Source organism: Felis catus, chromosome D3, assembly GCF_018350175.1.
Source record: "Felis catus isolate Fca126 chromosome D3, F.catus_Fca126_mat1.0, whole genome shotgun sequence".
Classification (NCBI taxonomy): domain Eukaryota; kingdom Metazoa; phylum Chordata; class Mammalia; order Carnivora; family Felidae; genus Felis; species Felis catus.
The window spans coordinates 43,015,309-43,137,204 of record NC_058379.1 but is presented as its reverse complement, the minus strand read 5'-3'; the positions used below and the strand labels follow the sequence as shown (position 1 = coordinate 43,137,204).

General features: G+C 40.7%; 1 protein-coding gene and 1 long non-coding RNA gene across 6 annotated transcripts; one reads left to right on the top strand and one right to left on the bottom strand.

Annotated features, from left to right (window-relative positions):
* Nucleotides 1-556: 556 nt before the first annotated feature.
* ADCYAP1 (adenylate cyclase activating polypeptide 1) lies at nt 557-74,076 on the top strand. Of its 5 annotated transcripts, XM_045041725.1 has the most exons (10): nt 557-770; nt 32,777-32,837; nt 37,278-37,354; nt 61,211-61,427; nt 66,729-66,933; nt 67,250-67,360; nt 69,558-69,689; nt 70,163-70,261; nt 71,370-71,510; nt 71,982-74,076. In XM_045041725.1, the coding sequence occupies exons 6-10, from the start codon at nt 67,251-67,253 to the stop codon at nt 72,052-72,054; spliced, it is 555 nt and encodes a 184-aa protein (XP_044897660.1). In that variant the 5' UTR covers nt 557-770; nt 32,777-32,837; nt 37,278-37,354; nt 61,211-61,427; nt 66,729-66,933; nt 67,250; the 3' UTR covers nt 72,055-74,076. The 5 variants fall into 5 exon arrangements, with proteins under 5 accessions (XP_044897660.1, XP_044897661.1, XP_044897662.1 ...); XM_045041726.1 differs by lacking the exons at nt 32,777-32,837; nt 37,278-37,354; XM_045041727.1 differs by lacking the exons at nt 557-770; nt 32,777-32,837 and having other exon boundaries at nt 36,492-37,354.
* On the bottom strand, nt 64,499-69,561 carry LOC123381218. Its single transcript, XR_006587967.1, has 3 exons — nt 67,327-69,561; nt 66,003-66,230; nt 64,499-64,611 (listed from the first exon to the last, which is right to left on the bottom strand). It is a non-coding gene; the product is annotated as an uncharacterized LOC123381218 (long non-coding RNA).
* Nucleotides 74,077-121,896: the final 47,820 nt, after the last annotated feature.

The window sequence follows — 121,896 nt, the reverse complement described above, 5'->3', positions numbered from 1 at the left end:
ATGGAGAGTGAATTCCAGTTGGATTCACAAAGCCCCAACTTGAACAGCTTCCTGATAGTTTTGAGTTTAATGTTTTATACCCCCTCTTACAGTGACAGTGCCCAGAACAATGGCCGGCAGGCAGAAGGTGCTTGATGTATTCTTGAGCAATGCGGATATAAATGAAATTGGTTTGGAAGAGACCTGGGGAAGTCTGGGATAGAGGAATGGGAAAGCTTTCTTTGTTAGAGGTAAAGATGAATAGATACCCCTCAACAGTGGGACATCAAAAATGACCATCCGATGTAGCAATTGATGAAGAGAAGCAGGAAATAGCAGGGAAATGAAGTAAAGGCAGGTACAACAGAGGCAGTCCAAAGGAATGAAGGCAAGCTTTGACTATAAGACTAAAGACAAGGGGGTGTTTGGGAAGGGGATGATGTCATCAGAACAACAATAGAGGAAGACAGGTTTGGCAGCAGCTTTTGAATAGACTTTGAAGAAAAAAAATTAGAGAGAGGGGAAAAAGGAAACGGGAAAGGGAAGTCTGCTCAGAACTCAGCATGACATTCAGAGTGGGTGGGGAGCTTCCTGTCACAGCTTGATGTTTAGAACATCTGGTCACCTCTTATGAAAACTGGGCCTTAGAAAACTTTAGCTTTCTTAAGCCGACCAGGTTAGAAAACGTACGAATTCCATGGCCTAAGGGTCATCGCCAGTAGACAGGCGTATCTGAAGATGGGAAATAAATTCTTCTCTTACCCTGAGAACACTCCCACTAGTTTTCCAAGGTAAGTGTTCTTATTTGTAAATGTATATGCTTTACGTGTTTTGGGAATTTATTGGTTTTGTATTAATATTAAAGGATTGCAAATTCACTTTTAATTCAATGATCTCAAATGGTGAAAGGTAGTTAAAAGACTTACAAAGAAAACAATTGTTTCCAAAGCTAATGATTTTCACCACCCATTTTTCTGTTGCGTTGTTTAATTTTCCTAAGATTCCATACCTCGCTTCCTTTACAATCATGGCCCAAAATTTCCACAACTCAATTGTGCCCTCTAGTGTTTCTTAGTATTTAATGCAGGGTACTTTGGATTTTTTTTTTTTTTTTTTTTGAGACAGACTGAGTGGGAAAGGGGAGAGGTCGGGGGGTGGGGTGGGTGGGAGAAAGAGAGAACCCCAACCCAAGCAGTCTCCGCACTATCAGCACAAAGCCGCATACGGGGCTTGAACACAACAGAAATGTGAGATCATGACCTGAGCTGAAACCAAGAATCAGCCGCTTAACCAACGGAGCCACCCAGATGCCCCTACTTTGGAGAGTTTTAAAGTGGCCACAGGTAAAACTAATCTTGCAATGAGTAGGGAAGCTGATAATGATTCCCACTTTATCAGCTGTAGGCTACCCCCTGTATTAGCCAGTATAAGGTAACTATGTTATGTAACAAACTCCCAAATCTCAGTGACTCAAAAAACAAAAGTTTATTTCTCACAGAAGGTCCAGTGCAAGCTGGCCAGGACTGTCTGCATGCCTCACCTTGGAGATGCAAAATTCCTTCATCTTGTAATTCTGTTATCTTACCTGCTAAAGTCACCAGAGCAGGAAAATAGAGATATGCAGATGGCACACTGGCTTTTAACTGGTCCAGCCTCGAAGTGACACATGTTACCCGGCTACTTTCTACTGGCCAGAAGTAGCAACCTGCCCCAGCCCACAGGCAAGGGGGTCTGGAGGACACGGATGTTCTGGGACCTCTGTCTCTACTAAAGTTTCTATAAGAGCAGCTGGGGATGAACACGTTAGACATTCTAGCTTCATTATTTTGGGACATATTTTTGATTTGCAGTTTTCCAGTAGGAGAGAATTCAATCAAAAAGAGAAAACAGTATTTTAATATTTATAATTCTTCATTTTCAATATGACACTCAAAATTAAATATTTCATTTGTATAATGGCCAAAGTGTAGGGGACTGATTTTTATATTATAATTTCTGTTCTAACTGACTATTGTATAAAATAAAATGTCCCTATTTCCTTATTCTTTGAAAGAACTATCATCTTCCTCCTGCATCTATTCCTTCAACATAAGTTACAATTTTGTTTTTAATTATTTCTTTCCAACTTTAATTGGGTATATTTGAAAGCTGTTCTCTAACCTGTTCTTTTTACTGATATTCCATCTTAAATTACATTTATTAATGGCATTTTGGAAGTTTTGCCTATTATTGGGGAAAATGTATTTAAGGAAACTATAATTATCTATTAAACATTGAGCTTAATGGCTCTTTTAAAATTTTCTTTATTGGGGCGCCTGGGTGGCACAGTCGGTTAAGCATCCGACTTCAGCCAGGTCACGATCTCGCGGTCCAGGAGTTCGAGCCCCGCGTCAGGGCTCTGGGCTGATGGCTCGGAGCCTGGAGCCTGTTTCCGATTCTGTGTCTCCCTCTCTCTCTGCCCCTCCCCCGTTCATGCTCTGTCTCTCTCTGTCCCAAAAATAAATAAACGTTGAAAAAAAAATTTTTTTTAATTTTCTTTATTGTGGTAAAATATACATAATATAAAATTTACCATTTTAACTATTTAAAAATGTACAGTTTGGAGGCATAAAGTACAGTCACAATGTTGTGCAGCTATCATCACCATCCATCTCTGGAATGTTTTCATCTTCCTGAACTAAAACTCTGTACCTTTTATTTATTTTTAAAAATTTTTTTAAAGTCTATTTTTTTTTGAGACAGAAAGTGAGGAGGGGAGGGCAGAGAGAGATGGGGAGAGAGAGAATCCCAAGTAGGCTCCATGCTGTTAGAGCAGAGCCCGATGCAGGGCTCAAACTCAGGAAGCCTGAGATCATGAACTGAGCCAAAACCAAAGGTCAGAGGCTTAACTGACTGAGCCACCCAGGTGCCCCAGATTCTGCACCCTTTATTTTTTTTAATTTTTTTTAACGTTTATTTATTTTTGAGACAGAGACAGAGCATGAACGGGGGAGGGGCAGAGAGAGAGGGAGACACAGAATCAGAAGCAGGCTCTAGACTCTGAGCCATCAGCCCAGAGCCTGACGCAGGGCTCCAACCCACGGACTGCGAGATGGTGACCTGAGCTGAAGTCGGACGCTTAACCAACTGAGCCACCCAGCCCCTGATTCTGCACCCTTTAAACACTGACCCTCATTTCCTGCTCTCTCCTATCTCTGGAAACCACCATTCTACTTCTTGTCTCTATGAATTTCACTACTTTAGTACTTCATGTAAGTGTCATTAGGCAATATGTGTCCTTCTGTGTCTGACTTATTTAGCATAGTGTTTTCAAGCTTCATCCATGTTGTATCATGTGTCAGAATTTCATTTTTTTTTAAGGCTGAATAATATTCTATTGCATGTTTGTACCACATTTTGTTTATCCATTCATAAGGGCTCATCTATGACAGTGTCACATTAATTTTGTTTAGTTAGTAAATCCTCAATACATATTTTAATAGTCTTTGATAATCTATAGCACATCTTGCTTAGAGAGACATAAAACTGCTCAATCTTTGGTTGCCCTATTACTCTATACATCTTATATATCTTGCCATTTCCACCTTTCATTAGGTCTTCTGGCAAATTTCCACTTTTCGAAGGAGGTTTTCTACACTGTAACTAACGGTGCTCTGGGGATAATCAACCGTAGTACTTGGCCTCCAGTACAAGCATGTTACATCGTTAAACTTTTCCTTTTCTGCCTTGATATTTCAGAGACTGATTTTTTAAAGTTGTCTTATATAGAGAGATTTTATAGAGTGGTAGGCACTTCACCATCAGCTTCACCATGTTTTTAAAGTCTTTGTCATAATTCTATTGCTAATGATAGTGTTAACTCTCATTTTTTAAAATTTTCTTTTTTATTTTGAGAGACAGAGACAGAGACAGAGGGAGAGGGAGAGAGAGGCAGAGAGAAGGGGAGAGAAACCTAAGCAGGTTCCGAGCTGTCAGCACAGAGCCCAATGTGGGGCTCGAACTCACAAACCATGAGATCATGCCCTGAGGCGGAATCAAGAGTTGGATGCTTAACCAACTGAGCCACCCAGGTGCCCCAGCCCAATCCTCACATAATAATAATAGCCACTGAGCTCAGTTCCAAGTATTTGATAGCACAGTACATACTGCTGCTAGTTTTTGAAAAAGAAAACACAGGAGAAAAAGCAGGGTAGAAAGGAGGAAAATGATAACTTGAGTTTTGGACAGGTAGGGTTTGAGGTGCCTGAGGGAAGCAGACAAGCTAGTGGGAACTGTGAATGTGCATCAGAACTCAGGAGCACTGCCAGGGCTGGAGGTAGATTTGGGAATGAATAATATGTAGGTAAGAGCTACAGCTGCAGAACAAAAGACATTTCCAAGGGAGGGAGAGAATGCAGTTTCCACTTAGCCCAGCACCAGCCCTGAGCTGAGCCTGAGGCATGAGTAGGAATTAGCCAGGCAGGAAGCCAGGAAGGGATGTGAGACTGCATGGTCCCTGGTAACTCCTGTTCTACTTTTCATTTCCATGGATTTGATTATCTGGGTACCTTTTACAAGTGGAATCATTGCATATTTACCTGTTGTGTCTGGCCATTGGGAGCAGTGGTGTTTACCCCAGCTGTTTAGCCAAACTATCTGAAGAGCTTTGAAAAACCACAAATGCCTGAACCCCAGAGCCAGGGATTCGTAGTCATGTGGTCTGAGGTAGGAGTCCGACATCTGCATTGAAAAAAAAAAAAAAAAAAGTGAGAACATCTGCTGTAGAAGTAGAAGACCAAGGGAGGATATTCTCATGTAAACTAAAGGAGGCAAGGCTGCAGGTGAGGGCAAGTGGTGACAGTGAAAAAGTACCTCCTGGAGGTTGAGAAGGGAGAGGACTCTGGAGCAGCCAGGGTGTTTGGCAAACAAGGTTTTACCTGCAGCTTGCATGGAGCAGTTTCAGTAGTGGGATAAGGGGAAAAACAATTGTCAGAGCAAGTCTTCTGGGACACTGAGAGAAATTCGAATCAAAATTATGGGTAGAAAGGGAAAGATTCAAGGACAGGTGGAGATGCAGGTAAGTGATGAGACAGGGGTGCATACATGGAGGGACTCATGTGTGATAGCTTCTGTTTTCTAAGCAGAGGCCACACCATAAGTGATAAGAACACAGACTCAAATTCTGGCTCTGCCATTTCCCTCGTCTGTGATCTCTGTGCCTCAGATTTCTCATCTTTAAAATGGGGAGATATATATATATATATATATATATATATATATATATATATAATCTGTAAAATGGGGAGATATATATATATATATTTGACAGACAGAATGGGGGGGGCGCAGAGGGGGGTAGGGAGAGAGAGAGAGAGAGAGAGAGAGAGAGAGAGAGAGAGAACTTAAGCAGACTCCATGCTCAGTCACCCAGACGCCCCCAAAATGGGGAAAATATTATTTCCTGCCCAATAGAACTCCTGGCATACAGTGAGGACACAGGTTCATTAACAGACATGGAGGTGAAGGTTGGGCTCGATGGCCGCTGCCTCTGAAGGGACTCGAAAAGGAACCAACTTGAGTTGCAAAGGGGGTTGTGGGATAGTGTTGGTGGTTCAGCCGAAGCTGCAAACTATTGCTTGTAGCGGAATAGATCAGCTTTTTGTTTGATTTCCTTGGTGGAATTCAGCAGCAGGAAGCAGCGAAGGCGGGGCATTAACAGGGGAGGGGGCAGTAGGCGGGGCCAACAGTCGTCGGCGCCACCACAGAGGGTCTGAGTGTCGCGGGGGTTCTCCCCCAGCCCAGGCAGGACTGAGGCTTGGGTCACGAGGACTTCCGGTGCCTGCACGCGGCAGAGGTCCCAGAGGAAGCTTCTGGCTTGGGAAGTAAGTGGAGATGCAGAAGTGGGGAGAGTTAGGGTTTGAGAGAGAAATGCCCCACGGGAAACATGTTTTAGGACTCCTGATTCAGTTTATCCCACACCATCAGTACTTCTCAAACTCCTCTGGAGATAGGGAAACTGAAGGGATCCTGTAAAGGATTGCTTTTTTTTTTTTTTTTTTTCTTTTTTCTTTTTTGATCCTTTTCCTGGTTCTATTCTTGCTAGGACCTGTACCCCTGCTTTACACAGGCCGCATACACAAATAATGTATGTCCTCCTTGTAAGAGAAAAGGAGTTAAGGATTTCTTTGGAGTCTTCCAGCACGATAGATAACATCTAAGCCCACCAGGTGGGGTTGTTATGTATGTTTTCCAAGACCACTGACTCCAGACACCTTGACGCCGAAACCCCTGGATCCCTGGCATGAGTGCATTATGAAGGACACCTGAGCACTTGTCCTTGTTCCGACCAGTTTCTAGATGCCTGAGAGGACCCGCACACCAGACCACAATCGCCCATAAAAACCCCAGACACCAGCAAAGATGAGACTCTCTTTTATCTGAGTTTCCTAGATTCTGTTTGTATTTGTGCTCTCTCTCCATCTTCAGTAAATTCTGCTCTCACTTCCTCTCTGCTTGCATTTGATTGGCTGGTCCTGAGGGCCCCCTCTGGGTCCTCCCACCTGGCCAGCCTACATCACTCTTAGGTTGGTAGTTCTTCAGATGCCTAAGGGAACAACTCTTTCAGTCCGAGTGACTCCATTTTCTTTTGTCTAGATAAGTAAGGGGGAAGGGTGTGGAGGGCTAGAAGCAATAATATTCTTTATAAAATTTCGTTAGAAAAAAAGGTGTTTTTGTTGTTTGCTTGTTTGTTTTGGTTTGAAAACCATGGTCCTTTGGTGGAATGAATTTGGGATCGACAGTGTAGAGACATAGGCCTTGATCGTGAAACCACACGCAAAAGCAGGCGTGTGGTTTGGATTGGGTCAATGACCTTGCTTGGATCTCAGTTTTGTTATTTATACAATGAATGGGCTGCGCTAGGTGACCCTTTCTGCTCTCACACACCCTCATTCTGGCTGATGAAAGCTGGGAGTCAGCCCCTCACCACACCGCGCCTGTGGAGGTTGCGGGCGCCACCTGGTGGTAGAAATGGATAGTGCTGTCCACAGGCTGGGACCAGACTCAAGATCCAGGGCCCCATGCCACTTTCTCCACGGGAGAAGTATCTCTCCAGGGACAGGATGCCCTATCCAGGGTAAGAGTGATCTTTTGTTAGAATAAATTGAGGATTAGCGGGACATGGCACAGTGGCCAGAAACTCATCACGGCGACCAGAATAACTCATCAACACACGTGAATAATTTATGGCATGCTCATCACATTGGAAAGAGAAGGCCAATAACATTAGCCAAAACTTACTTGGAATTTGCTTACTTTGATTAAATGTTTCTTTATTGGAACAGTGACCTTGAAAATAACTCCATCATCATATTCAGGTCCATCTCACGGGTTTCCTGGTTGAATTGTGAAACTGCTGTGTGTATTTGCTGTTTATGTCACTGCATTTGTTGAGCTCAGATGAAGTCAGGGTCACTCTGCCATGAGCCATAACAGCCTCTTTTGTCTCTAAAGGATTTTTAAAATGACTGAGGGGTAATATTGGAGAGCCAGGTATTGATTCAGAAGGATTGTTGGGACAAAAGCTTCTGGGAGTAGACTTGGATTATGAATTTCCTACTCACGGGCAGAAAGGGTGCCTGTCATGAAGGTTGTCAGGAAACAAACACAATAAAAATGATAATAGAGCAGAAGTCAGAAGGAATTTTTCTGTCATTGTGCTCATCCTTGAACCCTCAAGAAATGAGATCCACGCCTCTGGTTTTGGATTGCACATAGTCTGGGTTTAACCTCACTTTTTTTTTTTAATAGCAAAGCTAAAGTTTTACTCTCCAAAGAACTGGTTTCAAAAATGTGTTGGAAAAGCTCCAATTCCTTTATATTTAGGGTAATTTTATTTCCTCTATGAAGAGTTTTGTGGATTAAAAATCATAGTATCCAAAATTTATTATAGGCTAAGATCAAAGCAATCACCCACTTTCATAATTCTGCAGGTCAATCCTGTAATCCTACCCTTCAACTCCTTCCCCCTCAGTCTCAGATCTAACTTCTAGTACACTGTGAAAAATTGAAACTCTTGACTCCCATCCCCAAAAGTCTACGACATTTATACTTCCTTCCCATTTCACAACAAAAGGTGAGCACCCTCCACTTGTGTTCTGGATCCTAGGACCTCTCACCTCCTACCTATACGTCAACTGTCATTGTCTTCTGTATGTCCATCTTCTCCTCCTGAACATATCATTGTGCATAAATGATTCACATCTTTAGACAAAGAATCAAACTTGATCTTGTTTTCCACTTTGGTTACTATCTTGGGTCTCCTCTTCTGGTCTAAACCAACCCTCTTGACAGAGCAGGGTATGTTCTCTATCTCCAGTCCCTCCCCTAGTTCATAACCCTTCCTCAAATGATAGTAATAAGGCTTCCAACTCAACCATGCTATTGAAACTACTCTGCCAGAGTTACCACAGCCAGATTCAGTGCGTGCTCTTCTGGCCCCTCTTGATCTCTCGGGGGGCATTTAACACCTCTGACCACCTTCATTTTTTAACAGTCTCCTCAATTGGCTTTGGTGAACCCCTCTCCCTCTCCCAGACTCTCCTTCCTCTTCAGAAATTCCTTCTCAGTTTCCTTTTTTAGGCTTATGCTGTGTGTGTGTGTGTGTGTATGTGTGTGTGTGTGTGTGTGTGGAGAGAGAGAGAGAGAGAGAGAGAGAGAGAGAGAGAGAGAGAGAGAGATGCTTATCATTTACTGAGCCCCTCCTAAGTGCCAGGTCCTGTAATAGCTCACATAGATTATTTCATTGAACTCTCAGAATAACCTTATGAGGTGGTATTGTTGTTGTTGTTTTTAATTTTATAGGGAGGGAGGTAAAGGGAGAGAGTAGGAGAGAGAGAGAGAGAGAGAGGGAGGGAGGGGGAGAACGAGAGTGAGAGCGAGAGCGAGAGCGAGAGAGAGAGAGAGAGAGAGAGAGAATCTCAAGCAGGCTCCATGCTCAACGTGAAGCCTGAGGCAGGGCTTGATCTCACAACACTGTGATCTTGACTGGAGCCGAAATTAAGAGTTGGTCGCTCAAGCAACTGAGCCACCCAGGCGCCCCTGAGTTAGGTTTTTTTTTTAAAATTTTTTTTTAATGTTTATTTATTTTTGAGGGAGAGACAGACAGAGCATGAGTAGGGGAGGGGCAGAGAGAGAGAGGGAGACACAGAATCCGAAGCAGGCTCCAGGCTCCGAGCTGTCAGCACAAAGCCCGATGTGGGGCTCCAACTCACAAGTTGTGAGATCATGACCTGAGCTGAAGTCAGATGCTTAACTGACTGAGCCACCCAGGTGCCCCGAGTTAGGTGTTTTAAATCCCCATTTTATATGGGGACCTCAAGACTCAGAAAAAGTTTAATAATTCCTCGAGTAACAGACTGAAGCCCAGTGTCATCTGCCTTCTGAGGCTAAGCTCTTACCCTCTGATGTTATAGTGCCTCTTCTTCATTGGGCCTCTTAAAGTCTGACTTGCCTGAAGGCTATGCCCACAGTTCCCTTGCCTCCCTCAGGGAGTATCATTCCCACCCTGAGGTTTGATGACCATTTCCCTGCTGATACATGAGAAGTCACTGCATGCACTGTCACTCCCTGTAAATAAAACTGTATGTCCCACAAGCCTCTCAATCTTTTCAAAGTCTTTGTTTTTTAATTGTGGAAAGAACACTTAATATGAGATTTAGCCTCTTAACATTTTCAATGTACAATATGTTATCATTGACTGTTGTCAAATCTAATCAAAGCTCCGAGTCCTATAGATGGGGACCTTACCACTTGCAACCTCATTTCTTCCTGTTCTGCTCCTCCCTCTCATGGTGCTTCAGCCACACCCACCTACTTGCTGAAGTCCTACTCAGTTCCGCCTCGAGGCCATTGTCCATGTTGTTCTCTTTTACTGTTGTGTTCTTACTGCAGCTTATTTTTAATAGTTAGGTCTTTCTTATACTTGATGGCTCGGCTTAATTACTATATTGTCAGAGAAACTCTCCTGACCATCCTATCTATAGAAATCTTTCTTCAGTTTTTCTTGGTCACATCATCCTCTATGGTTATCTTGTGTTTACTTAGTCATCGTCTGTCTGCTCCCACTATCACAGAAGTCCTTTGACTTGTCGGGGGCCACCATGAACATTTGCACATGTTGTACACTGTATGAAGGTGCCTAGCTGAGGTAGGTGAATGTGCTAACATCTAGTCTGCCTCTACTTATGTGCCGGAAGAGCTCTCTTTAAAAAAAAAAAAAATTGTTCAAAGATACCATCCAGGCTGGTGGTAGACATGGTTTTGTCTGTCTTGTTCAGTTTCTCGAGCCTAGAAGAGTGACAGATACATATTGGACTTTCATAAAATACTTATTGAGTGAATGGAAGGGAGTAATGTAGTTGCAGGACAGGTTTATACCAGAAAAGAACCATTCCTTAACATTTAAAATCTTCTGATAGGTTCCATTACCCATAGAGTAAGATAAGAATCCTTTACGTGGCCCATGGGGTTGGGCTTGCCCTGCCTCCAGCCTGTGTTTGCAGCCTCATTTCATACGCCCTCCCCATGAGTTGTTTGATAAATGGCTATCATTCTGACCTGCTTCACAAAAGACACCCCCCCCCCCCCGCCATATCTTTTGCTAATCAAACTCTGATTACAAGTCCAGAGCCCACCAAACACAGGAAATGCTGTTTCTTGCTAAGTTTCAACTTGCATGAAGGGATGGTTTGTATTCCAGAGCGTAGCTGACGATGTCTTGAATGCTTGTATTTTCTCCCTATCATAGGAACATTTTTGATGAGAATCTTCACCAAAAAACTGCCTGGTAACTTCAGTTCCCTCAGGTCTTGAGAGCCCACACAAATTTACCCGTGAATGTTTCCTTATTAAGTTTTACTTAAAATCCCAAGTAAGTGGGAATTCTGTATCAATTCTGGAAGTTCTTTGACACTGTCTTTAATAGCTATCTCTAATCACTTGGTTCCTTAAAGTAATTCCTCCTTTGATTACTGCTGTTTGACTAGATTCTCATCTTCACCTAATCCCATTACACCCACCATATAACCATCTGCTTCAGGCTGGCTTTTTATTGTGTCCTTTCTCCTCTCCCTTTTGCAAGCTTTGCCCAACCAATTAGGGGAGACCTCCTATCCTGGCGGTGATAGTAATGGAGCAATTGTGGAATCACTCCCTTCAGGTTACCCCAGCAAATGATGAGTTGTTGTGGTGTTTTTGTTTTGTTTTGTTTTGTTTTGTTGCTAGTCCTGAAGGGACTGGAAATTCATTTCCTAATGACTAATTTCCTTTTTTCGTAATGTGACAGGAAAGGAAGAAAGGCAAAGACCCCAACCTCTAAACTCCCTCTTAGGCTTTTGTAAGATGTGTTTACAAAGGAACAATTAAAAAAATTTTTTTAACATTTATTTATTTTTGAGAGACAGAGATAGACAGAGCATGAGTGGGGAGCAACAGAGAAAAAGGGAGTCACAGAATCCAAAGCAGGCTCCGGGCTCTGAGCTCTCAGCACAGCCCGAACTCATGGACTGTGAGATCATGACCTGAGATGAAGTGGGCTGCTCAACCAACTGAGCCACCCGGGTGACCCACAAAGGAACAATTTTAGGACACCAAGCCAGACAAAGTCCCAGGGCCAAAGTTTTAGATTTTTCCTTATTTACTCATGGGGCAAAGTGGTGGTGGTGGTGGTGGGGATGGCCAGGATAACCTTAATCACATTAGGCACATGTGATTTCTCTTAGTACCTATTTCTGCTGAGTCCTACTTTAACATATACATGCCTCTTATTGCTATGCATTTAGAACTCTCAGATCTTTGGAACAAATGTGACAGCCTCTAAGCCCTTATTTGCTGCTTAATAGATTTAGGAAATTTAGGCACTGGAATGCTCCAAGATCCAACCACAGGAAGCCTGGTGTGGAGAGATTGCTTTCCAGGGGCCATTTCTCTGGGAATACTTGCCTGAACCAAATGGAAACCATCTGGCTGAGTGAATTTATTTTCATGAGCTAATAACACTGTATTTTCATATCTTTTTAAAGGGCTAGGTTTTTGGAAAAAGAATTGGCACTTTAGTAGTCAGCCATTCTTATTTCAGTTTGAGGTAGAATTTTTTAAACTTTTTTTTTTTTTTTTTTGAGTTTATGTGTTTATTTGGAAAGAGAGAGAGTAGAGGAGGGGCAGAGAGAGACAGAGAGAGAGAATCCCAAGCAGCCTCCACACCACCAATGCAAAGCCTGATGTGGGGTTCGAACCTAAGAACCATGAGATCATGACCTGAACTGAAGTTGGATGCTTAACCGACTGAGCCACTCAGGCACCCCTAGGGTATATATTTTAAAATTAAAATTAAAATTTAATTAGTGATCAGGGACACCTGGCTGGCTCCATCGGTGGACCATGAGACTCTTGATCTGGAAGTTGTGAGTTCAAGCACTACGTCAGGTATAGAGATTACTTAAAATCTTACAAAAAATAAATTTAATGATCAAATTGAAAGCGATTATTTTCATTTTAAAATATATTCTCCCCATCCATGTTGTTGCTTTTCCAAAGTACAACCCTTAAATGATAAGATAATGATACAAATGTGAAGAAAAAGTAGGCATTTTTCCAACCCCATGAGAAACTTTCCACCAAGAGTGTTTTTGACAGAGGATTCCATTGTATATAATAGCACAATTTAGATAATCTGGAAGCAGCCTAGATTACTTGATGTGATAATAATAATAGCTATCAGCATAGAATACATGCCCTGCTAAATATACGTGCTAAGTATTTTACATGAACTATATCTCATTTTTTAATGTTTATTTATTTATTTTGAGGGAGAGAGATAGTGAGCAGGGGAGGGAGAGGGAGACAGGGAGACAGGGAATCCCAAGCAGGCTCCATGCTGTCAGCACAGAGCCCGATGACTCAGGGGCTCGAACTCACGAACTCTTGAGATCATGAACTGAGCCAAAATCAATGGACTGAGCCACCAAGTTTCCCCGAGCTATATCTCGTTTAATCTCTACATCATAAATACAGTGTACTTACCAATCTGTATGTACAGATAAAGAAACTACAGCTCAGAGGAACTAAGTAACTTTGCCCCAGGCATGACAGGTGGTAGGCAGCCAAGTGGGATATGAACTAGGGTCTGTCTGATGCCAAACACATATTCTGCATGCTATGTATAGACGGTGGAGAGACTGGGCTCATTTTTTCTTGACTTAAAACTGTCACAGTGTTAAATCCTAAACTTGTGAACTCATTCCTCAAATGGAATTTAAGGTTAAAAACGTTTATTAGGGGCACCTGAGTGGCTCAGTCGGTTGAGCATCTGATTTCGGCTCAAGTCGTGATCTCATGTTTCATGGGTTTGAGCCCTGCGTTGGGCTCTGTGCTGACAGTTCGGAGCCTGGAGCTTACTTCAGATTCTGTGTCTCCCTCTCTCTCTGTCCCTCCCCTGCTCTCACTCCCTCTCTTTCAAAAATGAATAAACATTAAAAAAAAAAAAGAACAAATTTGTTAAGTTCTAGTCCTTTTAAAAACAACTTATAATTCTGGAAAAGTTGGCTCATAGTGAGATGATTAGGGCTTATTTGTCAGGGCTAATACTATTTATATATTTAGATGACTGTTACTCATGCCAGGCCTACCCAGGAGGAATTATAGAAATAGAAGTCTTTCTGTTCACGTTGTAGTCCTTCTATTTCTTTGGCTATCTCTCTGTCTTTGGTGGATTTTAGGATTCCTTTCAGCTAGAATTCAGAACCCACCAACTTAAAAATACCACTAATTAAAATAAAATACAAACTCTACCAACAGAGTTCTCTTATAGCCAGAATTGTTTCAGTTAGTTTATATTCATCTGGCTTATCATGACAGATACCCAACTCAAATCAGCTTAAGGAAAAACAGTAATTTCAAGTCTCATGCAGCTGAGAGGGATTCTGGGCTGGCTCCCAGAGAGAAAGGTAGAGCTATAGGAACCAGGGCTTAGAGCCCTGACATGACGTCTCTCTTAATGGCTGTCTGTCTTCCATCTCTGCTGTCCCTTCTAGACTTCCCCCTGCAGACACGCTGTCTCCACAGGATGAGAAAGGGGCTAGCCTCAGCCACACTCTCATCTTAGTGACCCCAGGGAAAGAGGCTGACCTGCTTTGTGGGATGCTTGCCCATCACTGTGTGCAGGTAGTAATGATGGGGCTTTGGAGTGAAGGTCTGGAGCCGGGCAAAGCAAGGCCAGGCAAGATTTCTAGAGGCATCTTTGGTGCAAAAAAGGTGATTTTATTAAAGCACAGGGACAGGACCCATGGGCAGAAAGAGCTGAACTGGGGTTGTGAAAAGTGACTGCTTATATACTGCAGAGTTGGGGGTAGGGATAAAGTCAAGAGGAAGTTTCTTTTTTTTTTTTTTTTTTAATTTATTTATTTTTGACAGAGAGTGCAAGCATGAGCTGGGGAGGGAGAGAGAGAGAGAGAGAGAGGGAGACATAGAATCCGAAGCAGGCTCCAGGCTCCAAGCTGTCAGCACAGAGCCTGGTGTGGGGCTTGAACTCATGAACTGTGAGATCATGAGCTGGGCCAAAGTGGGACGCTTAACCAACTGAGCCACCCAGAGGCTCCAAGAGGAAGTTTCTTAAAGGAATTTCCATATGCTAAAGAAGACTCACAGATTACTGGAGGCCTTGCTATTGACAAGCTAAGGTGGTTTTTCCCTCTCAAAAAGCATTATCATTAAGACAATAGGGAGTTTCTGCAGATTAGGTTATTGATAAGATTGTCTTTTTCTTTTAATTTACTAAGATATTTGTAAACTGATGGAGACTCAGGTCCTGTGATCTATCAGTTAACCATGTGTCTTCCCCTTTCCTTTGTTCATGGGCAGCCAGGAGTGCCTGAGGAATATCACACATATCCCACCTGTAGGGCGGGGGTGCTGGTTTGCAGCCTCATTTTGCCTTATGCTCCCTCATCAGTAAGATTGGCCAGGCTTGTGGAACACGCCCACCACTGGATCTAGGGATGGGGCCACAGTTACCTGACAAGGGGGAATGGGGTAAAATGTGCTGGGCAGTCAACAGCGAGAGCCACCACAGCGCATTGTATGCCCTGTGCAGTATACCACATTCCTCACCACACTAACCAGTTTAGTTAATGAGACATAATTCCTTCAGAATGGAATCTAAGTACTGTCTACTTTGTACCAGTCAGATTAGATTATACCGAGTTCCAAAATAAACAACTCCAAGATCTCAGTTGGCTCACCAAATTGGAGGTTTGTTTCTCCCTCATGGTGTATGTTGGTGAAGTTCAGCTGGGTGTCTCCTATTCTGGTTTGCTCCCAACTGGGTGCCCTGCCATACATTTCTGATATGTACCACTTGGAGATAGGGTCACGCCTCACAAGTTAAGGGCCAGTTATCCACAAGACTGTCCTTATTTCAGATACTGGACACACTTCAGGGGTTCCCAGGCCACCCATAATTCTGGCTATAAAAATCAGGGGTTTCTACGACTCTCTTGGGTTTGATAATTTGCTAGAGTGATCCACAGAACTCAAGAAAGTGCGATACTTATGACTGCAGTTGTATTATAAAGGATCCTCATAGGGCAAAGTCTGGGAGGGAATACAGAGCTGCTGTGCCCTCTCCTGGGCAGGGGTGGCGGGGGTGGTGTCAGCATGCATCATACTCTCAGCTATTTACCATGTTCACCAACCAGGAAGCCCCACTGGGCTTCAGTGTCCAGAGTTTCACATGATTCAACTCAATCTTCAGATCCACTCTGCTTCCCAGAGTCAGGATGACCCAAAATTCCAACCCTGTAGTCAACATGGTTGATCTTTCTGGTATCCTGAAAGCTATCTAGGTGCCCACCATAGTTACATCATTAGATAACAAAGACACTCCTGTCATTCAGGAAATTCCAAGTGTTTTAAGAAGCTCTGTGCCAGGAACCCTGGGGAAAAAAACCACACAAATTCTTTACTATTGCCACATCTTTACTCTAGGATTGAGGCTGAAGGAGCAGCTCCTTTCTTAAAGACAAAAAAAAATTTTTTTTAATATTTATTTATTTATTTATTTATTTTCAACGTTTATTTATTTTTGGGACAGAGAGAGACAGAGCATGAACGGGGGAGGGGCAGAGAGAGAGGGAGACACAGAATCAGAAACAGGCTCCAGGCTCCGAGCCATCAGCCCAGAGCCTGACGCGGGGCTCGAACTCACGGACCGCGAGATCGTGACTTGGCTGAAGTCGGACGCTTAACCCGACTGCGCCACCCAGGCGCCCCATAATACTTATTTATTTTTGAGACAGAGCATGAGCAGGGGAAGGGCAGAGGGAGAGACACAGAATCTGAAGCAGGCTCCAGGCTCTGACCTGTCCTCACAGAGCCCAATGTGGAACTCAAACTCACAAACTGTGAAATCATGACCTGAGATGAAGTCAGACGCTTAACTGACTGAGCCACCCAGGCACCCCAGAGCAGCTCCTTTCTGGGACAGTGACAGTGACAGTGACAGTGGAACCTTGTGTTAGCTCTTGAAACTTCAGCTTGCAGATGGAGTAATTTACTTCTATTTCTGTCACTTTGGCTTATAGAAGTCATGTGGCTCTGAGTCTGACATCACTGAAATTAGGGTATACAATCCTCCCCCAGCGAGGGCAGCAAATATTTTGAACAGACCTCACAGTGTACCCAAATCCCCTTTACAGAAAGGTAAAGCTGTATCACTGAAATTTGTTAGTTAGAAAACCCTTTTCAAAACTCTCTACAAGTTTTCTTCTGGGTAGGAAAGTAGAATTTATACTAAGTGCCTATAATGTGGCAATTGCTTTATATATGCTATATTATATAAATAGCATGCTGATTATATAAGGTGTATATTATTATTATATGATTATATTACATTATATTATTATTATACAGTATGTGTATCCATTTTACAGATATGGAAACTGAGTCTCAAAGATAACTTATCACAGAATTATGGATTGAGTCAGATGCAAATCAGATCTGTCTGGCTCTAAAGCTTCTCCTTGGAAGTTTGTTGGATGCAGAATCTCAGAGTGCCCCTCTTCCTACCCTCACCTGCTAAATCAGAATCTGCATTTTCACAAGATTCCCAGGTGATTAGAATGCACTTTGATGTTGGGAACTGGATAACACAGAGATTTCAGGAGCTGAGGTTTCTTTTACTGCCTCTTGCCTGTTTTCTGCCCCCAACCTGTTAATATAACATGGGGGGCGGGGAGAAAGCTGCCTAGTGCTATCATTTACCAATACTTCACAGACACAGTCTCATTTAAGCCTCATAAAAACCTCACACTGTCAATACCATCACCCCCACTTTAGAGGTAAGGAAATTGAGTTTTGGAGAGATCAGAGTGCTAGTGTTGGGATTGGAAAACAAAAATAATTCCTCTCAGGTGAAATTTAAGTTTAAAATGGTATAAAGTATTATTGCTTTTGACTTTCCTTTTAACAAATATTTAATAATCCAATAAAGATGATAATGGTACTAATAAAATTGTAGCTATTTGTTGAGTACTATACTAAGTGCATTATTTTAAATATGTAAAATTTTGGGGGGGCCTGGGTGGCTCAGTCAGTTAAGCATCTGACTCTTGATTTCGACTCAAGTCATGATCTTATGGTTTGTGGTTTGAGCCTAGTATCGGCTCTGCACTGACAGTGCAGAGCCTGCTTGGGATTCTCTGTCTCCCTTTCTCTCTCTGCCCCTCCCCTGGTCGTGCTTTCTCTCTCTCTCTCTCTCTCTCTCTCTCTCTCTCTCTCTCAAAATAAGCAAATGACCTTTATTTTTTAAATAAACGTTAATAAATAAATATGTAAAATTATTATGTAAATGGAATTTATTCTCTCTGACCATAATAAGTAGAAAGACAAATATGAAAGCATTTGGCTTGTTTATCAAGAATTAATGGCTTAAAAGAAGGGATGAAAACCGTTTATTAACTATTGTCAGCAAGACCATCTGATATTCAGTCAGTGATTCTCAGTCAGGTGTGGGGCACCTTCCAAGGGACATTTGGAGCCACATAGGGACCCTTTTGGTTGTCACAGTGAGTGGGAGGTACAATTGGTATTTAATGTCTTGGGACCAGGGATGCTAAATGTTCTGCAAAGCATGGGAACCCAGCCCAACCAAACATTGTCTCCACATGCTACTGGCACTCTCCTTGAGGAATGGAGAAATTTGTCACAATGTTTGTATTTATAAAACAAATTTCACCTTTGAGGAGAACCATACTAATTATTCCCACCTCAAAGAGTTAACACATTCAGCTACTAACTCATTGTGATAAACCCACTAGCATATAGCTGTACTGAAAACCCAGGGGCTTTGAAGCAATGAGAGATCCTTAAAGGTCAAAGGGACAAAGCCCTTCTCCCCATACCTAGAATTCCCCTGCAGCTCACAAATGGGGAAACTTCTGTCTCCTGACCTCCCTGGCCAGTGTTTCTTGGGAAGAGGAGTGGCTAATTAGATTGTGAGGCAGGTTTTACTAGTGTGTGGGGTTACTGTGGTTAAATTCACCCTTCCTTAGTCACTTCCTGCTGAAGGGGTTCCTAGCAAAGCCACAGACTAAAGGTCAAGGAGTGGGCCTATGCCAGCTGAAAGTCATGGGCTCTTACTCTCTATTTTGCCCTTTGCTGTAGTACTGGGAATGCTCTTCGGTCTGGCCATTCTCCACCTGCCGTTGGATTTGCAGGTGAAACAAGTGGATAAGGAAGGGAAGTAGTCTGAAGCTCCTCTTCACCCTCAGGCCTGACCCTTTCTCCAGTTCCTTAGCAGAATTCCTGTGGAGGGCTTGCTCAGCTATTAACAAAGAGTCACTGTCTTTTCTTCTGTGTTCCTTCCCACTGCGCAGGCTCAGTCAGTAAGCCTGAAGGAAGGAGCTGGAGGGGGCATGAGGGAAGGGGGCCTAGGGAGGTCTGGGGACAGAGGGGCTGGAGGGAGGAGATGGGGGGTGTCTGGAGGGAAGAGAGCTGGAGAGAGGGGAATTGGAGGGAGGGGGTGAGCCGGAGGGGGCCTGGAGGGAGGGGGGCTGGGGAGGGGGGTGGCTGGAGTGGGGGAGTTGAACCTTGAACATATTCAGCAGCAGTAGTCGCTGCCATCTAGGAAGCACTTACACAGTGCTGAGCATTTGATTTACAGTATTTTCTTCACTCAAAACAACTCTGAGAAATAGGTATTATCCCTGACATGGAAGCAGAAACTTTGAGACATTAGTAACTTGCCCAGGGCTACTTAATTAGCAGGTAGTAGAGTTGTAATTAAAATATTTTCTGGACTTTAAAGACTAGGAGTATTTAAAAAGACAAAGCAATTTCTCCCATGTTTTATTATACAGATTTATCAACAAAGCACTTTTTTTTTTTGAGTTTGTAAGTAGATCTGAAGCTGTTTTTTGAGAAAAAATATTGTGGTCCTGGTAGCTTTTCTGAGGAAGCAGGTTGCTCTGTCTCTGGCAAGAATATAAATCAGGTTTCTAAATTTCCCCAACACTTTTAGCCATGCCATCTGCATGTCTAGGATCAAAAACATATGTATTTTCCTCCACTTTGCAACACAGAAGACTGGCATTCTAGTCATTTGTCACAATTTTATTGCAGTTTAGCACTTGCCAGCAGTTTGCTTGTGACATCTGATGAGACAGAGAGAATGAGAGACAGAGAAAGGAAGACCGTGAAAAAAGATTTGTTGAAATTGTGTTTATCTGTTTTTCCAGGGTCTTTAAGTTATTTTATTGTATTATAGGAGACAATCAGAAAATAATGTTCTTGGGGCACCTGGGTGGCTCAGTTGGTTAAGCATCCGACTTTGGCTCCGGTCATGATCTCATGGTTCATGAGTTTGAGCCCCGCATTGGGCTTTGTGCTGACAGCTCAGAGCCTGGAGCCTGCTTCAGATTCTGTTTCTCTCTGCCACTCTGCCTCCCCACCTCCAAATATAAACAAACATTAAAAAAAAAAAAAGAAAACATTCTTGACTGTGTGTGTGTGTGTGTGTGTGTGTGTGTATAACCATAGATCCCTTAGAAATATCTTTGTAAGAATAACTAAATAGTGTTAGGCTAATCGGTGTTTTACTGATTTCTAGGGCTGCTTTAATTGATCTGGCAGGTGTCCCTTTTCTCACCGTTCAGTGTCTGTCTATAAAATTGATGTTTGATGGAGGAAAACTTTCTTTTCAGATGCGGAAGGCTGATACTTCAGTCAAAGTATACAAATGTCCAGGCTCTCATACTTATTAAAATAATTATCCACTACATTATTCAATGTGTCTGTATAAGCATCACTGTGAGATGCTAGAGTCCAATTCACTTTATGGGAGAATTTATGTGCCTTATTCTATTTGGAAGTGAGACTTCATACTATATGTCTTTGCTTTATTGTTTTGGTTACCAGAAAACTCAAGGCCAAATGCAGACTCAACTATACTACTTAATTCTTTCCAGATGATAAGTATACATATTGTCCTTAAGATATTACATTTTTAATTTTAATCATCACCTTGTGTTTTAATATTTTGTAAACTCCCTAAAACACCCCCTCCCACTTAATTTTTTTGGCAATGGGCATAAAATTTCTCCACAGATTACTTGGTAACTGTCCAGGGTCAGAAACACCTTAAAGTTGGTGGTATCTGGCTTTTACCACCCCAATATAGTGATCGATTTTACAATTACTAATAGTAGGACAATCAGACATTATGTGCTTCCTGATATATGCAATATGATGTACATATCACCACTTATCAGAAACGTTAGCTTGAATGTAATCAAGTCTTTACGTCTTCCAGTTCCTGAAAATAGAAGGAATAGAGAAATAGGTTAAGAAACAAAGTCAGATGTAGGATGTGGGAGATTGTACAATACAATTGGCCAGGTCTCTTAAAAAACTAAGTTTCATGAAAATAGGAGGTAGAGTGTGTTCTAGATTAAAAGAGATGGGAACAGGCACAGAAACTAGATCAACAGTCATTATGGATGGGCTTGTAAAATAGTACAGCCACTTTGGGAAACAGTTTACAAGCTAAATGTACATTTACTATGTGATCCCCCGCAGTTCTTCACCTAGGTATTCACCCAAGAGAAAATATATATTCACACAAGGACTTGTATATGAATGTTTGTTGCAGCATTATTTGTGAGTGTCCCAAACTGGAAACAATCCAGATGTCCATCAACTGGCAAAAGGATAAACAAGATGTGATGTATGCATACAATGGAATATTCCTCAGCCATAAAAAAGGAAGAAACTATTGCTATATGTTATAACACAGATGAACATCAAAAACATTATGCTAAATAAAAGAAGCCAGATGCAAAAGACTGCACATTGTACAATTCCATCGATATGAAATGTTTAGAAAAAGCAAATACATAAAGATAGTAAGTAGGTTAGTGGTTGTCAGGAGCCGAGGGTAGAAACAGACATTATAATGGTCATCAGGGATCTTTTTGGCGTAAAAAAAAAGTGTTCTAAGACTGGATTGTGGTGATGGGTGCCCAACTCCACACATTTACCAAAAATCATTGTATTGTACACTTAAAATGAAAATTTAAGTATAGAAATTAAACCTCAATAAAACATTTTAAAAAGGATATGGCTGAAGTGATGTTGTGTGGTCCTAGACCCCCAGAGACCTTGCAGATTTCACCTTCCCCTACTGAAACCTTCCCTGAGACTGTCACAGAAGAGAACTGAGGTGCCCAGCCAACAGCCAGCACCAGCCAGTGTACCTGGGAATGAGGCCACCTTGAATTTTTCAGCCCAGCCGACTTCTAGGTGACTGCAGCCATAGGAGCCAGTGTAAGGGGGACCAGCAGAGGAAAAACCCAGCTGATCCGTGAATCATAAGACATAATAGTTTTATGGCAATAACATATAGAGATACAATTAAATAAAAATATATGGGTCAAGCAATATGGCAAAGTGTTAACAATTGTATTTACATGGTAGCTATATGATGATTTATTGTGCTATTTCTACTATGTGTTTGAAAAATTTTAAACAAAAAGTTAAAATTGGCACATAGGAGAAAGCACACCCAAATAAGAAAATAGGCATTTTGGGTGGTTATAGGTGTCTCCCTCAGTTGATGTCTGCACTTCCACCCATGCAATTCTTGGAATTTGAGATACGTCCCGAGTGAGTAGCCACTGAGTGGGGAGCACAAGGGATTCTAATCAGAGGAAAAAAAAGATGCAGAGAGATTGAAACAGGACAGGGCATGGTTCAGTTGGGGCTTACTCATTTATTCAATAAAAATTACTAGCAGTGTACTTGGCACTGATAAGGGTACTGGGGATTCATTGAGTAGTGAACAAACTGGCTAAAATTCCTGCCTAATCAGAGCTTACATTCTAGCGAAGGAAAACAAATAATAATTAACAAACAATTGGATGGTATATATGGAATATTCAGTTAATCAGGAGTGGATCCAGGTTTTGTGAGGTTATACACACTTGGAACATGCATCACCAAAATAAAAAAAAGAAAGGATCTTTTGTGGGAAATTTTACAAAGATATGACCGTGTGACTACACTTCTGGAAGCCTTCCAGTGAGGGGTTATGGTCCTGATGCTTCATCAGCTTGTAATGTAAATCTGCCCCAGAGTTCTTTGGATTTCCCCAGAAGAACCGGGATGAAGATTTGAATGTTAATGGTGGATATGGGAATATCCAGGCAATACCAGTAATGGATGGGAATGTGAGAGAGAGAAGAAAAGTCAATGAATGTGCTCATTCCTACCCAGGAAACTAGGAAAAAGGTCACTTGCTCCGACTCTCCTTGCTCACTTGAAGGGCAAGGAGACTGGAGTGTAGTTGTGTACACTATCTCCTGTCGGGCACTGGTTGACACATGTTCCTGGGGGCATTATTTCTGGGGCACTTCTGGCCTGTAGGGAGCAGAATGGGTGCCAGCAGTTAGAAATGGGACTGGCGAGCGAGCACCGGAGTACGAGTATTAAGAGGGAGATGTGGGTTTTGCCTTGAGGGCAATACCATTGTTCACACTTAACACCACTCTGATCCATTTATGCCCTGCATTAGGTTCATGGCAACCTGTCACCACTTCTGCGTTGGCCAGTCACATTTTCTAAAAAATACTCTTGTAACAAGATTGTTGGAAATTCATGCTTTCTCGGCTCTAGTTGGTCCCCAAACTGCAACTAATATTCACTATCTCCCTCATCTGCCATCAGTCTAGACTCCCCCTATCCTTGGCTCATCTTTCTACTGGTCTAGGTTGCTTGCCCAGTGGGAAACCCAAATCCTTCCTTGGGAGGTCTGAGCCTTTAATTCTTGTGTCCTTGCCAAGTGCAGTTGCTGTGTATGGAAATGACAAGTGGTGGCCTGGTGGATCCCTAAGTTCCAGACATATTCTTCCCTGCCTCAATTATGCAGCAGCAATCTTATTTCCTCACAATATCTGGGTCACTAACCTCCGCCAGTGTAGTAGCTCTGCCCTGCTTTCCAATCTACAGCATGAGAAACCAAAAATGGCAGTCAGAGCTTTCGCTTCAGTAGAACCGTTGCTTAACCTCTTGGTGAAGTGGACTTTGGTCAAAGAGAGCCTAAAATTGCAAGGACAGGAACTGCTTCCACTTTTTGTTTTCAAGACCTGTGTGCTTTACCTAACAGAGACCTAATACCACATCTTGGCCAGTTCAAAGTGATTTTATCCTTTCAATGTGGATAGAGAGGAAATACTGCAAAGGCCCAGGCAGAGAAAAACAGATGTTTTAAAAGGAACAAAGCATGGGCTTAGACTTTTTTGAATCCCAGAAGAAAATAGATAGATATCAACAATACTTGAGAAAAGTGTACAGTTGGGGAATTTAGGCTGGCCAGATTTTTGGTTTTTTGGGAAAATTAAAGGAAGGTGTTATGTGTGCTAAAGCCCTGACAAAATACTTGTATGGAAACGAAAATTGTTTGGACATATAACCAAGGTCATCAACAGTTAACCAATATTTAAAATTTAAGAATTTGAGAGATCATGGGGGGGGCCTGGGTGGCTCAGTCAGTTAAGCATCCAACCCTTGATTTTGGCTCATGTCATGATCTCACCGTTTGTGGGATCAAGCCTCATGTCAGGGTCAGTGCCGAGTGTGGAGCCTGCTTAGGATTCTCTCCCTCTCTCTGTCCCTCCCCCACATGCATGCTCTCTCTCTCTCTTTCTATCTCTCTCAAAAATAAACTTAAAAAAAAAAAGAATTGAGAGATCATGCCGTAAAGGACTGGTAATAAACATTAAAACCACTTAAACTTAGACTACAAAACCAAATGCAAACTTTATTGGAAACATTGAGGAAGACCTAAATTAATGGAGAAATAGATAACATTGAGAGAGGAAAGCCTGTGTATTTATCCCACTTACTTATTGACTCTTCTGATGATGGCCACTGAATTCATTTTCCTATCACAAATAAGATCAAAATGAATATTCTTGTACTCTTCTTCCTAGGCACAAAGGCTAGAGTTTCTCTTTAATATGTACTCTAAAGTGGAACTCCTGATTAGAAAGATGGTCTTTATATTAAAAAATTTTTTAAACATTTATTCACTTTTTGAGAGACAGAGAGAGACAGTGCAAGTGGGGGAAAGACAGAGAAAGAGGGAGACACAGAATCCGAAGCAGGCTCTAGGCTCCGAGTTGTCAGCGCAGAGCCTGACGTGGGGCTTGAACTCACAAGTTGTGAGATCATGACCTGAACAGAAGTCAGACACTTAACCAACTGAGCCACCCAGCCACCCCTTGAAAGATGTTCTTGTTTTCAATTTAATGAGATGTTTCTAAATCATTTTTCAAAGGGGTTGTACAAATTATCCTTCCACCAGCAGGACATGAAAGTCCTTATTGCTTCACATTCTTGCCAATACTTAAGACTTTATTGTTGTTGAAATTTGTAAGAGTACTAGTGAGACTGAGCACTCTTTCATATGTTTACTGGCTATTTGACTTTCCCTGTCTGCTAACTGCCTGTTCACATCTTCTGTTCATTTTTCTGTTGGGTTATTTGTCTTTGCTTTTGTTTTTGATAACAGGGTTTCTGAATACATTCTAGATACTAACCATTGGTAATTTATATGGATTGCAGACTTCTGCCTGTCTATGGTGTGTCATTTGATTTTATTTATGCTATCCTTTCGGGCATTTGTTTCGTAGTGTTTGAGCCTTGGGGCATCCACTGGAGGTGTCTGGGTAGTAAAGATCTGGGGATTTTTAGCAGGATGCTGAATGATGTACATGAATGTGGTTCGACTCTTATGCATTTAAATCCTTTGGGCAAGTCATTACTCTTTCTGTGTCTCATTTTTCTTATTTGTAAAGTGGGCATATTAATAGCACATGTCTCATAGGGTTGTTGTAAAGATTGAATGAGTGTATTTTTTCTATTTCTGCATAAATTATCATAAATTTAGCAGCTCAAAACAACACAAACTTATTATCTTACAGTTTCTGTGGGTGAAGAACTGAGTCTGTTTTACTCTCACACGACCACCACACTCAAAGCACCTCTGACACCAGATATATGGGGCTTTTCCCCCACCAAGCAATTTTCTGTGACACTAGGTCTGTGTCCTACAATTTAACTCAAATCTGACACCATGTACCTGGAGACAACATCAGATCCCACAGGTTAAGGGCTCAGTCCTACAAGACAGCCCCCAACCTCACTTCAGATGCCAATTGCAAAAGTCTATGTTGCCACCTGTGCTTCTGACCCATAAGCTACAAATTTAAGGTTCCCATGACCCCCCCTCTTTGAATCTGATTAATTTAATAGAGTGGTGCACAGAACTCAGGAAAATAGTTTACTTAATGTTGACCAGCTTATTATAAAAGGATATGATAAAGGATACAGATGAAAATCCAGATGGAAAAGATGCATAGAGCAGGGTATGTAGGAAGGGCACAGAATTTCCGTACTTTCTGAGGACACCACTCTGAGGGCACCACCCCCATTCTTTATACATTCACCAACCTAAAAGCTCGCAGAACCCTGTATTTTGGGATTTTTATGGAGGTTCCATCATGTAGGCATAAATCATTACCTTCGTTTCTAGCCCCACTCCCCTCTCTAGAGTGGGTGTGGGGCTGAAAATTCTATGCTTCTAATCATGGTTTGGTCCTTCTCGTGACCAGCCCTCAGCCAGGATCCCCCAAACAGTCAACTCATTAGAACAGAAGACACTTCTATTACCTGGAAGACACTTCTATTACCTAGACACTTCTATTACAAGGGATTTAGGAACTCTGTTCCTGAGGTCAAAGACCAAATATTAGAACAAAAGATGTTCCTAGGGCTGTCATCACTTAGAAAGTCACAAAGGATTTAGGAGCTCTGTGTGAGGAACCAGAGATAGACATCAATATATACATTTTCTATTATCTCAGGGTTCCAAGCATGTTTTTGCTGGGTCCTATGCTCTCATAAAGCTGAAATCAGGATTTTTGCCAGCGTTTTGATCTCCCCTGGATTTGGGGTCTTCTAAGCTCATTGGTTGTTGGCAGAATTCAGTTTCTTAAGGTTGTAGGACACTTTCTTGCTGTTGACCACTGGGCAGCCTTCTCATATCCTAGAAGCTGCCTGCCTTCCCTGCCATAGTCCTCTCCCCAGCATGGCAGTTTGTGCCTCTGTAAGGCTCTCATCTTCCAAATTTCTTCCTTCAGGAAGGGCCCAGTGACTTAAAAATTTTTTTTAAAATGTTTATTCTTGAGAGAGGGAGGGAGGGAGGGAGGGAGAGAGAGAGAGAGAGAGAGAGAGAGCAGGGAAGGGGCAGAGAAAGAATCCAAAGCAGGCTCCTCACTGTCAGCCTGAAATGGGGTCGAACCCACAAATCATGAGATCATGACCTGAGCTGAAGTCAGACACTCACTCAACCAACTGAGCCACCAAGGCACCCCAGGAACCAGTGACTTTTAAGACCTCATAGGATTAGGCTAGACCCACCCAGGATGATTTCCCTTTTGATTAACTCAAAGTACACTGATGAGGGGCTTTTATTACATCTGCAAAATCCCTTCTGTCATGTGATGTAATATAATCACCAGTTACAAGTCACACTCATACTCAGTGGGGAAGAGATTGTAGAGTGTGTACAATAAGGGGCAGGAACCTTGGGGTCATCTTAGAATTCCACCTAGCATAACATTCCTACTCACTGTTCAACCTGCAACAGATTTTGGTCAATTCCATAAATATTTGTATTATAGAACTTGAGGAATTTCATATTGGAGTTTTTTAAAAGTAAGCTCTACATCCAACATGGCACTTGAACTCATGACCCCCAGATCAAGGGTTGCATGCCAGCCGGTTGTCCCTTGTATTAGACTCTCTTATCTGTTACCCCCTGAGCCCTTTGGGAAAAGGCAGTTTTGAACAGAATGGAAGGCAGGAGTAAAAGTATTTGGAAAGGCCCCCTGCCTGAAGTCACAGAGGATCAGGACAAAGCCAAGAAGCTCTGTGTTTTCTTTTCAGGTTAGAACCAATAGCTAGAGCCAATGACATGCTTGTGTCTGACATTTGGTTGCCCTATTAATTGCACAGTTGAATAACTTTTCATTAGGTTTCCTCAAAGATGAATATGCCTTCATTCTCTTTAGGGTCTTTAGCAAATTAGATTTCTGCGTTATTTTATAAAAATTTAACTCTGTTATTTTTAATGATGACTGGAAGAAGGAAGAGAAATCGTCATTCATAGAATTTTTAGTGGGAAAAATAATAACTTTAGTATTCTTTAGGGGGAGCATTTTTGGGTGAAAGTTACCCATACGGTCCCCATGATTATTATTACTTCAAATATGAACCTGAGTGAAAAGAAAAATTTGCTGATTTTTGTGTTTGAGATTCATGTACCCAAGGCACAGGGAGTGTTCAATTTATTTGTAATACAATAAATTATGCATTAGATTAACATTTTTGGTGATTCATTTTCTCACTTATTAATTTAATGAATACAATTTTTCAAAGTGAGGTTTAATATTGTGAGTAATACAGGCCTATCCTCCTGGGTTAAGTGAGAATACCTTCATATTCATAACTTACAGCATTATCCCTTATATAGAGAGGTTGAACCAAATGCCATGCTTGCTGCATTTGCCTGTATGAGGATGGTTTGTTTAAGAGGAAACATTTTGTGTTTGGCTGAAACTAACCATTTGGAAAAAAATCTCAGGAAACTTTACGGACTGAATTGTTTTCATGGTTCTAAGAATTTATAAATGAACTAACTGTGACAATGAAAAGAAATGGTTATAAAGATTATTACTTAATATAAAAGAATATGAACTAGTGTCATCCAGAACTTAGAAACCAGTTTTGATGATACATATGGTGTATATTAGGTAATAAAACTATGTTCTATCTTTCATTTCAGTATCTATGAGGATAAAGCTAACTGAGCAGCAATGAGTATGGAGCACACCTAGCTCACAGTGAATCTGTGATCATTGGCATTTATGCAAAATAAAATTCATCAATAAGCTTTAAAAGAAAGAAAACATAATCAACATTGGATGCTATCATATAATAAGATACTCTATGTACATGTTGGAAATGCAGTTATTTAGTAGAGTTCCATTGTAAAAATCATACAGAATTCATTTCTGGGGGGGGGTGGGTTAAACATAATTTAAGTAGGTTTCCCTTCAGTGTATCAATCATATGTGGATATTTCCAGGTGGAATGAATTTTTTGGAAATTTTGGAAAACAAAGTTGGTTTGTTCTAGTTCTGGGTAGTCCTACCTCTATCAGATTGCTCTTCACTGCTACCAGATCTTGGCACCTGGCTGGCTCATTTGGTAGAGCATGCGACTCTTACTCTTGGCGCTGTGAGTTTGAGCCCCATGTTGGGCACAGAGATTAAAAAATAAGGGCAACTGCTGCCAGAGCTTCTCATTTTTAAAGATGTTTTGATATGTGTATATGCTGAGAAATGATAACTTTGGTTAATACCAATCACTTCACATAGTAAAAAATTTTTTTTCCGGTGATGAAACTTTTAATATTTACTCTCTTAACAACTTTCAAATATGCAATACAGGATTGTTAACTATACTCACCATGCTGTATGTTACTTCCCCAGAACTTATTTATCTTATAACTTAAAGGTTGTACCTTTTGACTACCTTCACCCATTTCATTCGTCCCTCACACCCTGCCTTTGGCAACCATCAATCTGTTCTTTGAATCTTTCTGGTTTTTTTTTTTAATTCCATATATAAGTGAGATCATATGGTATTTGTCTTTTTCTGATCTATTTCATTTAGCACAGTGCCCTCAATATTGTTGCAAGTAGCAGGAATTCCTTCTTTTTATGCCTAAATAATATTCCATTTTCTTTGTCCATTCATCTGTTGATGGACACTTAGGTTTCTTCCATGTCTTGTCTATTAAAAATAATACTACAATGAACATGGGGGTGCAGATATCTTTTCAAGCTAGTGATTTTGTTCCTTTGGATATATACCCAGATGTGTAATTGCTGGATCATATGGTAGTTCTATTTTTAATTTTTTGGGGAACCTCCATATTTTTTTTCACAGTGGCTGCACTAACTTACATTCCCACCAATAGTGCACACATGTTCCCTTTTCTCCACATCTTTGCCAATATTTGTTTCTTGTGTTTTTGATAATAGCCACTCAACAGACGTGAGGTGTTTTCTCATTGTGGTTTTGATTTGCATTTCTCAGATAATTAGAGAAAATTACATTTTCATGTACCTGTGGGCCACTTGGATGTCTTCTCAGATCTCTCTCTCTCTTAAAAATGAATAGCCTTTTAAAAAGAGAGAAAAAAAGAGAAAGGAAGACACAGAATCCAAAGCAGGTTCCAGGCTCTGAGCTGTCAGCACAGAGCCTGATGCGGGGCTCAAACTCATGAATTTGAAGATCATGATTTGAGCTGAAGTTGGACACTTAACTGACTGAGCCACTCAGGCACCCTCAGATCTCATTTTTAAAAGAAGCAGGAATTGAGCTCTGTTTTGTATGAGATCTTCTAATTTTTAAATGTTGGCTCAATTTTTGTGAAGGTGCCTTTTGGCCCAAAGGAGGAAACCTGTGTGTGGCCCATAGGAGAGAGAGATCTGTGTGGGGCATTGATATTGATGTGAAACAGAAAGAGGACAGGTTCAGGACCATTGTGCTCGTCACTTGCCTGGCCTTTTAGGGAAACCTCTCCATCTTCTGGACCTTAGCTTCCATTTATGCAAGGGAGGATTGGCACATTCCTGGTTCTGGGACAGGCATGTGGTGGGGGTGGGGGAGGGTCAAGGTGGTCAAAAGGTACAGACTTCCAGGTGTAAGCTAGATAAGTATTAGAGGGGCACCTGGGTGGCTCAGTTGGCTAAGCATCTGACTCTTGGTTTCCACTCAGGTCATGATCTCCTGGTTCGTGAGTTTGAGCCCCACATCAGGCTCTGTTCTGACAGTGTGGAGCCTGCTTGGGATTCTCTCTCTCCCTCTCTCTCTGCCCCTCCCCTACTCACTCTCTTGCTCTCCCTCAAAATAAATAAATTAAAAAAATTTTTTTTAAAGATAAATAAGTACTAGGGATGTAATGTACAACATGATGCGTGTAGTTAACACTACTGTATGGTATATTTGAAAGTTGTTAAGAGAGTAGATCTAAAGACTTCATCCCAAGATCAAAACTATTTCTCTTCTTCTTTTTTTGTATCTGTATGACATGGTGAATGTTAACTGAATTTCTTATGGTAATCATTTCACAGTTTATACAAGTCATTATGCTATAAGCCTTAAACTTATATAGTGCTATATGCCAATTATATCTCAATAAAACTGGGGGGAAAGGAGGTGATCAGATGATATGTTCTCTAAAGATCCCTCCTCTGAAACTCTTAACATACTTTTTCTATTTTGTACCAGCAACATACTATGTTTCTTTGAAGAATCGTCCATTACAACATGAAATTCATACTACATTACTTGATTTCTCATTTATTTTTCATATACTCATTAGGTTCCCATAGATATTCTCAGAGAAGTAGCATGCTCCAGGTCAGCAGTAACTTGTTACTCTTTTGTTTTGACATTATAGGCTTTTTAGGGATTAACTTCTTAATTTATAGCCCAAGAAATAAAGTCCGTCTACTATATACAAAGGGAATTGGCATCGTAATTATTTTCTCTCTTCTTTTCATTCTGTGTGGCATTACTTTTGGGGCCATGATAGGAAGCAGAAAATGAAATAAAAGGTAGACGTATTTAGTGAATCTTAGCTTTTCAGGCAGTCAGTCTAGTTTATCCAGTTCCAGTTTCTACTTCACTTTTAACAGTGTAGAAATTCTAAAAATTCTAGCACTAGATGTAGTAATTCCAGTTTTGTAGGCTAGGCTGCAGAATTGGGTTTTTATTAAGATTGGTTTCCTAGATTCCTGGAATTATTTTTTAACAATCTGGGCTTGTTATGCCATCTCAAAGTGTTGTACCATTTTTAAAAACAACACTCATGTATAAGAAAAACAATAAGAAACAGGCAACCTCATTGTAAAATCCTATTAACCATCCCTAACCATTTGTCAAGGTCTCTCTACATATTTGTTGTGAAAAGGTATCCTTAGCAACCAAGATGGTTGGCTTTTCATATAAAAGAGACCCCAGACCATTCTTCTAACATCTAAAGATTCAACTTCCCCACAATAACAAGCACACAGATGGCGAGACGTGACAGCAAAGCACGTGGGCCAGAGCACTTGAATAAAAAGTGGATGTGCTCTAGGCCACACACACGGTGATTTCCCTTCTCAGCACTCTTTTTATCTTTCATCAAGTCTCTCTGAGCAAGGCTGCCCTACAAAAAGAAATCCGGCATTTCATTAGGACACTTGGGAAAACTAAGAGAATATAAAAATCCTCCTCCTCCTGGAGCATTTTTAAAATGAAGAATGAAAGAGAGTCATCTGAAGTTCCACTTGGAAGTGAAATGTATATTCTTACAAATTGTCCTTATTGAAAAAAGAATGATAACAAGAAAAGAATGATTAGTCCCTAAGATGGTCATATTAGGGCATACAGTAAAACCTTGGTTTGCAAGCATAATATGTTGCTGAAACCTGCTTGTGATCCAAAGTACTCATATATCAAAGCCAATTTCAAGAACCATGGGCTCTGGGCACCTGGATGGCTCAGCTGATTGAGCATCCAACTTCGGCTCAGGTCATGATCTTATGGTTCACAGTTCATGAGTTTGAGTCCTATATTGGGCTCTGTTGCTGACAGCTTAGAGCCTGGAGCCTGCTTGGGATTCTGTATCTCTGTCTCTCACTGCCCATCCCTTGCTCATTCTCTCTCAAAAAAACAAAAATAAAAACAAACAAACAAACAAACAAAAAAAACACCCCAAAACAAAACAAAAAAACACCCATTGGCTCAGTTGTGGTCATGTGACATTTGGTGTCACATACTACTCATATGGTGAGACATTGCTCGTTTATCAACTTAAAATTTATTAGAAATGTTTGCTTGTCTTGGGAAGTACTTGCAGAATAAGTTACTTGCAATCCAAGGTTTTACTGTACTTGAGAAATAATAACATGGAGGTTGTTTTCTCATTTTTACCCTGAAATTGGTGAATTCTTCAATTAAAGAGAGTTCCTCTGCTTCTAAAATGGTCCTTCTTTTCATAAACTAGGTTGGGGAGATTTTCAGAAAGAAGCTTTCATTTTCAATTTTTTTTGGAGATACTAAATGCCCTTTTCCTTTTCTTCTGCAGGAAATTGCAGTGCATGTCTCAATTCAAAACCATGAAAGAAGAATGGGCTTCCTGAGTACAGGTGGTCAGAGCTATCTGCTAATGTGAATAAGAAAAATGGGAGGGGGACATCAACGATAAAAATCAAGCCCTTCCTTTTTTGGCTCTCATGTTTTGGGTAGTCATTTCCTGCTTCTAACTTGATTCTCTTCACTTCTGTTTAACTGCAGAAATGTTTCCTAGAATTGGTTGTTCACACTTAGAAATCTCTGTACTGACAACTTATAGATTTTTTTTTCACCTTCTTGTGTGTGGCTGACGGACTATTAAGTGACATTTACAATTCAGGCAATCCTTTGTGTTTCTGACCTGCCAGTTTCTACGCGAAATAAGGACGAGCAGCTTGGAGAGTCTCAGTCTGAACAAGGCTATTTGAGCTCAGAGGGAACAATGTTCCCTCATGAGATGTAGGAATAAAGAATTAGCTCAGGGTGTGCAAGGGAACATTTCAGACTTTCTCCTCTTGTAGAATTCAGATCTGGTTTTATAGTTGTCCAGTTTCTAAAAACCCAAGGTCACTTTTGACATGAGTCATCTGGACATAATCAAATAATTGTGGGCAGTTGTGTGAAGGGGTCACACACACAGGGAAAGGGGGAGAGCCTCCTATTGCTGTAGGGTTGCTTGCACCCATGGTTTCTGTTTTTTAAACTCAGACAGGACTTGGTGGGTTTTTTTCTTATTAATGAGTCCCCCTTAAGATACTCACTCAAGAAGTTCTATTATTTTATGGTCTGAAATGATCACATTCACTCTTCCATAAATTAAGTAAAAGCTTGTTACAAGTTACCTTATGGTCTTCCTTGGGGGGAAATCACCCCTTAAGGGAATGGCAGATAAAGCATTAAAGCACAGAAGTTTGGCTATCGACATGGGATCTACCATTTTGTCTTCCATCAAAAGAACATGAGCCCAAGTAAACACGCAGCCCAAGAACACATGCTCTCAAGTTCAAAGTCAGCATGCCATTAATAGTCAAATAAACCTAGAAAAAAAAATCGAATTTTTTTTCTCCTTCCTGACTGTATCCAAAGATAATCACATGCCTCCTTGGCTCAAGATGCCAATTTTGGTAAATACATAAATGTAATATGTTTCTATTTCATTTTTGTGCTCTTTTTTTTCTGTCATATTGAGGGTTTCTGTGAAATGGTGCACTTCGAATTGCTTCTGTCAGTTCCAGTTTGCCTCCGTCCAGCTAAGGAGAGGCTGGGGGAGAAACAGTGCAATTTAAATAATAGAGTTATTTAAAGTGAAAGATAGCAAGGCTGTAGTTCTTGCTCACCAGTATAAATTGTTTCTGGTCTCAACTGGCTTTATAATCCATGGTTCCTATTTTCTGGATAGATTTTACTCTGTGAATCAGAGGATTTCCTGTAATAAGGCAGAAGTAGTTTCATTCAGGACCATATCTTGGTCCAGATGTTCTTTTGAAAAGATTGCCAATCTACAAAGGCAGAGGGCTGCAGTTTTGGCAGGGAGAAAGTCCTTCAAATGGGCCACTAGATGGTGGTGCTGCACTGTCAGTGCTAAATGCTGCCCACCCTCTACATTTCAGGGCTGGGAGTATTCCTGAGGAGAGAACTCTGATCACTGAAGTCTGTGCCCAGGAGCAATAAGGTGGGCCCAAGCAAAGGTGTCTTTATATGTCATATATCTGGGAACTGGATATTCTGTTAAGCTTTTATTGAGGCTGTGATTTGTTGACTCAACAAACTATTGTTTGTCTGTCTAAAGGTCATGATGTTTTTTGTTTTTTGTTTTTTTAATTGGAAAGGACCTGAAAGGGCAAAGTGCAAAATTTGTTGAGATTATATGTAACATTTTTTTACAGTAATTCATGCTTTTCATTGGATGATTAAAATTTCCCAGAGACTGAGGACTTTGATACCTGAATGGAAAAGTAAAGAACTGTTGGCCAGGGTAGCATCAGGTGGCAGGAGCTCTGCCCTACATCCTGAATAAGGAGCTGGAAGGTTGCTGGGCCTTTTCTCAGCTACATTATGAGAGATTTGGACTGGACCCTGGTAAGGTTCCTTCTAACAGTCTATGGTTGTCTGATCTTAAGCAGTTGCCAGGTACAGAAGCCCCTGAAAGCCATTTAATTTTACTCCAATTTACTGTGAAGGCATATGGGTGTTTATAGTGTAGTATATATGTGAATAATGCTCTTGTTTAATGTCAGAAATGGTGTTCATTCCTGGAATTCCAAGGTATGGAATGAAACTTTGGAGTTTTAGTTAAAGAGATAATGAAAGTGTTTATTACAATATCATCCTAGGCTTCATCTTTGCTGTAAGTGTTTTAGAAACCACTGGCCATCTCTTTGCTACATTTAAAATCACGTCAGAAAGTCAGAGAGACAAATACTGCACATACGTTCTCACTTATATGTGGGATCTAAAAACGTTAAACTAAAAGAAATAGAGTAGAATGGTGGTTGTCAGGGTTGGGGGGTGGAGAAAATGGGGAGATGGTCAAAGGGTACAAATTTCCCTTATAAGATGAGTAAGTTCTGGGGATCTAATGTACAGCACGCTGATTATAATTTAAAATATTATATGCTGGAAAGGTGTTAAGGGAGTAGATCTTAAAAGTTATCACCACACACACACACACACACACACACACACACACACACACACAGAGGTAATTATAGGAGGGAATGGAGGTGTTAACTAACCTCATTGTGGTAATCATTTTGGAATGTATACATGTCTCAAATCATCACATTGTTCACCTTAAACTTACATGTATTATATATCGATAAAATCTCAATAAAGCTGAAAGAATTAAATTCATATTAGAACTTTTGGATCATAAGTCTGACAATAAAGAATTATGTACTCTTGTAAGGACATGATATATTTTACACAGTTGTGTATATATTCCCTTTGAATTAAGTTATTCATTAATTTTCTTTTAAGTGATGTATTCATATATTGAGGGAACCGGTAATGTGCTCTGCCTTCAAGGAGATTACATTTTTCTAGTGAGACAATTAACTGGACAAGCAATTACAAGAATGTGTGGGTATGTGATCTAAGTGGAGAAATACAAGATTTTCTGAGAGAACACAGTAATAGAGATGAAAATTTCTCTCTGCAACAACTTCACATGGAAAAACTACAAGTTAGATTTGATTTTACAGGGATGTTTACACAAAAAAACAATCCTTTAACAGAGGAAAAAAAACCCCATAGTGTGTCTGTGTTAAATGCCTCTTTCCTTTATGAAACCTGGAAACATATGCAAAATTCTATCAACCTTTTGATTATAGATGTTATAGAAAAGCTACAGAAATAAATACTAAGGGAATATTTTTCTTTTAGTTTTCAAGTCACATCAACAGTTGTATCTGGAAAAAAACTTAAAAATTTTTTTCAAATTTATTTTTAATGTTTTTATTTATTTGTGAGAGAGAGAGACAGAGCGTGAACATGGGAGGGGCAGAGAGAGAGAGGGAGACACAGAATCTGAAGCAGGCTCGCTTATCAGACTGAGCCACCCAGGTGCCCCTAAAAAATTTTTTTTTAATGTTTATTTTTGAGAGAGAGAGAGAGAGAGAGAGACACACACACACACACACACACACACACACACACACACACACGCGGAGTGTAAGCAGGGGAGGGGCAGAGAGAGAGGGGGAGACACGAATCCAAAGCAGGCTCCAGGCTTTGACTGAGCCACTCAGGCACTCCATGGACAAAAACTGTATCAGTAGGCTTTCCATTCAATGTGAAACTCTCTGTGCCCCCTCCCCCACCATTACTTATATCCTTCCTTTAGGAAAATTATGAACTCCTAATTAGGACTTAATAGTTACCCAAAATTTGAAAATAAGAAGCAACAGTTTGCGTTTGCAATAAAGACCATTTCAGGTTAATGGCAACTTTTGCTTGTATGCAAGAAATAAATATACTGAAATCTGTCATTCATACTGTGAACAAAACAAGGGAGAAAATATTCCTAGAACCAGTGATTCATAGTTATTTTTGTTGGGGTGAAAAACCATCTCTTGAAAAGTACAATGGTTCAATGAACAAATGTCACAGTGCATGGGATGACATAAGCCATTCTTGTAGCTGAATGGAGGAAGAAAAAGAGTTTTTTTTTTTTACAAGGCCAGTTTTGATGCAATTGAAATATTACATTTAAGAAACCCTACTCATTGTTGATGAGTAATCTGATTTTGATGATGGTCCTTTGTTTGAGATACATATATTCTGACAACTTTCCACCCCCAAATAGAATGTTTGAAGCTTTCTATTATCCTTTATTAATGTTTTCTGTATTATTCCCACACCTTGGGCTACTGCTAAGTGCCACATCCAATTTTAGCAACCAGAATGTCTTGTGAGCCCTTCTCCCAGGGGCAGTTTTTGGGGTGTGTATATTGAATCAGAGAATGTTAGGGGTGGACATGGCTTTAAAGACCACCTAATCCCTTATTTTACAGATGGAAGATTCAATCTTGAGAAATTTGGTCACATCTGATAGGTCATGGAGCTCCAACTAAAACTCAGAGAAGAGAAGGTATGAGAGAATTTGTTTTTATGAAGAATTTACTGGGATGGCCATGGAACACACCTTATTTGATTTTAGTCCCCAAGTAACCGTTTGTCATGGGCAAATCTTTATTTTTAGATGAAGAGATTAAGGCTAGAGAAGCAAAGAATAGCAGTCCAGATCTGAGTTTGCTGGCTTTTCAGTCACTCACTTACTCACTCATATCTGTTGAGAGGCCATCTGTGTCACATACTGTGCTAGGGATATGGAGGTGTGCAAACATAGGTGGATTCCAGGCTCAATTTGTTTATGGTTTAGCTGCAGAGATAGATATCATCTAAATAATCATACAAAAAGATGTAAAATTACCCATGAAGGCTCTGAAGGATAGGACAAATCTTTTGCTCCATATTGTGGTACAAAAGCAGGGGTGCCTGGGTGGCTCAGTTGCTTAAGAGTCCAGCTTCAGCTTAGGTCATGATCTCACGGTTTGTGAGTTTGAGCCCTGCATCGGGCTCTGTGCACACAGCTCAGAGCCTGGAGCCTGCTTCAGATTCTTTGTATCCCTCCTTCTCTGCCCTTTCCCCACTTGTGGTCTCTCTCTCAAAAATAAATAAACATTGGAAAAAAAATGTGATACAAAAGCAGAGCAGAGCCTTTTCCCATGAATGTGGTCCTGGCAGCGGCTTGGCTAACCAAGTGCCAACCTCTTAGACAGCCAGGTTGGGGAAGAAGCTGGATCATTTGGTAGGATGACAATCAGTTGGTAGGATGGCCTAGGTGCTACCCTTTGATTAACTTCTCTGGGGCCTCATGGTCTTGCTTTCACATGGCTTCCTCTAGTGTTTTTTCTGTCATAGTTTTGTGTCAATAGCTGTGTCAATTTTTTTTTCAACTGTAAAAAAGATTTGCTTTGTGAAGTTGTGCTCAGAAGGTACAGCTTGCATTGCTTTCTCCCAACCACACTTTCTGAATCTTGGTAAAACTGCATGGAAATTGACTGTGACATTGGTGGTACTTTTCCTTACTATGAACTGTGATCTTAAAGAAATAAGTCACCTTGCCTATTTATGAGTGAATAATCCATCCGTTCATCTATCCATCCATCCATCCATCCATCCATCCATCCATCCATCCATCCCCTCTTCTATCTATTTCTCTTTAGTGGTTTTTCCTCGTTTCTGATGCAGAATTCTAAGGAAGGTTTTGTCAGTGGTTATGATGACTTTGTAAAATTTTGCTTTCTTATAAGACAGAAACGAAAAGGAAATATGGAAAAGGAAATGATTTTGTTTTGACAGAATAGAACCTTAAATGAATGTTGTCTTTTTGATATCCACTGTTGTCATTATAAAGTTTGTATAACACACTTTTGTTTTTTCTCTTTTGATCTTTCCAGATATATTTTCTTGCAAATATGTGCATACATATACTTACTCATTTTTATGAAAATGAAATCATACTCTGTAAACATTTTTGTGGCCCTTTTGCTTTTAGAAATATAAAATAAGCATTTTAAGTTAACAAAGCTCTTCATAATAGTTTTAATGACTGCACAGTATCCCATTGTAAGAATGTGCCATAATTTACTCCATTTAATTAATTCAATTAATCTCCTTTTTTTGGGTATACTTTAGAATTTCTCCATTCTTAGAAACTTTGATGCAATGAACATTCTTGCATGGTTACTTTGTGCACCTGGTCATTAATTTCCTTACAATAGATTTCTAGAAGTGGAATTTGCTATACGAAAGGCTTTTGATATAGTTGGCCAAACAGTTCTTTTTCAAAAGTTGAACCAATTTATCCTCCCATCAGTAGAGCGTGAGGATATCTGTCTCTCCACTGATTTTCTGTCATAAGTCACTAAGCAATGCCAGTGAACATTTTTTACCATTGAAAACTTTTCCATTATTGACTGGATGCTTTTCTTGTTTTGTCAATTGCCTGTCTGTATACTTTGGCTGATATTCAACTGAAGTGTCTGTCTTATTTTTTTTTTTAATTTTTTAAAATTAAAAAAAATTTTTTTAATGTTTATTTATTATTGAGAGAGAGACAGAGCATGAGTGGGGGAAGAGCAGAGAGAGAAAGGGAGACACAGAATCTGAAGCAGGCTCCAGGCTCTGAGCTGTCAGCACAGAGCCCGATGCGGGGCTCGAACCCATGAACCGTGAGATCATGACCTGAGCTGAAGTCAGACGCTCAACTGACTGAGCCACCCAGGGGCCCCTCTGTCTTATTTTTTTTTTTTAAGTCCCTTTGCATAGAAAGGACATTTTCCCAGTTTATCATTTATATTTTAACTATGATAATGATGTCTTTTGATTACAAAATTATAACACTTTGGTATAATCAACTTTATTTACTTCTTCCTTTGTAGTTGTTGTTATGCCCCAAGTTCATATAATTATTCCACATTTTTGTTCTAGTGTTTTATTTTAAAAGATTTATATCTGCTTGGAAACTATTTTGGAATATGGTGTGTATTAGAAATATGATCTTTGTTCTAAAGTAATTAAAATAAATACTTAGATCTATTTCTTGGGCTTTTTTTTTTTAATTTTTTTTTCAACGCTTTTTATTTATTTTTGGGACAGAGAGAGACAGAGCATGAACGGGGGAGGGGCAGAGAGAGAGGGAGACACAGCATCGGAAACAGGCTCCAGGCTCTGAGCCATCAGCCCAGAGCCTGACGCGGGGCTCGAACTCACAGACCGCAAGATCGTGACCTGGCTGAAGTCGGACGCTTAACCGACTGCGCCACCCAGGCGCCCCTTTCTTGGGCTTTTAATATTGGTCATTGATCTGTCTGCAGGGGAAGGCACCAATATTACATTGTTTAGATTAGTATGTTTTTACTATTTTTTAATTGTTACACTATGCAAAATGTACATAACATAAAATTTATCATTTTAACCATTTTAAATGTGCAACTAAATGGTGTCAGCTACATTAACAATGTTGTGCAACTGTATCATTATCCATTTCCACAACTTCTCCACCATCTCAAATAGGAGGTCTGTACTCATTAAACAATAATTTCTTGTTCCCCTCCCTTTAGCCCCTGGTAACCTCTATTCTACTTTCTGTCTGTATGAATTTGCCTATTCTAGGTGCCTAAAACTGGAATCGTACAACGTTAGTCCTTCTGTGTCTGGCTTATTTCACTTAGCAGAATGTTTTCAAGGTTCATCTATATGTAGCATGTATCAAAATCTCATTCCTGGGGTGCCTGGGTGGCTCAGTCGGTTGAGTGTCCCACTTGGGATCATGATCCCCCTGTTTAGGGGGTTTGAGCTCTGTGTCAGGCTCTGCTGACAGCTCAGAACCTGGAGCTTTGGATTCTGTCTTTCTCTCTCTCTGCCCCTCCCCTGCTCATACTCTGTCTCTCTCTCAAAAATAAATAAAACATTTTAAAAAATTAAAAAAAATTTCATTCCTTTTACAATTGAATAATATTCTGTTATATGTATATACTACATGTTTTTAATCCATTCATCTGCTGATATTTGGGTTGTTTCTCCCTTAGGCTATTGTGAATAATGCTGTGGTGAACACTGTTATAAAAGTATCTATAATGTAGTTTTATAATTCCCTTTAATATATTATAGTGTGCATTTCCACTCATTATTCTTCTCCTTAAAATTTTTCCTTAGATATCCTGCATGTTTACTTTTGCTGCTAAATGTGAAGATAATTTGATTTGCTTTTAAACCTCTAATCTCAAGTGCTTTTGGAATTTTATTTTGGATCATATTGAATTTATACATTAATTTTGACAAAGTTGATATTGTGATATTTAGAGTTCTCAATCAAATATTATGGCTTGCCTCTCTTAAATAATGATGCCCCCGGTAGAGTTTTGAACATACTAGGATAGCTCTTCTGCGTTTTTTGTTAAGACTATTCTTAGGTATTTTACAGTTTCTGTAGTTATTTTTATGGAATAGTTTGCATTTTATTTTCTACTCCTTATTGCTGGTACACAGAAATTCTTCTACATTAACTTTTGTTACCAGGTGCGTACTTGAATAACATGTATATTATAAACGTTAAACTGTTAGTTAATGTTTTAAATTGATAGTGTGCTTGGCTTCCTCTCTGCATGGATTGTTTTTATGTTTACCAGATGCATATTTAACAGGAAAAAAATTTGTTTTCAAAGATTGAATTGTTGCTGTGTATCCATATTATAGGGAACAGTGGCCTTTATCTTAAAGGCAGACAGCTCTTTTCTTTGGGAAAACTCTTAGTAGATCTTTTGGTTATGGAAATCCTAGATAAGTGAAGGATTAAAAACTGTTCTGCCCAATAAAATAACAGGAACATTCATGAATTCTTCTGCCATTTGAATAGAAGGGAGTGGGGAACTGAAGGATGAAAAGAGAAGAAACCACAGGGAGTAATAATAGCCTCAGTGGGGAGAGGCGTCCCATGACAATATCGCTGCTAAGAAATTCTCCATAGAGATGGCTGAGGAACAGTGATATCTAGTAATTAATTGTAGGTTGACTCCTGTTCTGTGCCTTATTGTGATTTGTTCAAGAATTTAGTGTAGTAATAAAAAATTTATGGGAAAGCCAAAGGATCACAAAATGATTGCCATTGAAAGATACTTTACTCACAATTCCCAAGAGGAGTGGGCATGCCATACCATGGGGTGTGCCACACGAGGAAGCACAAGGGTTGTCATGAGGCAGAGGGAGGGGGAAGAAATGTGGGCCAAAGTTTATTGTGGTTTCTTCAGAAAGGAACTATCAAGGCAGAATAAGCAGGTTTTGGATTGGCTAGTTGGAGTAATTTCACCAGGCTCCAGGGCATAAGGGCTGTTCATGTTGTCTGGGGTGATTAGGGCAGGTGGATAGTGGCCAGAGTAAGGAGGTGATTGGGGGTGTGGACTCTGGATTGTTTGGTTAGTATTTGAAAAGGAGCCCCCAAGAGAAGGACTCCTCTCAAGGAGACAGGGGTGGTGAAGCAGTGGAGGCTAAGTCAAGGTGACTCAAACATATTAGTAGGTTGTTCAGAACAAGGCATGTCCAACATATGCATGGAGGGCAGATATTAAAGGCATCAAGTTTATGGGGCGCCTGGGTGGCTCAGTCCATTAAGTGTCCAACTTAGGCTCAGGTCATGATCTCACGGTTTGTGAGTTCAAGCCCTGCGTTGGGCTCTGTGCTGACAGCTCAGAGCCTGGAGCCTGCTTGGGATTCTGTCTCTCCCTCTCTCTCTGCCCCTCCCCTGCTCACACTGTCTCTCTCTGTCTCTGAATAATAAATAAATGTTTAAAAAAATTAAGCATCAAGTTTATAGAACCTAGAAACATGGTTAATACATGGTCCTTCTCAGTTTTTCAAAGCCTTCAGTAAAGTTCTATCTTATGATAATGGTACTTTGAGGAATCAAGGAAACAAGAGCTATTTTCTATGTTGAAGATGTTGCTATAGGAGGTGAATAGAGCAGAAAATCAGAATGAGAGGTGACCAGGAGAAACATGAGCAATCCCACCAAGAATTCTCAGAAACACTGAGGAGGGCTGTAGACATCATGTTGGATGGAGGCTCAAGTCAACTTTTAGAAGATAAATACTTTAAAGAGGCTGGAGGAGTTGAAAACACTAACGGCAAGCCCTTGGGTTATGTAGTAGACATTTTAAGTTTTAGAGGTTAGGGAATGGCTTGAGGGCTGGTTTGTTTCCAGAAAAGTGCTCCCTTATATAGGGGAGCAAAATATGCTACCGCAAAATATGTTTCATTGGCATATAGATTATTTTAGGCTGGTTATTTTTAAGAAACAAAAGACCCATGAAGAACCTTTGACTTTTCACTTAGCTGCATGAAAGTATCTAGATAGAAGTCCTGGAAGTCCTGCTCCAGGAAAGGAGCTGTCACAATAGATGAGTACCTTATAATATGAACTAGGTATGGCAGACAGGGAACACTGAGTGAAGTATCTCCCAAAATTAAAGACAGAAGTCATAGTAAAAGAAATGAATACTACGTGTTCTCCTTAAATTGGCCACAGCACATCTGGTCCAATTATGCATCTTTAATACTACCACATGTTCATTGAGAGAACTACTTTTTCTTTAACCAACTCTACTGGTTGCGTTCTTATCTATCATGTAGTGTAAAGTCAGGTCAACTTAGAATGATAGAAGTAGTGCTTTTATAATAAATGTCAGGGCAGTTTTCTAGTATTTATTGTTAAAACTTATGTTTTTCATATATATATTTCATGTATATTTTATATTTTCATACTTTCACACATATATTTATATATCTATTCATATATTTCATATATCATATTTTTCACATATATATATATTTTAAATCCAGTTAGTTAGCATATAGTGTAATAATGATGTCAGGAAAAGAATTTAGTGATTTATCACTTACATACAACATCCAGTGCTCATCCCAACAAGTGTCCTCCTTAATGCCCATCATCCATTTAGCCCATTCCCCCCACCCAACACCCCTCCAGCAGCCCTCACTTTGTTCTCTGTATTCAAGAGGCTCTTATGGTTTGTCTCCCTCTCTGTTTTTATCTTATTTTTGCTTCCCTTACCCTATGTTCATCTGTTTTGTTTCTTAAATTCCACATATGAGTGATATCATATGATATTTGTCTTTCTCTGATTTATTCCACTTAGTATAATACACTCTAGTTCCATAAACTTACAATTTTTCTTTACATCCAAATGAAGTTAAGGACTCATTAAACAAATTTTTTTTAACGTTTATTTATTATTGAGAGACAGAGAAACACAGAGTGTGAGCAGGGTAGGGGTAGAGAGAGGGGGAGACACAGAATCTGAAGTAGGCTCCAGGCTCTGACCTGTCAGCACAGAGCCCGACGAGGGGCTCGAATTCACAAACTGCGAGATCATAACCTGAGCGGAAGTTGGTCGCCTAAACAACTGAACCACCCAGGTGCCCCACCTTTAAAAAAAATTTTTTTTTAACGTTAAGGACTCATTTTTTACTCTTGTTTCTATCTAAGAGTGTGGATGACATCAGAAAATCTTATTCTTTTCTGTTCTGAGTGGAAGTGAGGAAATATGATTACCAAAAAAGATTTTTATCTTCAAGTTATTGAGAAGTTTTCTGAATAGTTCAAAGGAGAAATAAAAATCACATAATGATAAAATGAAAGCTTGCTTGACATTTTTCTTAAAATTTTAACAAGAGGTAATTTGATAACTTATTGCTGGCTAACGTCTGCCCAGGGACCATGAATTACAAGTAATTTCACTGGAAAAATGATATCTACAGGGAATAAAACAAAGCTGTCTATAAGGGTTTCATAAGACACATTTCAGGAGCCTTCATTTATCTGCTTATTTATCTTAAGTTGTAGGAAAAGGTGCTGTATAATAATTTGTCTGGTCTCTGCCCAGCTTCCTGGATGGAGATCTTAAATCCTTGGAATTTTCCCAGGGACAGAAGTGTCTGTTATTCATGGTGGCCCCCTCAGACTCTCAGACCATGCCTGAGTTTATACCAATGAGATGACTCATGGTAGGCCCATAGATGGTTTCTGGGTGGGGGCTGGTCATAATGGAAAGACTAACCATGTGACTAGAGGATTAGAGGGTTGCAGGTTTTTTGTTTGTTTGTTTGTTTTTTTGTTAAGAGGGTTGGAGCTTTGAATCAGGTGATATTAGCTCAACCACTGGGGAGGGAAGAAGGGCTGGAGATTGAATTCAATTACATGTCCATTGACTCTATAAATCATGTCTAAATAATGAAACCCCAATAAAAACACTAGATGCCAAGGTTAAATAAACTTCTCAGTTGGTGAGCACATCAGTGTGAAAATAGAAGGTGATGTGTCCTCATTCTGCAGGGAGAATCATGGAAGTTCTATGTTTGGAACCTTACCAGGCCTCACCCTACAGGTATCTTCCTTCATCTGGTCTTGATTTTCATCCTTTGTAATAAAACAATAATCATAAATACAGTGCTTTCTTGAGTCCTGTGAGTCTTTCTATCAAATTATTAAATGTGAGGGAGTAGTGGGAACCTCTGAATTTTTAGTCAGATGGACAGGAGTTTGAATGGCCTGGGAACTCCAGAGTTTGTAGCTGGTGTCTGAAGTGAAGAGACTCTTTTTTTTTCTTTTTTTTTTTTTAACATGTATCTATTATTGGAGAGTCAGAGCTTGAGCAGGGGAAGAGCAGAGGGAGACACAGAATCTGAAGCAGGCTCCAGGCTCTGAGCTGTTAGCACAGAGCCCGACGCAGGGCTCAAATCACTAACTGCGAGATCATGACCTGAGCTGAAGTCGGACGCTTAACCCACTGAACCACCCAGGCACCCCTCTGAGGTGAAGAGCCTCTTGAGAAGGACTGTGATCTCTACCTGTGAAGTCTGTGTTAACTCTAGGCTGTTGGGTAGTTAGTATCAAAATTGCATTGCAGAAGCAGTTCAGGTGGATGTAAGAAGAGTGTCCTTGCCTGGTAAGGTAATTAGATACTGGAATTGGCTACCCACTGAATAGACGAGCATCTGTCTTGTTTGAAGTGTTGTCTTGGCTAGATCTAAGAGATATGGGCTAATTATAGTTTATCATGAATTTTTACCCAGCTGTGTGGTTCTGATATCTTACAGCCAGCTTTTTTTGGAGGGGGGGGGCTAGCACAGTTAAAAATTTTACCATTTTTTTGCTGTTAAATAAGGATTTTAATAAAGATTCAGTATCTAAGATTGGTAATACATTTATGAAATTATGTTGAATAAACATTTGAATATCTGTATAACAGAAAGAGGTCTCTCCAATAATTTTGAAAGGATCATAAAGGTTGATAAAGCACTTATTAAAAACACCATGTGGTAGAGTAGAAATCTGGTTTGTGATCTTCAACATGACAAAGTTGTCTCAGAGCTGCTATTTACATATAAATTTCCCTGATATTTGCCCGTAGTTCTTATAATGGAAAATGTTGTCCTTCAAACATATAGACCTTCTAACAAAAAATTTAAAGAAATCTCATGATTTGAGTATTTGGACATTCAAATAAGAAAACAATCACACAGTTATTTTGGACCCAAAATAAAGAACCAAAGAGCATCTGTATTAATTGTATTAATCTGTATTCATTGTTAGGTAATAAGGAAATTACCACAAATATTTTCCAAGTCCTAAAACCCTAATGTTGGGCTACAAATCATCACAAAAATTGCAACATGAAATATTTGTTTAGTATGCTTAAGTAATGGATAAATACAAAGCACTAAAGAACTGCAGGAACCATGGAAAACACAGAATCTCTAGAGATTGCCATGAGTGCTAAACCAGGTCTACACAAATATATGAAGTAAGTGAAGTTGGTCTTCTGTTCCATTTCAGGATCCTGTCTTCTCTGAAAGTATCTTCCCCCCTCTTTGGTTTTCCAATGCTATTATGCCAGGCAGACCAGAACCTCCTAATCAGCCTTTATTCTCAACTCCAGAACAAGTCTCCTCCCTTTCCCCATCAAGAATAGCTCCCAGTTATCACATTATGAAGTTCTGATAAACTTACTCTGCCTCAGCAGTTACTGATAAGTGAAAAACATTGTTCCTCCCTCAGTCTCGTATAGTGTGAGTTGAACTGTGGCAGGAAAATTTTCCTTTTTCTCTACCTGATGTATTTCCTCAATCCCACCATTAACCTAGTTCTTAGGGTTTTGAAGTTTTTTGATCTTTGATAGAACTCTCTTAAAATATAGTTTAAAATGCTACCAGCCAGGGGCGCCTGGGTGGCACAGTCGGTTGAGCGTCCGACTTCAGCCAGGTCACGATCTCGCGGTCTGGGAGTTCCAGCCCCGCGTCGGGCTCTGGGCTGATGGCTCAGAGCCTGGAGCCTGTTTCCGATTCTGTGTCTCCCTCTCTCTCTGCCCCTCCCCCGTTCATGCTCTGTCTCTCTCTGTCCCAAAAATAAATAAACGTTGAAAAAAAAAATTAAAAAAAAAAAATGCTACCAGCCAAAGTCAGCTAGTAGAAGAGGTGGAGATAGAGTGAGGGGTAAAGGCTGGAGGTTGGGGTTTTGGGGGGCTTATAAGAAAGTTTAACCATAGGGTCTTAGAAGAGCTCTGGAAGAAGATGCAGAAGGCTGCCTTGTAGGGTGGAATTAATTTATAAAACTTTAATTTTACAGTTTAGACATAGCTGTTAAAGGAGATCTGGAGAAAAATATACACACAACTTTGTGACTGCTTCATCCACCTTGAGGAAGGGGATCTTGGTCAGAGACCTAGAAATGGAAAAGTGGATCAAGTCAGTGTGTGATTCAGGAGGCAATGAAACACAAGGGGAAAAGTACAGACTGGTTCTAGTCTCACATTTGTAATGGGGCAGCTATATGAACTTGGTTCAATCATTAACCTTCCTGAGTAAGTATCTTCCAGGGTGACATATGAGAGTCAGACTGGATGACTGATTTCTGAGGCATAATCTGGCTCACATTCTCATCCAGACACCCACTTTCTGATAATCTTGAATATATTGAATGTGATTCACATCTTCTTTGTAAGAAGAAAGACTAATACAACAATAGGTTGTAATCCCTCATTTCTTAAAAAAATCCCTTATCTCTGCCTTCTGTTGTTAGTCACCATCCTCTCCAAGGGCCACCATACTTAGTGCATATCATCTTCTACTTGGATGATGACTTTTTTCTTAAACCTTTTAAATTCCACTTGTTATTTTTGGTTTTAAATTCAGGAGTATAGCTTCCGTGGGACTTTGGTCGTAGGTAGGGAGATTGTAGGCAGCAGGGGATCCTGGCAATAAGGTCGGAAGCAAGACTTAAATAGTAGAGATGAGTTTGGGGTTGATCTTGAGACTAGATCATGTGATAATCTTGCCTTAGAAGTAAGCAGCAAGTACCGGCGCTCCTGGGTGTCTCAGTCAGTTCAGCATCAGGCTTCAGCCTAGGTTATGATCTCGTGATTCAAGCCCCTTGTGGGGCTCTGTGCTGATAGTTCAGAGCCTGGAGCCTGCTTTGGATTCTGTGTCTCCCTCTCTCTGTCTGCCCCTCCTCTGCCCACACTTTTTCTCTGTCTCTCTCAAAAAATAAACATTAAAAAAAAAGTAAACGGCAAGTACCAATTTAGGAGCAAGCATTGAATCAGAAGAGCAGAAGCAAAAACAATATCCATAGATCAAGGTACCTCTAAACCACAGAAAACATAATCCCAGGTGCAACAGGACCCAGAGTTTTGGCTTTTCATGGCATGGCCAAGATGATGTTTAAAGGCTGCTGCTGTGTAAAAACTCATCACTCTGGGTAGATTTTGTTCCACCGGACTTGAAGTAGAATTATAGACCAGATATAATGGATATGTGTTTGTGTGGGAAGGAGCAGTGAGTGGTCAGTGACTGATATAAGAGGTCAACCACTGCTGAATACTTAGATGTTAAAATATCTTCAAAATAATCTTGGATAGGTGATTATTTTATCATAACTATCTTACATTATTTAATCTGTTAAGATTATGTCAACTGAGACTTTCAAATTTTGCCTAATTTGATTAGGGAATTTACATTATCCCTTGTTATCTCATTAACTCTCACAATAATCCCATGAGATAGGTATGGGGAATGAGACAAACGAGTTTCAAAAAGGTTAAGTAACTTGTATAAGACCAATTACAGAGAACATAATGGGCCTAGAATTCAAATATAAACCTGTCAGATAACATAAAACCCAAGCAAACCTTACTACTGTATGTACCATTGTCAACATGGAACAATAAAGCATTCTCTGTTAGAATATTCTAACTATAGTGGCATGAATGCCAGAACCAAGGTTCCTCTACCTTCACTTTTTTGCCCAAACTCTCAACATTATATTGGTGAAACTTTGTTACTTTTGGCAAAGAGTGATAACGATAAAATAAAATAATCTGTATATAAAAATATCCTTAGAGTTGCCTTTATAGAGACTGTAGATTAGCAAGAAAAGTCTCTGAATACTGTGCATATATTATTCCCACATTCAAGTGGATGAGCTAGTGGGAAAAATAAATTTTCCAGTGATAGCCAAGCATAAAGTTAATTACTGGTTAAAAAAAAAAAAAAAGGTCCCAGTGTCCTGCCTCCCCTCCCTGGGCTGCTTGTGTGTGTGTGTGTGTGTGTGTGTGTGTGTGTGTGTGTGAGCATGTGCATGTAATGACATTATACTCCAGGTAGGCTAGGAGTGAGTGAGTCCATCCCTTCCCAAATAAGGCCTGGAGAGAAATCCAAGCTCCATAGAGAAGTGCCTCCCAAAGTGTGGTGTGGCAGTGGCAAATGCCCATGGGGAAGGTCTGGGCAGAGAGTGCCTGAGGCTGCCCCCAGAGTCACCTGTGGACCAGAGGAGTGTAGAAGAGCATTAGAAAGTTTCCCATGCTCTCAAGAGAGGGTTAGGATTGGCTGAGAAAAGGCTGGTGGATCAGAAGTGGTCTCTAGACATGAATGAGGGAAAGTCATGATGAAAGGAAGCAGTCAGCAGATGTTGCATAGACCATTTGAATGAGAAACCACAGCTGGAATAGATGTTCACCACTGAAGACACACCAAGATAAGTTATATCTCTGTGGATACCTGAGGAAGATGGATAAGAACCAAATACCTCATGTTCTAAAGAACAAGTACTTCCAGAAGTTCTCTGGCACTTATGCCCTTGGGTAAAAGTGCAACAGGGGGTCACTGGATTTTACTGGAAAAAAATTCCTGAATTGATTGGCTAAACACATGGAATGAGTGCATGATCATTCATTTGATTGAGTTTACCTAGAAATCATTCTATTTAACTTTCTGCTGTTAGGCAGTATGGAAGCTCAGGCAGAAATTTACTTCAATTATAGGAAGATAAAATACAATTTTGCATATTTGAGTTTATGACTAAAACTCCATTCCTTTCTATGTAATAACGCAAAACAAATCAGAGTATTTCCCACCTACCTCTATATTTTTCCACAGTTTCTTATTGATTTCTCTATTATTTCCTCCCACACAGTCTAAGTCGCTAGGCTATCCCTGTCAGCTTTCTCGGATTTAGAGGCCAGGAGCTCCAGGGAACTTGGAAGATGTCAGGTTGTTAGTTATTATTGTAATAACTATTCAGTTAAATAAGAGCTCCATGAATTTGTGTGTTGAAAAATTTCAGATAGTTTCTATTTCTTTTAGCTTTGTTCCTTTTGCAATAAAAGCTTTGTATTTAATTATTAATTTGGCTGTTATTTCTGGCAATTCTTGGTTATAAATAAATGTCTTCAAAACATTATCCACAAACCACTAAGGGTTTTTCCCCTGGTGGTAGAGCTGTTATATATGAAATTGTTGACTCTGTAAGTAGTGTTTAACCATGAATAAATACTATTAATGTAAATTAAATTTAAGTGATAATTTCTTCATGATTTTGGAAGAACTGGAGGCAAAAAATATAGTTTAGACAAAATTTGCTATGTAGTAATTGTGATTGGATGACCAAAAGAGATTGTGTAATTTGCTAGTTAAAATGGAAACAGAAGTCACTCTTACAGATTGTGATGGTTAGTTTTATGTGTCAACTTGACTAGGCTATGGTAACCAGTTATTCAATCAACACTAAGACTTTACTATAAAGGTATTTTGTAAATATGGTTAACAACTACAATTAGTTCACTTTAAGTAAAGGAGCTTATCTTTGGTAATGTGGGTGGGCCTTATTCAATCAGTTAAAGACTTTAAGAACAAAACTAAAGTTTCCCTGAGGAAGAAGAAATTCTGCCTTAAGACTGAAGCATCAGCTCTTGCCAGAGAGTTTTCAGCCTAGCAGACTGCCCTACAGATTTCAGATTTGTCAGTCCCCAAAATCCTGCAAAATCCTGTAAGCCCATTCCTTGAAATCTCTGTCTCTCGATCTCTAGATCTCTATTATATGTACATAAAATTATATCTGTTTTCCTTGATTGATACAGATATAGTACCCAGAGTAGTTCTAGAGGAACAAAATCTTAAGGATGAGTTTTCTGAATTGGTTTTGGGTCTTCTGGAATTAGTTCTGTAATATGATTGGATTTAAAGGCATGAATAACTCCATTTCCAGTGGCAAAGAGGCCACTGATAGATATTCCACGGTATGATGCAGCAATAAAGATATGCAAACTATTACCACCGGATATACTTAATCAAATAGTTATGAGGCAAGGTTCTAGGTGACCATAAACTTGAAATCTTAGAACATTGTTGTCAAACTAACAAATATAATGAGATTGGCTAATTTCACTGGAGAAAGTGAGGAAAAAGATGAGTTCAGGGTTTCAAGTTCCCAAATAAATGCCCTGAAAATTTGTGTCTTCCCTGAAAGGAATCCTTACCTTCTATAGTTTCAGAGCTGAGATTTCCAAAAACCAAGCTTAGAGTATCGTGCAGGTGGCCTAATTATTCAGGCTGTAGAGAAATTTTTCCTTATTAATTTCTAGGTTCTTTGGCTCATCTAATAATTCAGTTGACATAAGATAGATTAACAGAAAAACAAATTTAATTTCATGCAAATAAGAGCTCATAGAAATATTAGACTCAGAGAAGTGACCAAAGCAAACAGTTTTTACAGCTTTTAGACAAAGAACCAATAAAATTTTGAAGAATTGACAAGATAAAGAAGTTTGGGCTTGGGGTAGTAAATTAGTGAAGAAGTAACAAGGTATGTTTTCACAGCCTTCTCAACCCTAAATTCCCTATCTCTGGTGACAAGGAGGTCTCTCTTTCTCCTGGTATAGGGAGGGTACCTTCCACATGGGAGATTTTCTCACTGTTTTCAGGGGGACAAAGGATGGTCAGTGTGTCCTTTTGGCACCAGCTGTTTTTTTTTTTTTCCTTAAAGTAAGTTTAATTCAAAATAATCAATATGCCAAAGTGGCTTAACTTGGGGTAGTCTGCCCTGAACCCCATCAGGACCTTGAACAGGACTGAGAAGCTGCAATCAGTTTTCAGCAGCTGCAGCATAACATCTGTGGGTCTCAGGGACCTGAGGCCAGTTACAGGTAACTTTAGAGGTGAAAGAACTCTGGTGTTCAAGGGGTGGCTTTGGTCTACCTGTGTTCATTGTATTTATGTAACTGAAAAAAGTTAGCTTTTAGGAGACTTTTTTTCCCCCCCTCTTGGTCTTTCAGATTCAACTGCTGCCAACAAATAATTAGCCTTGGTTTTATGGATAATTCATATTCATAGCCATGTTGTGTATATTTAATAATTACATACATGTATCGGGGGATTTCATGACTTTAAAAATGCAATAATTTTATTGGTTTTTATTAATTTATTCATCTATAAATTATTATTTATTACATTATTGCTTTACCTAATTTTGAACAGGATATGACTTTACCTAACAGGTAGAAATAAAACAGGTTATTGTGATGTAACTTGTGAAGTACACAAGTCTTAAGTTCACAGTTTGATAATTTTTACCTAAGTATAGATCAAGGTAACCATCACCCAGATTAAGGTACAGGACATTTCCAGAAGACTCCTTCCTGCTCCCACCTGGTCAATATCTTCTTCTAAAGATATCTTCTTCTACATCTCTGTCATGATAGGTCATCAGCAGGCACAATTTTAGTGACTCTAAGGTACATAGATTTCTCTGTATCTAGCCACTTGCATGTTTTTATGTCAGAGTGATGTGGCTTTGATAAAAGCCATTGAAAGCAAAGGAGTAACCGTCATAAAATTTTTCTTTAATATATGTGCTGATGCCCTACAAGACCTTGGGGCAAATCTAAAAGAAATCAAGTTGTAAGTATGATGACATTTATTTCTGACTCTTCTACGTATTTTATTTATTTATTTATTTTGAGAGAGAGAGAATGCAAGTGGGAAGGGACAGATAGACAGAATCCCAAGCAGGCTCCACGCTATCAGTGCAGAACCCAACTTGGGGCTTGATCTCACGGACCGAACCGTGAGATCATGACCTGAGGTGAAACCAAGAGTCGGACACTTGATGGACTGAGCCACCCAGGCACCCCTCTTCTATGTATTCTAATTTAATTGTCCATCTACCGGGAGAATCTGCTATGTGCTCTGAGAGCACAGTAAATGAGGAGTATGTGTGTATGCATGTATCTGTATGTGTGTTGTATGGTATTTGTAACAGGTATATTTGTTTTGTTGTCTCTGTTGTGGGATAGGAAGAGAGAATAGTCTAGGTAAAATCTGTCTTAGGAGAGTGTAAATTTTGTAGGTCAAGTAGTCTTTGTAAACATACTGATTTTTTTTTTCAAACACAAATGCCATTTAATTAGAATAATGGAAACTTGAAAGTGCAAAAATCATTCTTGAACAGTAACAGATAACTTTAACATTTTAAAAGAACATATGAACACTCTAAAACTGCATTAGTTCAGACCACATGGGGACACTCCCTTTGGTTGGCTGTGGTGAACATGACCTGAATTAGAGTCCCACAGGCTAAGATCTTCAGGCTCAGGGTGTTGTGGACTAAATACCTATACCCACTTCACATCCATTCAGACATGCTCATTTTCTAGAACTTAAAAACCATCAGCTAAAAACAACTCCTCATTCAACTGAGTTTGGAATGGAGGTTACACATGTTATGACTTAAAATAGATGGAGTTTAAACTCTCCTTACACACTTCTCTACACTTTATCAGGTCTAACCGAAATGAAACCAAAATACTAGACTACTATACTTATTCTCTTCCCACTTTTTAATTTTTAATTAACATTTTTTTTTCAGAACAGGTAAGCACAGTGATTTTTTTTTAAATATGAAATTTATTGTCAAATTGGTTTCCATACAACACCCAGTGCTCATCCCAACAGGTGCCCTCCTCAATACCCATCACCCATCCTCCCCTCCCTCCCACCCCCCATCAACCCTCAGATTGTTCTCAGTTTTTAAGAGTCTCTTATGGTTTGGCTCCCTCCCTCTCTAACTTTTTCTTTTCTCTTTCCCCTCCCCCATGGTCTTCTGTTAAGTTTCTCAGGATCCACATAAGAATGAAAACATATGGTATCTGTCTTTCTCTGTATGACTTATTTCACTTAGCATAACACTCACATAGTGATTTTCAAAAACGATTTGCGGGGGCGCCTGGGTGGCGCAGTCGGTTAAGCGTCCGACTTCAGCCAGGTCACGATCTCGCGGTCCGTGAGTTCGAGCCCCGCGTCAGGCTCTGGGCTGATGGCTCAGAGCCTGGAGCCTGTTTCTGATTCTGTGTCTCCCTCTCTCTCTGCCCCTCCCCTGTTCATGCTCTGTCTCTCTCTGTCCCCAAAAAAATAAATAAACATTGAAAAAAAAATTTAAAAACGATTTGCAAAGTTGCTGTACCTCACATTCATTCCTGCTATCTCAGGTAGCAGTACAGCAGTTATTCTTGTGAGTGGCAGTGTCTTACCTGATGAACCCTCTTCTTTAACTGAGGTATCTGCTGGAAATTTCAAACAAATCGTGTTTGTGGCAGTCGTGGCATCTGCAGATATTTTCTGACTGGGAGCAGTAGTTCAGGCTGCTATAACAGAGCACTGTAAACTGTGTGGCTTACAACAATAGATGTTTATTTCTCACAATTCTGAAGACTGGGGAGTTCAAGATCAAGGCACTGGCAGATTCAGTGTCTGGTGAGGGCTTTCTTCTTGGGGTTTTGCAGATGGCTGCCTTCTTGCTGTGTCCTCACATGGCAGAGTGAGAGATTATCTCTCTTGTGCCTCTTCTTATAATGGCATGAATTCCACTCATGAGGGCTCCATTTTCATGACCTAGTGACCTCTTTAAAGGCTTCACTTCCAAATTGGGGATTTGGACTTCAGCATAAGAATTTTGAGGGGACACATTTGGTCCATACCAGGAACTCCGTAGACAACTTACAAAAAAGCATTTTGATTGTAAACTTCTCAATGGCAGAGAGTTCACATGTCTTATGGTTCTCTAGCCCCTTCCATACATGACATTAATTGACAAATACTTGTTGATATTTTTATTTTGATTTGGCTTCAGTAGATATTATAGAGGTATCCTGACTGTGGTTGCACATATAGTGCTAAACTATGGACCTGAAAGCTCCTGTTGCTTTACGTGCAGCTCTCTACAGTACTATATGTTTAGAGTTCTATATAATTCTGAGTTCCTTCAGCTCAGGAGTTGGGACATTTGCATCACATTTTGGGAGGGCTTGCTTCTACATATAAAAGCACCACATTAAGCAACAGTAAAAGAGAACAGGCCAAAATCTTTCCCACTCTAAAATATGTGTATATCCCTATAGCAGAGGCATTTGGATAGGAAAGATGAAGGGTCTTGCCTTCAGAGTGAGGTTGACTTTATAGAGGAGTGTCTTTCACTAAACTGAGAACCTATGTATCTCAGAGTTCTCTAGTGGTCCATTTGAAAGGTGCTGGGGCCTCCTTCTTCTTTAAAAAAAATTTTTTTTAACATTTATTTATTTTTGAGAGACAGAGAGAGGTAGAGTATAAACAGGGGAGGGGCAGAGAAAGAGGGAGACACAGAATTCGAAGCAGGCTGCAGACTCCGAGCTGTCAGCACAGACCCTGATGCAGGGCCCGAACTCACAAACCACGAGATTGTGACCTGAGCCGAAGTCGGACGCTCAACCCTCTGAGCCACCCAGGCGCCCCCAGGGGCCTCCTTCTTTTGTCCTCTGCCTATTGCTCTGAGTCATGCAGTTTTCCTAAAGAGATTGCATTTATGTAGCAAAACATTTGCCTTCTTGGCATAGTCTAATTTATGAAGTGTCTGTTGTGTGGACTGTTAGGGAATGACCATCACACCCTATTGCCCTAGTGTATGTAAACCACACAGACAGCTCTACACAGATTACCCTATCTGCACACCATGCATTAAGCTGGCACAGTAGCTTGCTGTTTTAACACATTAGGAAGTATCATAAAATTGCAAGATTTAAAAAGCACTAGATGGAGTTAACAATTGCCTTAATCTATTAGGCTCTGTAGCTACTTCTGTTCAGCACATTTATTATGGTTGTCACTTTACCTGTTTCTGTCATATTGGTGTACTCCCTTTCTTTTCAAAGTGCTTCCCAATATGCTTTAATATGTGAATTCTGTTGCAGTAATCCTGTGAGGGAGACCAGAATTTTATCCTAATTTATTAAAGATGAAAAATGATTGCAAAATGGAAGTTGAAGGTAAGGGGTATGTGCAGAGAACAGGCAGAGGTTTTTGCCTGCACATGCAGACAGGACTAGATCCTCAATTCTTGGTGATTAAGTTTATGGCAGTTCATTATATATACACAGGACATGGCCGCTGTTAATGACTGCATTGCTTGACTCTCTCCTCAGCTATGTTTCTTTTCCTACCTGCCTTTGTTTCACTTGCTTCCTTAATGTGCTGCTTTGGTTCTATTCTTCCTTTTGTCCAGATTTGCCTTTAACTTTCTAGTGCAGGGTTGCCTGGGTGACTCTTTCTCTCCCTGACCCTTCCCCATTCTCATACACGTGCATACTCTCTCAACTTAAATAAACAGACATAAAAAAAAAACATTTTATGCCACTCAGACACCCCCTAGATATATTTTTAATGTTCCAACAAAACTTTATTATAGACAGTGAAATTTATTTTCATATAATTTTCACGCCACAAAAGTATTCTTCCATTGATTATTTTTTTCCTCAACCATTTAAAAATGTAAAAACATTTTAGCATATAGGGCATACAAAAACAGAGAGTGGGTTTGATTTGGCACAGGGATTCTAATTTGCTGATCCACGAATTATTGGAAGGAATAAAGAAGCCAGAGATAATAACTATGTATAGAAATAAATGACTATACATATTTCCTTTCCTTCTCTTAATTTCTTAAAAAAAAAGATATAACTTTAAAGTAAACATTATAGGGGCGCCTGGATGGTTCAGTCAGTTAAACATCTGTCTGACTCTTGATTTCAGTTCAGGTCATGATCTCACAGTCGTGAGATTGAGCCCCGCATCCAGCTCCACGCTGAGCATGGATCCTGTTTGGGATTCTCTCTCTCTACCTCTTTCTCTGTCCCTCCCCTGGTCATGCTGTCCTTTCTCCCTCTCAAAATAAATAAATCACCATTAAAAAAAATAAAACTAAAGTAAAAATTATGACATTGTTTTGGTGTTTTAAAATGTGTTTACAAATACTTTGATACTCCTACTTTCAAAAGGCCTGTGCTGTACTTAATGGTTTACTTCTTTTTTTTTAAGTTGGGATTTTTGTGTGTGTGTAAATGTAACTTTATTATTTTTTAGCAGTGTAATATTAGTTTCAGGTGTATAAACTCAACACCCAAAAAAACAAATAATGCAATTTAAAAAATGGGCAGAAGACATGAACAGACATTTCTCCAAAGATATGTCTCCAACAAACATGAAAAGATGTTCATCATCACTTACCGTTAGGGAAATGCAAATCAAAAATCAAAACCACAATGAGATATCACCTCACACCTGTCAGAATGGCTAAAATCAACAACACAAGAAACAGGCGTTGAGGAGGATGGGTAGAAAAAAGAACCCCCCTGCACTGCATTCCTCATGCAGGAATGCAAACTGGTGCAGTCACTGTGGAAAACAGTATAGAGGTCTCTCAAGAAGTTAAAAATAGAACTACCCTATGATTCAGCAATCATACTACTGGGTATTTACTCAAAGAATACAAAAGCACTAATTCAAAGGGATACATGTACCCCAATGTTTACAGCAGCATTATTCACAATAGCCAAGATAGGGAAGCAGCCCAAGTGTCCATCAATAGCTGAATGGATAGAGAAGAAGTGGTATGTATATATACAATGAAATATTATTCAGCCATAAAAAAGTATGAGATCTTGTCATTTGCAATGACGTGGATGGAGCTAGAGAGTATAATGCTAAGTGAAATAAATCAGAGAAAGACAAATATCATATGATTTCACTCATGTAGAATTTAAGAAACAGGGGCGCCTGGGTGGCTTGGTCGGTTAAGCGTCTGACTTCGGCTCAGGTCATGATCTCGCGGTCCGTGAGTTCGAGCCCCGCGTCGGGCTCTGTGCTGACAGCTCAGAGCCTGGAGCCTGTTTCAGATTCTGTGTCTCCCTCTCTCTCTGCCCCTCCCCTGTTCATGCTCTGTTTCTCTCTGTCTCAAAAATAAATAAACGTTAAAAAAAAATTAAAAAAAAAAAAGAATTTAAGAAACAAAACAAATGAGCAAAGAGAGAAAGAGACAAACCAAGAGACAGACTCTTAACTATAGACAACAAACTGATGGTCATCAGAGGAGAGGGGGTTTGCGGGGATGGGTTAAATAGGTGATAGGGATTAAGGAGTGCACTTGTTGGGATGAGCACCTGGTGATGTAAGGTAAGTTCCTTATATTTTGAAAATTTGAATTCCTTCTTTTTCTATTTTTTTTTTCAAAAAATTTTCTAAATGTTTATTTTTGAGACAGAGAGAAAGATAGAGTGTGAGTTGGGGAGGGGCAGAGAGGGAGACACAAAATCCGAAACAGGCTCCAGGCTCTGAGCCATCAGCACAGCGCCCTATGTGGGGCTTGAACCCACAAATGGCAAGATCATGACCTGAGCTGAAGCCGGATGCTTAACTGACTGAGCCATGCAGGCGCTCCTGAATTCCTTATTTTTCACAAACAATGGCAACATTTTCTCCAAGTTGTCATGTGCCATTTAACTTTATTTGTATTTCTTTCAACAGAGAAAATTAAACAATATTTAAGTCAATTTATCAATCTCTTCCTTTTTGGATTTCTTTCAAATTGTCAGTCTCTCCTTCCTAATCCTAAAATTATGTATATATTTTCTTAGTATTTTTATGATTTACATTAAAAAATTTAGTCCATATCAATATGCTTCATATTGTTGTAGGATAGGAAATAGTGATCTAATTTTTCTTTTTTGTCCAAATGGGTAGTCAGTTGTCCCAGTATTCTATTCTTTCCATTGGGAATTACACAATAGTGTTTATTTCTTTACATGTTTATACTTTGGCCTATTTGTTTTTATTTATTTATTCCTTTGATCTATTATTTCACCTGTACTACACTGTTGTAATTGCTACAACTTTATCACATTTTTAATACCTGGGATGCAACCTTATTCATTACTTATTTCTTTAAAATGTTTTTTTAAATGTTTATTTTTGAGAGAGAGAGAGAGCGAGAGAGGGAGAGCACTAACAGGGGAGGCGCAGAGAGAGATAGAGGAGTAGAAGATCTGAGGCCGGCTCTGTGCTGGCAGCAGAAAGTCCAATGTGGGCTCGGACTCATGAACCCTGAGATCATAACCTGAGCCCAAGTCATATGCTTACCCAACGGAGTTGCTCAGGTGCCCCTAAAGTATTCTTAAAAATGATACTTACACATAACCTCTTCCTTTATTTGAAAATGTCAAGAAAAAGCCAGAAAAATTGTTCAAACTACTGCCTTAAAACTTATGTTTTTTATGAAAGCTGACACTTCTTTCCCCTTTAATAATAATGGTAATTATACAGTAATAACAGGCAGGCCAATGGTAGTAGACAGCACAGTAACTTTGCAAACAGCTAGCCCTGGGCTGGAAACCCAGGACTTTGTCCTTTGTTGGCAAGTTAATTCACTTTTAAGAGTCTCAATTTATCCATTAGTAAAGATAGGAATAATAGTATCTTATCTATTGACAAGAGCAATAAAAGGATTAAATGGAGCATTGCTAACACAAGTCTTGTCCTGCTGTTAAAGAAGGAGGATCTATTGTTTGTAAAACATTTTTATATATATCATCTCATTTGACTCACAAAACACTTGACTCACTGGCAATCATAAGGTTTCTGTGGTATTGAATTACATGATGATTTAATAAGATATGATGATATAATGGCTACTAAATGGTGATCTTACAAAATAATAAGTTCTTTTTTTAACTTAAACACATCACTGAAACTTTTGCTACCTTCTTAGGTATGAAATCATTTTAAATAATGACTTAGGATGGCAAGATTTTTTATCTTTTCTACAATTTGATATATATAAATAAGAATACATGCACTATTAATGCACATATTTTTAGAAGCATATCTATTCTATAAAGCAAAGTTTGTTGTCTAACTTAACCAGTTTTATTGTGTTAATAGCATTTGGTTCCTATTACAGGAAACATAATTTTTAATTTGAAAATTAATAAGAAATCCATTTTCTCCTTAGTTGAGTCAAGTCAGAGATTAAAGCTCCTATTAAATGAGTATTGGTATTCATAACAACTCTAGAGAAAATAAATACATAAACCAGTATAATAACTAAGGTCATTAAAACTGTTTGGAATTATTGGGAAGTGAATTTGAATTTCTGATTATAGAGATTCAAGCTGTGTGACTTTGGGTAAGTTACCTAGCCGCTTGACCCTCAGCTTCTCATCTGTAAATTGGAATAATTGTATGTCTAGAAAAAAAGATTGTTCAAAGGTAAACAAAATAACTGTAATCAACATTTTAGCCCAGTACATGTTCACTAAATAGTTATTATTGCTGCTATTAACTGGTGAGTAGCAAAAATCATGCAGACCCACTGGAAGAAAGAATTGAAAAGAACATAAAGAAATAATAATTGAAGTTTTAAAATAGTAAATGTGCAGCAAATATAGTTGTATTCCAAGCAGATGATAACTTAAAAAAAAATCATGCCTGTGTATACTTGGGTGGAGAGAAAGATTAGTTAAAAAGTCTTTTCAGTGTTATAATCATTACCACAAAGTGCTAGTAATGAGGATAATGAAAAACAAAGGCTCCAAAATTATTACAAACAGATATATTCACAGATAGATAAGGCTGAGTCTAAACCAAGAGGACAGAGGTTTGGGATGCTATGAACTCAGAGAGCAATATCCTTTTTTGATTTACACATAAAAACCTTGTTCTATTTTGCACACAGATCTTCCTTACAACATTTGCAAAAGCGGTCACAAAAACTTGTTTAGGATATTGGGTTTCCTGGATCCTCTCCATGCTTTTCTTCCTGCAATTAAGCCTTATATGATATGAGGATTTAGACCGAAGTAGAGAGAAGACTTTCTTCCTTTTGGCTTTTAAGAGGACATGTTCTGGAAATCTTGGGAGAATCTGGCAGATGCTACACAGTGAAGTCTGGGGTATGTATTTTTGGTACCCAAGAAACAAACATTCAGTGAATAAGGGTCTTAGAAGAACCATAGATGTCAGATAGTTGAAATCATCCAAACCTGCAGCAAAGGTTAGATCCTAGTTTTTGTTTCTAGAGGGTCTGCTTTGTCTTAAAACAACTGACAAAATTTTTTGGCCCTGTGAACATGCAATTCTGTTCCTGAATTAGAGAGAGATGCTTTTGTTCATACAGCTTGGAAAGGCTTCCTGGTTCCTTTCAGAGTGTGTGAAGCACTAAATTCTGAAGGTCAGAGAAGTTGTGACACATTGTGGGTAAGCTCATCAGCGTCTTACTTCATAGTGAGTTCAGAAGGGCATGATGCAGGCAGTCCAGTAAGTGGTATTCATGATGCCCTGCTACAGAACATTTGGGTTTCCCTACAGGTGTAATCGTTATGAAGTGAGTCATTAGTCATCACATTTTCTGGACGAGTCAGAAGAGAAAAAGTTTGGAGTGAAATTGAATACAGTTTGTAATTTACTTTTGTCACTAATATGGGGGAAGGATGTTTGCATCAAGCTTGTTCACTGAAAAAGCCTACTGTAGTCTGGTTCTTATGCTAAGTAGTGGCTAGAAATGAATACAATGAGAATATAAGACTTTTTCAATCTGATTTACTATTATTTATAGTAGGAATTTATGAAGATGCTTTATGCAAACATGTCCTTTTATGTGGTTAAAAAAAGTCAGTGAGGGTAGGGGATGGGGATGGTGGAGGTACAGGGCAATGGGGATGTCTACATAACCATGGAAGAAAAAGTGAACACACGGGATGTGTAGGATGGGTAGCTAGGCTAGAAGGAAAGTAATAGAAATATCCTTACCCTAGGGAACTGAGTCTTGTCTGTGCCAGGTATTTGCTAATGTTGTGAAGCCATCTGCAAATTCAAATTCTCCGGAAATATACAAGACATATTCTTCCTGTTTAAATATAAAAACTCAACTTTTCAAGGGCTAAAACAATCTTTATTTATTTATTTTTAATATATGAAATTTATTGTCAAATTGGTTTCCATACAACACCCAGTGCTCATCCCAAAAGATGCCCTCTTCAATACCCATCACCTACCCTCCCCTCCCTCCCACCCCCCATCAACCCTCAGTTTGTAAAACAATCTTTAAATGGAGTGTTGACTGAGGTTTCAAGGCTGGAAGCTTCAGCAAAGACTGCTGTGTCCAGTGAACAGGAAAAACAATTCAGGCAAGTATTAGTTTGACTTGTAGCTAGCATTCACCATTTCAGACCAAAAGTTATGTTTTCATGTCTTAGGGACAAATAGGATAAAAAGTAGTTAATACATCAGGGGTTGACATTCAAGGTCTTTGATCATTTTCAACAAATATTTCCAAACAGCCTCTGCTGGGTAGGTTGAGGCATAGCCCCAGAGTGATGCCTTCTGTCCCTCTGGCTCTCAGAGGACATAGGTGAAACCTACCACTGGGAAGATTTCTGTGGTTCCACTAGCTTTTTGAACTAGACATGATTCCAGTCTAGTCCAGTCTATGCCAGTCTAAGCTTCCATAACCTGGGAAGAAACGTTGTTGCCTGGGAATTCTTCTACTTTGTCCGGACGAAAGTTGTGTGGACAGGGTGGAGCTGTCCGAAAGAGTAGAATTCCTTTGTGTTACTGGTTAATTGGAAGTTCTAACTTTTGGGTCCCTTCTTCATCCCCTCCCTCTTCTCCCCTGTCGTTTGCAATTATATATAGGAGATCTGAAGGGTTCTCTCTCGCTCTTAACCTCAGCTGCCTTAGGAGAATGTAAAAATCTCTTTGGGAGAGAAACGGTGAGAGCAGGATAAAATTGGAAGGCTCCCCTCCCTTGGCCTGCCTTGCCCCAGTTCCCTCACTCTCCCTGCTCTTCCCCTTCTCCTCCCAGCAATGCTGGGTTAGTTGTGAGTCCATCCAATCTGTGGTGCAGGCCCCACACCTCCTTTTAAGCCAGACTGATGCCTGCATTTGCTAAGAACTAGTATGTACTAGCCGCAGTTTAATACGGCCTCCTCAGCCAGGGCACCTCAGTGCTTGTCCGGTGGCTATGGGCCTGTCTAGCCCAGCAGTGCTACCTGATGCACTCCTCCTCCTTGCCGCTCCCCAGATACAAAGGCTCCGTGGAAGCAGCGTTAACACTCTGAGTTAGGATGCTCCTCGATGGTAACAGCAAATTACTACTCTCAGGGGGCACTTGGGGGCAGTTTGGTCTTTGAGACATCAGTCGCTCCGTATTTGTCTCCACCCAATAGAAAGCAGAAAGAGCCTGTGCGCAGGAGGATTTGGCAAGGTTGGGGTGCAACTGCAGGGCTGAGCAGTTTGAGAGCCCAATCCTCAGCTTCTAGTTACTCCCCTTCCTCAGCGTTCTCGGAATCCCTTGGTTCAAGGGCCCAGGGCCAAAACTTTCGAGAATAGGAAAGCTTCTTTGCTCAAAGGATGCCAAACTGGCTTGATCAGAGATGGACAGTGGCAGCAGAAAGATCCGTGGAACCATCCTGTCCCGGGCTTGATTTCCCCCAGGCATCTGTGGGTTGGGCTGGGCAGTTCTTTAGATTGTGATGAGCAACAGTTGGATTTGGAAGCTTGATGTTCCTGAGGTCAGTGACCAAGAATCTTAAAATGAATTCTCTGCTTAATTTTTCACTTTCTTGAATGGGTTCAGGTCTCAAGGCCGTTAATTTTGGAGTGCTGAGCCTGAGTTCCGTGCTGAGTTAGGTCCTGAGTGCCTAAGCTGAGCAGAGTGAAAGCGGCCAAGCCCTTGTAAGCCAGGGCACAGTTCGGATTCTTGCGGACCACAGAGTCAGTACTTCCATCACCCTCCCCACAAAGTTAATGGTGTTTGTGGTTTTCCCTTTGATAGGCCATGAAGTCAACAATCTCCCCACATGGTGGCTCCCTTTACTAAAGTTGAGTAGTGAATTTGTACAAGGAGTCTTGGAAATTTTCAAATATTTCTACAGATTGAACTCATTTCAGAATTCGTGTGGGAGGGAAGAGTAAGGATTTTAATCGGATTCACCTTTGACGCGAAGCAAGACGGAAGACAGGGAAGTCACAGTCGGTAATAGCTTTGGGCGCTTTGGTAAAAAAGACGTCTCTGCTTCATTATCTGGTTGTGTTCCCCGCGGACTCTTTGTGTGCGAATTTACTCCAGAGGCAGAGCTGAACATGGAACACATGCATGTAAACACTCCAGCATAAATAGGCGAACATATGCAGTGGAGACAAAGAGATACATCCCCACATTCATAGCTTTTTTGCAGGCAGGCAATCTGGAACATCCCCAGAAATAAACTAAGAAGAAGCAGTAGCTTCTGGCTATTCATGGCCAAGAATAAGTAAAACTTAGTCTTCTTGAAGGAAATATTAAATCTTAAATAAGTAGGAAAGGCATTCAAAATGAGAAGTATTATAATTTTGTCTTTGAAAAAGCATGCAGAGCTAATATAGCTTATTTTAATGTTAGCTCCAAATTATAATAGGAAATATTCCCACTAAATTGCCATTTCCTCTAAATTTTGTTTAAGATCCAAATAATTAAAATGCACACTAATGGTTATTGATGAGTCTATTTCCTTTGAGCCATAAAAAGAAATAGACCTGATTTTCTCTTACTGGAGTAGAAATTTAGGAATCTTCTTAAATTGCTCAAGGGCTTGAAAGCCTCCATGTGGCTCTAGTCTTCCCTTATTGCTTTCCTCTTTCCACGTCATTTTCAGCTAAAAAAAAATTTAACGGTTCCCAGTGGAGGGATTCCCGTTAGAAACCCTCAGCTAGTGAACTTGTACTGGGAATCCTCGTACTTTCCCAGTCTGTCTGTATTTCTCCAAACAGAACTTAGGTTGTAAATAAGAGGAGAAAATATTTCTCACTCCCAAATTCTTAAAATTTCAATTTTTGTGGAAAATACAATTTCTCAATTCTAATGTTTAAAATAAGTAAGAGTCACAGAAAGTGTGAAGGTGTCCAAATAGGCCGTCTAGAGATCTAAAAGCCAGGACTAACAGGAAACAGAATGCTCTTTACTCAAATGTAGTCAGGGTCTGACTATTCTCAGCATTAAGAGCAATCATGGACACTGATGGAGGGGGGCATATCTGAACAGCGGGGAGACTTGGAAAATGAATTGCCACATTAATAATATCAGTGCCAAATCCTCAGATTTAGAGGCTCTGGTGAAAAATTAAACCAATGGCAATTTTCAACGTTTCAATGACCAGAGTTCAGCACTCAGAGCTTGGACAGCTCCGCAGGCCGCGCTCCGGACACCGCTTTGACTCTAATCAATTTACTCCAAGCCAGACTGTTAACGACAGCCAGACTCATTAGCGATTTACTGAAAATCCTCCAAGACTTCCCTTTAAAAACAAAACGACTTCCACATTTAATTGTCTATCTAAAAGAACATACGCAAGAAATTAGGAGATCTAAATTAAATTTATTAATAGGAGAGCTTGAGGGTGCTTAATTCTAGAGGCCAGAGCTCTGATTGCTGAGGTTTGATGAAAAGTAAAGAGAAATCATAGAGACATAATTAAAAACATGACTTTTACCATCCTCGAAATTGTATGAATTCTTTACCCATCCTTGAGAAATGGGCAAAATTGAAAACCATCAAAATAATTGCACTTCTTAAAAATTGGATTGTATCAGTGAAAGGTGTTTATGAGAAGTCGATGACTCCGGATCTTATCATCCAAGAGGACAGCACAAAATAGTTAATATGTTCCTTGAGGGACTAGGATGCTGACGTCTTTTTCTGATACCCGATCATTACGTGACTGGAAAAAAAAAAAAAAAAAGGAAGTCATTCCATGAATAAAAATCAGAGCGCAACAGTGCAACAAAATATTCTGTACTTAAAGGCCATAGGCAGACAGATGTTGACAAGGAAGCCTCTTCTAAAACCACATTCAGATAGATTTCTGCTAACTGCACATATAAATAGGAGCAGAGGGCTGGTCACCTCAGTAACCACCGGCAGCAGCAGCAGAAGCCGCAGCTTCAGACGCAGCCAGAGGGACCTCAGAGTAGAGAAGGCGCTGCCGACTTGCACAACTGCCTGACCAGGCGGTTCCGACGGACGCCGGCTGAGACGCGGCCCTCCCTCTTCCTTCCTCCCCTTCGATTTTCCCTCTTTTCCTTAATCACTTACTTCTTTCTCCTGGTGGACTTAGGCCACTTTGTCCCCCACCCCCCACTTTAGCTCCTCGCCTCCTCTTTCTCCCTTCTACATCTCTCTCCTCGCCCCCTTCTCTCCCTGTCACGCTTCCTCCTAGTTCCGTGCGTCTGCAAACTTTTGAACAGAATACTGGCCTCAGCAAACAAGTCCTCCAGCTCCTCCTGCTGCTGCTGCTCATTCCTGCGGCTCCTCAGACACTAACGCCAGACGGCGATGCCTCTTGGGTTGTGACTCCAGCGCAGAAACTTGGAGGAGCCCTTTGCCCGCCGTCCTACTTGGCAACAAAGCCTCTCCTAGCAGCGGTAAGAGTTGAATGGTGAGGGGAAAATATCTTCCCTAATCAAACGACTCCTTTGCTGATTCTTTGACCAGCATCAGGGTATGAGTTAGCTTTCCTTCGCACCAGGTCTGGCGAGTTATTGGGCCCCGGGTATATACATACATATTTTTTCTAACTATAGAGAGAGGGAAGTGGCAGGGCGCGCGCGGGCTGTCATTAAGCGGTATTCAACACTGGGAGCCGACCCCTCCCCCAGCTCGGGGAGTTTCTTGGGGCTGGAGGGCGAAAGACCAGGGGCTGTTTTGACAGCTGTGTGTCCTCTTTCCCCTCCTGCGCAGAATGACCATGTGTAGCGGAGCGAGGCTGGCCCTCCTGGTCTACGGGATAATAATGCACAGCAGCGTCTACTGCTCACCTGCCACCGCAGGACTCCGGTTCCCTGGAATCAGGTAGGTGCTTGCTGCCCGGGCTGAGCTGAGGCTTGGCTTCCCCCAACACTTCCTCGTGGTCTCCCTCCTGCAGTTCCGCGGTCCCAGCTACAATCATCTTCCCACCGGCCCCTAGTACGCCGCCGCCGTCAGCCCGGGTCGGACCGCAGGTCCCTGGCCGTGGCCCTGGCTCGGCGCGAGGGCCGGGCAGGCTCCAGTGCGGCTCCGCGCCCCTCCCCCAGACCGCCGCAGCCAAGGGGCCCGGGTTGAGCAAGGGAGCATCAGCCGGCTGGAGAAATCTCCCCTCCCCCAGCCCCGCCTGCGGGAGGGGGCAGGGCCGGGCCCCGAGCTTGACTTCTATTCCCTATTCTTAGCTTGAGTTAGGAGAAGTTCTGCTTTGGTGCCTGCAGCCAGGTTGGAGGGTAGAGCGTGAAGCTCCCGTGGACTTTGCTTTGTTACAGCGTGTTCTGGACTATCGGGGCGGGGTCTCCCTCTCTCTCCTCTGATATCCCTTTCACTTCAATTCGAATTCTTTCCCCTGGAACAGCTTTCTCTTAAGTGATACGTTTTCCAGCTGCAATATGAGTCTCAGACTGTCTTGGGGAGGGAGAGTGTTGGCCGGGTCTGGTTGAGGAAAAGCGATCTGAGAGAAGAAAGAACAAGAATGAGTCTGAAAGGAAGGGGGGAGAAACGGATGAAACGGATGCAAGGAAAGAGGAAGAGAAAGCCGGCAGGCAGGCAGGACCTGGACAACTTTGCCCGCCAGAGGCTGGAGTAACCGTGGCTTTCTTCTTAACCCCTGATTTCTAATCGGTTGACACTGATGAGTTCCTTACGCAGCCCCAAAGTCCCGGGGCGGTCAGCGGACCGTAGTAGCTCCCAGCGTCCTCGCCGCGCGGTGTACGCGGCTCCTTGCAGCCAGGAGCGCGCCTTCTGCCTGCAAAGCTGCTTCTCCGAGCCGCGCCCAAGAACGGTCGCCTTAGGGGCCACTGACCACTGATGTGGCCGGAGGAAGGGGTTCTGGCTTCAATATAAGGATTCCAGCATTTGGGCACGGGATGGAAGTGGCCAGAAAGACCCAGGGACTCTGGGAAGCTGGGCCATATAGAGGAGGCACGTCGCCGAGGAAGGGCTGGGTGCGGGGCGGACGGAGACTTGTGCTTGCCTTGTCTTCACCAATCCGGGGACGGAGGAAAGGCGAGCAGATTAACGAAGTACGACTCTTACCCCTACTAGAGAGCGCTACTTGCTCTGGCCGCGTTCCGGGTCTTTCCAGCGGCTCAAAGCGAGGGGGTTATATATTTTAGCCCACCTCTCCCCGTCCTACATGAAGGACAGAGGTAGTAGGGAAGGGCGACTTCAAGACCGCGGCACTCCAGTTGGCTCTTGGTCCCCTATTGACCCTTTCCCTTTCCGCCGCCTCAACATCGCCAACAGATTCGCGCGAACTATTTATTTAGCAGACTTAAAAGCCCCATTTCACTCCCAGCAATTTTCAAAGTCCCGTGTGCCTGGCACTTTCCCTGGGCGCGAGGCACCAGAACGCGTGGCCATGCCACACAGAATGAGCCGCCGCCAAACCGGCTAAGTTTAGGGGCATCTATTATTCATGTTCCTGCCAAATCCTCTCCCGCCCAAAATAGAAGCCGGAGGTTCTCCGTGACCTACATCTGCGCGGGTAAGGGCTCCCCTGGGCTCAGAGGCTAGGTGGGGGTGGCGGCGGAGTTGGCCGCTGCACACCCCACCCATCCACCCTCCCTCTGTATATCGCTCCGGGCCTCCCCAATCCGGTCTTCGCATCGGCCGGAGTCTTGTCTCTGAGGACCTTCCTCGTCCCCGCCCGTGGCTGCTTGTTTGGGGTGGCTCAGGCGCCAGGTCCCCGTAGGGGGGCAGGTCCTTTTTGGTGGCCAGGTGTACGAGGTTGGCATAGACATCTCGACTTCCCAGGCCCTGCAGGGCGACTCTTCACCCACAAAGAGGAGGGGTCGGAGAGCCGCCTGGAGGGTGAGGAATTTCTGTTGGGTGTACTTTCTAAAGCCTTACCTCAACCGCCCTCCTCTCCCCCTCCCGACCCTCCCCTGTCCCGGAAGAAGAGGCAATTATCCGTGGGGACCTTTAGGAAGAAGGAAAGTCAGTGCGAGCCCCTTTCTGTGGGTCGTTGCGGAGCCGGGGAGGGATCTGTACTGACCACTCCTTCTTTCCCCGGCTCTCCCGGCAGGCCGGAGGACGAAGCGTACGACGAGGACGGAAACCCGCAGCAGGACTTCTACGACTCAGACCCGCCGGGCGTGGGGAGCCCCGCCTCCGCGCTGCGCGACGCCTACGCGCTCTACTACCCCTCGGAGAAGAGGTACCACCCGCGCGGCCTCCGCGCGGGGCCCGGGACTGAGGTGGCGGGAGGGGCAGGGTGGTGGCCCACAGAATAGGATGTTCTTCATAAAAACCCCCAAGCCTCTCTTCTTCCTGGCTGGTACCCGCGAGAGCGACGGAAAGTTAGTAGCGGGCCGGTCTGTATGGACAAGAGAGACGGGTGGGACCAAAAGGTCTGTGGCCTAAGGAGTGGCCGTGAGTGCGCGCCCAGGCCAGACTCCCTGTCTGCCAGCCCCGGAGGGCAGGGCGAACTCCCGTTCTCCGCTGTCAGTCGCGGGAACTTCTCCAAAGAGTCATTTGCAAGTTCTGTGCCAGCGTCTTGTTTGTCATCAAGGGGGTTGTCGTCAGCCTCCCCAGGCGCCGGGGCGCGTGCGTGCCCAGCTGGGGGCCTGGGGCGGCCACTTGGGGGCACACGATCAGTGACCCTGGGCGCGTACTTTGCCTCCCCGTTAGAGATGTCGCCCAAGGGATCCTTAACAAGGCCTACCGCAAAGTACTGGACCAGCTGTCCGCCAGGAAATACCTGCAGACGCTCTTGGCCAAGGGCTTGGGGTAAGAGTTTGCGAAAGAGTTAAGCGGCGCAGAACGGCGCGCGCGCTCGGGGGTGGGTGTCCGTGCGAGCGCGCGCGGGGTGGGCGGTGCCGCTTCTGCGTCCTTGCGTGCACGTGGGCCCGAAGGTGTGTGTGCGCCGCTGAGTCTTCGGGACCAGTCTGCGGTCGCAGGGTAGGTTCGGATGTGGCACCTTAAGTTTGGTGAACAAATTCTGAGCGGCAGAGGCAAGGAGAGGGCGGAGAAACCGGGGAGTTTGATCCGTTTTGAATTTAAAAAACAAAGAAAAACTACCCCCTCCCTCCCGCAAGTCATTGAAAATCTTCAAGCTTCGCGGGATGATTTGCTATAATTTCCTCTAAGCATGACTTAAAAAAAAATCCTTTTAGTGTAAATTCAAATCGAAACCAACAAATCTTCAAATTTGGGCAGTTAGGGAAACAGTTCTTTTGCGCGTGCCAGACAAACCCAGAGCACAGAGCTTGCGTAGAGCATCTCTCAGCAGAAGGCAACATTTTAATAAAGCCCATGGGGAAACAGATTACATTTTTCGCAATGAATAATTCATGCGATGAAAAATATTGCCTACAGCCTGTCGACTTATATTATTATCATCACGTTTTTCGACTTAGCGTGCGGAAGGGGAGGCGTGCTCCAGTCTGACTAGGAATTGATGGATCGATGTAAAACTCCCAGGCAGCAGCCAACGTGGCACTTGGGGCTCTTTGGTTATTTTCTCTCTACGTGGGGGGTGAGAGGAACAGTTAGGACAATTTAGCGCAAAAGCACGGATGGTCAAATCTCTAAGGGCAGCGTTTGGAGACAGGTTAGGCGTGAATCGCCCGCGTGCCCTTGGCCTGGACCTCGTCCCGGGCCCCTTCTGTAAGGACGTGATGCCAGCAAATCCTCGGTGGGGAGGGCAGAGTGAGGGGTTTCCATCACAGTCCTCCCTCCCCCGGCTGCTTACTGGCAGAGGAAGGCGGCGCCGTGGGCCCTGAGAGCCGTGCCTTCCCGGATGGCTCCCGCGTGGGGTGGGGCCCGCCTGCTCCTCACAGCTATTGAATCTTTGTCTCCCGCCCCGCCACCCTCTTCCCGACTCCTTTCCTTGCAGTGGGAACCTAGGCGGCGGCCCGGAGGACGACTCAGAGCCTCTCTCCAAGCGCCACTCAGACGGAATCTTCACCGACAGCTACAGCCGCTACCGGAAACAAATGGCTGTCAAGAAATACTTGGCGGCAGTCCTAGGGAAAAGGTATAAACAAAGGGTTAAAAACAAAGGACGCCGAATAGCTTATTTGTAGCGATGAGTTACCAGCTACCCTGTGTATACAGTCCTGACACTATGAAAAGTCACTTTCCCAACTGACTGAACAGTCATCTCTCATGTGTTCTATCCAAACATGTATTTATGTATGAAGTAAAGCCATTAAATGAATATTTTGATAATAATATTGTTTTTCTTTTTACAAAGCACTAGAGAATGCACAGATATACTTTGTGGACCAATTATTGATATATATATATATTACAAATATATATATTAAGAATATATATAGGTATAATAGACAGCAGTTCATACAAAGTGTGCACAAGGATTGAAAATTCGCCTGAGCTGTTTATGTTTTTATATAAAATAAATAGAAAAATAGACAATCATTGTTTTGAATATTACTCCTATTTTTATAAAATGGAATTAAAAGGATAGTATTTTTATCCATGACAGGCCTGAAGATATTAATACTGACCATTTGCTACTGTACATAATGATGCCCTGCTCCAGGGAGATTTGGAGGTAATGATTTGGGAGAATTGCTGAAGGGTGTTCTTTCCTAGTGAGTCTCTGGGCCAGGCTGCTTCAGTCCCAGAGGAACTCAACTAGGCACTGTCCCCCTTTGTCCCCCTCACTGGGTGGCAATTCCAATACTTCTGCTTTCTTTGGTTCTACTTTTATGTGTATTTGTCTCTCTTTAGACTCTCAGCCCAGAAGGAAATTCTCCTGATAAAAAACAACAGCTCGATCCAAATTGTGCTTCTCCCCAGAATTCACACCACCCCCTGGGGAAAGTGTTGGGGGGTTGTACAGAGAAGGGAGACTTGGGTCTTGAAGCTCCCGTGAAGCTCCCTTTTCTGTATTTCCAGGAAACCCAATATCCCAAGGTTAGGGCAATTGGAACAAAGAGAAGGAAATGTAGGTATGTTGGAAGAGGCAGAGCATAAGGCAGTCGGAGGAGGAGGACCCTGGAGAGGGACTGGTTTGGAGCTGCCCTGCGTCTGGGACGCGGAGGGTAAGCCCAGCCCCACTGTAGGTCCTCTGCCTGACTGACTTTGGGCGCTGGATATTGGAAATGGATGCAAAGTACAATGTGTTTTTCTCCAGTGCTGTCAATGCTTCTCATCTTGTGAAATGACCAGGATACTCCCCTTTGAATACGGCTCTGTAGGAGCCATCCTTTTCTTTGGCGGTTTTCTGAAGACTCTTCTTTCCCACCCTTCTGCACTGTTGAAGTACCGTTTACCATTTTCCATTCATTTCTCTTAAACTTGTGAATGCTTCTTTTTTTGTTGTTTGATGTGAGTACTTAATTGTAAAGTTTAGGAACCCCTGTGTAGTTACCAGTAAGTAATTATGCACTAAATATGAACGAACCTTTTGTTTCTTGTTTATTGAGTTTGTAGGTAAAATGTATTTTTCTACATTATGGCTTATTGCTTAGTAAAATTTATTTCATAAAACCAACCTTTGTCATATTAGAATGTGTAGTGTTCACATGTTGCTCAGTTTTACTAACTGATAAATCATTTAAACCTCATCTTCATATGTATGAGTACTATCTTATATTTGTGGTCAAGAGTGAAGTAAGCAAGCTCCAACAGACCCTGAGAACCTCCCCCTTTGTATCCTTTCCTGGCTACTGAAAGCATGTCTGTCTGTTTCCTATCATTTCCTTGAACATGTGAGTAATCTCTATAAACAAAAGAACCTTCACCCAGCAGCCAGATCAAGCTACAGCAGGCAAACAAGCCAAACTCCCAAAATTCAGGCACAAATTCTTTTGGAAAATAAAAAAAGAGAACAAGAAAAGATTAAACATTAGCTTGTAAAGTTTAAAGGACCTTTCCTTTTCCTTTATGGATTTGATTCAATATGAAGTCATAAATCAAAGAAAACAGAATTGGATTTGCATTCCCAGGCGGGATGGATGCTGCCAGGAGATCACATTGCAAGCAGTGAAAGCACAGAGGCATTCGATCTATGCCTGAGTCCTATGTACGGGATCAATCTTTCTTTAATTCTGCAGTCTCCTCAGGCAATGTGACACGGGATGCAGTTTGCAGCTTTAGTGCCTTTCTTCGCCTTTTAAATCGCCACGAATCACAGATGGCTATTTAGTGGCCCTACAATGCTGCAACACATCGGCTTGCATTTTAGTCTTAATTATTTGTTTCTTGGATAATGGGCAGAGTTTTCTGTATTTGTGTCAGCTGTTAGTGGTGAAATAGGGCTCTAGTTAACCTTTTATTTATGAAGTCTAATTTAGTGTTCCCGTGGCTAGTTGCAAGCATTTACAGTGATCACCCAGTTTAATCTTTTGTATACTTTTTAGAAATGCCAAGAGCCTTACTAACCTGGAGCAGATTTATGATATAGTGATAATTTAGGTAGATGTTAGTCTTGAAGCTCTTATTTTGTGTGCAACTGATTATAAAAACATCTTAACCAAGTATTATTACACACATGATATCTATAACTAGGACTTTGATAACTGTTATATAAAGTGTGTAAAATTTGTATGAATAAATTTTTGTAAACAATGCAACCTCGTCTAATGTTTGGAGAGAAAAAGACATTCAGGAAATAACTAAGATCTCTTAAAGTATTATATTTTCTTTAGCAACCATAATATCTTTCATGTTTGGAATATATAAGCATCCATGTATTTTCATAAATTGTACTTTAATATCTGCTTCATGTGTTAACTGAATTCAGCTAAAAATTTAGAGTAGCTACTCAGATGGAGATGCCTAAGAAGATATTAAGTTCATAAATAGGCACAGATGTTGGTACCCTTATAGGATGCACAACTTAGGTTAATTTCCATCCCCTATTGTATATATGCATTGCTCAGTATTCAGAAAGTTACTACCCACTGGTGGGAGATAGTACTTGGGTATTAGTTATGCTTCTAAAATAGCAGTCTAACATATTCTTTTATAAGTAACTCTGCAGACTAAATTGGTCTTGATAAAATTCTGTATAAAAATGACTTCATCAGTTTTGGAGGTTTTAAAATATGTTTAGAGATCTACAAACAACTATCTCTGATTAAATTGCTTTGGGTGGAAGCAAAGAGAACATGAGCAAGCAAAGAGTTGATTAAATACCTTTAAAAGACAATGTATTTTATCTTTAAAGAAAAAGCTAGGAGAAAATGTGAGCAGTCATTTGGGCATTCTTTTGTTTTATTAATTGATATTAACAAACTTTAAAGCAAAGCCTTTTTGTGAAATTCCCATGAATTTCTCAATTGTGTTTATTTTGGAGCCCATGATGATTTCTGGGTTAAAAAAAGTATTGCAAGTCGCTTATAGTAATTCAAATATAATTTAATTTAAATTCCTAGACTTTCATCCTAAAATTAATGCTTTCAATTAATAAATCAATAAATATGTCACAGTAATACTAAAGAATGAGCAAAGCTCAGCAAGGATTCAAAAACTATCTTTAGAACTTAGCTCAGTATTTAAGGCCCAGAGTCATTCTAGGGAGGAGCTTATGATCTAGAGATCTCATTTGTAGTAAATTAAAAAAATGAATACAGTACAATTCATAATTATGTTGTTTTATTGAATAAGCTTTTAGTTCTCCATCTTTAACTGCCTACCCCATGAAGCTGCTAGTGTGGTAAATGGAAAAATGAAGAAAATTAATTACTTTGGTTGGAGGCTGATAACTATCAAGAAAATAGAGATAACCACAGATTGGCTGACTTGGACTGAAATTCATGTATATAGCAATTTGCTATATTCTCTTATGTGGGATAAATCAAATGATGTTTTTTTCTTGGAAGACTTGGTATATCTAGATACCCAAGAAGTGTGACTTATTTCTGTTAGGGCTGAGAGTACATTGATTCAATACAGTAAATATTTATTGAACACCTAAAATGGACCAGGCACAATGGTTGAGAAAGCTTAATTAACACCTGAGAGCTAAGGTAGTATTTTTCCAAAGAATATTCTTCTGCTACAAGATCATGTGGGAGACTTGTTAATAATGTAGATAGATTGCAGGCCTCCACCAGAATAAGTGAATCTGTGTTTTAAATAAAAATCCTAGGTTAATGGGCACTAAAGTTTGCGACCACTAGATTTAGAATTTGGTGACATAGATAGGCATTTATGTGTGCTGGGACTGGGTGTTTTTTTCTTTTTCATGTTAAATAAGCAATAAGTCATGTTTTCTGTACACAGTAATAAATATATCAATAAGCTGCATTCTCCCAGGATGGGCATTAGGTTAATTGAAAAATTGCAGTATTTCCTTTAGGTCACTAAGGCCATAGTTAGCATCATTTTACTTCTATATTCTGGTTGGACATTTCTGTTCAAGGGGCTTCTGGAAGAAGAGTGATCCTATAAGTAGAGTACAAACAATTGAATCACATGACAGAGGGATGAATGAAATCACTGAAAGGAACTGTGCAGCCAGTTGGCAGTAATTCCGTGGATCTAGAAGTCAACTTCCAATTGCATCATATCCAAATTTGGCTTGAATATGTCCCCACAACTGTTTACAAGAGGATTTCAGTTGGATGCCCTGCTATGACCTCAGACTCAACCCTACTGTTCACACTGTCATAAGATGGGAACCAAGATCAAGTCTGAGCTCTTCTCTTTCACTGTAACCCTTCTTGATGAAGGGAGATGCCTGCCCCTCTTGCTGCTTCCCAGTGGTTTGTAACTGGTCAGCCCACTGTGGTCATTCTTACTGTTCCCCAACTACAAGCCATCTGTTTTAGAAGGACAGATTCATATCCATCTTTGAAATGCTATTGCTCCTTTTCATCTCCCAACCATCCCTCTATGCCCCAATGTCTTTTCTCTGTTACCCGATCTAAATATTCTGGAAGGTCCAACTCATGCCCTCTTTTTCTAGAGATCTTCCTCAGCCTGTCAGAGCGACCATAGCTTCATTCCTCCCATTTCACCCTCACACTGTTCTCCCGTGACCCTTACCCTCTGTAGTACTACTTCTGATCTCTAATTTCACACTGCTTTGCCCTGTTTCTTAACTGTTTTATATGTGCATGGCTGTCTTTCCAGCTAGATGACCTCCTGGAGGCCATGGCCAGTGTGTTGCACTTGAGTGCCAGAACACTTCTGGGAACATAGTAAATATCTCTTGAGTGACTGAAATAACCAGAGGACTTACAGAATTCACTATGACATCTTCCACTTAGTCTAGTAGGACAGCAGCCACAAAGCCTTATGTAGGAAGTGAAATTACCTTACTAATTAGGTGTTCATAATAAATCAAACTAGATCTTTCTCCAGGAAAAGCTACATTTTTAATTAGATGTGTTCCTGCCATAAGATAAAATGAAATTTAAATTCACATATAGGCAAAAGGCTGCAATAGACTCAAGCCACTAGGTCTTTATTTTCTCATTCTGATAAAGAAAAGGATCATATTTTCATGCTAAAGAGAATTTACCTTATGACTCAAAACAGTAATGATTTTTTCTTAAGGAAAAAGGGATTTCTTGAGACAGAGACTGGGAGCTGGGTTGCCCTCAAAGTCATAATTTACAGAGTAGTTATCTGCAGCTGCCAAAGAAACTTGTCCCATCAACAGAGATATGATTTGAACATGAGTTTCATACACAGGAAAAAGGACATAATGAAAAATATTTTTTAAAAACAATGGAATATTAGGTGAAATTATCTGGTCTAAATTTATTTCCTTCTTGGCTATATCTTTGCTGTATATTACAGAATCCTAATTCAGGGAGGAAAATTACCTATAAACCTAAAAGAATATAGACAGTATGAAATGTATCTGTGCACATTTCCCCTTCTCTTATTAGCTACTTGATTTTTGCTCCATTGACCACATGTCCCTCTTGGCTTTCATGAGACATTAACCACTTCTGGATATAACAAATCAGGATAATTGTACCCTTGACCACAACTCAGGGCTTGGCATGTGATCTATTTTAGGATGGTGAGATCAGAGAAGAATTTTTTTTTTTTCTGGAATTTCTGCTGGATTTTTTTCTCCCGGGAAAGAATTTACTATTTTCCTTCTGAGTGGTGTGGTATATAATGTAACATACCATATAAGAAGCCAGCCTTCTTATATACAGTGGAGATGATACCATGAAAGACAGAGAAGAGTGACAAGAAGAAACATGTCCTTGACAACATCATTGATCCCTTGAATCAAACCAACCCTGAAGCCTGAACTACTACTGGACTTTCCTGTTAAATAAGCCAACAAATCCCCTTCATTGCTTAAGCCATTTTTTTGTTATTTGTAATACCAGTTAGGACCTGTGTTCCAAGTAATGGAAAACTCAACTCAAGCTGGCTCAGTATCTTTTCTTCAGAATGCAGAAGAGGGTTTTTTTTTTTTAATTTTTTTTTCAACGTTTATTTATTTTTGGGACAGAGAGAGACAGAGCATGAACAGGGGAGGGGCAGAGAGAGAGGGAGACACAGAATCGGAAACAGGCTCCAGGCTCTGAGCCATCAGCCCAGAGCCTGATGCGGGGCTCGAACTCACGGACCGCGAGATCGTGACCTGGCTGAAGTCGGACGCTTAACCGACTGCGCCACCCAGGCACCCCCAGAAGAGGGTTTTAAAACTGGTATGCAAGGTTCCAGCCAACAGGAAGTTTTACAAATTCCAGTGCCTCAATATTTCAAAGACTTCACATTCTTTGCTAAAATTCTACCTTAGGGGTGCCTAGGTGGCTAAGTTGGTTAAGCCGCTGAGTTTGGCTCAGATCTTGATCTTGTGGTCCTTGGGTTCGAGTTGTGAATCAGGCTCTGTGCTGACAGCTCAGAGCCTAGAGCCTGCTTTGGATTCTGTGACTCCCTCTCTCTCTACCCCTACCCTGCTTGCACTCTGTCTCTCTCAAAAATAACCATTAAAATTTTTTTTTAAAAAATTCTACTTCAATGTTTTAATATTTAAAATGATAAAATGCCTAGAAGTGAACCCTAGTAACTTTTTAAAACTATAGTAAGAACTATTCCTTTGAGGAGCCCTCCCCATCTTTTGCTATCAACTATGCTACTTCTTTGAACTACTAGTGTCTTAGAAGTGCTCTACTTCTGAAATTTAAAAAAAAAACTCTGCTCTCTGGGGCACTTGGGTGGTTCAGTTGGTTAAGTATTCAACTCTTGATTTTGGCTCAGGTCATGATCTCGAGGTTTGTGAGATCAAGCCCTGCATCAAGCTCTGCACTGTCATTGAGGAGCCTCTCTCTCTCCTCGCTCTCTGCCCCTCCCCCACCAGCCCCACCCCTCTCAAATAAATAAACATTAAAAAAACCCCTTTGTTCTCTGAGTACAAACTATTATTTTGTCATTGCTGCCATTGCCTACACCCATGAAACTTGTGATAAAATGCAGTAGAGAGCCACTTTGAAGACAGTTTGGCTGTTTCTTACAAACTAAGCATACTCTTACTGTAAGATCCAACAATCGGGCTGGATTTAGGTCCACACAGAAACCTGTGCATAGATGTTTTGAGCATCTTTGTTCATAATTGACAAAATTTGGAAGCAACCAAGATGTCTTTTGGTAGGTGAATAGATAAATAAACTATGGTATGTCCAGACAGTGGAAAATTCAGTATTAAAAATAAATGAACTATCAAGCCATGATGAGATATGGACAAAACTTAAATGTGTATCACTGTGTAAGCTCACTATGTGATCATAAGTTTGGAGACAATAAAATGATCAGTAGTTGCTGGGGATGGCAGGTGGGGCTGGGCATGCAGTGGGGTAGGGAGAGGAGAGTTTAATAGGTAGAGCATAGGGGATTTCTAGGGTAGTGAAAAAGCTCTCTATATTATAATAATGAATATACCATTATACTTTTGTTCAAACCCATAGAATGTACAACACCAAGAGTTACCCTAAGGTAAACTATGGGCTTTGAGTGATTATGAAGTGTCAAAGTAGATTCATCCGTGGCAAAAACAAAAAACAAAAAAATGTACCATTCTAGTGAGTGATGTTGATAATAGGAGAGGTTATGCATCTGTAAGGGTAGGATATACACACGAAATCTCTGTACCTTCCTCTCAATTTTGTTGTAAACCTAAAACTGCCCTAAAAAAACAAAGTGTTCTGGAAAAAAGACAAAACTCAACAGAGACTCATTCCAGTCTTCTGACATTCTGTCCTTCATTTTCCCAGGGTACCTGTCTCTTTCTCCCTTCACTATTTCCTCACCCACCTTGGATCAGTTTAATGACCCTCCCTGGCCCCTAAATTCTTTCATTCTTTGACCATCTCTTCTATGGTCACTTAACACTTCTCAAACTTGGATTAACCCAATCATGTGTTTTCTCCTGGTTGCTGAAGGCTATTGGAAAAATCTTTGATCTGTTTTGTTTTTTTTTAATGCTTATTTTATTTTGAAAGAGAGACTATGAGTGGGGGGGGGGGGGGCAGAGAGAGAGAGAGAAAGAGAGAGAGAGAGCGGGTGAGAGAGAATCCCAAGCAGGCTCCATGCTCAGCACTGAGCCAGATGCAGGGCTCCATCCATGACCATGACCTGAGATCATGACCTGAGCTGAAATCAAGAGTTGGTTGCTTAATTGACTGAGCCACCCAGGTGCCTCTCTTGGATCTGTTTTGATCCAGCTTTGCTTATACATTTATGATTACCTATGTCTGTTGGATCTATAGAACATTCACTTCTCATCAGTTCTTTTTTCCATTTCCTGTACTTGTTCTTTTTATTCTTCAAGATCCTTAGTTCATCTTGCCCTCGAACTTCATTGTTAACTTTGCCTTCCACTTTGTAAAAACAAAGAAAAACAAAATCCCTCAGTTTCTTTGCCTTTATGACCAAATGTTTTTTCACTTTAAATTCCTATCTCAATTTCTTGCCATCTGTATGGCCTCCAAAATTTTACTGAAATTTCTTTGTATTCAATTGTCCCATATTTTCTGAAACCAATACCTCTGCAGTCCCCATCCTACATTATCTAGCATTCCTTCATTCCTGAAACTTTCTTTTCACTTGGTTCCAAGGACTTGAATCTCCTGGCTTTCCCCCTGCCCCCATACCTTTCTGTTTCTTTTCCCAGTCTTTTATATTGCCTCCTCTTCCTTCTTAAATGTGAATGACCTCAAATTCTGTCCTTCCTCCTTTCTCTTAGGGCTATACTTTTACCTTGGATGAGCTCATCTGTGATGGTCTGATAGTGCCCAATTCCACAGCTCCTGTGAGTGAATTCAAATATCCAATGGAGATGTTCACTGGATGTCCAATGGGTACCTCAAACTCAGCATGTTCCCAATGAAATCATCAGCCACATTTATTCCTTCTCTCTGGTATCATTATCCACCATGCTACCCATTCTCAATACCTCAGAGTATTCTTCTTCCCTTTCCTCCTCTTTACTGCATTCATTTAATTGGTCACTAAGTCTTACGAATTTTCCAATTCCATTTTCTGCAGAGTTCCACATTCGCATAATCTTTTGCTGTTTTTGCAATAAGCTTCCTAACACTTTGGCTCCAGTTACTCCTTTCTAGTCATTCTCCTCTGCCTACAGAATGATCTGTCTAAAATGAGATTGGCTTGTTCCCTATGCTGGCTTGAAAAAATTTTATGACTTCCTGTAGCCCATTGGATGGAGTCCAAAATCTTTGGCCTGTTTTTAATAATTCTCCCTCCCCCTCCATCTACCTTTCTCTTCTTGTCTATCACCTTCTATTTATGGCTCCTCCACTTTGGAATGATCTTCTACTCTCTCTCTCTCTCTTTTTTCTAATGGGGAAATGCTACAAATCTTTCAAGGGAGGACTATCTCCTTTCTCTGTTTTCCCACTGAATTTCTTCAGACTGTTAGTTTAGTATTTAGTTGCATACATATCTTTTACTGTTAGGTTGAGAACACAAGGACCATAATTTTTCAACTTCCAATCCTTTTGACCTGTAGTTTCTGGCACATAATGGGCACTTAATCACTATTTGTTGAATTGGAATTAATCCCATGGAAGTTGTTGAACAATTATTCTCCACAGAAAACATAATTTAAGTTATAACATGAAGGATTTTGGTTAGATATTAGGAAGGATTTGGGCAGCAACGAATATTTTTTGAACAATGTGTCAAAGCTTACTCCTTTGAATACCTAAAGTGCTATGTGCTGAGGTGGTCTGAGTTCTGCAGGATTGTTTTCCTCTGTTTTTCTTATTCTCTTCTGACCCAAGCAGGTGATAAATCTTGTGCTTTCAGGTTATAGATGGGAACAGTAACATAGAACTTGTACATAGTAGGTGCTCACTAAAAGTTGTAGCCTGGTTAAATGAATATGAACTTGTTTTTTAAGAAAATATAGGCCACCAATTTAGAGCCCTATTCCCGATGGTTTCTCAAAGGGCCCCAAGTATATTTGACCTCGTGCATTGATATGTGTTTCTCCAAAATTTAAGCTTTGATGAGAAATGGAAAAAAAAAAAAAAAAAGAAAACATTGAAACAATAGACATGAGACTTTCTTAAGTGGTTGGGAATTTTCCATCTCACTTGCAGATGCAGACGTTCTTGGATGATCCCCTGCTAAGAACTCTTCTGGCTATTTCACTTTGAGAGTAAATAGGGATCATCAGAGTAAGGCAGTCTGACTTCTTTATTGTCATATACTTTCTTGCCTGTGGAAACCAGATGCTCGGTCCTACAGCGAGGTGGGGAAATAAATGATGCTCTTAGCATTAATTAGATGGAAGCTATCTTGGGATTGTGATTTTGCAAGGGGCACATCTTGCTCATATAACTTTCATAATTATGGAGGAAGCTGATGATCCCATTTGCAGATTCTATACTCTGATCATGAGATTATTTATTGTGCTTCAATTAGAGAGAGGGAAGGAGAAGAAACAAAAATGTGAACCAGTTCAATTTGCTGATTGCCAGACATCCTGGTAGAAAGGCTGTTGAAAAGGATATTGAAACTGCCAAAGCAAGGCTTCTAGATTCCCATAAATCTAATCAGTGTGTGTTTGTCTCTATTATCATCAGTATTGGGGAGAGATCCTGTTTTTCTTACTAGGATCTTTAAGATATAGTAAGGGAGAATGCTATTTTTTAAAAACAGTTTAAAAATTTTTGTAATTTATTATTTATTTTTTAAATTTTTATTTATTTGAGAGAGAGAGAGCATGAGTGGGGGAGAGGGACAGAGGGAGAGCAAGAGAGAAAGAAAGAGAGAAGAGAAGCTTAAGCAGGCTCCATGCTCAGTGCAAAGCCCGATATGGAGCTTGATCCCACAACCCTGTGATCATGACCTAAGCCAAAATCAAGAATCAGGTGCTCAACTGACTGAGCCACCCAGGAACCCCTAAATTTTTTTTAAAGTAGGCTCCACGCCCAATGTGGGGCTCAAACTCACAACCCTGAGATTAAGAGTCACATGGTCTACCAACTGAGCCAGCCAGGCACCCCATTTTAAAAACAGTTTAAAGTTAGCAATTCTATTTTAATGAGTAGCTTATGTCCCTGACATTACTGTGAGGAAGGACATCCTGCCTTGGGAGGGAAAAAAATAAAGAAATTTATGAGGTAAGTGTTTGTCTGTACCTTGAGATAACTGATTTTTAATCATTCTTAAGAAGTTATCCCTGCGTAGACTACAGTCATTTAGACTTTAGGCTTAGTTTTGTTTTTCATTCAAGTGATTTAAAAACTGTAGGCAACTTGATCACCCAATTGTTGCAAGACTATTCAATTCAAGTCTCTGAATGTATCCTTTCTGGTTCCTTTAGATGACCCTGAAGAAATCTTTCAAAGAACTGGGCTAGAGACTTGGTGAAAATAAACACTTGGACACCTACATATTCTATCATTATTGTGACAAGCACAAAGGATCCATTTTTAGCAAAGGATATCAGAAGGTATCAGGCTGGAGGAGGTTTGATGAACATGGTTTCCCAGGTCTTCTAGTTCCTTAGGGATGTGCTTGGGAGGGTAGCCTTGGTCATTTGCTTGCTCAGGCGTAGGTCCTGTCAGGTGAAGGGAAGCCCAAAGTCATAGATTTCCAAATCTCTTTTACTCTCAACTACAATACCCTATACCATCAGCTTAATTACTTTATATGGTTACAAAAACTACCTTTAGCAAGCTACCTGTGTCTAATATCCTGATGTATTTTTTTATTTTACAACCATTTGCCCTAGTGTGCATAGATTATATAATAACGATTAGACACCATCAGTTTCCAGTCACGTGGATTGAACTATGTGAGGTTGACCAGTCTGAACAGACACAATCAGTTCTGAGCAGGACCAGCTATATATTATGTGGGGCCTAGACAAAATGAAAACGTGGGGCTCTTTCTAAAAAAATGATTAAGAATTTCTAGGCAACAACAGCAGAGTATTAAACCAAGTGCAGGCCTGTTCTGAGCTCAGGGGCCAATATGACTGTATAGGTTGTAAGGTCACAAAGGTTGCCCTGGTTCTAGATCTAGGCATGCTAAGTATAGTAGGCCTTACTAGAGCCTACCCTAGAACTCTGTCTTCATTTGTTCTTAAATGCTCTATCCTTATTGTGTATATGTGTGTGTTATTTTAATATGCATATAATTTTATTGTCAATTCAATTTGCCATTTACAGTGAAGTAGAGAATAGATTTTTTTTTAATGTTTATTTTCTTTTGAGAGAAAGAGAGAGACAGACAGAGGCATGAGCAGGGGAGGGGCAGAGAGAGGGAGACGCAGAATATGAAGCAGGCTCTGGGCTCTGAGCTGTCAGCACAGAGCCTAATGCAGGTTTTGAACTCCCATACTATGAGATCATGACCTGAGCTGAAGTTGGATGCCTAACCACTTGAGCCACCCAGGCGCCCTGAGAATAGACTTTTTTCATTGTGGTAAAAACCACATGAGATCTACCCTCTTAAAATTTTAAGTGTACGGTACAATATTGCTTACTATAAACACAATGTTGTACAGCAGATCTCTAGAACCTTTACATTTTGCATGACTGAAACTCTCTGTACCCTTTGAACAGTGATCCCCCATTTGCCCCTTGCACCAGCCCTGGGGCAACCACCATTGTACTGTTTGATTTGGTGAGTTTGTCTACTTTATTATTATTATTTTTTAAATGTTTATTTATTTATTTTTGAGAGAGAGAGAGAGAGAGAGAGAGAGAGACAGAGAGACAGAGAGACAGAGAATGAGTGGGGGAGGGGCAGAGAGAGAGGGAGATGGAGAGAGAGAATCCTAAGCAAGCTCCAGGATGGGCATGGGGCTCAGTATCATGATTGTGAGATCATGACCTGAGCAGAAATCAAGAGTCCTATCTTAACTGACTGAGCCACCTAGGCACCCCCTGACTACTTTAGATACCTCACATAAGTGGAATCATGCACTCTTTGTCCTTCTATGACTGGCTTATTCACTTAGTATAATGTCCTCAAGTTTCATACATGTAGAATCTGACAGGATTTCCTTCTTTTTTATGACTAAATAATATGCCAATGTGTATGTATATACCCTATTTTCTTTATTTGTTTATCCATCATTGGACGTTTAGGTTGTTTCCACCTGTTGCTATTTTGAATAATGTTGCAGTGAACGTAGGAGTGCAAATATCTCTGATCTTCATTGTGTTCTAATTGGTCTAAATATCACTAATAAATAACAGTACATTCTTTTGGAAGTAGAGTTCACTTATTAAATGAAGAAAATAGAATAATTTGACTGGTTTTGTAGGTTACTCTCTGTTGAAATGACCACTTCAGATTACCCAACTGGCAATGCAGGCATCAAGCTAACATTCCAGAGAACTGAACTCATTCTGGGAAAATGTAAGATAACCCAGGCCCCACAATGGATGCTCTGTGAGGTAAGGGGCACATGGTGCTACCTCACTGGCCTCCATAGGACTACATTGCATCAGCAGAATAAAGAAAGATACCACTCTGGAAAGGATGCTCTGAGACTGAGTAAATATTTGCCAGCAGGGCCTCAGCTCCTCAACGCAGAGAGACCTGGGGCATTCAGCTGTGAGGACATCTCTATTAAGGGCTAGAGCTTGAGTTACATGTGCTAGCAACGTCTCTAGCAGCAACAGCAGGCTGTTTGCTGATACTGGAATCTGTTTTCTTATTTTCCTGAATCTTAGTTGTTGATTAGATGCCTAATTAGAATGTTTCTGGGCCTTTTACTTATACAATCTTGTTTTGCTTCAGGGAGAAAAATGGGAAAGTTTAGGTTGCAGCAGTTCCCCTTTGTGAGGAACAAATAGCTTGGTGAAATATGCAGGTGGAAAGGGAAAACAAGAGAGAAAAGCAGCTGAGTGAATGCTAGTCCAGCTGTGATAGATTTTCCAACAAGCTCTGGGTTCTTCTGGCTTTCTCAGTTTCTGTCACTTTGCTGATCAAACCCGTGAGTTGGTGAATGAGGATAACGCTTCCTTTTATATAGACAGACCTAAGTGTATAAATCACCTACAAATGCTGTTAGGCTATTTGGACCTATAGAGGCTTCATTGAGCAACCTATGTATACTGTGAATTACTTCTTTTTTATTGGGGTGCTGAACATTCCTTTTGTTCTAAAATTCTGTGACTCTCCAATCATTCATGACAATGAGGAGTGGCTACTGTTATCACATTTTAAACTTGTGAGCCACTGTGGCTCTCTCCTCTCTAGCAGTGTTGCTCAGGAAGGATCAGGATAGAGGTATGTGCAGGACTACTTAACATGCACCACTGGGATACAGCTGAGGAGGGAGGTCATGGCCCCAGGGGAGTGAAAGCAAGTGGAACACACATTCAATGAATCAGCAAGGCAGTTCTGTTATTTAGGAGTGATAGTGGGCATGAACATGACCCTGGCTCTTGTTTTGTGATCTTCTTTCAGGAGCTGGGAAACCAGCCTTTTATTGGTCTATTGCTTAGAGTACTGCATCCAGGGTACTGTGTTTTGGTCTTCACATCTTAAGGTATGTGTGATAAAATTGGAAAGGGACCACAGATGAGCAATGGAATTGATTAAAGGCATGAAAAATAGGACTTATGCTTTATCAAGATATATCAAAGGAGTTGTGGCTGTTTTACTGGAGAGGGAATACAGAAGGGATTCTTAGTAGGCTTTGAAGTATTAAATATAGATTGAAATGGCACTGATTATCTCTTCTTGAGCAGACCTAAGAAAGCTAGTGGAAAGCATTTAAATTAGATACAAAAGAACACCTTTTTAAGAGGAAAGAGACATGGAAATGAGTCTCTTAAGGAAATTGAAGAATGCTTCGTTTTCCCTGCTAATGGATAGGCTAGGTGACCATGTGGGTTAGATAGTTGAGGCTTCGGGGCACCTGGGTGGCTTGGTCGGTTAAGCGTCCAACTTCAGCTCAGGTCATGATCTCACGGTCTGTGAGTTCGAGCCCCACGTCGGGCTCTCTGCTGACAGCTCAGAGCCTGGAGCCTGTTTCAGATTCTGTGTCTCCCTCTCTCTCTGCCCCTCCCCTGTTCATGCTCTGTCTCTCTCTGTCTCAAAAATAAATAAACGTTTAAAAAAAAAAAAAAAAAAAGATAGTCGAGGCTTCTCCCCAGATCTGTTTTCCCTGGTCTCAGATCTTCCTTTGATGCCACAAGAAGATGTTAACAACATTCTCTCTTTGATTAGAGGGTTTGGGATACTTTCCTTACCTATCTTAACATTTACCTCCCTCTTAAGTTTCTCCTTTAGCCATTTGCCTTATGTTTACAGGGATACCAGGTCCCCTGATATATTAGAGCAGCCTATTGACTATTGCTAGGAAACTTGGGTCAGTTCTGGCCACAGTAAGTGGAAATACAGTAATGGAGTATAAACACATCTCTCTGTGTCGGAGGGGACAGTATCCCCTAATGCTTGGCCTGACACATGTAGACAGAAAAATGTAACAAGAAGATGCGCTGGATTTTGAAGACCATGGTTTGCAGCCCGGTTCTGCCATTTACTAGTTGACCTCAGGGGAGTCACTCAGTTACTGAATCTCATATTCTTCCTCTATAAAATGAGAATGAACATAACACTACCTACTTCACTGGGATTTTATGAGATTCAAATGACATGAGAAAGTTCTCTGTAAACTGTAGATTCCCATGCAGCAGTCAGCCTTGATCACTGGCCAGGGTTAGCCTTTTGCTGATAGTCACCTGGCCTCTGGTGTCCCTGTTGACTCTTATCTACTACTTGGTCCCCCATGCTGAGACCCTCATGTGGCTGCTTGCCTCTCCAGGTTTCTGATTTCCTCCTCCCAAGCAGTATTCAGGGCTTCTCAAGCCTTTCCCTCTGCAGCCTTCCTTTTCCTCATTCTTTCAGAATCCTAATCTCAAAGAGATGACAATAGTGGGTGGTAGTGGGTTGATTGGATAAACTAACCTCTCCAGTCACTTGGATTTTTAAATGCGCAAACTTTACAAGAGAACATGTTATACTAATCCAAGCAAAACACCTTAGTCTTTAAGAAGGCCCTTAAAGAATGAAGGTCATGCTAATGATAACTGGAACATCAGGCTTCTCTGACAAGCCTATAGGTGAGTATCTCTATTACAGAGACTCCATTAATTCCCAAGTTACACTGTGCCATATCTGCCTGCATAGCTCACTATGAATGGCATTGTCTAAGGAGAAGCCAGGGACAGGGTCCCCCTCCTTGACATACACACTTACACACTCACATAGCCTTTCTGAGAACAGTCAGTTTGGAGGTTAGGCTGGGGGCAAGTCAGAGAGCAAAATTCTGAAAACTTGTCAGTAAAATAATGCTGCCTCTTAAAATAGCTCAAGGATGTTTCTGTGCAAGGTGCATTCTGTGGATATTTGCATACATATTATATTAATATTATATATAAATATAAAATCTATGTCTATATGTAAGGTATATCTTTAGCTACAGCATGTATAAAAACACATATTTAAGCACATGCCCAAATATAAGTCATGAAACAAAAATGATTGAACTCACATAAGTTATAATATTTATGTCCTAAGGATGGCTAAACTTAGCTACAACATCTAATTTGCAGTGACGTCTTTCTTTAACAAGTTTTATAAGAGGGATGATTTAAGTCAAGGAAGAACAGTGACTCATTCACATGGTGGGCCAGTGGCTGAGCTAAGTTTAGAATAGAAGGAATGCTAGGATCTTCTGGGGCTTAGAGTTTTACTGTGAAGTCATTTTGCTCTTCCACACTTTCTTTTATCATTAGTTTAGGTAAAACTAGAACTTGTAATTCAATAGCAAAATTCTCATTTTCCTTATTTAATTAGTTCACTTAATATAGCTCTCTGTTTTAAATTCTATTTTGGGACATCATTTTAAATAGTTTGGGTTTGATTTGGTTGTTTTGCAATTCATGGTAGGAGATACCACCCAGCTGATTTTTACCTTTAAACTGTGACAAAGGTAGGGGTGCCTGGGTGGCTCAGTTTAAGCATCTGACTCTTGATCTCAACTCAGGTCTTGATCTCAGGATCATGAGTTCAAGCTCCAAACTGCAGGTGAAGCCTACATTAAAAAAGAAAAAATATATGACAAAGGTAAAGGCCTCCAGCAATTAGATGTGGAAATGGAGAGACAATTGAGAAGGGTAAAAAAATTCTTTTGCTCCCAAAGGGAGGAGTCAATGATTTGAATAATACACTATCCACATTCATTCAAAAGCTTTCATTTACTACATGAGCTAGGTACTAGGGCCATAAGGGAGAAAAATTGCCCTCAAGGAACTCATATTATTCTGGAAGGAAGAAGGAAATGCAAATAATTGTTAAACAGGGAGAGAAATATAATATGAGAGGTAGACAAAAACCTTACTGTGGGAACAGGGAAGAAAGATGGAGCTGGTGGGGCACAGATGGCTATTGCAAGTGGTCATCAACAGGTGCAAGGCTTGGGAATGTGGTGTGCGTAGAGCGGTGTGTGTGTGCAGCAAGTACTAAAGTGGATAAAATCCCTTGGATTTTAGTAGTTGGAGCCGTTTAAATGCTGAAAGGTTGCCTCCAACTGAAATTACTCCATGGGAGGCTGAGTGGATGTGGCAAAGGGAGGGAATCTGGAGTCTATGACCTTTTAATATTCTTAAATTTGTCTCTAACTGATTCTTAAGATTCTCCAAAAAGTAATCAGATACTTTTGCTTCTGATAAGGTAAAGGGTAGGTCAAGACTTGTGACCTGCATACCTTTTCCAAACATGCTTCATGCTGAAGGGGAGCAGAATATGCTACCCCCCAAAATGCCACTTTGGCATATTGATTATTTTAAATTAAACTTACTTAAGAAACAGCTAGTACAAGAAAGGAACTCTAATCTCCTTTGTCCCCCTGAAAGGAGGAAATAAACCTTCCAGGTGAAAGACACCCTTCCTGTACCTGGAGGGTAGAAGGCATCCTTATCACCAGAGATTGGGAATTCAGGGCTGAGGTGGCTGTATAAACAAACCTTGTTACTTCTTTACTAATCTGCTACCCTAAGCCAAAACTCCTTTGTCTTCTCAATTCTTCACAAATTTATTGTTTCTTTGTCTAAAAGGTATAAAAGTTACCTGCTTTGGTCACTTCTTTGAGTGTCATATTTTTATGGGCAAATTAAATTTGTTTTTCTTCTTACTCTGTCTTATGTCAATTTAATTATTAGACCAGTTAAAGAACCTAGAAGCGAAGAAGGGAAAAATTTTTCTACCCTACAGTACACCATGGTGTAGGGCAGCGGTTCTCAACCTTGACTGCACAATCTTAATGCCCAGACTATGATCTAAACCAATTAATCAGAATATCAGGGTAGGGGAGAACCCAGACATTAGCATTTTTAAGGTTCTCCAGGTGATTCCAACGTACAGCTAAGATTGGTTATCAATAGTGTATGGTAAAGTATCAGCATTACATGGAACTTGTTAGAAATGCAAATTCCCTGTTCCCACCTGAATCAGAACTTCTGGAGATAGGGCCCACCCGTCTGTGTTTTAAACAAGCTCTCTAGGTGATTCTAAAATTCAATAATCATTGGTCTGAGGAGAGTGTTCCAGGAACTTGACTTTCTTAATTGACTCAGCAACTTCAGTCTTCACAGATTTTCTGCCTGGGACTGACTTTTGCTACCATTACCTCTTCTTTTCTTGGCTTCTTGGTCTGCATAGGAGTCAACAATTCCTCACTTGTTCCAGCCTGGTCAGAATTTTCAAAAGGACATTTAATGAAGGAAAGCAAAATGGGAACAAATAATATTCAGAAGCATAAAAGTCATTGATTATTTAGTATATGGATAGCAAACAGTTCATTAAAGTATATTAATTTATTTGTTTAATATCTGCATTGAATATCAGAGACACAATGATAAATTAGAAACATCTTCAATGTGAAGGAGCTCAGGGTTCTCAGGAAAGACTAATATGCAAATAAATGTTTGTAATGAAGCATAAGAGATGCCTTCATAGAAATCTGGTCTTGGGGTGCTTGGGTGTCTCAATTGGTTGGGCTTCTGACTCTTGATTTTGGCCCAGGTCATGATCTCTGGATCATGAGATTGAACCCTGCATCGTGGCTCTCCCTCTCTCCCTCTCTCTCTTCCTCTCCCCCATTCTCTCTCTCTCTAATTTAAAAAACATTTAAAAAAAATATGGTCTTCTTCATGCAACTCATCAATAGAGGTGAGGCCAGGTTTGGGGGGACTCAAAGAATACAAAATTATGAAAAAGATTAAGTGCAGGCCTTGAAATTCACTAGCTTGCTGGTAAATGTAATTTTCCTCATTGCAGTTTAGGTGATAGCCTCTTCCAGCCAGGACCTGTGTTAATTTTTCTCAGTGACATATCCTCTGGATAGCACAGTGGGTTACACTTGGTAGGGACTCAGTAACTATTTGTTGTAAGAAAGAATAAATCTATGCAGATTAAGGAGGAGGAACAAATTAGTTTTATCTTTACCCAGCCTGAGAAACCTCCAACTGCAATGACTTTGGTTTGACCTTGGTCCTGTGGAAGGCCTGGAGATATCTCTATCATCCATAGTTTACCTTTTTCTCTCAGGGCTCCTGTGAAACCTGGAGTGTCTATACTGATATTATTACCTGGTTTTCTCGTTTCCCCCTAAAGTCTGGACATGTGGGTGAGAAAGGTCCATCCCATCCTAGCTTCAAGAGCCCTGCTGTATTAGGTTTGTTTGTTGGAATGTTACTGATATATCTATCTAGGCTTCTTTGCTCTGGCTTCTGAAATTATTCTACTTGTTCTTGGTCTGTATCTCAGGGTCATGCTTAATTTAGCTATGCTTAGTCATAAACCAGATGGTAATAGCTGGTTACATCAATTGGTTAAGCTTGGCTTTCTCAATAGTCTTTGGATATAATCTGGTTTGATGTTAATGTTCACTATATGATGCAAGATGGTGAACTCCATCTTTACTCAGCATCGAAGATTTATTTCCATATTTTCCATCCTCAGTCAGACTGTCACCTCTATTTGCTTCTCCCCTCTATGATTGCCTACTCACTTTCAGCATTTGGTTTAGGTTGTATATCAATTTAGACCTCATTTACATAGTCTTCAGGCAAGACCTGACATGACCCAAGCAGAATTTGTACTCAGAGCCTTTGCTGCTATAATTCTCCTGGGTATTCTTTATAAAGCGACTTGGCACAATTTCCCATTGCCTTGGCCACACCTTCAGTAATACAGTTCTCGCAAGTTTGTGACTGTGTCTACAGGGATCTTCATAGTTACTGCTTTATCTTGTTGCCTTTGGGATTTCTAGATGGCTTTGCTAAAACTGCTTAACATTTGCCTACTTTGTCCCATCTTAAATTTTTCTCTATTTTTGGACATTAATTTGTTTCTACTTTAAAAAGCTATTACATTCTGGGGACACCTGGGTGGCTCAGTCAGTTAAGCATCTGACTCTGGATTTTGGCTCAGGTCACGATCTTATGGTTTGTGAGTTTGAGCCCCGCATTGAGCTTTGCACTAACAGTGCAGATCCTGCTTGGGATTCTGTGTTCCCCCTCTCTCTGCCCCTCTGCCAATTGTCTCTCTCTCAAAATAAATAAAAATAAACTTAAAAAAGAGCTATTACATTCTGGAGTGCTGGTAATAGTCTGCTTCTTTTTTTTTTTAAATTTAATGTTTATTTATTTTTGAGAGAGAGAGAGAGAGAGAAAGAGAGACAGAGAGAGACAGAGCACAAGTGGGGGGGGGGGCAGAGAGAGAGAGGGAGACACAGAATCCAAAGCAGGCTCGAGGCTCCTCGCTGTCAGCACAGAGCCCAATGTTGGGATGTTGGGCTCTAACTCACAAGTTGTGAGGTCATGACCTGAGCCTAAGTCAGACGCCCAACTGACTGAGCCACCCAGGTGCCCCCCACCTTTTTTTTTTTTTAATTTTTAATGTTTATTTATTTAGTCTGCTTCTTTAGTTGGGTGATGGCTACATGGATGGGTTCAGTTACTGAAAATTTATTGAATTGTATCCTTCACTATAAGTACATTAACTTTAATAAAAGGTAAAAAACCTTTTAAATGTTATTAAAATGTGCATATTTGTACACAAAGCTTTTTATTTATTTCAGTTTTATATGCATATGCATAAAGCTACTCAATTATAAACTTTTAACTTAATTTTACTTTATTTTTTTAAAGTTTATTGGAGGGGCGCCTGGGTAGCGCAGTCGGTTGAGCGTCTGACTTCAGCCAGGTCACGATCTCGCGGTCCGGGAGTTCGAGCCCCGCCTCAGGCTCTGGGCTGATGGCTCAGAGCCTGGAGCCTGTTTCCGATTCTCTGTCTCCCTCTCTCTCTGCCCCTCCCCCGTTCATGCTCTGTCTCTCTCTGTCCCAAAAATAAATAAACGTTGAAAAAAAATTTTTTTAAAGTTTATTGGAGAGAGAGAGAGAGAGAGAGAGAGAGAGAGAGAGAGAGAGAGAATGTGTGTGAGCTGGTGAAGGGCAGAGAGAAAGGGAGAGAGAGAGAATCCTAAGCAGACTCCATGCTGTCAGTGTGGAGCCTACAGTGGGACTCAATCTCATGACACAAGAGATCATGACCTGAGCGGAAATCGAGAGTCAGATGCTTAAATGACTGAGCCACCCAGGCGCCCCTAGATTATAAACTTTTTAAAGGCTCCTGCTAAATTGCTTTCAAAGGAGTATGAGTTTACACCCCACCTTCAGCAATAAGTCTTATTACTTAAAAAAAAAAAAAAACTTTGATAATATATAAGTAAAACTGTTTCAATATTCTAATTTAAATTTCTTTAGGTGTCCATATATTTGAACATAGTCTGATTTAGAAACTTCAACTTATAAAATTAATCTTTATGTATGTGTTTACACATGCATACATATATGTTTATATATACACACAAAACACATAAGGATAGGCATTATTTTTTTATTAAGTGAAAGCCTGTGTACATTTTAAGCTAATAGAAAGTCACCTTAAAATAGTGGACACCATTGTTGAATGTCTACAAGTTATATATTTAAACAACTAAGCTCTAAGGATAAAGAGATTCTCTTAGATAAGACTTCATTAAACATTCAAATGGTGAATATTTTATTTCGACTTAATTGTATTTCACTTAAAAGGTTTCAATCTCTTTGTAATTTTGAGCACCTAAGAAAGCCTTACTTGTTCTGGCACATTCTGAATTTGTTTAGGAAACATTTCATTTGGGAACAAGCAACAATGGAAAAATCTGATGACTCTATCTCAGGAGTGATTGCTGCCCAGAAGGTGCATCTTGTTCCAAAATGTATCAATGTGTTTATACTTCTTGACTCTAATAGTCCTCCATTTTTCATACTGAAGGACAAAAATGCTTATCGCTACTCTCTCCAATTCTCAGAGAATACTAAAACTTGTGTGTTAAGTCTTCTAAGACTAAAACAATTTTCATCCCAGTGTTTTATTTCTAACCATGCTTTTAAAGCAAGTGCTTAAGCCAGTTAGCATTAGCCTGTCTTAGGTTGGTTCCTCAGAAGCAGAATGTAAGAAGAGGATTCCTGTGAAAATCATTTACTCAGTAGGAAGTGTCCCCTGGTAGGGGGTTGGGAAGTGTGACTTGAAAGGGGAAGAGGGTGTAGTGTGAGGGAAAGTTCTCTAAAGGAGAGCACTCATTCAAGTTGTCTCCATCAGGCTGCAGAGAAAAGGGTTTTATCCTCTGCACCTGTCAGTAATGCATGGGTTAAGGTTGTCCCCAAGGGGTATAAATTCGGGTTCAGACAGCTGGAGGGCAGACCACCAGAAAGAGACAGCTTGCGGTTGGGAGTAAAAATGCACTAGGAGTCAGTGGGCATGAAAATGGTGAAGAGATTCGAGGACATGCAAGTGGGTCATTGACAGCATTTGCTGCATCAGGAGAGAAAGGAGCTGGGTCAGCACGGGCAGAGGAAATAGATATTTTCATCCGGTTAAGCTGATACTCCATGGCTTTAGTTCTATAATCGAGGTCACCATTTCCCATTGCCGTTGCAGACATCTGGTTGGACTTTTCGGTTGTGGGTGGAAGATAGTGACAATAATAATATAATGTGAAGACTCATATTTGTGTTATTTGCCAGGTTTAGCTACATGCTTTACACATATTTCTGCATTTGATGAGGCCCACAGAATTTTAAGTTGCTTGTCCCAGGTCACACAATTAGGTTGTAGCAGAGCTGGGCCTCAAATGGTGGACTGAGAGCAAGTTCATGTTCTCAGTCACTGCGCAGAGCTGTTCCCTAGCACTTCCTCTCAGGCCTGTGGATCAAGCTGTGCATTTGCTTTGCAAGGGAGAGGGCTCCGGAGGGCAGAATTTTTCATAAGGATAAGGTCACAATTCTTTCTTAAGGCATCTTTGCTTAACGCTTATCACAACTTATAGATATATTAGATACAATCATGTATGTGTGTGTGTATATATATATGTATCTCTCTCTCTCTCTCTCTCTATATATATATATATATATATATATAAAATAATCATATACATTGTCTATGGTCTGAATGCCTCAGTGTGCAAGCTACCTGGGAATGAAGACCAAGAAAATGGTTCACTGATGATTAGTGTGTTGTGAATCAATGAGGAGGCTGCTCAGCATTTCCTGCACTTTCTGCATTACATACAGACCATACGATGGGCTCCTCTTTCTACTTAAGTGAATTTAAATGTTAGATTTTCCTTGAAGGCTCTGTGAATCTGGACAAGCTATTTAACTTCTTTGAGCATCGGTTTTTCTGATGAAAAGTAGGGATAATACCACCTGTTTCAAAAAAATGTTGAGGTGACTAGACCTAATAATTGTATAGAGGGTCTGGCATGCAGTAGGACTCAAAAATACTAAATGGGATCAGGTGCAAAGTACAACTGCTGTGAGGCTGGCTGTGAGGGTGGCTGGGAGGAGAAATCTTCTCTTCGAATTATAGTCAGGGATTCAGACTCTACAAAGAGTTCTTGGCTTTGTCTCCACCAAGCCTTGACTGTGGCCATGACTAATATAGGGTGTGTATGTGTAGAACCTTAGGTCTGTTGTCCTGGCTGCTGTTGAGAGTTGACAGAGGGCTTTTTGTGAGCCCCACGTGCTGGTTTCCAGCAGGAAGAAGAATTGGATCGAATGGGTTGTTCCTTAGCCACATAGCTTAGATGCTAGAGGGAATCAGGTTCCTGAAGGCACTTCTATTAACTACTTAATATGTGAAGGAGAATAGAATATGCCACCCCAAAATATGCCACTTTGGCATATTGATTATTTTGAATTAAACTTACTTAAGAAACAGCTGGTGCTACAAAATTGTCAAATCATTATGTTGTACACCCGGGACTAACATAACATTTTATGTCAAATACTTCAATTAAAAAAAAAAAAGAGGGAAAGAAACAGCTGGTGCAAGAAGTACCCTCCTTCTAAAAGCAAGAAATAAGTCTCCCATGTGGAATATACCCTCCCTGTACCTGGAAGGTAGAAGGCGTCCTTATCACCAGAGATAGGGAATTCACGGCTGAGAAGGCTGTATAAACAAACCTTGTTACTTCTTCACCAATCTGCTACTCTAAGCCCCAACCCCTTTGCCTTGTCAGTTCTTCACAAATAAAGTTTCCTTGTTTAAAAAGCTGCCTGCTTTGGTCACTTCTTTGAGTCCCATATTTTTATGGGCTCCCGTTAGTATGAAATTAAATTTGTTTCTCTCCTTACTCTGTCTTATGTCAATTTAATAATTAGACCAGGCAAAGAATCTAGAAAAGAAGGGAAAAGTTTTCTGTCCCTACCTACGCTTAGGAGCCAGTAACACTGGAAGCATCATGCTAGCAACAAGGAAGTATTTCTCAAGGAGGTTGAAACATATTTGTTTCCCTACCCTTCCTGTCCATTCAGAGCAGATTCCTGTTGTCATGGTAACAGAAACAAGAGCAAGTAAGAGTTTTTGAGTGCCCTAGACGCTTTTGTACAGAAAGAAGGGTGAGGTTGAACTGAAATGTGGACTTTAAATGAAATATCATTTTCATCTCTCTCTCTCGCTCTCTCTAAAGAGGGCAGATGTCATCATTGTGCCTCAATCTACTCCCCAAAAGTAAGCATATTCAGTCACTGCATTTGAAGAAAGAAAAGAGAGAAAGGAAGATGGAAAGAAAAGATGCTGTTCTCTTGTCCCCTTGCTCCTTCTCAAACTATTTCATCTGGTGACATGCCTCTGGGAACACTTTGCCTCTCTGGGCTCATGGACTGTATCCCAAACACAGATTAGTTTTGAGGAAATTTATAACTCACCCCTGCCCCCAACTTTATATTTCAAAAAACACATAGGTTAGGTTCTTTTATTTTATTTTACATTTTTTAAAATTTATTTTTGAGAGACAGAGCACAAGTGGAGGGGAGGGGCAGAGAGAGAATGAGACACGGAATCTGAAGCAGGCTCCAGGCTCTGAGCTGTCAGCACAGAGCCCGATGCAGGGTTCGAACTCACAAACTGTGAGATCATGACCTGAGCCGAAGTCAGATGCTTAACTGACTCAGCCATCCAGGCGCCCCAGATTCTTTTTTTTAAATGTAGATTTGATTTAACTAAACAAATGCACGTGTGGATTTGATGTGGAGTTTAATGATGAAGAGTGAATTTTACTTACTGTTTTGTCTGATCCAAACTGTACTTTCCACCTTGGAGACTCTCCTTCAGTTTGGATGCTCTTTTTCCCATCTGTAGCACTGAGGCTTATGTCTGTACATCCTCTCAGTTCTGTCCTTCTCCGTCCCTTCCCTTTCAAGGAGCAGCAGACATGGCAGACACCCACACCAGGGTGTGCTGTATGTGCCCCACCCTCTGACTTACCCCACTCCCTTTGGAATCTCCATGACTCAGTTCCAGTAGTCTCAGCCCATCCGGGGGCATAGTCTGCCTGATTCCAGGGTACCCCCTCACTCCAGAGTGTGTGTTGAAGGGCATTAGTTGCCCAAAGTAATCTCTATGTTCAATGCAATAAGCAATTATAACTGGAAACCTGAGTTGGAGGCCTGAGGAGTGCGTGGGACTGGGCAGAGGCAATAGCAAGAGGGCTAAAGGAAGAGAGGAGGCAGAGGCGGGGAGAGGATTGTGATGCTGGAGGCAGTGGAGCAAGGGGCAGAGAGCTGGCATTCGGCAGGCTGCTGAGCCCAGCTGGCATCCACGATGTTGTTCTTTCTTGCTGTGGAAACTCAGTCAAGTTACTGAACTTCTCTATACCTTAGTTTCATCATTTGTAAAATAAAATAATACAGTTATCTACCTACCTTAGAATTTTAAGGATTGAATAAAATAATGTATGCAAATTACTTGGTGCTATACTTGGGATGGGCTCAATGCTCGGTAAACTTTATCATCCTTCCTGCCTCCTTCCTTCCTTCCTTCCTCCCTCCCTCCCTCCTTCCCTCTTTCTATCTCATCTCATCTCATCTGATCTAGCAAGTAAACAGATGCTCCCTACACACACACCTTCATGGCAACCTGGAAGGCTGATTTTTTTAAATCAGATTTTTAAAATAGCATTTATTGCCTGTATTTGTAGTTACAAAATTAGTACTTGTGTAATAAAAGCTGTAGTTAAGCATTTATCCATTGTGCTTCAAGCTTTACATTGGTTATCTCATTTAGTCTTTATAACAATTTTATGATGAATATCCTATTATTATTTTCATTTTACAGACATGAAAACTGAGGCAAAACAAATATAGAACACATAGAAAAAAACCACCCACAATTCCACCTCCAAAAGTTAACCAACATCATGATGCATGATTTTCCAGTAATTTTCAAAGGCAGCTTTGATTTTAGAATTGTTGGTCTCCGTGGTGGTGTGTGACACAGGGAAAGCAAGCTCTGGTCCTTAGCCTGAGGCCAGCCCCTGTCTTCTCATCCTTGCCTCTGTCCTACATGCCTTTGTGTGGGCACCCGTCTCTGCTGGGTGCACCCTCTAGAGCTGAGCAGGGAGCACTCTAGGTTTGATTCAGTCTCTGGAGGAGTACTCTGGAAAGTGGTGTTCCATAGGTTCTGGAAGTAGCTTGTGCTGTTTGACCTGGGAACTCAGGGGTCCTAGACACTCAAGATGGTGGTCTAGGAGAGGGGGTGTGGGCTCTGGGTGTGCACATCCTTTTGGCTTTGCAGACTCCTTCATGGTCAGGGGTGGGGGAGGTGCCCCTGGACAAATGCCAGAGAAGGGATCCATAATAAGGCCCCTCTTGCTTGGGTCTAAGGTACTTCCTTACTGCTACTGAGTAAAGAGAAATCTGGTAGCTAAAGCATTTAAACATTTCTGCACACCACTCACTCTGCGACTTCTCTTGGCCTGGGAGAAAGTAGAGTGAACACTGGGGAGAACGTGGAGAGTCCAGCCATGGAGGACCAAGTGCCAAGCGCCAGCACTTGGGGTCCAGTGAAGCCAAGAGCTAGTAGCCCACAGCCCGCAACCCGCAGCCCACACGTCTGCTCTGTGGGGTCCCCTCTTTCTGGGCTTCAGCGCCCTGGCGCCTCCTGAGGCAGCAAAGGAAAAACCGCCTCCCGGCTCAGTCTCCTGGTTGTCCGCGCCCCCCCCCCCCCCCAGTGGTGACTCTGGGGGGAGGTTAGGGTTAAAAGGACAAAGCACGTTCTAGGGGACATAATAACTGAAATTGGAAAATAATTTATCTTGTTAGGAAAAGAATAGTGCCTACTTACCTCAAAGAAAGATTATTGCACAGCTTGATGAAAGGCTGATTAAAGCATATTAATAGTCCGTATTTAACAAATTAGTAATGCCTTACTATAATAATATTCTGGTAGCAAAATTACCTTTGTAGTATCACTATCTGGGTGCTTGCTTATTGTTTAATAAAACACATTTAGAATCAATACCATATGTTGCTGAATTAATTAAAAACACCATTTGTATTTTGCTGAGTAAAGTATGAGTCACTGATTTCAACAGTTCATTTACTATTCAATAAATATTGAGTGCCTACTCAGTAGATCTTTGCCAGGTACTGTACTAGGAACTCTAGATAAGGTTAATAATTAAATAATGATTGGATTTGCATTTTGGCAACAATTGACATAAGGACGTAAACTGGAGATTCAGGCTCAGAGAAGGAAAAGTCTAGGAGTTTGCCAGAGAGAATGGGGTGAAAATCTGGTTAGAAAATATTTCTTGATTCATAATATGCTCTTGTTGTCCAACACCACTACTTGATTTCCACTTGCTTAAAAAAATGTGAATTTTGGAATTTAGAAGTATTCCTTTTAAAAATGGCTCTCTGGACAAAGTACCAGAGACATCGCTAAGCATAAAACATACAGACATCACAATGACTCTAAACCCGTATCTTTCTGTAATAACACTGAATGTAAATGGACTAAATGCACCAACCAAAAGACAGAGGGTATCAGAATGGATAAAAAAAACAACAGCCATCTATTTGCTGTCTACAAGAGACTCATTTTAGACCTGAGGACACCTTTAGATTGAGAGTGAGGGGATGGAGAACTATTTATCATGCTACTGGAAGCTAAAAGAAAGCTGGAGTAGCCATACTCATATCAGACAAACTAGACTTTAAATTAAAGGCTGTAACAAGAGATGAAGAAGGGCATTATATAATAATTACAGGGTCTATCCATCAGGAAGAGCTAACAGTTATAAATGTCTATGCACCAAATACGGGAGCCCCCAAATATATAAAACAATTACTCATAAACATAAGCAACCTTATTGATAAGAATGTGGCAATCGCAGGGGACTTTAACACTCCACTTACAGAAATGGATAGGTCATCTAGACACACGGTCAATAAAGAAACAAGGGCCCTGAATGATACATTGGATCAGATGGACTTGACAGATATATTTAGAACTCTGCATCCCAAAGCAACAGAATATACTTTCTTCTCGAGTGCACATGGAACATTCTCCAAGATAGATCATATACTGGGTCACAAAACAGCCCTTCATAAGTATACAAGAATTGAAATTATACCATGCATACTTTCAGACCACAATGCTATGAAGCTTGAAATCAACCACAGGAAAAAGTCTGGAAAACCTCCAAAAGCATGGAGGTTAAAGAACACGTGGGTCAACCAGGCAATTAGAGAAGAAATAAAAATATATATAAAAACAAACGAAAATGAAAATACAACAATCCAAACGCTTTGGGATGCAGCGAAGGCAGTCCTGAGAGGAAAATACATTGCAGTCCAGGCCTATCTCAAGAAACAAGAAAAATCCCAAATACAAAACCTAACAGCACACCTAAAGGAAATAGAAGCAGAACAGCAAAGGCAGCCTAAACCCAGCAGAAGAAGAGAAATAATAAAGATCAGAGCAGAAATAAACAATATAGAATCTAAAAAAACTGTAGAGCAGATCAATGAAACCAAGAGTTGGTTTTTTGAAAAAATAAACAAAATTGACAAACCTCTAGCCAGGCTTCTCAAAAAGAAAAGGGAGATGACCCAAATAGATAAAATCATGAATGAAAATGGAATTATGACAACCAATCCCTCAGAGATACAAACAATTATCAGAGAATACTATGAAAAATTATATGCCAAATTGGACAACCTGGAAGAAATGGACAAATTCCTAAACACCCACACTCTTCCAAAACTCAATCAGGAGGAAATAGAAAGCTTGAACAGACCCATAACCAGCGAAGAAATTGAATCGGTTATCAAAAATCTCCCAACAAATAAGAGTCCAGGACCAGATGGCTTCCCAGGGGAGTTCTACCAGACGTTTAAAGCAGAAATAATACCTATCCTTCTCAAGCTATTCCAAGATTTAGAAAGGGAAGGAAAACTTCCAGACTCATTCTATGAAGCCAGTATTACTTTGATTCCTAAACCAGACAGAGACCCAGTAAAAAAAGAGAACTACAGGCCAATATCCCTGATGAATATGGATGCAAAAATTCTCAATAAGATACTAGCAAATCGAATTCAACGGCATATAAAAAGAATTATTCACCATGATCAAGTGGGATTCATTCCTGGGATGCAGGGCTGGTTCAACATTCGCAAATCAATCAACGTGATACATCACATTAATAAAAGAAAAGAACTGTATGATCCTGTCAATCGATGCAGAAAAGGCCTTTGACAAAATTCAGCATCCTTTCTTAATAAAACCCTTGAGAAAGTCGGGATAGAAGGAAGATACTTAAACATCATAAAAGCCATTTATGAAAAGCCCACAGCTAACACCATCCTCAATGGGGAAAAACTGAGAGCTTTTTCCCTGAGATCAGGAACACGACAGGGATGCCCACTCTCACCGCTGTTGTTTAACATAGTGTTGGAAGTTCTAGCATCAGCAATCAGACAACAAAAGGAAATCAAAGGCATCAAAATTGGCAAAGATGAAGTCAAGCTTTCGCTTTTTGCAGATGACATGATACTATACATGGAAAATCCGACAGACTCCACCAAAAGTCTGCTAGAACTGATACATGAATTCAGCAAAGTTGCAGGATACAAAATCAATGTACAAAAATCAGTTGCATTCTTATACACTAATAATGAAGCAACAGAAAGACAAATAAAGAAACTGATCCCATTCACAATTGCACCAAGAAACATAAAATACCTAGGAATATATCTAACCAAAGATGTAAAAGATCTGTATGCTGAAAACTATAGAAAGCTTATGAAGGTAATTGAAGAAGATATAAAGAAATGGAAAGACATTCCCTGCTCATGGATTGGAAGAATATTGTCAAAATGTCAATACTACCGGAAGCTATCTACACATTCAATGCAATCCCAATCAAAATTGCACCAGCATTCTTCTCGAAACTAGAAAAAGCAATCCTAAAATTCATATGGAACCACAAAAGGCCCCGAATAGCCAAAGTAATTTTGAAGAAGAAGACCAAAGCAGGAGGCATCACAATCCCAGACGTTAGTCTCTACTACCAAGCTGTCATCATCAAGACAGCATGGCATTGGCACAAAAACAGACACATAGACCAATGGAATAGAATAGAAACCCCAGAACTAGACCCACAAACGTATGGCCAACTCATCTTTGACAAAGCAGGAAAGAACATCCAATGGAAAAAAGACAGTCTCTTTAACAAATGGTGCTGGGAGAACTGGACAGCAACATGCAGAAGGTTGAAACTAGACCACTTTCTCACACCATTCACAAAAATAAATTCAAAATGGATAAAGGACCTGAATGTGAGACAGGAAACCATCAAAACCCTAGAGGAGAAAGCAGGAAAAGACCTCTCTGACCTCAGCCGTAGCAATCTCTTACTCGACACATCCCCAAAGGCACGGGAATTAAAAGCAAAAATGAATTGCTGGGATCTTATAAAGATAAAAGCTTCTGCACAGCAAAGGAAACAACCAACAAAACTAAAAGGCAACCAACGGAATGGGAAAAGATATTTGCAAATGACATATTGGACAAAGAGCTAGTATCCAAAATCTATAAAGAGCTCACCAAACTCTACACCTGAAAAACAAATAACCCAGTGAAGAAATGGGCAGAAAACATGAATAGACACTTCTCTAAAGACATCCGGATGGCCAATAGGCACATGAAAAGATGCTCAACGTCGCTCCTTATCAGGGAAATACAAATCAAAACCACACTCAGATATCACCTCACGCCAGTCAGAGTGGCCAAAATGAACAAATCAGGAGACTATAGATGCTGGTGAGGATGTGGAGAAACGGGAACCCTCTTGCACTGTTGGTGGGAATGCAAATTGGTGCAGCCACTCTGGAAAGCAGTGTGGAGGTTCCTCAGAAAATTAAAAATAGACCTACCCTATGACCCAACAATAGCACTGCTAGGAATTTACCCAAGGGATACAGGAGTACTGATGCATAGGGGCACTTGTACCCCAATGTTTATAGCAGCACTCTGAACAATAGCCAAATTGTGGAAAGAGCCTAAATGTCCATCAACTGATGAATGGATAAAGAAATTGTGGTTTATATACACAATGAAGTACTACAGGGCAATGAGAAAGAACGAAATATGGCCCTTTGTAGCAACGTGGATGGAACTGGAGAGTGTGATGCTAAGTGAAATAAGCCATACAGAGAAAGACAGATACCATATGGTTTCACTCTTATGTGGATCCTGAGAAACTTAACAGAAACCCATGGGGGAGGGGAAGGAAAAAAAAAAGAGGTTAGAGTGGGAGAGAGCCAAAGCATAAGAGACTGTTAAAAACTGAGAACAAACTGAGGGTTGATGGGGGGTGGGAGGGAGGGGAGGGTGGGTGATGGGTATTGAGGAGGGCACCTTTTGGGATGAGCACTGGGTGTTGTATGGAAACCAATTTGACAATAAATTTCATATACTGAAAAAAAAATAAAAATGGCTCTCTGCTATAATTTCCAAATCCTGCTTATCACTTGTGCCCTTCTGGAGTTGTGTTCCAAACATATTGACCTGGGTAGACTCTCCTATTTGTTCCATGACTATACCTGTGTGATACTGGGGTCCAAGGGAGGGTATTTAATGGCCTGGTTAAAGGCATTTAGTTGAATGCCAGCATTTCTCTCGAGGGGTGCATGAACTGAGATATGGTGGTAATTCTGAGCGTGAATCTCAACACTTGACATTTAGTAGATGCTTAATAAAACTTGGTTGGGTATTGTAATCCCACACTGTGCCAAAGATTTCATCATCAAGGTTTAGACCCCTATTAACAGTGGTACCAGATCACTGACATTCTAATGAGCATAAATATAGTCCCTGATTTGTTTTTACTTTGTGCTTATATAAGTAAATGTAAAACAATGGAAATGGAAAGCAAGAAGTGAAGTGGTCTTACAAAAGAATGGGTATGTAGAGATCATGGCTATATATTCTAGCTAAGTTACAATTCTTTCATCATGTATTTATTTATTTAAAACATTTTTAGATGTTTATTATTATTATTATTATTTTTGAGAGAGACACAGAGACAGAGTGCAAGTGGGGAGGGGCAGAGAGACAGGATCTGAAGCAGGCTCCAGGCTCTCTGAGCTGTCAGCACAGAGCCCAACACAGGGCTCGAACACGAACTGTAAGATCATGACCTGAACTAAAGTCGGACACTTAACCGACTGAGACACCCCTGATGGAGCCATCCCACCTTTTATTTAAACATCAGCTTCCTGACAGCATTTTGGTATGACATTTGAAATATTGCCTGCATATATATATTTTATATATATATAGGGAAAAACCATAATGATCAAACCACTTAGGGATCAAGGAGCATGACTCATGGCTATCATCCTGAAATCATCTTCTAAGTGTTGTAAGGAGTCAAACAGTGACGCTCCTTCCATCGTGGTCAGTAGCTACCTTTTTAAAGAAGTGATAATAGCATCCCTCTTCCCACAGTACTGGAATTCTTTAATTTCCTTGGGTACACAGGCTGAAGTCATATTTCATCTAGTAGGAGTTTATGTGGATAAAAAGCTTTACTTTAAAAAGATGACCACCTTAGAAAACTGATCTTAGAATGAATGCTGTTAGTCCTATTGCTTTCTTTGTGTCACTTCACTGAAGTCGGACACACTGAGAGTTTGGTGGGAGGAAGAGAGGAATGTTGGTCCTTTTGGTGAAAAGAGAACAGGTTCCTGAGTGCAGGCTTCTGGAAGGATTTTTCATTTTGTCGCAAACTGAATTATCTAAAAAAGGTTTACTTATTTTAAAATGTTTATTTTTTGAGAGAGAGAGAGAGAGAGAGAGAGAACACGCACATGAGAGCAGAGGAGGGGCGGAGAGAACATCCCAAGCAGGGTCTGTGCTGACAGTGTGGGCTGATGTAGGGCTGTTATGCCCAGAATTTGTGATCCCCAAAGACCACCAGGGAGCCGAGTCCGATGCAAAAGCAAAAGAGCCTTTATTCGAGCTAGCTCGAGCTCAATCACCTACCTGCACCGACGCAGCGGTGAGATACCAGGGAGAGAGAGCGAGTTTCAAAAGTACAAAGGTTTTATAGGGGTCTAGGGGCAGCCGATTGGCTGGGGAAGGGTCGTGGCCTCGGCCGATTGGCTGGGGAAGGGTTAGAGTCCTGTTACGCAGGTCGCTGGGCGTGTTTTGATCAGGAAGTTTGAACGGGTGAGTGGGAGGTTACTCAAGGGGAGGAGGCGCGGTCTGAGGTTTCTGCGATTTTCCCGGGAAAGGGGTCATGTCGGGGACGTAGTCACTCACGGTGGAGGACACAGAACAAGATGGAGTGGAGTCGGCCGGCGTAGGCCCGCCCTTTCAGGGCTTCATTCCAGGAACCTGTGAGATCGTGACCTGAGCTGAAATTAAGAGTCGGATGCTCAACTGACTGAGCCACCCAGGTGCCTCTATCTAAAAAGATTTAGATCTAGTTAATACTCCCCCACCCCCTTGGTACAGGAAGCATATGAATTAAATGGAAGAATGTTACATACTGTCTGAAGCAACCAGACAACTGAGTGTGTTTTCTGACCATAGACTGCAGTGGTATTTATTTGTTTATTTATTTACTTACTTATTTATATTTATTTATATATAATATTGTGTACATTTACGGTGTACAACACGATGACTTGATATCCGTGTATATGGTAGTCCCTGTCAGCCGCGGTTTCGGTTTTGCTTTCCTGGTTTCAGTTTTCCACGCTCCTTCTGACGAATCATCAGAAGGTGAATACTAGCCTAACTCTACATCGCAGTGACTACGTCATTCACTTGACTCATCGTGTAGGCATTTTGTCATCTCACAGCATCACAAGAAAGGTGAGTACAGTACAATAAAATATTTTGAGGGAGAGAGACCACATTCACATGACTTTTAAAAAAGTTTTTTTTTTTTTTTTTTTACATTTACTTATTTTTGTGTGTGAGAGAGAGAGACAGAGTGCGAGCAGGGGCAGGGCAGAAAGAGAGGGAGACACAGAAGCTGAAACAGTCTCCAGGCTCCACGCTGTCAACAAAGAGCCCCACAAGGGACTCGAACTCACGAACTGTGAGATCATGACCTGAGCTGAAGTTGGGCACTTAACTGACTGAGCCACACAGGCGCGCGTCACATAACTGTTACTACAGTGTATTGTTATAATTGTTCTATTTTATTATTAGTTATTGTTATTTTCTTACTGTTACTTAATTTACAAATCAAACTTTATCAGAGGTATGTATGTGCAGGAAGAAGCAGTATATACAGAGTTGGGTACTATCCGTGGTTTCAGGCATTCCCTGGGGGTCTTGGAACATATCCCCGTGGATAACGGGAGACCCCTGTATCGTGAAATGATTACCACAATATGGCTAGTTGACATTTTCATCATCTCACGTAATCACCATTTGTGTGTGTGTGTGTGTGTGTGTGTGTGTGTGTGTGTGTGTAGTGAGAACATTTAAGATCTCTCTTAGCAACTTTTAAGTACATAATACAGTATTTGGACTACAGTTACCATGCTGTACATTTGATCCCCAGAACTATCTCGTAACTGGAAGTTTGTACCCTCTGACCACCATCTCCCCATTTTCCCTTGTCCCAAGCCCCAGGCAACCACTATTGTACTCTTTGTTTCCATGAGTTTGGCTTTTTTTAGATTCCACATATAAATGAGATTATACAGAATTTGTCTTTCTTTGGTTTATTTAATGGCTGAGCATAATACCCTCAAGGTCCATCCCTGTTGATGCAAATAGCAGGATTTCTTTCTTATGGCTGAATAGTATTCCATTGTATGTATCTTCTTTATTCATCTGCTAATGGATACTCAGATTGTTTCCATGTCTTGGCTAGTGGATGATTCTGCAATGCAAAAGGGGATGCAGATATCTTTTCAATATCCTGTTTTCATTTCCTTTGGTTATGTACGCAGAAGTGAGATTGCTGGATCATATAGTCGTTCTATTTTTAATTTTTGAGGATCTTCCATATTGTTTTCTGTAGTGGCTGTACCAATTTACATTTCCACCAGCAGTGCACAAGGGTTCCCTTTTCTCCACATCTCCCCCAACAATTGTAATCTTTTGTCTTTTTGATAATAGCCATCCTAATAGGTGTGAGGGATATCTCGCTGTGGTTTTGATTTGCATTTCCCTGATGATTAATGATGTTGGGCATCTTTTCATTTGTGTTTTGGCCATCTGTATGTGTTCTTTAGAAAATTGTCTATTCAGGTCCTCTGCCCGTTTTAAATCACTTTTCTTTCCTGTTAGATTGTATGAGTTCCTTATATATTTTGGAAATTAATCCCTTCTCAGAGAGATGGTTTGCATATATTTTATCCCATTCTTCAGGTTGCTTTTTCATTTTGTTGACTATTTTTTTTCTTTGCTATTTAAATGTATTTCCTGGAATGAATAAGGTCAGGGTTTGTGAGTCTTGCATGTGTGTTTAAGGCAGGGGCTAATGTACTCTCATACAGTTGAAGAGGATCTTTCAGACACTGAGAGTTATTTTAAATCTTTGAGAGGGAGTGGTTCATAAGAAGAGATTTCATTTTCAAGCACATGTCATGTGATGAGCCAAGATGGGCCAAGTGCCTCTATCTCCTTCTAAATGAGTGACTTCCAGGAACTGCTGCAAATATTTCACCTTTGACTGGGTTTTGAATTTTGGGAAAGTAATTTCTAGCTTTCCCAAACTCTTTTGCATGTGAGACCTCAGGACTAAAGATTTTTTATAAACCCCATCTTGCAGTGATTTTCAGCAAGATGTAATGGAAAGAGCATTACTGACCTAGGCAGACAGACCTGGGCTCCATTGCTTACTTGCTGCATGACCTTGGACAAGTGTATTACACGTTCTGAGCCTCAGCTTCCTCATCTGTAAATGTGGATGGTAATTGACATCTCACAGTCTTGTTATAAGAATAGAGATTAAGTGTGTGCGGTTGACTGCAGGTTTGTATCCCACACCCTCTCCATGTGCTAAGTTCATGCTAAGTTCATTCTAACCAATGTGTTGGTATTAGGAGGTGGGGCCTTGGGGAGAGAAGTCATTCATGAGGGTGGAGCCCACTTGCACGGATTATTGTCCTTATAAGAGACCCTAGGGCACTTTCTCGTCCTCTTTCTGCCTTGTGAGGTTACAAGAAGTTGGCAGCCTGTGACCTGGTAGAAGAAGGCTCACAAGAATCTAACTGTGTTAGCTAGTACACTGGTCTTGGACTTCTACAGCAAAATGTCTAGCATAAAGTAAGTGCTTCACAAGTGTTCACTTAACTCCTCTCCTTTCTTCCCAGGCAGTTGGAGCACAGAGTAAAAGGGAGAGTTTTCAATTACTTCATGAATTTGAGACCTGCACCGTGGGTGGAACCACTATACATCTTTTACAACACTTTTTTAATGGAGCATAGCATACATGCAGAAAAGCATACAGATCACCAGTGTACAATTCAGTAAAGTGTCACCAAGTACTCACACTCATTTAGCCAGTATCAAGGTGGAGAAATTACCAGCACCCTAGAGGACTTCCCGTCACTAACTTCCTGAAAAGGTAGTGCTCTCTGACTTCTAACAGGATATTTTGTCTGTTTTTAAAAATTTAAGTAGAATTATACAAAATGTGCTCATCTATGTCCAGTTTCCTTCAAGCAGCATTGTATTTGTGTTTAATCCATGATGTTACATGTAGCAATGGTTTGTTCTGAATCACTGAATTTTTAAGCTATTGAGATAGCTTATCCAGACTGTGGAAATGACCCCTGAAGAAACAAGCAAGTAAAATATGTATACACATATACTCACACACTCTTTCTCTCTCTCTTTCTCTCTCTCTCTCTCACACACACACACACACACACCCACACCCACACTAAAGAATTATATAATTGCTTAGAGGAAAGAGCACTGGGGATACTCCAGCCCATCTGGAATTCACTTTATGGCTCTGGATAATTCTAATGGTAGTCCTGGGTTTTAGTTCCCCACCTGTAATTCAGGGATAAGGATAGAGTTCTTGACAGGATAAATTGGTAAAATAAGCGGAGTACTTTACCAACCCAAAAGGGAAAAATGTGGAAAGCTCTGAGTCAGTTTTAAAAAATTACTAGAAGAAGCATTGGAGAATTTGGACTTTTAGGACATATCTTAGGAATTATCAAATAAACAGTAGACTTGATAAGACTAGAAACATGTTGTTACATTAGGCAGTGACTGGCAAATCACACACTGCCTTGCTTTGCTTCCCAAGTGCCAGTGGTTTTCAGCAAAATCGTTAACACTGGGCCCAGTTCATGGGCTTTTGCCAGTGCTGTCATGTGGTCCCTGAGAGAGAAAAGGAGAAAGCCCTTTGAGTTAATAAGGCTAATAAGGCAGGGACATCACTAGACAAATAACACGATTTAATTAACTGCTTCCACAAACATGCAGGAGAGTGATTCTGTGATTTTATTCTCCTTCCACCTGTCCATTTTGGTTCTCTGCCTGGCTTCTCTGGTTCCAACAGGGGTGAAAAAGGATATTTTCAGAGCTGGAACTCTGATGTTTTTTCTGTTTCCTACATTTACACCTTCACATGCTTGTAATCCTGAGCTATAACACACAGCATTCAGGTTTGTTTGCTTCTGAGATGGGCCCTGTATTAGTTTATTCTTGTTGCATAACAGATTGTCCCAAGCTTAGTGGCTTAAAACAGCACACATGTCATCTTAGTTTCTGTGAGTTAGGAGTCTAGGCACAGCCTAGCTGGCTTTTTGCTCAAGTCCTCATAAAGCTGTAATCAAGCTGTTGTCCACATGCTATATTTTCATCTGGAGGCTCTGAGTCCTCTTCTAAGCTCACTGGTTGTTGGCAGAATTTGGTTTCCTGTGGTTGTAGAGCTGAGGACTCCTAGAGACTGCCGTCTTCTCTGCCATATGGCCCTCTCCACAACATGGCAGTTTACTTCTTCAAGGCTGATTGGAGGTGTCTGCTCCTTCTTTGACTACCTCTGATTTTTCAAAAGAGCTCACCTGATTAGGTCAGGCCCAACTGAGATAATTTCTCTAATTTAAAGTCAACTGTTAGGGAATTTAATAACATCTATAAAATCCTTTCCTAGAAACACTTAGAAGGTGTGTATACCAGGGGGCAGAAAACTTGAGGCCACCTTAGAATTTTGCATACCACAGGCCCCTTGTTGAAAACGGCCTCACCCATAATGATCATCTTTCCCTGAGAACTGTTTTGTCACCAGAAGCCATGTTGGTAACATCCTTGGCCTCCAGTGATTAGATCCTAGACAGATCATAGTGAGACCTGCCCCTTGAGTTGGTAGGGGAAGGTTATAGGTCTTCACTTTTCCAGGATCACTGCTTTATATCCTTACTTGTCTACATACTCTTATTTAAAAGTATTTCACTCTCTTTGCATGTGAGTACCTATGTTGTTAATTTCATAGTTTGAAAAGATGGAGGAATTATTTTAGGGTCACTTTGTACTTAAAAGAAGCAGTTTACTACCAAGGGTGCCCCAGTAACACAGAGCATTAAAATCCTCTGTCCAGTGGGCTGCTGTATTCCTAGAAGTAGGTTATACACAAGGAAAATCTAGTATATTCTTGGAAGCAGCCCATAGTTCTTTAAAGAAAGAGCTGAAGCATATGTTGTGGCCTCACTCAATTTTTGTTCAAGGTCCAGGTGACTGGGGCAATGTCTAGTCTAGTGGCTAGGAGTACTGGCTCTAGAGTTGGCCAACCTGTTTCAGGCTTGACTTCCCTCTTATTTGCTTATCCTTGGGCAAGTTTCCTTAGTTCTCTGCTTCTGTTTTATGCCTATTGATTGGGAGTAATAGTACTATTCTCACTAGGTTATTTAGTTAAATGAGATAATATCATAGTGAATTTAATTAACACCAGATAGGTAGTAGCCATATTTATTGGTTCATTGAGAAAGAACTTTTAATTTTATGATGGGCTATCAGGAGTCACAAGTTTTCTATCCTATTGGCAGTGTCATATCAGAGTGACTTTTGGTTTGTGAAGTTAGTCTTGACAGAAATTTTCATCTAAAATATAATTGGCATGTGGCTGAATCAGTAACATATTTATCCGATGTTAAAGTCATATCTTTTTAGAGGAACAAAATTGTTAGTTCTTGACAATAAGCCTGGGGTTCTTTTTATCCTTACATCTAGCTTTTGGGATCCTTTCTGAAGAATACTGAGAATTCCCACTCTCCATTGTTAGGCAGAATTCCCAGGTATAAGAGAAGACTATTTTTCATTTATCCAACAGGAAAAGGGTTGGATCCCCTACAGATGCCTGGATAAATCACTGTTGTCCTGCAGGTTGTCTGAACTTGCCTATAGTCTACACCTTAAGTAAATGAGCCCAAATAATTAATCATTCCCCATTAATCATTTTGATGGATTTTCATTCGCTTTTTTGTGTTAAAACTTCAGATGATTTTTGTGTGCTTGGCCCTTATTAAGATATTTCTTAAGAATTTATGAAAGGTAGGAATAGGCAAAAAAGTCTGGTCATCACCCGAGTAATGAATCTCAGGGGACGCAGAAGAGACTTGATATAATACCTGTTCTATGCATGTAAGTGATAGGTGTCACCATGTTAGTGAGTGACTGGTCTTCCGCACAGATGGCAGGGTGCACCTGGGTACTTGCCTTGGGTTCTAGGGAGGAATGAATACTCCTCTCTGCCACTCGGAGTTTATTAGGAGAATAGTCTATGAGGGATAATATCTGTGTTGGGGTCACCAAGTAGTACTTATGGCAATGATTTATTGCAGTGAAAAGAATCAAAGCCAAATCAGCAAAGAGAAAAGGCTCATGGGGCAACCAGTTCTCGGGAAACCAGGTTGCAATCTCCAAGTGTTCTCTAAAAGCAGAGTTACATAGGATGGGTCTTAATTCCCCTGGGAAAGGGTTATGACAGCATATGTGAAAAATGCCAACTCTGGAAGCTCATTAGAGATTCAGCACCCAGGGTTTTTATTGGGTCATGTAGGCGGCCTCTGCTTGTCACATACCAAAATTCCAGACCCCAGAGGGAAAGCAGGTGTTCAGCATAAACCATTTTGTTTGTAGAAAGAGTTTAGGCATAATAGGCACTCTTAGTTCTGGGGGTGGTGGGAATCTTCCTGAAATCCAAGTTCCTTGACACCAACCAGGGGCCGCCGACCTTATTAGCAGGTCTTTCAAGGGTTGGCAGTCAGGCCCACTGTGTTATGTTAACCCTTTCCTGCACTATGTTACATAGGCTGCCACCTCTGGGCAATGGTTTTCTGTAATGTGAGGACAGTAGTTCTATGTGTTATTGTCCCTGCAGAATTTATGGACTCTGTCTCATAGTCATGCATATCAGAAAGCTGACTTCACTTTTCTCTTAATGATATCTTCAGTAGATATAATTGTGGCGTGCCTGTTCAGATAGGTGGACTATTCATTTGCACAGAGTCTGAGTTCTGGGTAGAGTTATATATTGACTGGTGGCTTTGTTTTCAGTAATTCAATAGTAAAGAGGAATCTCATGTGAATTGTCATCAAAAGGACTATTCTTGTTCCACAGGAATATAGAGACTATTTAGTAGTGATTAGTTTAAAAGCAGTAATCTTTAATGTCTAAATAGGACAAAATGTTTTTCATTTTAGACTAGTGCCAAAAGAACATTTTAGCAGTGATGAGCATGTTTACATCTTGTGCTGTCCAGAATGGTAGCCACTAATCACACGTGGCCATTGATGATTTGAAATATGGTTAGTGTGACTGAGAAACTAAACTTTTAACTTTTTGAATTAACTTTAAATAGCCCTATGTGGCTAATTAGTGGCTAATGAATTGGACAGTACAATTCTAGATTGTCAATTTTATGATTAAGTGATAAATGATCCATTGATACAAAAGATAGGAGATAATCAGGAAGATGATGGTCTTTCTCCAAAATATTTCCCATATTTCCCCAAATCCTGTCTCCCCACTGGACTTAACTTCTCCCCATTGTCCAGCCCTCCATTCAGCAGCCTCATCACTCAAAACAAGGATATTGTCCTGAAGTGTTTTCATGGCTTGAATATTAATAATAGAATATCAATAATCAATAAGAGGGACAGAGGTTTCTTACAGCATATCATGCTTCAATATTTCAGGCCAGGTGGGGGCATTTGGAACTTTTAATTATAGGTAGTTTGGTAAAACAAATTTCTTGTTATAGACAAACCTTTTGTATAGCATTTGTTCTAATAATAAGTGCTCTGTAAAATCATATGTGAATACAATACATATGTTATACGTTATGTATAATATACAATACAACGTATATTCTAGCTTCCCTGGGAATTAGGTTTGCATGCAAGTGGTTTTAAAAAAGGTGAGATTGGGCCAAGGGGGAAGGTGAACTGGGATGTAGTGGCAGCCAAGGCCTTTGCTGATCCCATGGTGCACTCTGAAGTGGGATAGCATTTCAAAGTTGCCCCAGGTTGAGGCAGAAGGACCTGGCATTTATTTGCATCATCAGCCAGTCACTGGGTGCTGGCTGAAGCCCCAGGTGCAACTGGCAATGCCTGTAGAGGGACGAAGCTGTGAGCTTTCAGTAGACCACATTCCCAGCAGCCCCAGAAATGAGGAGATGAGCACAACAGCTGTATCACAGCATCCACTGGAATAGATTTAGTTTTCATTTGGAGAGGAAACCTGCTTGGGTTCCTTATGCTTTAGGACTTTTGTAGGAGGCTGAACAATGTCATGGCTTAAGAGCAGGGCTTGGGAATCGGTGCAAGTCCTATACTCTGTGACTTTGGTCAAGTTACTTAGTATCTTTAGGTCTCAATTTCTTCAACTAGAAATTGAGGATGATGCTACCTATTTATAAGGATTGCTGCAAGAATGGGAAAACACACAGTAAATGGTCACTGTTATGATTGTAAACATTTTATAAGACACAACTTTTGGAAGTAAGCATTTCCCACTGGGAGCACAGTGGAGTTTGAGTGACAACAGAGGATGAAAAAGAGCCATGCTTTAATACTCAATGCTGAGGCGTTTATGAAACTGCCTTTCACTTCTCCTGGCTTTCCCCTTTGCTCTGGCAGAAGGGCCCAGAATTGGGATAAGCTAAGGTGAAAAATCCAAAAATAGGAACAAGACCACTGCTGTTCATGGATCCACAAGGGAGAGAGGCTACTTGCAGAGTTCTTGATCCTTAGCTCAGGAGGAAACACAACCAGGATGTTACAAGAGGCTTGCTTATTTATGTTGGGTTTAATGATGTACCCTTAGAGATTTCTTGAAGTGCTTTTTCTGCAGGTACACATTTCTAATCATGTTTCTGTAATCTTGATGTCATACAGTGTGGACATAACCCTCTACCACTTTCAAGCACTCCACAAATATTAGCTAATTAATTCATTTCATAAAGGAAGAGTTTTTTGGCTCAGTCTTGGTGGCCCAGCTCTCCATTCTCAGTAATGGTTCATCGTAGAGCCAGGGACACACTTTATTAACTGTGTTCACATACTTTTTCAAGCTGGAGTTCCAGATGTAGGAAGAAATAGCTGCCAAACCCAGCCCAGGTCAAGTGACTCCCAGTTGGAGGCTTCCTGCCTTTGCTTTTGTGAGAGAACCACTGCATCTGTGGATCCCCCATGAGAGAGGGTGTTGTGGTGCAAAGCAGAGCATCCAGGCTTGGACTTCACAAAGCAGCAGATTTTAAAAAAAAAAAATTTTTTTTCAACGTTTTTATTTATTTTTGGGACAGAGAGAGACAGAGCATGAACGGGGGAGGGGCAGAGAGAGAGGGAGACACAGAATCAGAAACAGGCTCCAGGCTCCGAGCCATCAGCCCTGAGCCTGACGCGGGGCTCGAACTCACGGACCGCGAGATCGTGACCTGGCTGAAGTCGGACGCTTAACCGACTGCGCCACCCAGGCGCCCCTAAAGCAGCAGATTTTAAAAAGAAAAAAAAATTTAATGTTTATTTATTTTTGAGAAAGAGAGACGGGGGGGGGGGGGGGGGAGAGAGAGAGAGAGAGAGAGCGCGAGCGAGAGCAGAAGCAGGGGAGGGGCAGAGAGAGAGGGAGACAGAGGATCCGAAGTGGGCTCTGTGCTGTCAGTACAGAGCCCAGTGTGGGACTTAAACTCATGAGCCACAAGATCATGAACTGAGCTCAAGTCAGGTGGCTAACCAACTGAGCCACCCAGGTGTCCCATGCTTTTCTAAGTGAGGACATAAAAAAGTCCCTACCATTTTTGTCACCATCATTTCATAAAAGGGAAGAAAATCTTAGCAGAACAAAATAAGGACAATAGTCTTGGGATAAAGGATTCCTTTTAAAGTTAAGCACATTCAGCTCCATGGAAATCTGCACCCTGTATTTTTTCCTTTCACCCCTAATAGGTGTAAACCTCCTCATGGACTGGACCTGGCCCCAGGGCTAGGAGTCGACAGTCAGTGGAGGTACACACCCTAGTTGTTGTCAAAGCCACTGAGTCCCAGGAGGGCAGTGGCCAGGGCAGCTTTATTTATCACTATACACAGTACACACTGTCTTCTTATGTATAAATACACTGTACACTATACACATTGTCATATAAAAGACAATGCTTAGCACATTTTAGGGACGCTACCTATTTGTTGAATAAACTAATGAATATGATTATCTAGTGGTGATCTTGGCCAAGTCACAGCATTGCTGAGGCTCAGATCTGTACAGTTAAATCTGTGCAGTCCCATCAGTATGATTTGTACAACTGGAAAGTTGTATTGGATGCCTGCCAATCCTCTTCCATTTAACAAACAAAAACTAAAAGCTAGGACTAAAAGGAATAGTAGAGTGCTTTCTATTCCTTTCCTTTTTTAAAAGATAATTCAATTTTTTGGGACACAATGACTTTTTCAGAGGTTTGTTGTCATGTTTATCTCCTGAATGAAGGTGTTACAGGATTTTTTTTTTTTTTTTTTTTACCTCAGTACCAGGGGTTTGTTGTCTCAGCGTTTTGAAGAAGGAAGAGATGGACACAAAATAAAATGAGCAGCAGGCAAAAGTTTATTAGAGTATAAGATTAGAAAATAAGAATAGTAGGAATACTCTGTTTAAAAGAGAGGGGACATTCAAAAGTGAATGCCCATGACTATAGGCAAGGGTCCTTGTTTTATGAGGTTTTGGTCACCCCCCCCCCCCCACTTTTCCCACTGTTCCTTCTCAGGTCCCACCCTTATTGGCTTGACAACTCTAGGTGCTGGGTTGTCCTTTCCTGATTGGCTCAATTGCATTGTGTGAGGAGTCAGACTGGTCATAGTGTCCCTCATAGAACATGAGTTTTATGGTTTAGCTTGGTATTTTGATTGTCAAATTCCTGAGGGAACCCTGAGGCGGGAGTAGGTGGTGTCTGTTACATTCTTAAGAGGGACCTTACGCCTGAGGAGGTTTGCTGTAGTCAGACATTCCCAGCATTGTTCCAAAGTATGTGTCTTTCCCCACCCAGGGACCTCAGTCCTAATCCTTTCCCTGTCTGCCTATTTTATCCAATTTTCCCTATCATAAAGGTGTTGATTCTTTACAGGTGAATTCTGCTTTATAGGGGCCCTAAGTGAGGAAGGGACCCCTGCAGACTGAGTTATTAATTTAGAGATGAAGTGTTGGAGAATGGGGAACCTTGCTACAATTTTTACTTAAAGTCCTATATATTAACTGTAAACAACTGTTCTGTTTTTTTCTTTTCCTAGAGAGCATTTTTAAAATAAGAATATCTATTTTATTACACATTTTGTTATTATTGTTATTTTAAAGTGTTCCATGGTCATGGTGTATAACTGAGTTTAGAGGTCTGATAAATCTTTGATGAATAATACAACAGTCACCCTAGCTTATACATATTTCAAAGCCAGTAAAATCCCAAGAGCTGGCAGCAGGCAAAGGGTTGAATACACATTATGTCTGTCTTTCCACATTCCTACTCAATCCACTTTCTTTAGGGAAAAGCTTTTTGTCATGATCAGCCAGAGGTGAGGGATGAAGGAGAGATGGATTTTCATTAAGAATAGGGGCTTTGTATGAAATTTCTTCATCTATCTGAACATCTGATAGGAGCAAGGCTTTGAGATGTTTTCAGATTGGATTGTATATGCATTTTGATTTCGAATAATGCTGAGTTATGCAAACATTTCCCTGAGTTATGGCAAATGTTTAACTGAAAAAAGAATTCTTAAGATAACACGTTAATATGGATTATCTGCTTATTAAAACAATAACCACAGTCTGCATCCTGTGTGTTTCTTTGAGAATATAGAGGATTAATTTTTCAATTAGAAACTTTCATATGAATTTAAAGGATTTTTTTTTCCCATTAAAATTTCATTGCATTGTTTCTAGTTCAGACATGGCTGGAACATAATGATGCTATTATTTGGCGCTAGAAAAGTTAAACCATATTCTTAGATGTGATATCTTCAGCCTCAAGTGGAGGTGATGTTTATTGAGACACTGATGAATTAAGAGTTGTTATAAAATGTGATACATCATTTACAGTGCTATTTCTTTAAAATAGAGTGAGGCTTCTGGCCTGCTGAGAATGATCAGGCTGTCTCCTAGATCACTCTCTAGTCTGGCTCTACCCTCTGTTGTCCTCATTTTGTTTGGTGCTAAACTACTCTTGGACACGTTTTTCCAGAGCTGGGATGAGAACCCAAACTATACTGATGTCACCATAGACCCTGTTCTGTGGGGGTGTTTGTGATGGGAGGAAGTTGGGGAACCACACTAGCCTTCCTTTTCTGTCTGCTCAGTTTACCTCCCCCACTCACACCCTCCCCTCTGTTCTTAGAGCGTTGTGAGATGGTTTGTGGAAGCAAATGTGAAGATGGAGTGGTTTACTACTGTTGTAGGGAGTGTGTTGTGGGTAAAAGAGGAGCTCTTCATTCCTTTCCCAAAGTTGACCACACTGTTTGCTAGCTGTGTGGGTGCAAATTACTTAGCTATTCTTAGCCTCAGTTTTATCATCTGTAAAATGGGGATAAACATACATCAGAGAATGAAGATTAGGTGAGATAATGTAGATTATCATATATCAGAGGATACATACATCAGAGGATGAAGATTAGGTGAGACTATGTGCTGGGCACATAGTTTCTTTTTCACATGTCTATTATAGGTATCTGAATTAAAAACATAATCAGTTTTCACTGCTCTAAGAATATCCTTTTCTCACACCGTAAAGCTAAACTTCAGCCTAAAGAATGTGACCAGCTGGATCTGAGGACCCGTGGGTCTTCAGGCTAGAATGAAGAGAGTCCAGCAGGAGGATGGGGTTTTAAAAAAAGTCCTTGTCTAGGTCACCCTAATTTCATTTATAGACTGCTTAAGCAGTCTGGGGCTTTTATGAAGGATTTCTGCATTCAACCTGCCCTAAAGCATCAGGAAGGTACCACATTGGTTTTTCCTTGCTGCTGTGAAGTGGAACACAGTGTTGACAGGGAATATACCTAGAAAATAAGAGCCAGAAAAGGCTATTCTCATCAGTGTATAGGTTTCCGTCAGTGGTTTCCGGCATCCCAGCCCTGCCATCCCCCTGCCTGTTCCTCACCCGTCTTCACCATGTGTTCTTGCTGAGCCACGGAGAAAGTCCTGAAAGGGCTAACACAGGTAAGTAAGATAAATAACTGTAAAAAAACCCCCCAAACAAAACTAGCTCCAAGTTAAAAGTTAAGACTGTGAACCCTATGACCCAGCAATTGCACTACTAGGCATTTATCCAAGGAATACAGGTGTGCTGTTTTGAAGGGACACATGCACTCCCATGTTTATAGCAGCACTATGAACAATAGCCAAAGTATGGAAAGAGCCCAAATGTCCATCGCTGGATGAATGGATAAAGAAAATGTGGTATATATATACAATGGAGTATTACTTGGCAATCAAGAAGAATGAAATCTTGCCATTTGCAACTATGTGGCTGGAACTGGAGGGTGTTATGCTAAGTGAAAGTAGAGAAAGACAAAAATCATATGACTTCACTCATATGAGGACTTTAAGAGACAACACAGATGAACATAAGGGAAGGAAAACAAAAATAATATAAAAACAGGGAGGGGGACAAAACAGAAGAGACTCATAAATGTGGAGAACAAACTGAGGGTTGCTGGAGGGGTTGGGGGTGGGGGGATGGGTTAAATGGGTAAGGGGCATTAAGGAATCTACTCCTGAAATTATTGTTTCACTATATGCTAACTAATTTGGATGTAAATTAAAAAAAATAAAAAATAAAGTTAAAAAAATTAAGACTGAAATAATTAATTGAAAGCTCTTTGGAATTCCTTTTGATATTTTATGAAAAAGTGATTAAAAGGCAAATTTTCTTTACACATGACCACTTGGATATAGTATTTGTGTTTTATTTTATTTTACTTTATTATTTTTTCTTTGTGTTTGTTTTTGAACCCACACTAGCTATTACTATGCAGAACAAAATATCATGGTGTTAACCATACACCCCCAAACCTACACCGACTGTTTGGGTAGCTCCAGTTGGAAATGGAGTACTAGGCCTCTCTTAACTGTTCAGGCAGATTTGGTGTTTTGAGTCACCAGGAGTTTTAATAGGCTGGGTGGCTTAATTAGGGAAAAAGCTTCATGGTGTGCTTCATGAGGTCTTCATGGTGTGCTGAGTATTCTAGATGAAGCTATTTAGACAACAGTGTTTCATGTAATAAACAACAATAATAACTACCAGTTTCTCTATTTAAAAAAAATTTTTTTTAACGTTTATTTATTTTTGAGACAGAGACAGAGCATGAACAGGGGAGGAGCAGAGAGAGAGGGAGACACAGAATCTGAAACAGGCTCCAGGCTCTGAGCTGTCAGCACAGAGCCTGACGCGGGGCTCAAACTCACGGACTGTGAGATCATGACCTGAGCTGAAGTTGGATGCTTAACCAACAAAGCTACCCAGGTGCCCCAATAACTACCAGTTTCAATGGCAAAGATAATAATAGCTAATAGAGCTTACTTTGTGCTAGGCACAGTGCTAAGTGCTGTATCATCCTTTTATAATAATTCATTATCATGCTGAATTTCATTTTCCTAGTAACTGAAGAGGACCCCATTTTATCCCCATTTCATAGAAGAGGACCCTTAGGCTTGGAGAGGCTGAGTAGTTGACCCACGAAGATACAGCTAACAAGGGACAAAGATTCGAATCTCAGCAGTCCGATGTTAAGTCTGTGTTCTCTAACTACTACTTAAGTTTCTGGGTGTTTGATGTAGCTGAGTCTTGAATTAATTTTTCCTAAATTTGTTTGAATAACTTCTAGACACACAGCTAAATTTGGCTGCATATTCCCTGATATTTTCCCAATGTTCATCACCCCCTGGACTGAAATGTTACTGGTATAGGTGGAAGAATGGGTCAATACAGCACACCTCGAGATACAGCAGTTTGATTCCAGACCACCTCAGGAAAGTGAATATTGCAATAAAGTGAGTCAAGTGAATTTTTTGGTTTCCTAGTTGCAATATTGTGATATTTGGTCATTCAGATGCATTTGGTCTTGGTCCAAAGTTCCTGGCTTACAGTTTCTAAAACCCCTTTAATTTTCTGTGATAAAGGTACCTTTTGTTATGTTAATGAGGTAACTTTGGAAAGGTTACCTTCAGATAACTTAAGGATGGGGCTGGTTGCCTGGAGAACCAAGTCTGTGAGTAGAAGTATGGGACTGGGGGAGCCAGGGTGGCTCAGTCAGTTAAGAGTCTGACTCTTGGTTTTGGCCCAGGTCATGATCTCACCCTTTGTGGGGTCAAGCCCATAGCTGGTGGCACGGAGACTGCTGAGATTCTCTCTCTTCCCCTCTTTCTCTGCCCCTCCCCTGCTCACGCTGTCTCTGTCTCTCTCAAAATAAATAAATAAACTTAAAAAAAAAGTGTGGGACAAAAATTTCCTGACCTCCTAAAAGGGAGGAGAGGAGCCGAGGTTAAATTACCCAGTGGCCAATGAGTTAGTCAATCAGGACTGGGTTTGGAGAGCCTCTGGGCTGGTGAACATGTGGGGATGAGG

Coding starts and splice junctions, on each gene's coding strand:
- ADCYAP1 (XM_045041726.1), top strand. CDS start 67,251: ATGACCATGTGTAGCGGAGCGAGGCTGGCCCTCCTGGTCTACGGGATA. Junction 69,690..70,162: donor TACTACCCCTCGGAGAAGAG/GTACCACCCGCG, acceptor CCTCCCCGTTAG/AGATGTCGCCCAAGGGATCC. Junction 71,511..71,981: donor GCGGCAGTCCTAGGGAAAAG/GTATAAACAAAG, acceptor TATCCATGACAG/GCCTGAAGATATTAATACTG.